This window comes from Zeus faber, assembly GCF_960531495.2.
Source record: "Zeus faber genome assembly, chromosome: 6".
Taxonomy (NCBI): domain Eukaryota; kingdom Metazoa; phylum Chordata; class Actinopteri; order Zeiformes; family Zeidae; genus Zeus; species Zeus faber.
In genome coordinates this window covers 20,180,159-20,297,419 of record NC_137201.1, presented here as the reverse complement: position 1 = coordinate 20,297,419, position 117,261 = coordinate 20,180,159, and the positions used below count along the sequence as shown (strand labels likewise).

At 44.1% G+C, this 117,261-nt stretch overlaps 10 protein-coding genes across 18 annotated transcripts; 4 read left to right on the top strand and 6 right to left on the bottom strand.

Annotated features, from left to right (window-relative positions):
* Window positions 1-4,311: 4,311 nt before the first annotated feature.
* Window positions 4,312-5,565, bottom strand: LOC307231985 (UDP-glucuronosyltransferase 2A3-like; the record flags this gene model as incomplete). The annotated part of the gene is made up of 1 exon (XM_080002866.1): window positions 4,312-5,565. The coding sequence occupies one exon, from the start codon at window positions 5,563-5,565 to the stop codon at window positions 4,312-4,314; it is 1,254 nt and encodes a 417-aa protein (XP_079858992.1).
* Window positions 5,566-20,364: 14,799 nt separating this feature from the next.
* Window positions 20,365-27,911, top strand: LOC307231738 (ubiquitin-conjugating enzyme E2 Q2-like). Of its 7 annotated transcripts, none has more exons than XM_080002542.1 (13): window positions 20,365-20,535; window positions 22,271-22,375; window positions 22,507-22,629; window positions 22,730-22,786; window positions 22,892-23,032; window positions 23,162-23,246; window positions 23,491-23,551; window positions 23,640-23,730; window positions 23,828-23,886; window positions 24,164-24,212; window positions 24,299-24,394; window positions 24,807-24,873; window positions 24,979-27,911. In XM_080002542.1, the coding sequence occupies exons 1-13, from the start codon at window positions 20,377-20,379 to the stop codon at window positions 25,008-25,010; spliced, it is 1,125 nt and encodes a 374-aa protein (XP_079858668.1). In that variant the 5' UTR covers window positions 20,365-20,376; the 3' UTR covers window positions 25,011-27,911. The 7 variants fall into 7 exon arrangements, with proteins under 7 accessions (XP_079858668.1, XP_079858666.1, XP_079858667.1 ...); XM_080002540.1 differs by having other exon boundaries at window positions 22,892-23,047; XM_080002541.1 differs by having other exon boundaries at window positions 22,889-23,032.
* Window positions 27,912-32,248: 4,337 nt separating this feature from the next.
* Window positions 32,249-43,123, bottom strand: scamp5a (secretory carrier membrane protein 5a). The gene is made up of 8 exons (XM_080002547.1): window positions 43,034-43,123; window positions 41,617-41,740; window positions 41,421-41,449; window positions 41,031-41,150; window positions 40,021-40,177; window positions 39,789-39,890; window positions 35,753-35,870; window positions 32,249-32,741 (listed from the first exon to the last, which is right to left on the bottom strand). The coding sequence occupies exons 3-8, from the start codon at window positions 41,425-41,427 to the stop codon at window positions 32,553-32,555; spliced, it is 693 nt and encodes a 230-aa protein (XP_079858673.1). The 5' UTR covers window positions 41,428-41,449; window positions 41,617-41,740; window positions 43,034-43,123; the 3' UTR covers window positions 32,249-32,552.
* A 1,977-nt stretch (window positions 43,124-45,100) lies between these two features.
* parp16 (poly (ADP-ribose) polymerase family, member 16) lies at window positions 45,101-49,853 on the top strand. The gene is made up of 7 exons (XM_080002544.1): window positions 45,101-45,199; window positions 45,522-45,717; window positions 47,081-47,218; window positions 47,322-47,528; window positions 48,073-48,244; window positions 48,341-48,485; window positions 49,519-49,853. The coding sequence occupies exons 2-7, from the start codon at window positions 45,529-45,531 to the stop codon at window positions 49,652-49,654; spliced, it is 987 nt and encodes a 328-aa protein (XP_079858670.1). The 5' UTR covers window positions 45,101-45,199; window positions 45,522-45,528; the 3' UTR covers window positions 49,655-49,853.
* A 5,082-nt stretch (window positions 49,854-54,935) lies between these two features.
* eif3ja (eukaryotic translation initiation factor 3, subunit Ja) lies at window positions 54,936-60,979 on the bottom strand. Of its 2 annotated transcripts, XM_080002545.1 has the most exons (8): window positions 60,942-60,979; window positions 60,750-60,838; window positions 60,325-60,379; window positions 57,949-58,028; window positions 57,764-57,863; window positions 57,083-57,256; window positions 56,900-56,973; window positions 54,936-56,459 (listed from the first exon to the last, which is right to left on the bottom strand). In XM_080002545.1, exons 1-8 carry the CDS (start codon window positions 60,961-60,963, stop codon window positions 56,325-56,327), a joined length of 729 nt encoding a protein of 242 aa, XP_079858671.1. In that variant the 5' UTR covers window positions 60,964-60,979; the 3' UTR covers window positions 54,936-56,324. The 2 variants fall into 2 exon arrangements, with proteins under 2 accessions (XP_079858671.1, XP_079858672.1); XM_080002546.1 differs by lacking the exons at window positions 57,949-58,028; window positions 60,325-60,379 and having other exon boundaries at window positions 60,942-60,968.
* A 2,222-nt stretch (window positions 60,980-63,201) lies between these two features.
* Window positions 63,202-75,454, bottom strand: ctdspl2a (CTD (carboxy-terminal domain, RNA polymerase II, polypeptide A) small phosphatase like 2a). Of its 2 annotated transcripts, none has more exons than XM_080002532.1 (13): window positions 75,309-75,454; window positions 69,420-69,647; window positions 68,158-68,293; window positions 67,827-67,970; window positions 66,881-67,108; window positions 66,013-66,106; window positions 65,467-65,578; window positions 65,292-65,378; window positions 65,094-65,156; window positions 64,925-65,004; window positions 64,555-64,681; window positions 64,360-64,455; window positions 63,202-64,261 (listed from the first exon to the last, which is right to left on the bottom strand). In XM_080002532.1, exons 2-13 carry the CDS (start codon window positions 69,618-69,620, stop codon window positions 64,196-64,198), a joined length of 1,434 nt encoding a protein of 477 aa, XP_079858658.1. In that variant the 5' UTR covers window positions 69,621-69,647; window positions 75,309-75,454; the 3' UTR covers window positions 63,202-64,195. The 2 variants fall into 2 exon arrangements, with proteins under 2 accessions (XP_079858658.1, XP_079858659.1); XM_080002533.1 differs by having other exon boundaries at window positions 69,435-69,647.
* A 151-nt stretch (window positions 75,455-75,605) lies between these two features.
* sqor (sulfide quinone oxidoreductase) lies at window positions 75,606-81,225 on the bottom strand. Its single transcript, XM_080002535.1, has 10 exons — window positions 81,099-81,225; window positions 79,620-79,829; window positions 79,314-79,484; window positions 78,754-78,807; window positions 78,455-78,649; window positions 78,156-78,365; window positions 77,759-77,942; window positions 77,062-77,129; window positions 76,770-76,948; window positions 75,606-76,158 (listed from the first exon to the last, which is right to left on the bottom strand). Exons 2-10 carry the CDS (start codon window positions 79,815-79,817, stop codon window positions 76,101-76,103), a joined length of 1,317 nt encoding a protein of 438 aa, XP_079858661.1. The 5' UTR covers window positions 79,818-79,829; window positions 81,099-81,225; the 3' UTR covers window positions 75,606-76,100.
* A 2,738-nt stretch (window positions 81,226-83,963) lies between these two features.
* atp8b4 (ATPase phospholipid transporting 8B4) lies at window positions 83,964-94,417 on the top strand (the record flags this gene model as incomplete). The annotated part of the gene is made up of 27 exons (XM_080002865.1): window positions 83,964-83,967; window positions 85,147-85,205; window positions 85,298-85,411; window positions 85,548-85,646; window positions 85,766-85,827; window positions 86,269-86,341; window positions 86,467-86,537; window positions 86,626-86,705; window positions 86,788-86,946; window positions 87,212-87,300; window positions 87,535-87,731; window positions 87,968-88,176; window positions 88,251-88,294; window positions 88,398-88,563; window positions 89,227-89,415; window positions 90,246-90,361; window positions 90,580-90,744; window positions 90,826-90,937; window positions 91,050-91,155; window positions 91,681-91,822; window positions 92,169-92,352; window positions 92,691-92,914; window positions 93,006-93,089; window positions 93,473-93,703; window positions 93,808-93,916; window positions 94,153-94,157; window positions 94,238-94,417. The coding sequence occupies 27 exons, from the start codon at window positions 83,964-83,966 to the stop codon at window positions 94,415-94,417; spliced, it is 3,273 nt and encodes a 1,090-aa protein (XP_079858991.1).
* A 939-nt stretch (window positions 94,418-95,356) lies between these two features.
* On the bottom strand, window positions 95,357-98,705 carry galk2 (galactokinase 2). The gene is made up of 10 exons (XM_080002534.1): window positions 98,573-98,705; window positions 98,387-98,475; window positions 98,190-98,313; window positions 97,751-97,844; window positions 97,262-97,408; window positions 97,042-97,140; window positions 96,616-96,768; window positions 96,220-96,430; window positions 95,859-96,060; window positions 95,357-95,682 (listed from the first exon to the last, which is right to left on the bottom strand). Exons 1-10 carry the CDS (start codon window positions 98,620-98,622, stop codon window positions 95,475-95,477), a joined length of 1,377 nt encoding a protein of 458 aa, XP_079858660.1. The 5' UTR covers window positions 98,623-98,705; the 3' UTR covers window positions 95,357-95,474.
* A 1,711-nt stretch (window positions 98,706-100,416) lies between these two features.
* On the top strand, window positions 100,417-116,379 carry cep152 (centrosomal protein 152; the record flags this gene model as incomplete). The annotated part of the gene is made up of 26 exons (XM_080002864.1): window positions 100,417-100,503; window positions 102,259-102,365; window positions 102,465-102,528; window positions 102,755-103,084; window positions 103,311-103,473; window positions 104,937-105,077; window positions 105,398-105,537; window positions 105,825-106,025; window positions 106,688-106,835; window positions 107,051-107,142; window positions 107,668-107,831; window positions 108,290-108,482; window positions 109,058-109,150; window positions 109,241-109,371; window positions 109,651-109,779; window positions 109,870-110,005; window positions 111,012-111,185; window positions 111,540-111,800; window positions 112,217-112,348; window positions 112,435-112,938; window positions 113,518-113,593; window positions 113,709-113,876; window positions 113,985-114,069; window positions 114,259-114,341; window positions 114,715-114,871; window positions 115,522-116,379. The coding sequence occupies 26 exons, from the start codon at window positions 100,417-100,419 to the stop codon at window positions 116,345-116,347; spliced, it is 4,785 nt and encodes a 1,594-aa protein (XP_079858990.1). The 3' UTR covers window positions 116,348-116,379.
* Between the last annotated feature and the right edge of the window lie 882 nt (window positions 116,380-117,261).

The window sequence follows — 117,261 nt, the reverse complement described above, 5'->3', positions numbered from 1 at the left end:
TTATGGTTCTTAATGGACATGCTACAGTCCCCGAATTAAGTTGTAGGGCAAGCTAATGTGATTAAACCCTCACCCCAACAGCTCCTACATTAAATCCCATTTTGACTTGTACTATGGTGTAGGCCTAGTGCTACAGCTGCAGCACTTGGTAGCCATGTTTGACTTAAAGAACCAATGAACAATACATTATTAGTATTGACAATGGCTTTGGCTTTCAGAATGCCTTCTTTTTCCTGTTGTTAAACTTATACAGGTACCTTGTGTTCCTGTGATAACACATGACTCTTATTCCACTGCCACATTCCACCAGTCAAATGTATTGTCACAAACATTTTAATATTCTTACTTTGAATATCACAGTGCCTTCTGGTATTACATGCAAACATTTTTTGGGGGGGCATTTAATTTATTAAGAAAGAGCCCGTAACGAAACAGAACAGTATTATAGGCACTTGGACCAGTGCCCCATTGTCTCCAGTCAACCACAACACGATAGGAACCTTAGCAGATAGAAAAACCCACAAAAGTATGTTTCAGCAGAGTAAAGTAAAATAAGCAATTGGGCTATACAATGCATTTTCCTACATTTTTACAGTGTGGACATGATGGAATTACAGCTTCAGTTGAGTTTAGCCACTCAGCTGACAGAACATTCTGCTGCCACCTACTGTACGAAGCTGTGAATATTGACTGGGGATTGGTATCCTCGATTATAATGCCACAATTCTTTGCAGAGAAAATAAAGAATGCTGTTATTTTGCTCTAGCTTAGTAGAAGAAGAAGAAGTAGAAGTCCAAACAAATTGATTTTCAATATTTAAAGTGGTATGGTTTCAGAGCTCTTGAGGTGTCTTGGAATGAGTGGCGTCCCAAGACAGTACCCATTGTATAAAATAACAATTATTAACAGACGGTGCCAGGGGTCTCAAGAGAGAAAGACGGGAGCCCATTGTCAGCGATCCCGGTGATAAGGGAGGTGAAAATGTGAACGGTGACCTATGTAGGGGAATCAGATAGTCAACGTTGTCTCTGGTTAAGCATATAAGCACCTGCCTGAGTTTCATTCGACAGAGAATCCCCGGTTCTCTCCCGGACGTCCTAGGCAAGTCTGGTCTGATGCTGTTCTTTTGTAATAAACCTATTATTTTACTCAAGTCAGCGTCAGCGGTCTCTCCTTCTTCATCAACACATCAAATTCATCAAGAAACTGCACTCTCTTTCCCTCTACATCATCTCCCCCCCAACACATCCTTAACAAACCAATCGCCAATGTACGTTGAGGCACAGCGGGTATGCCTTCCTTTTATGTAAACCAGTGGGAACAAAACTATGGTCCCCCATCTGCAGGGGAAACCAGCCCTCGAAAAGCATTACTAATGCCTCACTAAAGTCTGCATGTTCGACCGCACTTTGCTTGTTTTATGTGCAGTTTAGCATGGAAAGGAGGCAACAGTCGCTCTTAAGACTCAAGAGTGCATTTGGAAACAGCCCCCCTGTGTCCAACGTGGCTTTTGGATTCATCCCGATGGGCCCCGGAGACGCTGGTTGAGGTGGAGCTTGAGTGCCCTTGCAATCCGAGGTGAAATGCTTTGTTTTCATCTGCATTCTTCGTCATTTCCATTGTCGTGGTGTGGTGTGGGGGTGGTGTGATTTAAGCGGCTGGGATGTCTCGGCTCTAGTTAATCGGGCCCGGGATCAGCGGTGGCTGTGCTCCCGTCGCTCACCAGAGCAATCGATGAACACGGGTTAAATCACCTATCCCCACACGCACATGGGAAGGGGGAGCTCCTGTCTTGACACCATTCCAGCTGCTCCTGCCGGATTATATCCTGCCAACAAACAGGTTTGTCCCTCACATCATTGCCCATGTCTCTGTGTCGGGGAGCCCTGGAAAAGCCACTCGGGCGACCTCTGGTGTGTTATATTTATTTTTTTATTTTTATTTTTTTTTACGGTCGCAAATTTAGATGAATGGAAGAGAACAGACTACTCCTGTTCATGTGCGTTGGACCCATAATGAATGTGATTGGAGAAAACTGGCGGGAAGTATAAGAGGAGGAGGATGTGTTGGAAGGAAATAACATTCGTGAGATGACCTGAGTCGCTCAGACATCTTCTCTTCATTCTCCTGAATCTGAGATGCATATTTTTACCTCATCGCTGACACCACACGACTGAGATCTGTGGAGAAGGGTCTCTCTCTCTCTCCCTCAAGAAGTGTTTTTTTCTCAAATCTATATTTCATTTTTAACGATGCACTGTATGTGCATTCAATATCTGACATCCTAGATTTTCAAATCCTGCGAACAAGTCTAGATTTTTAATGTTTCCACAACGGAGAACTGTTGGTCCTTGTGGTGATCAACTTCATCTTTTTGTCAACTTGAGCATTTAGATCAATTGTGGTGGAAATACGAAAAACTCGGATGAATATTGATTCTTAGGTTGTTCAAGAAAACGTCACTAATCAGCACATTTATTTTGTTTTTAACATAGTAACATGTTCACAATATTAACAATATAAATACATCTCCTGATACAGTCTCAAACTGAAAAGTGCTGCATCGATCATTCTTACCGTATGAAACACTAATCCTGCTTGTCAGGCTTCAGAAGTTCTCAGAATTAAAAGTCTAATCCACTTGTTTAGTCTGACACTTGTTTTTCCCCCAGTGCAGTATCAATTGCATTGAACAATATTAAAAAAAATCTTTAAACCAATATTAGTGATAACAAGTCATTATGAGTGAATGAAAGTGTATGTACTGGAGCATAGCTCATAAATCTGATGTTCAGAGTGTGCGCCCCACGGCTCCGCGGTTTAAGATCTGGATAAAGCAAAACGGCCTGCTCTTCCTGACTGTCGGTGTCGGTCCAACACGCCCTGCTATAGAGGTCGCGGGGTCAAAAAACCGAGCAAGGGTTGACAGTTTATCAGGGTCGGAAGTTTAAAGCTGCAGGGCAGGCTACACGTGCATTGAGGATGACTGTCACATCTGGAGCTGACCACCGCTGCTCATACAGAGTTGGACGAGGTGGAGCAACGCTGGGAATCACTGCCGTTCAAAACTATTCATCCTGGCTGTTGTCCAAGTGAAACCCTTCCTTAGTAACCCGACCTGCAACAAGTAGGATGGAGTGACTCAGTAGCTTAGCAACTGACTGGTAATCGGATCGCAATCAGATAATAATTCCCATTTTGAAATTCTCCGAAATTGTATATATTTACAGTATATATTACACAAGTTTGCAATCTCGCAAGCTTGACCGATCCGATAATCACAAGCGTCTGTTTTATTGTCCGTTTAGTTGTTATGAAATACAGATTTGTGGTGTGTGGAGGACTCATGGTTGCCGTTTCAGCCCACGTGAGGGAACGCATTCTGCAACACGTCCTCCTGCGCCGCCGGCCTGCGTTCGCGGGCTGTTTGTGACATCGGTCACGGATTCCTTTTAGGCGACGGCCTTTGGATTATTTCTTCATTGAAGAGAGAGCCGCGGTGGTACCGCGAGTAACTGTGCCTCGGCTGATCGCCCAACTCCGACGTAAGCGCGCCGACGAACTCTTTTGAACTCTCCGCACCCACACACCCGTACACACTGATTCGGTTCCAGGTTTCGGAACTCATTACTCACTCTTACTCATTTCATAGGGGGTTCATTACACCTTCCGATTGTAGGTTCTGTGGCCTGCTACTGTTGTTCTAAACCTACAAGGAGCGTGTGGTGAAAGGGTTGCACATGCATTACAGTTTGACCCACATTTGATGAATATATATATTTTTTTAATTTGGTTTTTTATTCACTTCAGATCACATTAGGTTTTACATCAAGCTGTTATTTAACAATTTCATGAGATTTTGAAACCAAAAACAACCAATAAAATGAAATATTTTGACGAGTCAATCTACGACTGGATAATTCATCATTTCAATAATTACAGGAGGTCATGCACTTGAGTTTGACGTTGATCCAGTGGTCGATGTCTGATTGTTTCTACCCTCTCATGTAAGTCACTTTGGACAAAAGCGTCTGCTAAATGTAATAAATGTAAATGCAATTAAGCAAATGACTATGAAATAAACATTCTATTCATTCAGAGATATTATTTAGTGAATATTATTTTTTGACCTGTCATTCCAAGGTTTTCAGAATTAGAGTCAACTTGCAATATTAAGGTTTTGATCATTAGTCATCATGACCAAAACATGTAACCAGCACATAATCTGTATGAATACTACGGCAACTTCACAGTGCTACAAGAATTACATTGTAAAAGCTTTCTATCCACACAGAGAGGGTTTTGTGCTTGTTATTCCCTTTTCGCTTTTTTCACTCTACACATCATTTTACACAAAGACTTGACAATGAAAACACAGAAAAATGTGAAAATCAAAGCGATTGTCAGCAGAGTTGCAATCACATCCACGGAGTGGTACACAAACCAGGACATTTTGAGTGACTCCGCCTTCAGGTGAGGGGCTCCTCTGTTTCTTATGCAGTACTCGATCCAGAACACTGCCCGGTCCAGGGGCTTCATGGGCTGATCTCTGTGCAGCCGAGAGAGCGTCTGCATGGTCTCCCTGTAAGAAGAATTGTACAGGACTGCCCTCAATGCATCCGCAAATGTGGATCTAGTTATGGTGGCGAAATCGACTATCTTTGCCGCGCCCCTTGCACTTATTTTAGAAAGGTTATCAGGTTGATCAAATACCAGGGGAAGCCCAACTATTGGGACTCCATGGTAAATTGCCTCCTGAACTCCGTTGGTGCCTCCGTGGGCTACAAAGGCTCTGGCTTTGGGGTGTCCTAAGAGGTCGTTCTGCGGCAGCCAGTCCATCAACAAGGTGTTGTTACCGAGGTTCGCGGGCCGTTTCCCGGTGTACCTCCACAGCACCTTCTGAGGCAGGAGGGCAAAAGCCGCAGCAATGTCTTCGGTGATGTCCTCAGGAAGTGTTGCTATTAACGTTCCTAAGGACATTATTATTATCCCGTGATCCCCTGAGCTCTGTACAAACTCCTCCAAGTCCACGGGGAGGGGCTTAGGCGGCTTGCACTGAAAGCCAGCAATGTAGACCATATTTGGCATCGTTGGACGGGGAAAATCAAAGATGAAATCCGTTCTCATGAGCCAAATATCAGCATCCTGCACAAACTGTTTGTAATCCACACTCGGACCAAAGTAACGGCTCACTAAGGGTCTGTAATGAGGCTCAGTAATCTGTGCTAGAGTGTACAACCCAGTGAAATACGAGAGAAAATTCCTGACCCTCTGGGGAAAAGTCATCTTGTCTGTCAACTCTGTTGCAGTGAATGGAATATATGACAGAGGTGAGGGAGCAATGACGAAATGACCTTCTCCTTGAATTGTCCATCTCACATTGTAAACAAGAGGAACCTTGAGCAGACGTGCCAGCATTTCCCCTCCGCCAATGCCGGGATCAGCGAGAACCAAGTCATAATTGGCATCGCGAAAAGATTTCATTAAATCTTTGTCCTCAAACATTTGGACGACCATTTCACTCAGTTTCTTGTGGAACTCAGAGAACTGCTCCATGTTTTCCATCTCTAACTGTATGCGAGACCAGAAATAGGACCACAATGATGTAAACTGTCTCTTAAGTTGAAGTTGACGTGCTACGAGTGACCCAAAGAAGTCCTTGTTAAATGCGCCGGTGTTGTGAATCGTGACAGAGGTGTACAAAGGAGATTTTTCTTTGATGTACCAACTCTCAGACGCTCGAATCACAGTGACATTATGGCCTTTCAAGTGTAATTCTTCAATGATTACTTTCATGTTTACCCAGTGGCTCCCATCGAGAGGGTACACCAGGATTTTGGCCCCGGACACGCTGGACAGTGTGAGCAACAGAAAAGCGAGCGAGATATTCCATGAAGCGGACATTGTTTCCTTCTTTTCCCGACTGACCTTGAAAAGAACATAGAGAACAAGTCAGTAACAAACAGTTGCCTCTGATTTTCATGTGGTTGGTTAGCTCATTTTGTTAGAAGAATGCTTGGAATTGGAAATTAATAAGCATAAGATGTCCATAACGGATATGAAATATATCATTAAATACAGCTGTACATTTTATATATGCAGATATTATATTTCATGTATAATATTCAAAGTGTAACATATGACACAAAACCAAATAACTCATGACAGCATTTGCAATTTGCAATGCAACAACTACGAAAATCATGAAAAGGCATGTTTTCTATTACTCTGGAAAGATTAACACTTACCTAAAATCATATATTAAGGAATCCACTCGATACCGTAAGTGACAAAAAAAATAAAGGAATTCCTGTGACGGAAACCTGTGCGTCAACAAAGCCAACGTGCCTTCCAAAGGCACATGACATGCACTTGAACAGTATGGATACAAGGCAAAGTTGAGATAGGAATAATACGGTTGTCCTATTGGACTCTATTGCTTGTCAAGTCACCATGTCGTCAACAAGCCGCAATATCTGACTTACATATAGGCAGGTATTATGAATCCAATGACCCTACAGCACTAAAGTTTTAAGATTTTTTTTTTTTTTCTTTTTCGTCACGTACATATACATATTCTCTAAAAATCGTTTACAGGATTGTTGCTGTGTAAAAAATGAAATCTGCTGGTTCCCTGTGTGGCGTTCTTGTTAATATGCTTAACTGTACTGTACTTTGGAAATAAGCGTGGATAAAAGAAGAAGGATCCATCTGCATTCAACACAATGTCTGATTTCTCTGTTCAAGTTCAAGTTCAAGTTCAAGAGATTATTTGTCACATACATATACATGTATATTGTCTATGGGAAATAGTGCCGTCATCCGGATAGAATGAGGAAAGCTCACAAGAAGCTAGGGCATGCTGCTTAGGATGTTAATACTGGTAATCAGGTTATAGTAACACAGTTAAAGTAGCACAATTGTCATAAAGCACAGGAAGAGATCTGGTGCACTATTTAAATGTACTGGGGAGATAAGTAAACATGCAACATGCAGGGTGTGAACAAGGGCATCGTCAAGGGGGGGGTGAACCATGAATGATTCATGGGGCCCAGCCTGGTAGGGGCCCCTAAATGTTTAGAAAAGTATTTGTTTATGAGACAAAAATGTTGAATGACAATTATGTGATGAAAACTAAAACCTATAACCAATATCAGATCAGGCATCTCTACCCAAACATCCCGTTTGTACCTCCCACCCCATAATGCACATGGTTTGGTCCATTCTCCACGAGGAGGGGGAAAAAAAACAAAAAACATCAACAGTGATTTGACAGTTGCTCCGGCATGTAGCAGGGTTCACGGATACAAGGCAAAGTTGAGATAGGAATAATAATACGGTTGTCCTATTGGACTCTGCTTGGCAAGTCACCATGTCTTCAACAAGCCGCAATATCCGACTCGTATAACATCTAGGCAGGTATTATGAATGCAATGACCCCACAGCACTCTCTAAAAATCTTTTAGAGGATTGTTGCTGTGTAAAGAATGAAATCTGCTGGTTCCCCTGTGTGGTGTTCTTCTTAATATGTTTATCTGTACTGTACTTTGGAAATAAGCGTGGATAAAAGAAGAAGGATCCATCTGCATTCAACACAATGTCTGAATATATGTATATTGTTTATGGGAAATGGTGGCGTCACCTGGATAGAACGAGGAAAGTTGACAAGAAACTAGGGCATGCTGCTTAGGATGTAAATACTGGTAATCAGGTTATAGTAACACAGTTAAAGTAGCACAATTGTCATAAAGCACAGGAAGAGATCTGGTGCACTATTTAGATGTACTGGGGAGATTAGTAAACATGCGCAACATGCAGGGTGCGAACAAGGGCGTAAAGGGGGGGGTGAACCATGAATGATTCATGGGGCCCTAGCCTGGTAGGGGCCCCCAAATGTTAAGAAAAGTATTTTTTTGTGAGACAAAAACGTTGAATGACAATTATGTGATGAAAACTAAAACCTATAACCAATATCAGATCAGGCAGCTCTACCCAAACATCCCGTTTGTACCTCCCACCCCATAATGCGCATGGTTTGGTCCATTACCCACGAGGAGGGGGAAAAAAAACAAAAAACATCAACAGTGATCTGACAGTTGCTCCGGCATGTAGCAGGGTTCACGGATACAAGGCAAAGTTGAGATAGGAATAATAATACGGTTGTCCTATTGGACTCTGCTTGGCATCCGACTTGTATAACATCTAGGCAGGTATTATGAATGCAATGACCCCACAGCACTCTCTAAAAATCTTTTAGAGGATTGTTGCTGTGTAAGAAATGAAATCTGCTGGTTCCCTGTGTGGCGTGCTTGTTAATATGTTTATCTGTACTGTACTTGGAAATAAGCTTTGATAAAAGAAGAAGGATCCATCTGCATTCAACACAATGTCTGAATATATGCATATTGTCTATGGGAAATAGTGGCGTCATCTGGATAGAACGAGGAAAGTTGACAAGAAACTAGGGCATGCTGCTTAGGATGTAAATACTGGTAATCAGGTTATAGTAACACAGTTAAAGTAGCACAATAGTCAGGGTGTGAACAAGGGCATTGTCAAGGGGGGGGTGAACCATGAATGATTCATGGGGCCCAGCCTGGTAGGGGCCCCTAAATGTTTAGAAAAGTATTTGTTTGTGAGACAAAAATGTTGAATGACAATTATGTGATGAAAACTAAAACCTATAACCATTTACATTTACATTTAGCAGACACTTTTATCCAAAGCGACTTACAAGGGAGAATAACATTCAAGTTACATTGCAACAGAAACATTAGTGTAACAATAAATAAATACTGCTAAGTAGTGCTAAGTAATTGTAAGTTAGGAGAGGAGGTGCTCGCTGAAGAGCTGGGCCTTCAAGTGCTTCTTAAAGACAGAGAGATTTCCCCTGCTCTGGTGGTTTTTGGCAGCTCGTTCCACCAACGTGGAACTTCAAATGAGAATAGCCTGGATTGCCGCGGTTGTGCAGCCGGCAGTGCCAGGCGATGCTCATTGGACGAACGCAGCATCCGGGGGGTAACGTGCTCTTACAAGAGCATTTAAGTAATTGGGAGCATTCCCAACAATCACTCACCAATATCAGATCAGGCATCTCTACCCAAACGTCCCATTCATGGTCCATTCTTCATGAGGAGGGAAAAAAAAAAAAAAAAAAACAACAACAGTGATCTGACAGTTGCAGGGTTCACGAGAGATAACCACTACGCCCCCCCCCCTCAAAAATGGAAAAATCTGGTTTCCAGAAAATGAAAGTAAGCAAACTGAGAGAGATACAGCAAAATTCAGGAAAACAATTACTCACTACGTTTTAATTTACCCAGTAAACAAAACGAGGAGAACTGAGTAGCCTACCGTGGACTCACGCGGCTCGGTCGGAGCAGTTATTATTAACATGATGATGATGAGCAATGACTACCGGCTATGGCTAGCTAATTAGTTATTATTTATATATTATTATAACTATTCCCCAATATTTGCGTGATATTTGTTAGCTAGCTAGACTAAAATTAAAACTTACCTGTCCATACTGTCGATGCTACTACTTCTACTCCTGTAGTCGACAAAGATCCCAACGTGTGTTTTGTAGCAGTAGAAGCATAACTAGACCATTTTTAAATTGTAAAGTTGGGCACTTGATGACTTAGACACACTTACATATGTACTCTATTGGATATGTATACTATTAAAAAGTTTTTTCATCAGTGAAATGGCGGACAATGTATGACAAACTACCAGAGCATGAGGATGGTGTGTCTCACAAGAACTGTTACTAGAAATGGAAAAATCTGCAGCATACCTTAACGACAGCAACAGGTAAAGCCAGTCAGCTGCAGAAAAAAATCCAGTCAAATGTACAATGTAACAGTTGCCGGAGGTGAACGTGCCTTCAGTAAGCTGAAACTTATAAAGAACTATCTAAGATCTACAAAGTGCAAAGACAGGTGGAACAGCCTTGCCATCCTTTCAATTGAAAACCAGTTAGCTAGAAAATTAAACTTTAAAGACCTTATGAACCCCCCCACCCCAAGTGTGTCCAGGGGTATAACATGGGGTTTCCTCCATCTAACATCAGTAAGGACCCCCACCAAAAACATGCACATATTACCATTGTCTGACCAGCGATGGACACTTGTTACCAGGTCCCTGGGCGCCTCGACAAATGCTGCCCACTGCTCCTGGCTGCCCCCCTGGAGGAAGGACAAGCCAGGATGGGAGAAATGCAGAGGCCACATTTCACTGGCCACCACCTAAAAAGCGCGCGTGCGTGTGTGTGTGTGTGTGTGTGTGTGTGTGTGTGTATACTGCATATGCATGTGTTGTAATGCGGTGTGTCATGTGACGAATAAAGATTCTTCTTCTTCTTCTAAATGAGTTTGCTCACAAGAAGGCTCGATGCTGGGCTCTTGGGGCATCGTAACCTCTGAGTTTTGTTGAAAGGGAACAAACACAAGGACAAATGCCTTCACCTGTTCTACCCAAGCCTGCCGGGGATGGAAATGCTGTTTCAGAGAATTTTCCGCTATGGTTTATCTCCTGTTTAACTTACTCAGGAAGGCTCACATAATGTCTTGACACGACATTTGCAGTTTCACAGATGCTTGTTCTCTGTAGGTCCCACATTTATGACTGCATTCCACATAGTTCAGGATTTTATTTTTATTTTGGGTTTGTTATTTAGGAATGTATCTAGGAATTATGCATAGGGCAGAAGAGGGTTAGCCTTGTTTATAAGAATTGGTAATAAATTCTTTAATCTGAAACATGGATCATTGGTAATTTCTTCATTAAAACTGACTACAATACCATATATTAAAAATAAAGTCATCAATTGTGTAGTTATTTATAATAAAGCATCATAAAAATCTCATGACACAGACAGCTTATGTTAACATTTGAACTAAAATGTTTGCAATACTGTTTATATAGGCAAAGGTTTAAGGCAGAAACTAGAATCTGCACAATTGTACAATAGATAGCAGAAGCTCATAGTAGTACATTTAATAAGACATTGTTTGGCATGTTCTTTTAATCTGAAACATTCCGACTTCTATGTTATTTTTTTCTACGGTATTTTTTCATGGGGCAACGCCCCAGGGTCTGAATGTCACAAAATCAATTATTTGTTTTTATTAATTATCTAAATTATAATAAATTATTTTAGGCAGAATGAAATCCGATGTTTTTGTAGAAAATACAATAAAAGTGGGTGCGTTCAAATGGCCTCCTTGTTTCATATAGTCACTAAAATCATGTTTTTCCCCAGTGACTCAGACGGCAAATACTGAACTGGCATTTCTTCTGTAATGACTGGGACTGTGTTATGCTGTGTAAGTCTCGTGGGAAATTACGGTCTTGGACGAATTCACGCGTTTACAATAGTCAAACTGGCAGAGCAGGTTTCGAGGTGGAGGTTTACTTCAAACTTTGCTTCAACTTTTAAGGGATTAATAAATGATGATGATGATACATGTTGACCATATGAACAATATATACACAATATATAGCAAATCGGTTACTGTTTACTTACGTTTTGTAGATTATTACTGGGTTATTTAAAATAAATTAATTTATTTTTCTTATCTGGTATGAGGATTTGTATGTCGCTGCTGCTCTATTATGCCTCAATACAGTTTCGTCATGTTATCGCTGACTTTGTTTAAACAAAGGTTCAAATTCAAGAGATTATTTGTCACATACATATACATGTAAATAAACAAAGAAATGCATGGAAATAACCAACAAACGAATTCCACAAAATGTGTGATTTTCTTTTTTGTTTTTTTTTGGGGGGGGGGGGGGGTTTAACTGAAAAGGGAGCAGTCGTGCACCGTTTGAAAGTGTTGGCGCTTACCTGGGAGTTGGGACGAAGACTAAGCAAGATGGAAGCTCGTAGCTCCCACCGCCCCCGTGGTCCTGGAGCGCAGGACTGCCCCGTACGAGCGCTGGAAATAGAAGGCGTGAGCACCGCGCAGTGTCGAAACGTGGTGTGGTGAAACCGTTTCGTTCCATTTGCGTCGCAGTGAAACGTTCTTATCAGGAAAAGACACGGAAGAAAATCGGTGTGGAGTTAAGTGCTTTAGAATTTGATCGGGTGGAAAATGTACCAAAGGAAAACAACACTATTTTAACGATGTTTCATTCATTTCACTTATGAATGATTGAACCAGACACTTTTCGGACACGGTGCGTGAAATGTAAAATGTCATGCAAAGATAGTCCGAAAATATAATACATTGCACAATGTGCAAAATGTTGCTTAACTCGTTTCGATTACGCACATTTTGGTATTTTTTTTTAGCATTTTTAGAGCTCATTGTGCGTAATCACCGGTTGTCGTGACATTTCACTGCATATATGTATGACCGTATGTGACAAATAACCTCTTGAACTTCAAATTGAACTTCATATTCATTAATCAAAAACTATTATCCAATCCCTAACAACCTCCTATTTTGGTTATATCCAAGTCATATGACCTCCAGTTTATGGTATAAATTTGAAACGTGTTTTTTATGTCGTGTTTTATGTTTTTGTTGCTTTTTATATGTTATTGGTAATTAGGTACATTTAACTCACTATTTTTTAATCAGAGTTATATTATCTCATCTTTTCGTCAATGGGTAGTAAACACCCCTACGAAGGGGTGGCATTACACAGGCACAACACACGTGTGTTTTTGTTTTTTTTACCACATCCACCCACATTAACATACAATAACAGACATTTATATATATATTAACAGACATTAACAGACATTAACCAATATTAGCAGGCATTAAGACATTAACAAACATTAAGACATTAATAGACATTAACAGACATTAACAGACATTAACAGAGTTGAACAGACATTAACAGACATTAACAGAGTTTAACAGATATTAACAGACATTAACAGACATTAACAGACTTTAACAGACATTAAGACATTAACAGAGTTTAACAGATATTAACAGACATTAACAGAGTTTAACAGATATTAACAGACATTAACAGAGTTTAACGGATATTAATGGACATTAACGGACATTAACGGATATTAACCTATATTAAGAGACATTAAGAGACTTTAACAGATATTAACAGTTGTTAACAGAAAATAACAGACATTAAGACATTAACAGACATTAACAGAGTTTAACAGATATTAACAGACATTAACGGATATTAACCGATATTAACAGATATTAAGACATTAACAGACATTAGCAGAGTTTAACAGATATGAACAGACATTAACAGACTTTAACAGACATTACGACAATAACAGACATTAACAGACTTTAACAGACATTAACAGACTTTAACAGACATTAAAAGAGTTTAACAGATATTAACAGACATTAACAGACTTTAACAGACATTAAGACATTAACAGATATTAACAGAGTTTAACAGATATTAAGACATTAACAGACTTTAACAGACATTAAGACATTAACAGACTTTAACAGACATTTAGACATTAACAGACATTAACAGACTTTAACAGACATTAAGACATTAACAGACATTAACAGTCTTCAACAGACATTAACAGAGTTTAACGGATATTAAGACATTAACAGACTTTAACAGACATTAACAGAGTTTAACGGATATTAACGGACATTAATGGACATTAACAGATATTAACTGATATTAACAGATATTAACAGACATTAACAGACTTTAACAGATATTAACAGAAATTAACAGACAATAACAGACATTAACAGACATTAACACAGTCCCAGCCGTGCCTTTCTGTCCCCTGGTCTCTTTACGTGTCCTTCCTCCCTTTCCCTCTTGTATACGGTGCCACAGACACACGTAAGTTATTCGCCACCTTCAAGTCTCTGCTTTACCCTCCACCACCTCCCCCAGCTACTAACCTCACTGCTGACTGCCTTGCCTCCTTTTTTACAAACAAAGTGGCAGCCATCAGCAGCCAATTCACTAAACAACTTCTCACAACCTGTCTTCTCCAGCCCTAGGCTCATCGTTCCCTGGTTTCACCCCCCTCGCTGAAAGTGAGGTATCTAAACTACTAACATGTAGCCGTCCTACTACCTGTCCGCTAGATCCGATCCCATCTAACCTCCTTCAAGCCATATCACCGACTATCACCCCGGCAATCACACATGTGATTAATTCTTCCCTAACTTCCGGCACTTTCCCTTCCGCTCTCAAAGCGGCATGGGTCGCACCACTGCTCAAAAAACCCTCACTCGATCCCAATCAAGTAGAAAACTATCGGCCGGTCTCTCTCCTCCCATTCCTTTCCAAAACCTTAGAGAGGGCGGTCTCTAGACAGGTTACAGAGTACCTGTCAAGAAACAACCTTCTTGATACACTTCAATCTGGCTTCAAAAGTGGTCACTCCACCGAAACAGCCCTGTTGTCTGTGACAGAGGCCTTAAAAACTGCTAGAGCTGCTGCCAAATCCTCGGTTCTCATTCTGCTAGACTTATCAGCTGCTTTTGACACTGTCAATCATTGCATACTCCTGTCCATACTCTCAAGTGTGGGCATAACGGGCAGTACACTTTCCTGGTTCGAATCTTACCTTACTGGGCGCTCGTTCAGTGTGACATGGCGAGGCCAGCTGTCTGTGCCTCACAACCTCACCACAGGGGTGCCCCAAGGCTCGGTGCTAGGACCCCTCCTCTTTGCCATATACACCACCTCACTGGGCCCGATCATCCGCTCACATGGCTTTTCATATCACTGCTATGCGGATGATACTCAACTCTATCTGTCCTTCCCGCCCGACGACCCTACTGTCTCGACGCGGATCTCGGATTGTCTCGCTGACATATCCACATGGATGAAGGATTATCATCTTCAACTAAATCTGGCAAAAACGGAACTGCTGGTCTTCCCGGCCAAACAAGGTATTTATCACAACATTGATATTAAAATCGACTCTCTATCTCTTGTTCCTACCAAGGCTGCAAGGAATCTTGGTGTCATTATTGATGACCAACTGACATTCTCGGACCATGTTGCCGCCGTCTCCCGGTCCTGCCGCTTCGCACTACTCAACATCCGAAAAGTCAGGCCGTACCTGACCCAATATGCCACTCAACTGCTGGTACAAACCTTGGTGATGTCCCGTCTCGACTACTGCAACGCCCTCTTAACAGGCTTGCCGGCCTGTGCGGTGTAGCCACTACAGATGATACAGAATGCGGGGGCGCGATTGGTGTTCAACCAGCCAAAGAGGGCACATGTCACTCCGCTGCTCATCGAGCTCCACTGGTTACCTGTAGCCGCCCGCATCAAGTTCAAGTCTCTTATGCTGGCCTACAGAGTGATTGCTGGGAATGCTCCCGCCTACTTAAATGCTCTTGTAAGAGCACATGATCCCCCCCGGATGCTGCGCTCGTCAAATGAGCGTCGCCTGGCTCTGCCGGCCATACAGCCACGCCAATCCAGGCTATTCTCATTTGTAGTTCCACGTTGGTGGAACGAGCTGCCAAAAATGACCAGAGCGGGGACCTCCCTCTCTGTCTTTAAGAAGCACTTGAAGACCCAGCTCTTCAGTGAGTACCTCCTGTCCTAACCTACAATTACTTAGCACCACCTTGCAGTATTTATTGTTACACGAATGTTGTTGTTACACTATTCTCTGTCGCAATGTAGCGTGAATGTTATTCTCCCTTGTAAGTCGCTTTGGATAAAAGCGTCTGCTAAATGACTAAATGTAATGTAATGTATATGTCCCAGCATCCACTATCCCCATTCATCAGACCATCTCCACCCACAACGAGGTCATCCATCGGCACCACCAGCTCATCGGAGGAGTCATGGACACAAAACATGCCGTGAGTGCTCAGGGAGTACAACTTAGGGAAATGCTGAGGACTCTGTCAACTAAGATAACCCCTTCTCCTATGCTCCCCAAATCTCACTCTCGTCAGCCGCCTCCTTCCATCCAAGAGCCCCATGTACCAACACCTGAACCCTACGCCGGGGATCTGGGGAGGTGCCTGGGTTCTCTCCTCCAGTGTATGCTGGTCTTTGACCAACAACCAACCACACACGATTGGGCAAAAGCAACCCAAAGCAGGAATAACCAACATTCCATACCTTTTTCTGAGTTCATTGATGCATTCCGAAAGGTGTTTGATCATCCAGTCTGTACAAGCTCCATGTTCACTGGGTGCTCCAAAGGCTCCTGGAAAATAGATTTTTGTCATGCATTTTTGTGGAAGCGGAGAAGTGCAAGTTCCATGTGAAATTTGTGGCCTTCTTGGGCTACATCATTGAGTGTTAACAGGTCAGGAAAGACCCAGATAAGATTTGCGCTGTCGCGGAATGGCCAGCTCCCTCCACCCGCAAGAAGCTGCAGCAGTTCCTGGGTTTTGCCAACTTCTACCAACGTTACCCCTCTCACTAGACTCACCTTCCCTGCGGCTCCCTTCACCAGGACCCCTGCTGCTGAAAAAGCCTTGTGCTGGCTCAAAGAACGCTTCGTTTCAGCTCCCGGTCCAGCCCGATACCTCTCGGCAATTCATTGCCTCTGACGTAGGAGTGGGGCACATCCTCTCTCAGATCTCTGGTTCTGACTCCAAGCTTCATCCCTGTGCCTGCTCACATCAGCTCTCCCTTGCAGAGCACAACTATGATGTAGGCAACAGGGAGCTACTTGCCATTAAGCTCGCCCTCTTTTATTAATTCTTTAATCATCATAAACTGCTGCAACAACTCTTTCTTGTGGACGACCTGTAGGATGACAAGAGCACATTTTTTTGTTACACAAACCGGCACCAATCCCCCTCTTTGGAGAACTATCTTACCATGTTTTGGTCTATAAACAACTAATCACCATTACTACACCAAGAGGGGGAGAATCACCGTGGGTGAGACAAATAAACAGAACAGAACAACAACACGTACATGGAAAAACAAACATAGAGCTGAACAACAACATGGACATGGTCCAGCCCGATACCTCTCGGCAATTCATCATCAAGGTTGACGCCTCTGACGTAGGAGTGGGGCACATCCTCTCCCAGATCTCTGGTTCTGACTCCAAGCTTCATCCCTGTGCCTGCTCACATCAGCTCTCCCTGGCAGAGCACAACTACGATGTAGGCAACAGGGAGCTACTTGCCATTAGGCTCGCCCTGGAGGAGTGGAGGCACTGGCTTGAGGGAGCTGAACAGCCGTTCATAGTTTGGACGGACCACAAGAACCTCGCCTATATTCAGTCCGCCAAACGACTGAACTCCCAACCCCCTGTTTTTCCCAGACTCCGTTGTTCCCAGGTCCTCCAATGGGGGCACAACTCAAGGTTTTCAGGTCACCCCGGTGTGGGATGGACCCTCTCCCTTCTACACCCGGGAGTTTGTCCTGGCCTGCACCATCTGCGCTCAGAGTAAAGCTTTGCACCGCCCCCCGGCAGGCTTATTCCGTCCCTTACCCACTCCCAGCCGCCCCTGGTCACACATTGCCCTGGACTCTGTCACCGACTTGCCGCCCTCTGAGGGCAACACAGTCGTCTTGACAGTGGTCGACGGTTTCTCTAAGGTGGCCCACTTCGTTGCCTTGCGAAGATTTCCTTCCGCCCAGGAGACCGCTGACCTCATGGTCTGCCATGTCTTTCGCCTGCACGGCCTTCCAGTAGATATTGTCTCCGACCGTGGCCCCCAGTTAATTTCCCCAGTCTGGAAGGCGTCCTGCCGGGCCTTGGGACCCACGGTCAGCCCCTCATCCGGCTTTCCCCGCAATCCAACCGGCAGTCGGAACGCGCTGACCAGGACCTCAAGGTGGCTGTCCGCTGTGTTGTCTCCTCCAACACCTCCTCTTGGAGTTCCCAGTTAGCTTGGGTTGAGTACCCGCACAACTCCCACTCATCCTCTGCTACTGGTCTCACTCCCTTCGAGTCCTCACTCGGCTACCAGCCCCTGTTGTTCCCCGGCCAGGAGAAGGAAGTGGCAGTGCCGTCTCTGAAGCTTCATATCTGGCGCTGTCGCATGGTTTGGAGGGACACCAAGGCCGTCCTGCTTCGGCCTGCCCAGCGGAACCAGCGCCTTACAGACCGCCATCAGGTCCCGGCCCCCAACTACACCCCCGGTCAACAGGTCTGGCTCTCGTAGTGAGACATTCCTTTGAAATCCACATGCAAGAAATAGTCTCCCCAGTTCCTTGGCCCTTTTGAAATAACCTGCATAATTAACCCCATTGCAGTCCAGCTCTGTCTCCCACGCACTATGAGCATCCACCCAACCTTCCACGTCTTTCAGGTCAAACCCGTCTCCACCAGCACCCTCTGCCCTCCGACCATTCCCCCGCCACCCGCCCGGATCATCGAGGACCACCCCGCCTACACCGTCAGCTGGCTCCCAAAACATCTGTCGCCGCGGCCAGAGCCTCCGGTACCTGGTGTACAGGGAGGGCTACGGTCCGGAGGAACGGAGCTGGGTGCCGCGGTGCTCCTTCTTGAATCCTTCCCTCGTCCGGGAGTTTCACTTGGTCCACCTGGGAAGACCTTTTGGGTCGCCTGGGGGCTCCCATTGAGTGGGGGTGGGGTACTGTCACAGCCCCAGCTGTGCCTTTCTGACCCCTGGTCTCCTTATGTGTCTCTCCTCCCTTTCGCTCTTGTATTCTTGTAGACTGCTCTCCGTTGGATTCCCATTTATTTGTTGCTCCTTGCCTTGTCTGACGCTGTCCGCCCCTCGTGCTGTCAGCATACTGGGCATACAACACAGAGTATTTGTATGCTATTGCATCTAGGACACAGTTAGTCTTCAAGTGGAGTTCAAGTTCTCACCCTGCAAGGCAACTCTTTATTAATTCTTTAATCATCATAAACTGCTGCAACAACTCTGTCTTGTGGACGACCTGTAGGATGACAAGAGCACAGTTTTTTGTTACACAAACCGGCACCAATCCCCCTCTTTGGAGAACTATCTTACCAAGTTTTGGTCTATAAACAGCTAATCACCATTACTACACCAAGAGGGGGAGAATCACCATGGGTGAGACAAATAAACAGAACAGAACAACAACACATACATGGAAAAACAAACATAGAGCTGAACAACAACATGGACATGGAAAAATAAGGCGACATGTATCGAAAAAACAGAGTTAATTAAGTCCAGGAAAACTGGAACAACAGTTCGGCACGTGGCCTCTTTCTGTTATAGTTATGGCAGTAAATGAGGAAGAAAAGGGAGGGATGTAACCAGGAGGGTGTTGAGGTGTGTTCAAAGCAGGTGCTGGTGGTGTGTGTGTGTGTATGTCTGTGAAGTGTTCTCCGGTGAGTGTATGGGACTGGTCCCAATTGGATCTCGTGTATGAGGTCAGTATCAAATTGTAGCCGTACAGACACCCCTCTGCCGCAGGAAAGCCCCAAACACCCCGCCCTGCAGCACAGAAGACCCCCAGCCCCCAGAGAAGCCGGAGGCCCACGGAGCAACACTCACGCACAGCCCCAATTAGCATAACCCAGTCCCTGAGGGCGTGAGGAGACCCTGCATCCCCGAGGTGCACACATACCACCCACCCCCATGTGCAGGCACAAGACGCAGCCGCAGGTGTAGAACCCGGGCCACGAGTGCCAGGCACAGACCACAGGCCCGGAGCCAGGTCCCGCGCTGACAGACCGACACCCTGCCCGCACCACCCGCGCTGCAGGCGAGCTGGTGGGGCCCCCACGGCCACCGGCGCATGGGCGAGGCCCGCCACAAACGTCCAGACACCCCATCCAGCCACAAGCCTCGAGTGCCCAGAGTATCTGGATGTCAGCCCCCCCTTGTCGATGCGAACAGACTTTAACAGTGATGATTAATTTAGTATGTTTGGACTGGACGGCTGGACTGAGTAGACAAAGACAGTGATTAGAAAATTAGTATTTATTAAGTACTGGTACAAACTTTTAAGAAGATGCACCAGGGGTTTTTTTCCGGAAAAGGGCCCTGATCTCTGGGTCCGGTTGTCTCCGTGGCAACCATTACCAGCAGATGTCACAGAAGGTGCAGTTACTGTAGATTTTGCATAAAAGCTGAACATTGCTTTGAGAAACAAGTTTGACTTTTCAACAAAGGTCATTATGCCCTGGAAATTCCGGGGGAACATAGTCCGCACCCCGCTCGTAAGCCCAGGCACTGGCTATGAGACTAAATAACAATACCTTCTATGGCTACGTGGAAAGTAAAATAAAAATGGGGGTGAGTGTGACGACCCATCATAACAAAAAAAAAAAAAATCACCATTTTACATCAACAGACATTAACAGACAGAATCCCGTCATGACGTCACACCGCGCAGCCCTTTGTTGTGACTCTCGCGGTGACGCGTACGCACGGTCCGCTCCCGTCCCCCCTGCGCGCTCCCGCCGCCCCCCTCCCTCCCCGCGGCCTGGTGTGAGATGAGTGGAAGATGTCGGTGTCGGGGCTGAAGGCCGAACTTAAGTTCCTGGAGTCCATCTTTGACCCAAACCACGAGCGGTTCAGGATCATCGACTGGAAGCCGGACGAGCTGAGCTGCCAGTTCAACGTGACGGGGGAGAAGCTGCTGATCATCCACTGCAACATCACGGTGAGGACGAGGCCGGCGCGCCGCGCTCCCCAGCTAGCCCGGGCCCCGTCTACCCACTGGGACGGAACATTCCTCCGCGGACCGTTCCGTGTTTACAAACTATCCAGCGGGCTCGGGTGAATCTCGGGTGTTGCGCTCGCCGCCGGTCACCCTGTAGATCCACGAGACACTCGTGAAAATTACAGATGCAGCCCGTGTGCGAGCCCCGCTCTCAGAAAGCAACGATATGCGGTAACACTCGAGTTATTAACTAGTTGCGTTAGCTTCCGCTGGCTAGCTGCGTGCTAGGCTAGCGCTAGCCCCCGCTAGCTGGCTGCGTGCTAGATGGTGGCCAGAGCCGAAAAGGAACTGCGTTGTCAATGCGATGCCGCTTAGCGCAGCTCGTTTCCTTGTTAAGCAAACTTTGTTCGTCACATTCAACCCACACTCGGGTTGTGTTCGTCTTCCACGCCCTTCTAAATTATTCAGCAATATGTGTTTTATACTTTGATTGGATTTCAGGGCACAGTTAACGTTTGGGGGAGATTGAGTTCCATGTTTTGGTTTCGTGTTCATTTTCCCTCTCCGTGTTATAGACGGGCCCCGACTCAGCTCGTCAAAACGCCAGGATTAAAGAATCAAATCGGGGAGGGGAGGGGGGGGCATTGAAATGGACGAACGTGCGTTTAAAAAAAAAAAAAAAAAAAAAAAAAAAAAAAACAACAACAAAAAACCGCAATTCCACCGGCGAAAGAAAAACGCAACCAGGAAAACACAACCGAGCCGAACGCAGTCGGACGAACGAGCCAACAAATACACGGTTCCAGTTCGGTGTCATTTGTTAGCTTGGCAGTTTTGAGACTCGCTGCGCAGGTCGCCTCACACCGACCACGGCTGCGGCGTTTCAACTTGTCAACGCTCGTGTTATTGGAGACGCTTCCCAGCCACCGCAGGCCCGTCCGCGTCCGAAGAGTTTTGGGGGAAATGTCTCCGAGCCGTGTGCACGTACAAAGTGCGACAAGAAGCCATAACAGGTCCCCATTCACGGCTTGTTGTTGTTGGTCCCCACCGCGAGTCGTTCTATGCTTCCGTTGCTGTGCTCCCAAATAAAACGAACAAGTCGCCATATTACAAAAATTCCCAAGCCGCTGAACTTTTGACCTCTCCCCGAGTCCGACGACGCCCGCGGACCTCACGGATCGACTTGATTGCTCGTTCAGGCGGGGTCAGCCGCGGGAGTACACTCTGGGAGTGGATGTTTGTCATGCAAAGTGGAGCCGCATCGAGTCAACAAGCCCACGCAGTCCGTCTCTGGCATTTCTGACTATATCAAACGGCCTCCTAGTTTGTTTGTTTGTTTCATAGGCAACATTTCAAAATGCCGTCTCGATACCAAACATTTGCAGTCAGTTATCAGGTGGTCACTAGTTATTCATGGCGTAATAGGTTAAGTACCAGTTTAGCCTTCTGATTTAGTGAAAATACCAGAAAGCTGGCGTGAACTCTGATCAGGGTTGTCAAAGTTTTTTTACCAAATCGTGGCCTCCATCTAGATTAAACTGTCCTAACCCGTCTGCCCTTCTATCCCTTCTATTACTTTCCTTATCAACTTCTTCCTGACCCGGGTCTTTGCATCCAAGCGTTTGTGTTGTTCCAGTGTGAGATGCAATGGGTATATCTTTTCGAGTGCGCAGGCTTGGATGTGCAGGCTGATTTTTTTTTTTTTTTTGTTTGTTTTTTTTGCTTCCTCGCGCAGGAGTCGTATCCCTCAACGCCTCCGATATGGTTTGTTGACTCTGACGACCCGAGTCTCGCGGAAGTGTTGGAGCGCTTAGAGGATGTGAGGAAAGGCAGCACATTGGTAAGACATGGCCGGAGCTTCTCTTTTGGTTAGATTACTAATGATCGCGCACCAAGAAAATGTAAATCTTATGAAATCTCTTCCATAATGTAAATTCCCGTCTTTTATTTATTTTTTTCTCCCCTCCCCAGCTTCTTCAACAGTTGAAGCGTCTTATTTGTGATCTATGTCGTCTTTACAACTTACCCCAACATCCTGATGTAGAAATGCTTGACCAGCCTCTTCCTGCGGGGCCAATCAGCCAGGAGAGAAAGGTGTGTTGGGCGAGTCACAGTTTAAATCTTTTTTCGCGACCTGGAGGGCGGGTAAATTAATGTACAGATTTTTGAAATGTCCCCCCCCCTTCCCCCGTAGCACGGGCCTGCGGACGAGGTGACGTCAGAAGAGGAGGAGGAAGAGGAGATGGGAGAGGTGCTTCACACATATTCCTTTCGGCGTCGAGAACGCTGGAGTGTTCTGTGCCCCTTGTCTTCACCGCATCCGTAACGGAACGCTCTGTGTGTTTGCTGACAGCAGGACATCGAGGACCTGGATCATTATGAGATGAAAGAGGAGGAGCCGGCGGATGGCAAGAAGTCCGAGGACGACGGAATAGAGAAGGAGAACCTGGCCATCTTGGAGAAGATCCGTAAAAACCAGAGGCAGGATCACTTGAATGTAAGTGCTCATTCGGTAGGTGCTTCTTTTTTTCTCCTTTTCATCCACTTGTATTTGCAGCATTTTCACACATCTCCACGTGTGTGTACGGTGCCTGTTTTGTTAAGCATATGTCCCTTGGTGCCGCAGGGTGCCGTCTCCGGCTCGGTGCAAGCCTCAGACCGCCTCATGAAGGAACTCAGGGAAATCTACAGATCACAGAGTTACAAGACAGGTGACGGCTCACATTTTCTTTGTATTAAAATTTTTTTTTAGCTCCTATAAAGTGTAAATGGACTACATTTTCTGTCACAATTATAACATAATAACCTGATCACAATCATTTTCTAGATACATGTGCAGAGACATTAATTGTTTACCTGAATTTATATGTCCCAACATTCAATGGCAATGAATGGCTCCTCTGTAAATGCTGCTTTAAATACAGAAGAATAACATTCCATATGTGTTATTTACAGGTATTTATTCTGTGGAGCTAGTCAACGACAGCCTTTATGAATGGCATGTCAAAATAAGGACGTAAGTCGTTCAGACTCGGACGCCACTATTTTCACCTTTTCAAAGTGTGCTTGTGCCGTGAGGTTGAGCTGCTCCTGTTGTGTCTCAGGGTCGACCCGGACAGCCCGCTCCACAGCGACCTGCAGGTCCTGAAGGAGAAGGAAGGAGTGGACTACATTTTACTCAATTTCTCTTATAAAGTGAGTTCTGCTCCATTAAGTCCCAATGTATTCATTTAGGGGGGAGTGATTTAGTAACGCCATATTTCTGCTTTGTTTGGTATTTTTTATTTCACAGGATAATTTTCCCTTTGACCCACCTTTCGTACGGGTAGTATCTCCTGTGCTTTCTGGAGGGTGAGTTTGTTGCTCATAAGAAGCCTCTAAAAAAATCGATAGGCTCTGAAGGAGTCTGCTTTTTGGCCACAGTGTATTTGTGACATACAAGCCAAATAACATTGTAATTTACACGCGTTTGTCCACATGAATTTGATATAAACTTTCAATACCTCTCACTGGATCTCCGAGTAAATATATCAACAAATTTTCTATCAACAAATTTGCATAAGCCATGTGAAATGAAAGGTCACGCCAAGTTTAAAATGTTAAAGATTTCTGGTCTGTCCTTTTTTAGGTATGTTTTAGGAGGAGGGGCCTTGTGCATGGAACTTCTTACAAAACAGGTGGGGTCACTGTATTCTTTGTTTTTTGTAGATTCAAATTTGGGAGGTGGTTTAATGTGTGGCTTATCTTCCCCGTGCCGGAGCAGGGCTGGAGCAGTGCCTATTCCATAGAGTCTGTCATTATGCAGATTAATGCCACCCTCGTCAAAGGAAAAGCCAGGGTGCAGTTTGGAGCCAATAAGGTAAGAGCCTCTTCGCGCGTTGTGGCCTAGACCCCCGTCTGTCTTTACTCCCAATTTGTTGTCATAACTTGGCTGTACGACTAAATGGTTCCCTGTGGTGATCATTATTTATCATTTTTTAACATGCAAAACTATTGGTCTCGCCTTGCGGCATGTCACCTTCCAGCTGTGTGGAATGTAAAGCAGTTGTCGGGGGAAACGTTACAGAGAGACTTTACATACAATAATAAATGTGTTATAAGCGATCCACCAAATTACCAGACATAGGGGGGGTGGACAGAGGCTTCTTGCATTTTTCTGCTTTGATCTTCTCCATCAATTCTATATTATGCAGTGATACAACAATTGAGATATGCACGCGGCCTAATCTTTGCAGTCTGTTGAATTTAACCGCTCACAAATTGTCTCTCAGAACCAGTACAATCTTGCCAGAGCACAACAGTCGTACAAATCCCTCGTGCAGATTCACGAAAAGAACGGTAAGTGGCTGCTTCTTCTTCATGGCATCATCGGATGCTCTGTATTCTGATGCTGTGAGTTCAGTGGTGCAGGACCGTGTGTTTTTTTTTTTTTCCTTTTCGCAGGCTGGTACACACCTCCCAAAGAGGACGGATAAGGAGCTACTTACCACTATGCACTGGGAACATATGTCATCGGGTCAAAATATCTTGTGTTTTTTGGAATATTTCCTCCCTCTGACTTATTGGGAATATATCATCTTTCTTGTGGAACCAACTGGCAAATTATTCTCCCATCTTGTTGGCTCAGTAGACGGCTATTCCTTCACTCCACCACTCCACCGCAGGGAAGACTTCACTCTGCTTCTCCCCTCTGATTGGCCGAGGAGAAGGCTGTAAGGGTCCATCCTTACTGTTTCTGTTTTAAAATACTTGTCAGCCCCCCCCCCCCCTTTTTTTTTTTAAACAACACCCCCCCCCCCCCCCCCCCCCCCCCCCCCTCAAATATGGGGAAATACTTTATTTGTTTTTCCTCCTTTAAATGCTTGGACAAAGTGGGCTTTACAAACAATCAGTTCCGCCTCACGACGGAACCATTTGGACACCGCAGACCGCCGCCCTGAAGAGAAGCTCTATGTTTAGCGCAAACCTCGACATGTTCACAGCCACATCATACTCTGGTCACATTTATTTTCTTTGAGAAGGTTGATCCTCAAGGCCTTGTGGTGGCGTGTTGCTGCACACATGTCATTTTGATTGACGTGGGTGTATTTATTTAGTTTAGGTTTTTTTTTTTTGTTTGTTTTTTTTCTTCTTTTTTCTCTCTCTCTCTCTTTGTTCACAACCCTCCAGTAGACAATACCAATATTCTCACGGAAAAAGTTTATATTTTTCCAAAATGTTTTTTTCTGGAATGATTGACATCCCCGACGACCGTAGACCTGTTTCAAAGTGACTTAGAATGAGAGCAATCACCACCGGACGTATCATGGTTCAACGTTTTAATACGAAGATATTGACAGCAACGCATTATTGGGCCAGGTGAAATGTACTGGAAAGTGTTCAAACATTACTTCATTGCTAGATGGTGAAAAAAGTGTTTACTTCAAGCAGGACTAATGGGCGTCAACTGTGTCACAATGTACAGTTAACACAGCGTTGCGACAGGAAAATGTGTATTATGGTCTTTGCTGAGGTGTCCAGCCGACCATTGTTGAAGTCTTTTGCCTTTTTCCATTCACACATCAGCCCTGTAATAGCCAGCCTTCTATGGCTCTTCCTATCAAGTTATAGTTATCAAAACTGGTCGCTAGCTTAATGCTAAGAGAATGAAGCCCTAAATTTGCACAAACCGGTACCAGCTCATGGTGCAGGGGCACTACCAAGACCATTGTTGGAACCCATTTTGGAAGATACTAAAGATAGAGGTCAAACACAGAATCCTGCTTTGAGATCTCCAAAGACAATATAAATGACAAAAAAAAAAACAAAAAAAAAAAACGAAGGAAAAAAAGAAACATTTTAGATGCGTGACTTCAAACATACCAATTCCTATGATGAATTTTTATGGTATTTTCTGTAAAAACAGTATTGCCTGTAGTGTTGTCCCCCCTGCTGTAGTAATTTGCCCAGTTTACATTTTGATCTCCATCACGTGTCCATGACATTACATGCAACTGTATTAATCCAATACCATGTAGCTTCTCATGCCATCTCCTAATTTCTAGAGACTTTTTAGTCAGGAAGTAAAACATGAATTGCCAGGGCTTTATCTGCTACCTTTCTATTTAGAGGAAGTGTTTTGGTGTTGCTATTTGTGTGTATTAAGAATGATCATTGTAGTGTAATAAGACCCTGACACCTACATGCCCCGATTTTTAATATAAATTCAAACTTCCACCGGGGAATACAATATAAAATCGGCACGATAAATCTCCCGATCAGAAGACAAACACTGTACCTATCAATTGACGGGATCTTTTGCAGTTATTTCTTAACACTGTCTGCAGAATTAGTTTTAAATGACAACTCAGGTAAACATTACTACGGAGGGTAATATGTACAGGATAGTGTTTGATCACAATTTATTTTATGGATGATATGCTATTTACCTCTTCAGATTAGACCTTTTATCCACTCAATAAACGGATTGTTGTCAGCGACATCTATAATGAGCTTAACATTGTTATTGGTTACATTATGCCTGAGGTTTCCTGTTGTATTTTTCATGCAATCTAAAAGGTTGGGCATTTGCAGAACATTTATTTTCTATTGAAAGACCAAACTTACTTAAGCAGGATTGTATTAGCATGATATGTACCCTGTGGCTCTTTGAAATCCACTGTAGTATTTATCTTCAACGTCTAAAACGCTGAAATATGGTTGCTTTTCATAGTCCGGGAGGTATTCAATACAATTCACCTTTTTCTTTTCTTTTCTTTTCTTTTTTGTGAACAGATTTGCACAAATGGCAAGAATGTGCCTACAGAAGTCAATACAATAACTAGTTGTGGACTAAATATGCTCTATTAACAAAAAAAAAATATTCTCAGCACACTGCTCTACATCCAATTGTTACAAGTCAGAATAAAAATAATATTCAGATTATCTGGCTGCACGAGGAAATAGTTTATTGGATGTCGTTGCCAGGAAGTGACCTCGGCCTTAAAAGGGCTCCACTTTGCAGCATGGCGCAGAAAGAATAGCGATCAGACTTGTGACCACGCGTTTCCTGCAGCCTTTATACACCTGTGTAACTGCTTCTCCGCCAAATGCCAACACTGGTCTAAGGGGGACATTAAAACATCGTTCACTTTTTATCCTCATGCCATGGTGAATAGGTTTGCACGCTTCTCTTTTAACTGGACAGTGTATTGAAAGGATCTTCAGTCCCAATGTGGAGTTTCCGGCACCAACGTGGGGTTGGCAGACTCAAAGTTTGGCACTGTTGGCATGCTTTGATTTTGTTTTATTTTTCATTTTCCATTAAAAGAAATTTTGACCATGTACAGTAATTTGTAAACTTGCATCAAGTTTATAAATAAAGAATTTTAAGATTATCGCTGTGCTTCATTTATTTTCCATGGTGGTTGGAAGGGAAACATTTATTTACTTGACATTTAATGGCCTATAGGTGTCAGTCATATTACACACAGCACTGCTGGTTACTGGCCTGGGTGTATACAGAGGATGCAAAATTATTATAAAAGAGCTTCCTCAGCAGGCATTAGCAGTAAAAGGATGTCTCTGAACCCAAGTCTTGATGCAGAAGATTATTGGTAGTACAGATGTGGACAAATTTGTTGGTACCCTTACAGCTCATTGAAACAATGCTTCATTCCTCCTGAAAAGTGATAAAAGCAATTTTCTCATGTATACCTGTATACCTTTGGTATGTCAGAGTAAAGCAAAGAAACTGAAAAGAGAAATTATGGCTAAAGAGATAAATTATATTCTAAAATGGCCTGGACAGATTTGTTGGTACCCCTTAAGAAAGATTATAAATAATGGATTGGATTATAGTGATATTTGAAATGAACTGTTTTCTTTAATTGGTATTACACGTCTTCAATTGTATAATCAGTCGTTCAGCCTATTTAAATGAACAGTGGTCACTGCTGTTTGGTATCATTGTGTGCACCACGCTGAACATGGACCAAAGAAAGCAAAGGAGGGTGTTGTCTGAGGAGATCAGAAAGAAAATTATAGACAAGCATGATAAAGGTAAAGGCTATCTCCAAGCAGCTTGATGTTCCAGCGATTATAGTTGCAAATATTAAGAAGTTAAAGGTCCATGAGACTGTAGCCAACCTCCCTGGATGCAGCTGCAAGAGGAAAATTGACCCCAGATTGAACAGAAGGATAGTGCGAATGGTAGAAAAAGAGCCAAGGACAACTTCCAAAGAGGCACATCAGCGTCTGATGGCACCATCCGTCGCTTTTTGAGTGACAGTGGGCTCCATGGAAGAAGACCCAGAAGAGCTCTACTTTTGAAAGAAAAACATAAAAAAGCCAGACTGGAATTTGCTAAAATGTATATTGACAAGCCACAATGCTTCTGGCAGAATGTCCTTTGGACGTATGAGTAAAAACTAGAGCTTTTTGGGAAGTCACATTAGCTCTATGTTCCCACGAAAAAATCAAGCTTTCAAAGAAAAGAACACCATACCTACTGTGAACATGGAGGAGGCTCAGTTATGTTTTGGGGCTGTTTTGCTGCGTCTGGCAGGGTGTGCCTTGAATCTGTGCAGGGCACAATGATATCTCAAGACTATCAAGGCATTCTGGAGCGAAACGTACTACCCAGTGTCAGAAAGCTCTGTCAGTTGCAGGTCACGAGTCCTCCAACAGGATAATGACCCAAAACACACAGCTAAAAGCACCCAAGAATGGATAAGAACAAAACATTGGACTAGTCTGTCTGGAGAAGGCACCCTTCAAACCTGAGACAGTTGGAGCAGTTTGCTCAGGAAGAGTGGGCCAAACCACCTGTTGACATTTGCAGAAGCCACATTGAGAGCTACAGAAATCATGTGATTGCAGTGATTGCCTCGAAAGGTTTTGCAACAAAATATTGGATTAAGGGTCCCATCATTTTTGTCCATGCCATTTTCCTTTGTTTTATCAATGTAAAATATTCTGTTGAATCAGAAGCAAAGTCTGATTTCTATTAAATATTGAATAAACAATGATGGATGCCAATTACTTTTGTGAGATCAAGTTATTTCAGAGAAAATTGTGGGTTCTTTTTTCGTCGAAGGGTGCAGACAAATTTGTCCGCGTCTGTGTTCACAGATGAAAGAATGTTGTTTATAAAAAAAATAAAGTGATGGTATTACTTCTATCTCAAAAAAATATAAATAGCTGCAGTTATTTGTAATTAATTGGTGTTCAGCAGTAATTTCAACCAATACATATGTTTAAAATTCCCTATGTTTTTTCTCCCTTAAAGAAAGACGAGAGTCCAGAATAGTGTTCCTTATTAATGGAGTCTTGACAACGGGATGCAACAAGAACAGTTTAATATCTATAAGGGTGAGACCAAATAATACAAAAGTAATACACAGAAAATGTATTCCTCTTTCACTTCATTCTGCCTGGAGACACAGCCTCCTCAAACTCAATTGTTGTCCAAACAACTGGAGCATGTTCCCTTTGAAAGTTGATCCATGGCAATAAATCCCCTGTCCTCAAGTCATTACGTATTTATATCTTATATGTTACATGATTATACATATCGAACAGTATTACAGTGCATAAGGAGACGGGGAGGGCGCGATGAGGAGACGGGGAGGGCGCGATGAGGAGACGGGGAGGGTGTGCATGAGGAGACGGGGAGGGTGTGTCGATGAGGAGACGGGGAGGGCGCGATGAGGAGACGGGAAGGGCGTGCATGAGGAGACGGGGAGGGCGTGCATGAGGAGACGGGGAGGGTGTGAGGGAGTGGTGACGTCTGCCCAGAACACCATGAAAACCCAACTGTTTCCCCTGCAATTGCACACACATTGTGCCTCACAAACACGTGGCACAGCGGTCGGATTGGTCCAAAATTCACCGAGAACAACACTTGGCTGAAGACGCGCAAATAAATAACTCTTTTCATTCATCTTCAGTATGTCCAACTCTCAAACCTGTCAACGTTTTGCCTCCAGCTGAGAGGCTGCAGTGTTACTACACAATTATGCTTTTTTGCTGGTGTAAATGGTATATGATGCTCGTATATACTAACATTATCACGCTTAAAAGCACATCTTTTTCCAAATCCATACATTTAAGTCATTACTCATGTATACATCTAGTTATATTCTCATCTTTGACACCCTACTTACAAGAAAGGCTCCATTTCTTCTACACGTTTATATATGTATTGCTCCAGTGCAGGTGTGTCAAGGTGAATTTGGTAAGCACCGAGTTTCCCCGTCTTAAAATTTCACTCAGTGTAAACGTAAATACTAAAAATACTTTGAAAAAGAAAACAGTTTTTTCCACTCTTATTACCAAGAGATTCAAGAGGTTTATCAATAGCCATGGAAAGACACAAAGAACGTGCGTCGAACTCACCCGCACGTCGTCCAAAATACACACACGACACAAAGCCAGTACAAAACCACAACCGAAAAGGAAAATAAAAATGATACCGAACATCACATTGATCACGATCGGACGAGACAACTCACAGGTTTTGAAATAACAAGCATTCAGATACGTATCGTCACATCGGTATCAAGTCTAATACAGCGGAACTGGAACAACCATCGATCCGACTCCAGACCGAAAAATCATTTTCACTGCAATGATAACAAGATTCTTTTGGAAATGAACCTCATTTTCAGATAAGAAAAAACCCCCAAAAAGATTCTTGCTTGAATGTATAACCAATTTTTTTTTTTCCACATATACCATATTACATCTACTCATGGAATAACAACGTACACCCATGTCACACGTGTCACATCGACTTACCGAGCCCCAAAAAACCCGGGAGCTCTGGGAATACGGAGCCATGTAAGCATCTACAGCCAGGGAAGAGCGGGAGAAGGAGCCAACGGGAAGAACATCCATTTACCGAGGACTTTGCTATGACCACGCACGACACCAAAGACAAGTAACCCCCCTCCCACCGCCCCAGGGACAGCGGCGTTTTCGGTATTCCCGAAGTCCAAACTGTACCGGGTTCGTTTGGAATGTGGGTTCCAGCGAACCAGCAAACCTGGATACCGCGTGTGCTTCACATCAGGACAGAACCATCCTCGCCAGATACGCCCCAAGATGAGATCTGTGCATATTATTTACGAAACAAACAACCCCCCCCGCTCCCCCCCACCCCGGTTATGGAGTCTAAAATAGGAGACAAAAGCACGGGGCTGGAGTATTTGAGCTCTTATAGACTCAGGTTTAAGGTGATTTCAAAAAGTAAGATTTAAAACCGGCTCACACATCTTTCCTGAGAAAGTAAAAAAATTGAAAATAAAAATAAAAAATAAAAAAAAAAGGTTACTGGCAGAGAGGCAAACTCACATCTGTATAGAAAACACCCAAACAAAATATAAACTGTAAATACGTTTAAGCTCTTAATATGTCAACTAGAAGCTCTGAACACCTTAATATCATAAAACTAGATACCGGGATGTTTTTCTACACTTAAATGACATTCGTTTCACATTTTGTTGCCTGTACCATGTTCAATATCGTTTGTTGAATATTCTCATTAATCACAGATTGTTTCTCCCACATCCTTATGATTCGTTTTGTACTAGGAATCCATTATTTTTAATACCTTTCGTGGTAAGAACCCTATTACCACGATTTAGAAAAGGGACCTCTGAATATATTATGGTCTGGAGGCACAACGCGTTTTAGATCGTATTTTAAGGGTCGTTATTGTTTCAAGCCCAAATGAAAGTAATTCTGTGCAGCCTAATTCGTTAGAGAATACCAATAAATATGGTGGCAGAAGGTTCAATACAATGCGCTGGGTTGACAATTAATCAACCAAGTTGTTCTCGAACACTACAGCAGGCCGTCTCCTTTCGGTTCCGAAAGGTTTTAAACAACATTAAATCTCAACATTAAACATGGCCCCATTTCTGTCTTTCGGGATTCAGGCTGTACAGTGTCATGTTGAAGGGTGTCTAATTCTGAATTGCGTTCTCAATTGATCCCTTTCGTCACTCCCGCTTCCCGTCTCCCCCTCCGCTGTCCTACATTGGGTCGTCGTAGTTGTAAGTCGGAGCCGCAGAGTACTGGTTCTGCTGCACGGCACCCTGGGCGGCCCCCATGGCCGCCTGCTGGGCCGCCTGCTGCACGTGGGGGTTCTTCCAGGCCCCCGTGGTCCACTCCTCCTGGGCCTTTCCCAGGCTCCCGCCACTGCCGCGGTAAAAGTTATGGACCTGCACAAGTAAAGAACTATTTACAACGTCATATCACACACAGTGTTTGAAACATACGCTTCTGCTTGTAAAGTAAAAGTTGGGGTTGTGCTACAACAACGGCTTTACTTTATTTTGAACTTGAGTTCTTACTTTGCCTTAAACTGTCTCCAGTCAGCTCCACTGAATGAAGCTGAAAGCCCCTGAAAGCCCCAAAACTTGGCCCTGACAGGCTGTGACTGGGCCACTCGGGCACCCATCATAAGGCCCGCCCCCCAGTATATTTACTGGATCACCGCCTGTCATACATCCTCTGACATATTATTCAGCTGTTGAGCGAGCTGGTCAGTGAGGCCACCGGTCAGAACCCTTGTTCTTCATTCATAAAACCAGGGTTGTAGCACAACCCAAACGTTGTGCTACTACAAACTTGAGTTCTTACTTTGTCATATTGTGTACCCACCTGAATTGTGAGGTCACTGACCGCGAGGTCAGAACCGTTAAAACTGTTTAAACTGGCAGCTGTGACCTCAAGCCCTAATTCCATCATATAAGAATCCACTCATAGGGTGCGGAGGTAAAATTACATTACCACCCCCCCCAGACCCAACGCCATGCAACACCTGGCAGCTGTCAAAGCAGCCTGCGCCAGTGCTAACACCGTCGTGTCGAGACTGTAGAATCTGGTGAACATGTGTGGGGTAGACCAAGAAGTAGCACCACACACCTCTTAGACCGAAACCCCTCGTAACAATTCCCACGAGGTAGCAGCACCCCAGGTGGAAGGCGCTTTAAGACCCTCTGGGGGTTCCTGTCCCAAAAAGGAGTAGGCCAATGAGATCGCTTCCACTGTGCAGAGTATGCAGCCTCTTGTTCTTCTCTGACCCAAAGGGAGGAGAAGAAAATAAAGAGAGATCAGTCGCGGTTGATTTGAACCCCGCTTTTATGTCCTTGGGCTGAAAAGCTGGATTGGGTTTCAACGGAACCCTCCAATTATCCGTGGAGAACACCAAGCAAGACTGGCAGACAGAAAGTGCGGCCAGGTTTCACACGCGTTTAGCCGAGACAAGTGCCAGAAGTAGTGCTGACTTAAACTTCAACAGTTTGAATCCCACCTCCTGGAGGGGTACGAATGGGGGTTTTGTCATTTAACACCAAAACCAAATCCCATTTCGGGGTCAGCGACCACACCCGTGGTTTGTTTTCCATCCATCCAAGTGTGACTGCCTGGCTTGTCGAGGCCAATATCGCGGCCAGGTACACCTTGAGGGTGGACGGTGCCAAGCCGTCTATGTACAGGCCTCGGGGGAAACTGAGTATGACCCATATATTACAGTGTAATGGGTCATCTCCACGTGCCACACACCAGCGCTCAAAGTCTAGACATTTGGATGTGTAAAGCACTCTCATTGACAGGGCTCTGAACTACTGAACCTCCATGGGTAAACCTTGGTTTAATATATACCGCGTTCCAAATTATTATGCAAATGATATTTTTCGCGGATTTTCCTAAATAGTTGATGCAAATGACAGGCAGTATAATTTTCAAGTCATCAACCGTTAGGGTATAATTTGAACGTTATTGAACAAACCTCCCAATGATAACAGTATTTTTTTCAAAAATAAAAAACTCAAAATGCACTGTTCCAAATTATTATGCGCAACCAAGTTTCAAAACATTTTATAGGTTATGAAGAACTGAAAATTGTCATTTGTGGAATTTGCAGCACTAGGAGGTCATATTTACTGAAATCAAAAGCTATTTCAATCAAAAACATCTTAACAGGCCAAGTTACATGTTAACATAGGACCCTTCTTTGAGATCACCTTCACAGTTCTTGCATCCATTGAACTTGTGAGTTTTTGGAGAGTTTCTGCTTGAATTTCTTTGCAGGATGTCAGACTAGCCTCCCAGAGCTGCTGTTTTTATGCCAACTGCCTCCCACCCTCATAGATCTTTTGCTTGAGGATGCTCCAAAGGTTCTCAATAGGGTTGAGGTCAGGGGAGTTACTCTCCTTTTATGCCCATAGCAGCCAATGACAGAGGTATTCTTTGCAGCATGAGATGGTGCATTGTCATGCAAGAAGATGATTTTGCTACGGAAGGCACAGCTCGCACCAGGAGGTGCAGCAGCTCCTGGTAAAAAGGCCCATGGGACGGTTCTCCTTCCCCCTCCTCCTCGGAGCCCCACTGGGCTGCGTGGAAGTCCCACAACTCCTGGTGTGCGGCTAACTCCCCCTGATCCACCTGACATGGATGCTGAGGGAGATCGGTGAGGTGGGGGAGCGTGGCCTCAAAACAAGGCCCGAGGATGGGAGAGCCAATTCCTCCACTACGCCCTCCCCCAAGACGCTCGTAGGCCTTGTGTGCGCTGCAGCCCGCACATGTGCTCAAGTCCGCAACCGACATAATTAATTCCTTAATATTCTCTTTCTTAATTTCCGTAAAAGAGGGCTTGCTTCCACTAGTGGAGAGCTGAATAAGCAAAGAGGAAGAAAGACAGGCAATGACCCAGTATATAAACTGGGGGGCGGGCCATGTGATGGGTGTCCGAGTGACCCAATCACAGCCTATCAGAGCCAAGGGAGAAGTTGAGATTTGGTTGGTTTAAAGGGGCTTTCGGCTTTATTCAGTGGAGCTGTCTGGAGAGAGCTTAAGGCGTAGTAAAAACTCTCTTTCGAAATGAAGTAAAACCATCTTCACAGCATAGGGTTATAATGTGTTTCAGCACACATAAACAAAATCAGTGCCAGTAAAAACAAGTGGAAGGTTTGTTTTCCATCCATCCATCCATCCATCCATCCATCTATCCATCCATTCATCCAGCAATCCATTTTTTGTCTTCAATCTGGCGGAGTTGGAGCCAATTCCATTCGACTGTGGGGCAGGGAGACACCCGCCCATCCATGGTCACACATTCACAACCTTTGTTACAGTTTAGAATTAACCGAAAGGAATCCAAGAAGGCCAAACGCCTTTTAGAGGGTTCAACACCTACTCAACACATTCATTAAATTCATTAATGCAGCACCTTTGTCAGAGCGATGAAGGACAGCACAGCCACGGCGGTGAACATTATCGTGGGGATCAGCATGACCACGGCTGAGCCGATGTTGGTGCTGAAGAAGGTGATGGTGGCCAGCCAGCCGCTGTGGGAAAGGGACCAAAATAGTTTCAAATTATTTCCGAAATTAAGAAAGACAATACTCAGTCTGGCATATCTGTAATTCTTCTCTCTTCTCATCAGACAGTAAATTCACAAAGTGATTGCGCGGCTTTTGCGCTAAACCGGCACAAATAACAGAAAAAGCAAGCGTCTAATTCAAAAAGCATCCGCACAAGGTGAAATGCAACGCTAACTGCACTGCCGGTGCTATTCGCTCATATTTGAATTAGGTATTATGCGTGCATTAGGTGCAAAATTGGCCCCTTTCTATGCAAATGACGTCCAATTCACAAACACTGGCGCTAATAGCCATAGACAGTAAGAGTGACCCGATTACTGTCTGCAGAGACCTGGTGGTAACTGCATGAGACCAAAAAAATAAGGCAAAAAAAAGAAAAGGCTCCAATGTGTGATCGTCTTCAGAGAGCAATGAAGCATATTTATAAGGGGTGTCACACCCAGACTTTCCAGTGATCTGTAAATTATAATTTGACATCATTATTTATAATTATTATTACGTCACGGCATCTGTAGATAGCGGAACGCGCAGCAGTCTGTGCTTTTCAAAATGCACTTCAAAAGCAACTTGTTGAAACTATAAATTACTACTATAAATCAAACTATACATTTTTTGCACATATAGTATAAGGCGTTACAAATGCTGACAAAAACAATTCTATAATTCCTATTCAACTCAAAAGATATAGAAAAAACAACAAAAAGTTATAGGGAATAGTAATAAAGTGGTCAAAACTGGCATTGAACTACAGATGACCTCGAACCTGCTGGACCATGGACAGCTCCTGCGGCCTTTCCTGTACAGCTACGTGGAACTTGGTAGAGTAAAATATATTAAATCAACTGTTATAATTTCTACATTGTTATATTAAGATTCAGTGAGAACTAGAATTTCTTTAGTAGAACTATAGATTATATATATAAAATCTATATCTATATCTATATCTATATAGTATATATACATATACTGTATATGTTTATACTATATATACTATATATATACTATACATATATAAATCTCCAGCAATCTTTAGCAGTTCTGAGGGAATAGGCTTGTGAAGTACCCTAAATCCATGAATAATGGTTATATACAGTATATGGCAATATAGGTAAAATAAGCTCTTCTTATATGCAGTATTATTTAGCCATGGAAGTAATGTCTGCATTTATTTATTTATTTATTGATTGATTGATGGGCCTATACAATCTTTGTATTGTGACAATGTTTTGTCTCTGTAGGAGGAGCTTCCAGTTAAAAAGCCTAGGGTAGAAGCTCCTCTGGAGGCAGAGCAGCATGAGTCCTGCTGGAAGCAGCAAGTGCTAGGGCCAATAGCCAAGGGCCTAGCTTTTCCTTGATATTTTCTTTGTTTTGGAAAGTTAAGTTTCACTGTGTTATTTTGAGAAGCCGAGTGGTTTTTATTTTTATAATTATTATTATCTTTTAGGTTGTTGTTTTTTTTCTGGTGAAAGAAAAATAAAACCAACAGCAGGTGATCGACAACTGCCTCTGTGACTCCTTCTCCCACCACTTGACCTAATCATTATATATATATATATATATATATATATATATATATATATATATATATATATAAAAACACACAGATCAGTTTCAACATTACAACCACTGACAGTTGTAGTAAATAAAATTGCTTGTCTCGTTCCAGTGGCACCAGTCAAGGGGTGGGATATATTAGGCAGCAAGTGAACAGTCAGGTCTTGAAGTTGATGTATTGGAAACAGGAAAAATGGACAAGCGTAAGGATCAGAGCCACTTTGACAAGGGCCAAATTGTGATGGCTGGACGACTGGGTCAGAGCCTCTCCAAAACAACAGGTCATGTGGGGTGTTCCTGGATGCAGAGGTTAGTACCTACCAAAAGTGGTCCAAGGAAGGACAACCGGTGAACCAGCGACAGGGTTATGTACGCCTATGGGGTCTTTGATGCACGTGGGGAGTGAGGTCTAGCCCGTCTGGTTCAACCCCATAAAAGAGCTACTGTAGCACAAACTGGTGAAAAAGTTAATGCTGCTATGATAGAAAGGTGTCAGAACACACAGTGCATCATAGTTAACTGCGTATGGGACCGGTCAGAGAACCCATGCTGACCTACAGCACCTACAAATGGGCATGTGAGTGTCAGAACTGGACCATGGAGCAATGGAAGAAGGTGGCCCGGTCTGATGAATCACGTTTTCTTCTACATCATGTGGATGGTCGGGTGCATGGGTGTCGTTTACCTGGGGAAGAGATGGCAGCAGGATGCACTAAGGGAAGAAGGCAAGCCGGCGGAGGCAGTGTGATGCCCTGGACAATGTTCTGCTGGGAAACCTTGAGTCCTGGCTTTCATGTGGATGTTAACTTTGACACGTACCACGTTCCTAAATATTGTTGCAGATCAAGTACACTCCTTCATGGCAATGGTATTCCCTGATGGCAGTGGCCTCTTTCTGCAGGACATTTTTTTTCAGGAACTTGACTGTTGTTGACTTGGCCTCCAAATTCCCCCCGCTGACACACAGATTATTTACTTTGCAAAATGGATAATGGCGATCAGATGTGAAACAAACACAAATTGCGCTCAGCAGCAAAACTTTACGGCCGTGTTTTCACTAGCATATCATTAATGCAATATCTTTAGTGAATCGGACGCTCAAACGGCGCAGATAGCGAGCACATTTAACGCACATTTGACGGTGCTATAAGCGCCCGCAATCCATTTCCTTGTGAATTCACCCATTAATATTTATTTCTCTACTTTTTCTGCTCAAACACATACACTCACTGAACACTCCATTAGGAACACTATAATAATGCAGGGTAGGGTCTGTTAGAAATAATATGGCGCCTCTGGTTGGAGATGTCCTTTTGTGACCAGTCGCGCACATGTTGTTCCTGTACTTTTCCGCTTGCGTACATGTTATTCATGTTGTTCTGCATTACATTGTTCTTTGTGATCCATATGTCCTTTTGTGACCACTTGCGTACGTTAGACTATATAAGGATCCAGGGAAGAAGGATCGGGGCTTCCACTGGTTGGGCTCAGACTTGGCTCTCGGACTTGGCTCGGACCTGGCTGAGCTCGGCTCCTGGAGCCCAGGCTCAGACTTCGCGAACTGAGCCTGCACTTTTTTATTCTGCCTGACAATAAATATGACTAACTCCTAAATTTGTGATACGTCCTCTGATTGACGCTCCAATGACATTTCACTGCATATATGTACGACGCTATGTGTATGTATGTGACAAATAATCTCTTGAACTTGAACTTGAACTTGAACTTGAACCCGCTATTTTCTCCAACAGGTCTCTCTTTACTCTCAAAACAGCCCCAGTTCTTCTTGCCATGGATACCACAAGATGTTGGAAACGTTCCTTTGAGATTCTCGTCCAATGTTCACACATTAGCATCACGCAATTCCTGCAGATTTGTCAGCTGCACATCCAGTTCCAGATCCAATTCTTCAATTTATTATTCCTCCATATTAAATTACATTGAACATAATGTTAAACAGCTTTGTTTTATTTTGATTTATTTGGCTATATGGTACATGTAACCAAGGCAACAGTCTTGAGTCTCTTATTCTAGTGTGAAACTGCGTTAATAACTTTAATGGACTGAAAGTTTATTTTAGTTTCGTTAACCAGTTAGGTTAAGTTTAATTAACGATAGTATGTTTTTAAGTGCTTAAACAAATCTCTATACATACGAGACCACCTGATTATACAACCCTCCATTTAGACTACAGTGCTGAGCTGGTGTGTGTCCCCATTTCACGATACAAAACAAAGATGACACAAAACAACGTGGCGCCGTAGTATGACCGACGCAAAACATTCAACAGCGACGGGAAAGATTTGTAATTTCTCTTCTGTAACTCACCACACCCCCCAACCCGGAATGCCGACGGTCTGGATGATGCTGATCACAACCTGGGCCATGAAGACGAAGAAGAACGCCATGAAGTTGAAGGAGCTGTCGGTCCTGCGGGAGGGGGAGGGGGAGGGAGAGGGGAAGGGGGAGGGGGAGTGCGTGGTGAGGAAACGGACCGGCTCTGAGGTGGCGGGGGGAAAAAAAACACCCCGGAGGCGGAAACACGAGATCCGGGACTCACTTGAAGGCCTTGTAGATGGGCCGGAACCAGCAGACGTAGGAGCAGGGCGTGAACAGGATGAGCCACAGGATGGCCATGCCGAAGTTGGTGGCCCCGCCGCCGCCGCACATCCACGCCAGGCAGCCGATCAGGTTCACAGCCAGCGTGGCGCTGTTGACTGCGGCGTCGGAGAGAGACATTCACCAGGAAAATCACACAACCTCAAAAAGAAAAGAGTCGAACACAGATGAAAACTAAAAGCTATGTCTACACGTGGACCAAAGGCAGCGTTGTATCTAGTTCAGTGGAATATCAAAAGATTTGGAGGTTCTAGAATATGTATTACTAAAGCTTCGAAATGCACAAAATTATGTCTTCTATAGTGGGGTGAGGATCGATTCAGCACGGCAATATCTACTCTACAAAGCTCAATATTAGTGTATTTTTCATTTAGACTTACATTTAGTTTCAAATGGTAGAACCTATGTGGTAACAAGACAGATATTACATTTATTGTGTAAGTACTACAATTACACAAGTATAGATCTAATGTGCTGTCATTATTCTGCAGATGGGCGTCATAAATACCAACTTAAAAAAGATTACATTTTGGATGTAATCTTTGGATTTTTAAGCAGAATATTCATTCTCAAAATATAACTAATGACCAGTGACCATGTAAAGAGTTGATCATATTCAAGCCTAAAACAAACAAACAATTTAAATCAATGCAACATACAACATAAAACACGCCTTATATCCTAACACCGCTATATATAGGAGGGATATTTCACTGGTTTTCCTCCATTATTTGAATCATGGAAATCTTGCCCAACCAGAATGCCTGATGTTGTCTGCCATAATATTTTGGGTGAAACAAGGCAGCACTGCAAGGCAGAAATGGAGGCGGGTCGGTTAACAGTTCCTAACATGCTGCAGCAGGTGAAAATGCAAGGTACAGAGGACCCATATTGAGGCCTAATATCAAGATCCCGACATGTTCCTGTCATTTCCCAAAGTGCGAAACCCACAGATCCACAGGTAGTAGAGCCTCTTGCACATGGTGCGCCGCTGATCCGGGATCTCGTTGAAGTCCTGGTAAAAACACGGCTTCAGAGGGATGAATCGAGGCAGCGGTGGAAAGTTGTTCTCTGCGATACGGATTCACAAACACAGGAAAACGAGGCGGGTTTAATGACATCCAGACGGCCGTCAACAAACCAAATTGAATAAGGAGGTCATTAGCAGACCCGTTTTTGATATCTTTACTTTGAATTGACTGTTATACTTTGAGGCTATACAATTCATGTTATCAGCTATGCTTTACATGAGCGGCAAAATATTTTTTTTCACATGATGGAGGACTAAAATACCGCTATTTTAAAGGAAAATAGTATGTTATTGTCTCACTGTACACGTACCTGCCATGATGTCCACTCAAAGTGTTCTTCTGCACGGGGGAAAAGAACACACAAACAGTGTATGAAGCTACAGCCTAAAGACAAAGAATAAACTGCAACTTTGATTGTATTAAAGTGCCAATCCTAAAGATTACATCACAATAGTCCCAGGATTCCATTCAAAATGTAACGTTTATTTCCAACATCCAGGGTTTACCCCTGTATTCGCTCCGAGACGGTCACTTCCTTTTTCTCCCAAGTATTCCTTCTTCTAATCCAGCGTTTCTCAAACAGGGGCACTCGTACCCCTCGGGGTACTTTGGGTTACTGCTGGGGGTACTCTGAAAATTAAAAAAACATATTGATTATAATGTTTATGAGAGGAAAAACACATACCACGCACATACAGTACGCGATTTGTTAATTCTCTTTTTTTTCTCTCCCAATGCCAGGGACTCATCTGTAAGATGATCTTAGAGGGGGTGCACTACTCAAAGAAAGTCGCAGAACCACTGTTCTAATCCATTGACTTGAATTCTTTTCCTTGGTCACTTCAGATGGAGATACTGTGGATACTGTTCTTTTTTGGTAATGTTCCTCCGTACCGACCGTTTGACTGACTACAACCGGAAAGGCCGACCCTGCCACCAGCAATGGAAACAGCAAACATGCACAACGCAAGTATATTATATAGATGCGTCTTATAAGGTGCCGGGTAAATCATGTATAAAATATGGGGATTTTTTTTTTTTTAAAGCAAAATAGTCTCACGGATTACCACTTTAATATTGGGCTGTGAGATGCTTTGAGTCATAGCTCTGCATGCTCTAGTCACCGCGCCGCGATCTCCGATAGGCCTCCCATCCACAACACACAGATAGAGCGAATGTCGCTCTCCGAACACCTTCCATGGGTTTGAAACTAGATATCAACACCCCCGTCGACTGGATTCCAATACATTTCAATACTAAATAAAACACACACAGAGCGGTGGAAATGCGGTTTCACATCGCGTCGGACCTCGGACCACGTACCGACGGCCTCGCCGCTGCCAACAACACATCCGCAGAATAATCCATAATAAACAACCCCGGTGCATTTGGATGAAACCAAACATTATGGGTCTTTTTCCGCGTTCGGCAAAAAGCAAAATACAACAAAATTGTGTTTATCTCCGTTTCCGACCGTTAACCCCTCGCCCTCCGCCCGGTGGGATGGTGCTTATCAAGGACACCCTCGGTTCTCCGGGTCCGTCAGCGGGTGAACGTACGGCCGGTGCCGAGGCCGGTTCCTCCGTGTTATTTCATTAATAACGTTTGGGCTTTTTTTTTGACACGAGTCGTTCCCTCGGCGCTGGTCGTGATGCTGCAGGATCCGGGACACGGGGAGTCCGCGGAGCATCGTCCTTCAGCTGCAGCGACACGGCGCCTCTCACAACCAACGTCCGGCAACGGATCATGATAATGATAATAATAATAATTCAAATAATCAATATTATTATAATTGTTATGATTATTATTATAATTATTGTTATTACTACTACTACTACTACTACTACTATACTAAAACCATTCACCTCACACAGTTAGACTGAAATGTAATAGTAGTTTATTTCTTGGTTGCGGTGATCTTACCTGTTCCGATCCTTATAAAGGTCCAAACGGTCGCTTGATGCCTGTGTTCGTTTGGATGTTCCGCCACCACAGAACCAGCACCGATCGGTGACTGTTCCTGCACCGGAGGAGTGGGAGTAGGGCGCTCACGTGACGTGACGTCAGGTTTTCTCCTGACGTAGAGACCCAGCACCAGCAGGCTGCTGGACCCGGGTAGGACCGGGTAGGACCTGGTAGTACCGGTTTGGACCGGGCTGGACACGGGTAGGACCGAGTAGGACCGGGTGCGACCGGGCGGGCCCCGCTTATCAGCCAACGGAAAAAATAAACGGTCACATTAAGACTGGACTCCACCCTCCCTGCCTCACTGACACTATCCACGGTGCTGAAAGGCCACCCGCTGTCTCTGGGGGATACTTATTATTATTATTATTCGGGGTTATTATTGTTATCATCATTATTATTATTTTGTGGTAGCAGCACATTGCTACGTCCATGGCAGTGGCAACCATGCAAGGTGCACACCAGCTCATCGAGAGCACTTTAGGGTTCAGTGTCTTGCTCAAGGACACAAGGACACCTCGACATGCTGCCAGGAGGAACGGGGAATCGAATCAGGATTGGATCCAACCCTTTGATTACTGGATGACCCGAACTACCTCCTGCGCCACCATCGCCCACAGAATAGTAGATGGGCGTATAGATGTAGATGAGAGTAGTAGTAGTGGTAGTAGTAAAAGTATTATTAGGGGTCCAGCCTATTGTAATTGTTCGGCAGCCCCTTATTATTATTGTAAGAGGAAAAATTCTCATTTCAGAGCCCGCTCTTCTTCTCCTGTCCACCCCTTGTCCTCATTGTGTTCCTACCTTTTCCAATGACCTGACCTGGCAGCTGCTGCAGACATGATGCTCATCATCCAAACCCTTTCTACCTGCACAGTACCTACCTGCTCATTCCCCACACTGTGCACGGCGTCTCCTAGTCATAGCGTTGCAGCCATTTTCTTTTGCCTCAATCCGCCAAGTTTCTTTTTTTGCTTTTCATTTCCTGCCTGAAGCCTTTCCTTCTGGTGCCTGTGTGATGCTGCTGACAAAGTGTTTTTAATGCTCCTGCTTTTTGAGCCTGAGTCTGACGAAATCCAGAGCTGTCACAATGCACACAAACATACACATACTGTATAACCGCACGCGCACACAGACACAAGCTCTTTGTATATATACTGTATATAGTTATATACAATACACATACATACAATGGATATATAAATATATATATATATTAAATGGATTGATTGATTGATTGATTACATCTGGTTTTATTGTTGAAAATATTTTCTTTTTATTACCTTTCATTATTTTAAATAACTACTGTCTCACGCTCACTTATATTATCATATTGTGTCTTATATTTTATTATATTATTGTATCATATATTATCATATTGTATCTTATATTTTATTATATTATCGTATCTTATATTATATTGTATCTTTTATTATATTATTGTATCGTATTGTGTCTTATATTGTATTACTGTATCTTATATTATCGTATTGTATCTTATATTATATTATCGTATCTTATATTATACTATGGTATTGTATTGTATCTTATATAATACTATTGTATCGTACTATATCTTATATTATATTATCGTATCGTATCGTATCTTATATTGTTTTATATTATATTATCGTATTGTATTGTAAATTATATTATCATATCTTATATTATCGTATGTTATCTTCATGTAAATATTGTCTATAAACATGAAATGTTATGATAATGATATAAAATATAAAAAGAAACTAAATAATCACAAGAAAGCAGATATGTTATACACGTACAGACAGCAGACGAACTTGCGTTGAGCAATTCAAAGTGCGTTAAAAACATGTTTTGAACATTGTTTTAAATGTTTAGTTAAATTGGGTATTGCAACTGAACTTTGAGGTGAACGTTTTCCATTTACTAATTGGGGGAAAAAAGGACGTTTACGTAAGCACGCTACGTCAGAGTTACCCAGTGTTAGCCCAGCGCTAGCACAGTGTTAGCCCTGCGCTAGCACAGTGTTAGCCCTGCGCTAGCCCAGCGCTCGGACAGCGTTAGCCCAGCGCTAGCACAGCGTTAGCCCAGCGCTAGCCGGCTCCCTCCTCCTCCTCCGGTCCCAGGGTGCAATCGGGGAAGGTAAACGGCTTTTTAAAGTGTGACGCCACACAAACAAGCCTCCGATGTCCGCGCATTCCCGACGCTGCCCTTCGCCGTCGATTGTTGTCCATAACTTGATGTTTCCAGCCCAGCCGACGGTCGGTAGCGTCGGCTAGCCTCGGTAAATACACCCGCCTCCACATGGCCGTGGTGGTGGTCGGTACTTCCACACGGTCGGTCGCAGTGGAGTGACACCTCCGTTGGACGGGTCACCATACGGTTGTTACCGAAGCGCTGCAGCCTGTCCCCGAGTTCTGTTGTCGAACACCCCCGCTCCCCCCTCTCTCCCCTGGCTTGGCAGCGTCGGGATGCAGCCCCCTCAACCAGCGGACGCGGTCCGGGAGCTGGTGTGCTCGTGCCTCCGCAAGGACCCGGTGGCCGCGGACCTGCGGTGCAGCCTGTTCGCGGCGGCGGCCCAGAGCTACAAGCGGGACTCGCTGCTGAGGCCCTTCCCCCCCAGGTACACCAGCGGGGACAACAAGGACTTCGAGGAACTGGTGAGAGCACGTTCAGGGGGCCACGTTCCAGATATAAACAAGCAAGACAAACACACACACCCGTACGTGTCAAACTTGTCAAATTCAAAACGGCTCTTGACATGAAGTGAACATCTCCCAACGCACTCCCTTCCTGTGGCGTCCAGTGAAACATAGAATGGAAACGATGTTGTTCCTAAAAAAAACAACAAAACCCACCGTTGTCTTATGTTCAGAGCTTCACTTCAAGAAGCATTCTGAAGATTTAACACGCTGATCCCCTGGCAACTTTACATCGATACCATTTTTCACACCAAAATTAGCGGGTTGACCACCCGGGGCGACCCGCCAATAAATAGGCGATTGACACCTTTCCCATTGCCGGGAGAAAAGCCCTTTTATTCTGGTGCGTCACGTTCGAGGTCAGGAACACGTGGGGAAAAGGGGCGTGTCATGGTTCCAGTGTGACTGGGAGCAAAACAGCAGAGGAGACAGCAACTTAAACAAACGACGACATGAAAATGGAAAACTCGGGGGGGAAAAAAGTATTTTGAGCCGCTCAAAAGAATCGGATCGTTTCATGAACGACCCGAACACTACAGTAGACGTTGCGGCAGCACAGACACTCCATGGGGCGGGGCCCGGTGGAGAGCGTGGGTGGGTGGGTGGGGGGGTCTCCCCGCTGTGGTCCCCACGGTGCGATTCAAGATTCAAGAGGTTTATTCGTCACATACATATATGCAGTGAAATGTAGTGAAACAGTGTAGTGAAATGCAAACGTAGTGAAATGCAGTGAAACGAGCCCCACACTCACAACATTTCGCCGTCCCCCGCATGCGGGAAAAAAAGTCGATAACTTCTCATTTTGCATTCTAAATGGGATGGAAAATGATGGAATAACACACGGATTTTCCTGTCTATTTATGCGCCAGCGGCCAGAATTTCAAGGCGCGTCGCGTCGCGCAGGTAAAGGCGCCAAAATTAGCGGGTGTTCACATCGGTGCCGATCGGAGGTGGAGCCGATTAAAACCGGGTCTATTGCCGGCTCGTTTGAGCCAGGACTGAGACCCGGGTTTTTCCTTTCCCACTGGTGACAAATGGTGATTGTAAGCGGGTGTTACTGGGTTTTTGGTGCAGTGGGGAAGGGTGTCATTCCGTCCTTGGTGGTGACATTTGCCAATGTTGTAGCTATGACTGGCTATCATAAATCATTGTGCTTAATGAAGCGGCTCACCTGAACTTGTGATTTATACACAGAGGACGGAGGTCCGTCCCAGAATGTTTTTCTCCAACGGTCACCCCCGACATGATCCAAAATGTCTTGAATCGACAGGCGCGTGGTGGTTCCTGGGTGTGTGATGGTGACTGTCTGTGTTTCCTCCAGTTGGCGGACGTGAGCTCCTTGCCCGGCGTGAGGGAGTTGGTGAGGCTGAAGCCCGGGGAGGGGGAGCGTCATTTGGCCCTCGTGCACTGGGCGCTCTCGTCAAAAAGCTTCGCCGTGAAGACACTCCAGAAAGATGAGGTACATCAATATAGATATAGGTTAAACAAAAACAACAGACATTTAACTCTCTTTTATTTTAAAGCAACAGTGCGACGACGGCCTTTTCTCTGCTCTCCGCCAGTACACCAAGCTTTTTAACCTGACGGAAAACGACGGCATTCCGGGACCGGTCCCAGACTTCCTGTTTGAGTTGGAATACTGCGACCAGATGAATGCGAGATTTGAGAAAATGCGAGAAGACAGGGGCCTCTTCTACGCGTTCCACGGGAGCCGCTTGGAGAACTTCCACTCCATCATTCACAACGGGCTCCACTGTCACCTTAACAAGGTCGGTCTGATCGCATTTTGTGTCCTTTTTTTTTTTTGTTTTTTTTGTTTGCGCACGCAGGGCAATGTAACGTCGCTCTTGCTGCTGCAGGCCAATGTTGTGGGCTACCAATGAAAATGATTTTCGAAATGCAAATATTTATTTAATCCCTGGGGGAAATTGAGAAAATTAGGTGCAGTTCCGTATATTCAGTAATGTAAGTCAGTGTTTTTATTGTACTGACACTAACATTTTCGTTCAGTTCATCTTTATTTAATTATGGCATGAGGCTACTGTATTTTTATGAGGAATTTGCTGATACAGACCAGCCCACTATCAACCAATCACTGTCATAATAAGTAAGTGCGGTTGTGAAACAGGACGTTGTCCACAGGAGCGATGCTTTGCCTTGATTTTTCTCGCCAAGCCTTAGTAAGAGTCTCCCTCAGCAGCTTTTGTGAATAGATTTGAAGAGGGTTGTGTGCAGTTTAGGAGCGGCTCTCGTATCAAGACTGAACCACACTGAACCCTCCTCCTCGCTTCCCCTCCCGCGGCTCCCTCGCAGACCTCTGTGTTCGGGGAGGGCACCTACCTCACCAGTGACCTCAGCATGGCCGTGCTGTACAGCCCGCACAGCAGCGGCTGGAGGGAAAGCCTCCTGGGCTCGCTGCTGAGCTGCGTGGCCCTGTGCGAGGTCATCGACCACCCGGACGTCAAGTGCCAGGTGAAAAGGAAAGGTACGACCTCGCTAGAATTAACGGGCGGCGAACCCTGAGCGTGAACGCCTGCGGAACGTCTCGAAGCTCAAAGTTTGTCCCCGAACTTGTCCTCAGACTCCGAGGCGATTGACCGCCAGCGCTCGCGGGCCAAGAACAGCGAAGGAGGGGAAGTGCCGCAGAAATACTTTATCGTCACCAATAATCAGCTGGTCCGAGTCAAGTACCTCCTGGTTTACTCTCAGAGAAGGCATCTGTCAAGGTAAGGGAGACGCGCAAGGGTCGGGGTGCACGGAGTGTTCGGCCACCAAGACTGTTTGGCCTAAAATTGCGATGAATTGCATATTGTGTGTCCAGCCAAATGAGTTAAATGCTGCGTTTTTAACCTAACAACCCACGCTGTTCGTACTGTGTGTGCGATGTGTACGGTTCTCATCCAAAAGCGAATGAATTACAGCAAAGAACCTTGAAACACACGTTTGTATGTTTTAGAGTCAAACCAGCCTCGGTCTTTATGGTTCTAATTAGATGAATTATTTCATTTAGTCTTGAATTGATCATGGCATCCGCTCCCAACACAAACAGAATCCGTATCCGCTGTGAGGCTTCATGCATTTCTATTTCGCCGGCGGTTCAGGACGCTGTTAAACGGCAGCTGCCGCCGGTGTCACGCTGCCTGAGGGTTTTGTCCAATGGAAAGTTTTTTTTCTTTGCACTGGGCCAGGAATTTCCATTTCAACGCTTTATCATTAATAGTCGGAGCAATTTCGACAAATACCGTTTCTGTGAAATATTGAGCGTAATCACTCATCAGCTGCTGATTTGTGGAGCTGTTGTCCTGTGCTTCTCAAGCCGAGGCACAGGCGTGTAGAGATAAAATGAGAACCACACCCCTGAACACTCTCCAAATTCTTTGGGGGTTTTTTTGAAACTCAGATGAACTTGCAGAAGGTTCATTTTTACTCTCTCGTCTCAGGATTGGAGGTGTGATTTTGGAATAAATCTATTGATATTTAGTACTTTTGACGTGAATAGTGAATTGAATAAAGACTCAAACCACACACTGAAATGTGGTAAAACGTGGTCGGTCGTCACGTTTTACTGCACTTCCAAGAATATATCGCTTGGATTGGGTTTCCTTTCTCAAGTGGCTTGCAAAGTTGTCTTTTAGTATCGGGGCAAATCCCGAATGGCGCTCAGACGTTTTAACCTCCTGGTTTTTCGGTGAACTCGTGTTTCTGAGGGGAAACCCTGGCTGCGCCCCGCTGAGCCGACTTTGTCTCGTGTTTCCGCAGACATTCCCGCGGCACGTCCTGGCTGGTCAGGCACCACTTTGCCATCATGATGACGCTCTACCTTCTGCTGCTCGTGCTCCTCGGTGCCTTCAACTCCACCACCTTCTTGTCCTTCTGGAACCGACTGTTTCGATGACGCCGCGCCCGGACGTTCATTCACGGTGCCTTTCCGATTCCAGAACGGAGACTCTCGCACGGGGCAGCTTTTCGGGTCTTCTTCCCTTCCCTTCCCTTCTCTCTCTCTCAATCCCTCCGTCTCTCTCTCTCTCTCTCTCTCTCTCTCTCTCTCTCTCTCTCTCTCTCTCTCTCTCTCTCTCTCTCTCTCTCTCTCTCTCTCTCTCTCTCTCTCTCTCTCTCTCTGTGTGTGTGTGAACGGTCGTCTCGGCAACTATTGCGATTCTTCGGGAAAGCTTTGGTGGTCGTCCGTGTGCACGGTGTACTTTAAAAAAAACGTGTTCATAGGTCCACTCTGCGCTTCAATCACTTCAAGAATGTTATGCAAACCGACATCCGGGTTCATCGCCCCACGTGTCTCTCTGAGGTCACCCTCCCAGAGCCAAAGAGAGAGAATCTGCGGAAATGTAAAGGTCACCTCCAGCCAATCTCACCCCCTTGGTTTCCCTTTAAACGGTTCGTTGGGGTGTGGTTAGTAGCGGTGATAAACGAAGCAGGTTCTAACTTTGAGCTGGTGTTTTGAGTGGGAGGATCTTTCTCTGCAGCCCAAAATGATTCTTGCATTTGCAGCTCCGTCACAAGGACTATCAAGCAATGTTTTTGTTTGTTTGTTTTTTTTGTTGTTTTTTTTGAGGGGGGGGGGTTCACACTGAGCTGACATGCATTCTTCACTTTTTTTGTCAAGGACCGTTATAACAACAGCTTGACGTTTTTTTTTTTTAATCGGTTGCCAGAGACGTAAAGCGGTTGATTTATTGCAACAGAAAACAACTTTATGGACCTAAAACAAAAATGTAATAAATACGTAAAACACTGGAGGTGGCCTTTAAAACAAAGCTGTCGTTTGACGTGTTTTACGGCTGGCGTAGCGGAGATGAGCTCGTATCTGTTGTACACCACAAGGGCTGTGATTCCATCATTTGGGAATTGTACTCCACCGACTGTTGGGATGAAATGCAAGATACTTGCACTGGACAGTGACAAGCTTGCTCCTCTTTCTGTGGTTATATTTTTAATGGTTTTAATTTGCATCTCTCGATCACTTAATGTTATTTAGTATGTATGGAAGGGTATATGATTAAAAACGTCTACAAATAAATTGTTTTTATGAATAAATACCATTCAGAAATGGGCTTAACTGTTATAGCTAGGTGTCGATGTATGAAAGCTAGTGGATGGAGATTAGTTTTGGAGCTATGCAAGGAATTAGATTTCGAATAGATTTAAAAGCCGTGTTCACGTGAATGTTAAATGTGTATGAAACTACAGCTTCAATTCTTTTACGTTCATAGATTGTCAACAGTAATAAAAAAAACAAAAAAAACAACGGATTTGGTTCCAAGTGGTTGACTTGACTTCTCCTTAACGAGCATCGGATTGTTTATGTTCGCTGCAAAGCCAAGAGCCCCTCTCCACACCCACCGAACTCACAGCGGGCCAAACCGTTAAATATGAACATTCAGAAGTCACCAGGCGCCTCCCGTATCTTTCTGCCGCTTTTCTACCAGATCGCCGGACGTGAAGGTCACTCTCTTAACACATCTTTCCATCGTTTTGTGTTGCTTTGCTTTACATGTTTCCAAACCTCAACATGGGTTTATTACACCTGGCACCCGCTCCCGTCTCTGTTTGCCGGTGTTTTATCAGGAGGAGAAACGAGGGAAGTTATATGTCGGGCTGATAACGGCGGCGGCGGCGGCGGCTTTGGTCAAACAATCTGTTGTCCAAATAGGTGCTTGATGTAGTGATGCGTATCGGCAGATGGAAAGACGGGATTATGATTTTTATTTTTTTATTTTATTTTTTTCTCCCGCCCCCCCGAGTCTTTGTTCTTTATTTACTCAGCAAATTGTGATTTTCAAAGAAGAAAATGATGAAATTTGATCATGCATGTCACAAATGGGGACAAAATCAGGTAACATTAAGCTTGCCGCAGAGTCAATAAGAATAGGGCGCCGTGAATTAATCTGGACCTTGGGAATTGTTGAGTGCGTTTCCAACTTTGGAAGGAGTTTTAATGAGGCTTAAAAGTTGATGTCGCTAGAGGGATTCGATTTTAAGTACGGGCTATTTTATTTAATCCTCTATTGTACTTCGAATGACGTCTGCGTGTGAGTCCTCAAACGGGTCAAGTGAGGAGCGGGACCTTATCTTCCCTCGTAATGAAAACCCAAATATGAACTTGTCTCGTGAGACATTACACAAAAGATGAGTCGGGCCGTTCGCTTTCAACGCGGATTTCAGCTTTTCTGAGAAATTACTGTGATTCACTCTAATAAACTGTTTATTCGCCATAAACGACATAGATTTGTCGAAGGCGGCGAACAAGCTGCCCATTGTTGGTCTCCACTTTGTTCCAGATTTCTCATAAAAGTCACAGTTACACAGTAACCATCGGGCGTCTGGTGGAGAAACTCTCACAGACATAATAAATAAAACACAGAAACTAATCAGGGTGCATTTATTACACCGGCTTTACCTCCACCGACAACGTGTTTTGACTTGGCCCGCTGCAGAACCACGTTCGGAAACACCTCACATGCAGGTTTTTCTCAGCCTTAGCCTGTGTGACGGAGTCCGCTGAGAATGAACACATTCACAATTCAGTGTAGAAAGTTGTGTTTTATTGCTTCTTGGTCAAAATACACTGCGCATGACAATATTTTGAAACAACGTTTTGAGACATCGGGGATCAATTAGTTTCATGTTTTTTTGTTTTTTCTTTATATAAAAGTTAGCTGCCATCTTTAATCTGCTACATCCGCTGTCGGCTGCGTCTTCGGGCCTCAGTTGAGCGTGACCGGACAGGTCGGCGTCAAGCACACAAAATACCCCTCGGCGTGGCTCTGGAGAGAGAGTAATATGAGGCGTTTGGATCAAGGATTCATGCTTTACTTATTCATGCCACATATTAAGGTTTGTCAATCAATCACACATTTTTTTTTATGAATTTAATTGTGCATTTTGTTCGTGAAAAGGCAGAGCAATACTCTTTGCAGATGACAAGCAGATGAATGTTGAAGATTTGGACAAAACCTTTTTTCATTTATTTTGAATTTCATTACCTGCGTATTGTCACTTATCTGTTTGTCCAAACCATAACCCCCTTTTCAAGAAGACCAACTTTGCGTTTCGCCAGTGACTCACGTGTACGTCCTGGTGGCACGCGGCGTGGCGCGGCGCCGCAAGGTGGCCGCGCACGCAGCGTCCGAAGCGCTGCAGACACGAGGCCTCGGCCGGGGCGCACGCCTGGGCGCAGGGCGGCGACTTCAGCAGCAGGCAGCCGGCGCAGGAGGTGTGCTGGCAGGAGCCGTGGCACTCCTTCTTGTCCAGCGACACGAGCCTGCGGAGAAAACGTTCAGCGGGGGCGGGCCTGAAACGAGGGGAAGGGGAAAGGTGGCGTTTTTGGGGTGGGGTGGGGAGGAACCGTTTGACGCCGCGCACCTCGCGGAGCAGATTGCAGTGGGGTTATCCCGGCAGTATTCCCTGGTGCACTCTGGCAGACAGCTATCCGAACCGAGGGGTTCCAGCACTGCGGGAAAAGGTGTGGGGGGGGGGGGGGGGGAAACAACGTCGGCGACAGGAAAAAAGCAACGGAAAACGACACTTTAGATTCAGGACTTTTTATTTTATTTTTTCAACTTTTCTGAAATCCGGAGGAGTTTTCCGGGAGGATGTGAGTCTGTTTTAATCCCAAACTACTGCTGATACTATACCTGCAAGAATGACAACTCTTTCCACCGCAGACAGATAAGAGGTGTAATTACAGCTTAACTGTTAAGAGAAGCCTTTGATACAAAGGAAGCCTTGACCATGTTATCGCTCTTCACAGCTCATAAACAAGATGAACAAAATTGGCACCATCCCAGCGACAGTTTGGCAACATTTTGAGTATGTTTACTGATGCAGAATGTAAGATTTTCAGTGTTATTAGATAAGTAATGTGTATCTTTTGGGGGGGGGGGGTTAAGTTTGCATTTCAGATATGTAAGGGCAGGAAGAGATGAAGTAATGTTTGTAATTATACTGTTTAATGATAAATCAGTCCATGTTGCACGGACCAAAATGTCCAAAAACCGGCGTCTACCTGCTTGACAAAGCCCTGCGCGCTCCGCCGCTCCTTTGCCGTCCTCAGGGTCCTGATAAACGCACGCCAGCCCCTTGTCGCACTTCCCCAGATAATCCCACGCGCCCCCGCAGGCCTCCCCAGCCGTGCGGGCGCAGGTGGGGCAGCAGCCGCAGATCCCCGTGGTGATGCCCCCGCGGCACTGCAGCCGGAGGGCCCGGCGCGGGGTGCAGTGGATCTGCTCGCAGGGCGGGCAGTGCAGCGCCCGCAGGGTCTCGGTGGCCCTGGGCGGCGGGGGCGGGGGCGGGCCATCGGAGCAGGCGGACCCCAGCAGGGTGCTCGCTAGCAGGAAGGTCCACATCTTCGTATGCGATGGGATCTGATGGCGTCCCAGGGGCGACGGCACCGTTTTATGTGTGTCGGCCGGGTTACACAGCGGTTTTATGGGCCCCAACCTCCACCCCCCAGAGACAGCCAATGGGTGAGGGCAGAGGGGTTTGCAGCCTCCGTGCCCTGTTAACCATCCCGGGCTCTTATCTTATCTTATCTTACAATATCGCAGCTGCTTTTTGTTTTTGAATAAATCTCCCTTTTGAACACTGTCAGATAAGTTTGATGAAGGCTCCTTTGTGATTTGAGTCACATGACCGCGCTGAAAGGGGCAATTCAGTGCACGACTACAATCAGGTAATGACCTATTTTCTGCACAGAACAAAAGGCCAGGATTAGGGCACTGACAGGTTATCTGGGTAACTATTAGGACATCTTATAGTTTTGCAAGCTCCAAATAAAAGCTCTCGCAAGCCGTGTGCCTCGATACATTGAAAATGCCCGGACCCTGGTTTCAGGAAGTTCATATCTTCTAGGTTGCAGAGTTGTGCTTACGTTCATTTATTTTATCCGTTTCGATGTGACCTTGTACACAAAGCTGCTGCACAGTATTTTTTTTAAACAATCAATTTGAAATGGTCTGTGAGTGTAGAATAGTGTATTATTGCGGCTTTGATACGATATATAATTTACTGCTGACATTATTTGCATTCCGCCTTGAACAAAATCAATTCAGCTCATACAACTTTTTGTTTAATATATATTACCCTTCTGAAATGTATCAGCCATCAGTGCCGTTTAAATAAAATAAGGTGTTTAAGTGTAATAATTTAGCAATAATGCAAGATTTCACTTATTTTAATTTTTATTTTCTTGCACACAAATTAAGACAAATCAACCCTAATTCCAACCTTTCTTCAGGCTCCTCCGCAGTTGTTTGTGGTTTTATACTCAAATAATTCTGTATCCACATATTAAGCGTTCATAAAAATGGAATTGCATCTTTAAATTTTACTTGAATGAAGCCGGTGTTTCAGTGTTTTAAACATTTGTCAAACATTGCCGTCCAGTTTTTATACCAAAATTCAGAATGTTTAAGCTAAAAAAAATTAATTTCTTACTTTTTCCAGGTCGTCGAAATTGGTTTAGAAATCTTGTTTCCTGCCCTAAAATGCTCCTGATAATGGCTCAATCCACTGTATATGTAGCTTATTGCAACTTATCAGTGATTGGGGGTATAATAACACTTAAAATGCAGCTTATGAACCTTACAATAAATTTATATAAAATTTATACTTCAAGCTGAAAACTGTGTTTTTAATGGTTAACAGATTTTAAAAGCGCTTAAATTTTTCAAAAGCTCAAAATGTGAACCTGTGTTTATCCAAGCTGACACGCCCACTCACCATCAAATGAAACTGTTTCGTGTCATATCAAGATCGAAAAACCCTTCACTTAAAAAAAGAAAAGAAAAAAAGAGACAAACGTGTATGTGATCGCTGCAGCTATGCACTGATCCACATGGTTGACTCGAAATCCTGGAGTGGGGTCTTTTACGTTCTGAGACTGGATTTTCCACCGTTTGGGGAAACAAATCAAATATACACCAGTTGTGCTGCAGAGAAGACAACATTAAAACAATATGAATTTTGGTCTCAAATGAGTCTTTTTAGATTTTGCTTCTACAGTGGAGTCCACTGATTTAAGATGTTGAAGTGATAATGTAAACAAAAAAAACCTCAAGTACTATATATTTTCATTGGGCATAGAAGGTAGTTCCCCTAAATAAGCTCTAAGTAACACACTTTTAGGTAAACTTATGACGGTTGTTCTTTTATTCCGATTCCCTTTGTGTTTTTTTGTGTAGTCAATTCAGAATAACCTCCGCCTACTTAAAAAAAAAAAAAAAAAAAACACACCAAATTCTCGCCCCGCCGCTCTTCGGTCTATCACACCTATTCTGATTTTCTTCTTCAACTCAATAAAACCACAGAAAAGCCCCAAAAGGCGTCCCAAGCATTTTTGTTTTGGGTTCGTTTACTGCATCAACTCAGTCCGACACATTAAAACGAGACAAAAATCTTGCACGGCTTGCCTCACACTTTGAGTGAAAGAGAAGCCGTCGTTCCCCATCGTATCGCTGCGGTAAATCCAAGGCTGAGAAATGCAGAGTATTTTTTTTTTTTTTTTCCCCCCCGCAGTTCTGGGGAGACGTTTGGGACGCGAGCGGGTTCCTCTACATGAAGTCCTCATAGTCTTGTGTGTAACCTCCCTCGAACCCCCCGTAGTCCGCCAGGTCGTCCTTCATCTTGGCCTTCATCCCCCCGGCGGGCACCACGCCCTTCTTCTTCTTCTTACCCTTGGTTTGTTGCTAGAGGGGAAAAAAAATGAATACAGAGCGGGTTTCATTCATGTTTCATTCAAAAGAGACGATAAACACGGGATTGAGCCCGGGCGGACGGTGGCTGCGTACGCAAAAAAAAACTTTAAAAAAAAAAACAATGAAACTGAAAAGGCTGTTTTATTCAGGAAGGCCTCTAATGAAAGCCGCCGACAGCGAAATGTGAACGCTCGTCTCGAAAATCCACAACGTGGCGCAACAAGGACGGAGTCACAGGTTGGTTCGCTTTCATCTTTTTAATTACCTCTGTGAGGCGCTAATGGTTTGGATGTCGGGGACTTATTGATAATTAATATTCAATTGACATTCAGTTGACATTGCAGGTACAGCAGCTGTCCTATCGCTTGAAAACAAGGATTTCGGGGACGCGACGGTCGGTAAGATGTCGTGCAGGTGACCCGGCTACAAACCTTTTCTTGTTTCTGCTTCTCACTCAGTAAAAGTGTAATTGAAGTGTTGATTTTCCTCAAGTCCTCCACCTCCACTGTGAACACAGATCACACGGAGCTTATCACAATAAAGAGACCGGACGCTCGGGGAGATGCGCATTCACGAACACGGGTTTGGGTTTTTCGTTTGGGCTCTAAACTCACCCGAGAGGCAGAGGTCCCGGAAGAGCGACTCCAGGAAGCCGGAGTAGTGGGTGGAGCCCTCGAGCGGCAGCAGCTTGTCTTTCAGCAGCTTCTCAAACTCGCTGAAGTCGTCTTTGGAGCTCGGGCTGATGGCGTCGATTCTGCCGAGGCTGTTGGAGACGGGGACGGGGACGCCTGGAACGAGGGGAACCCGGCGTGAGGGGCGGGGCCGCGTCTGCCACGGCGGCAGGTTTGTTCGGATGCGCTCGGCACTCTCAACACAACTTAGTTTGCCTCTGGGACTTTCCTGAGGCCCAATAAGGTCCGTTATCTTTGATGTCTATTCATGTCTATCTTTATCTGTCATTATTGTCCATCTTTTTTAAAGGGAAATATGTTGTGATAGAGCTTCAACACCCTGACTTCACCTTGTTTATTCTGAAATAAAAACAAATACAAGTTTGAGACGTATCATGAATGCTACACGTCACTGGCTCCGTATTTAATAAGGGTCGGACGGATACTGATAATAGCGTCGGGCAACTGGACCGATGCTTATGTACTCGTAAAAATACTGCGAATCCTGAGGCCGAGGCAAATATATATTATAAATTTAACCAGAGAGATCCGCGTTTGGTTCTGGTTTCATTTGTACATAACTGGAACCCGGCGACGTTTTCATTAGGTTTCCTCTGTACGAACCTAAAGCTTCATTTTCCGGCTTCGGTCCGGAATCCTTCGGCGGATTCTCTTCCGACTCCTCCTCTGGGGTGAGCTCGGAGCTGTCCTGGGATTCCGACAACTGGGAAGAGGGACAAATATTGTGTTTTTACCGTAAACTTTAAACATTTAAATGAAGACTACGAATAAAAACAAAAACAACTCACTTTTTCCAACAGTTCCTCTTGTTTTTGCAACATTTCTTTTTCTTTTATTTTTTCACTTAGCTTCTTCTTAACTGATTTAACTGTATGTGGAAAAAAATAATTAGAATATTTGGGAGTAAGTTGGGTCTGTGAAACTCAATGGTCAAAGCAGGTTATTAAAGAGGAGTTTACAGAAGCTTCTTCTATCACCAGAGCAGAGACACTATTTTAAAGGTGCAGTGTGTAGAATTTATGGAACGGACTTGGCAGAAATGGAATATAATATTCATAAGTATGTTTTAATTAGTGTATAATCCCATGAAAATAAGAATTGTGTTGGCGTTACCTTACAATGAGCCGTTTTTATCTACATAGGGAGCGGGTACGCTTCATGGAGGCTGCCATGTTTTTTTTACAGTAGCCCAAACGGACAAACCCAACACTGACTCTAGAGAGGGCCTGTCGCAGCACCTGAGGGCCACCATAGCTTCTCCTACATCAGCAGTAGGGGCGTCACGATTCCAATTTGGAAATCGATGTTTGAACTTCGAAATCACAAGCAGGTTCGCGATTCTCCCCGTATTTTTCTGGGTAATATTGGCCGACATTGTCACCATAGTGGGGCAGCCACGATCCGCCGACAAAGAGGGTCAACGGCGGCTCCGAACCGACTTTCATGAAGTTTGGTTTCGGAGTTGGGGGAGCTGCGGCCCCTCAACACACACTGCCCCCAACTACCAGGCACTCGGGCTGCAGGAACGAAATCCAAATATTAGAACAAAGAAAATGACAACAAAGTTCAATATAAGTTCAACTCCGGCGGCGTTTCACTGTGTGCACAAGGGAGAGTGCTGTGCCTTTGACCAGAATGTCCAGTAACACCACAGATGTGGCGCAAGTGGGAAATAAACCCGACCATCGCCGAGGGAATAACCTCTAGTACATAGGTCCCCAACTACCGGCCGGTGCGCGGGGTATTTGCCACCGGACCTCAAGAACGTGGGCCGGATATTTTCAGGAACGATATGCAATCTGCTCGGCAGTGGAGCAGCAGCAGGAAACCGAGTAAATGAAATCCCACTAGAGTTTTTGTTTGCTTTGTTTGGAGAAAGCATGGCTCTGATCGGGGCTGCAGGTAGTGATTTGCTTTTTACTGCCAGGGTTCCCCTCCGGCGAAAACAGCATGCGTTTTTCTGAGCTTATTTTAGTGAGTAACTTCAAAGTAATGTAATAGGTTTCTTATTGTTCATTATTCGAAAGTCTAGTTTTGATAAAGCTTTCCACGTTTTAGGTGTGTTGTTTGAATATTCCCATATTTTTGTTACTATTTGTAACAACCTCTTGAATCTTGAATGTTATCATTACTATTAATAAAATTAATTGTTTTTCTTCGCATATCAAGATGCGATAGACAACGGCATGGCCGTCAGTGCTGCAAAAACAAGTTTAAAACGTAAAATGAATGGTGGATTCAGATACTGACACGCCCTGTCGCTGCTGTATCTCACACACTGCACCTTTAAAAGAGACGCTTCTGGAAAACATAACATTAATGTGGAGATGGATCTTTAGATCTAATAAAAACAAAAGTTTATGAAAAGCTTGTAATGCAATAACACTCCTACAGGAGGTCCAGTTCCACTAGGTTCTACAATGTTCTACCATGTACTACCAGGTTCCACTATGTACAACTCGGTACTTCCAGGTTCTACTAGGAACTACTATGTTCTACTAGGTACTACCAGGTTCTACCAGGAAATACTATGTTCCACTAGTTACAACTAGGTACTACCAGGTTGTACCAGGAACTACTATGTTTTACTAGGTACTACCAGGTTCTACCAAAAACTACTATGTTTTACGAGGTACTACCAGGTTCTACCAGGAACTACTATGTTTACTAGGTACTACCAGGAACTACTATGTTTTACTAGGTACTACCAGGTTCTACTATGTTTACTAGGTACTACCAGGTTCTACCAGGAACTACTATGTTTTACTAGGTACTACCAGGTTCTACTATGTTTACTAGGTACTACCAGGTTCTACCAGGAACTACTATGTTTTACTAGGTACTACCAGGTTCTACTATGTTTACTAGGTACTACCAGGTTCTACCAGGAACTACTATGTTTTACTAGGTACTACCAGGTTCTACCAGGAACTACTATGTTTTACTAGGTGCTACCAGGAACTACTATGTTTTACTAGATACTACCAGGTTCTACTATGTTTTACTAGGTACTACCAGGTTCTACCAGGAACTACTATATTTTGCTAGGTACTACCAGGTTCTACCATATTTTACTAGGTACTACCAGGTTGTACCAGGAACTACTAGGTTCTAGTTTTTAGAGACGTAGAGCATCGGTCATGTCGATGCTATCGGGTAGAGACCTGTTTTCTTTTCTTCACATCCTCCTTTCCGCTCTTCTTCGTCGTCCCAATTGTCCTGCAGGGGCAACGGGGAATGCGGCGAAAGTTGAAGAATTTAAGGGGAATTTCATTTTCAATTTGAAACTAAAACCCATATCACTTCACGCTAGGACTCGCGTGGAAAGGGAATTCTCACTGGAAGGGTTTTCGCATTGTTCTTAATCGCTGAGTCTGCTGTTCTTTGTAAAGGAAAAAAAAACCCAAAACGTGTCACGGATTATAAATATGAACACAGTTAATAACGTGAATCGGATGTTTGCTGTGAAAGGGTTGTGGGTTTTTTTTTTGGTCAAACGCTGTTCCGAACGGTTGCTACGCAAAAAGAAAGCCGTGCGAAGCGTATTTCCCACGCGACCCAGAACGCAGCACAAGCCACCGCTCCGTACCTTGACGTCCTCCTGCTCGTCCTCCCCGTCCCATTTATCCAGCACAGCCGCCTCCTTCTTTGGCTCCTCGGGCTCGAACGATTCAGCTTCTACGAACGACCCGCAGGAAATTACATGTGACATTTTTCTATGGGCTTTCATTTGACCATACGCACGTGGAGAGACGCTAAAGGCCACGACGGACGCTCTTACCCCAGTCGCCTTCCTCCGCCATTTTTGTCGAAATGATGCGTTCAAGTTTGATGGGGGAAAAAAAAAAAAAAAAAGAAGAAGTTTCGCGGCGCGATGACGCGGCAGTGACAGTAGCGACGGGGAAATGTCATGGAAACGCTGCATTTGGGGGTCGGAAGGGCTCCCCTGGACACGTGTTGTTTTTTTTTGTGTGTGTTTTAAAAAGGTCAACACGTGGTCACAGACCGATCGGATAAACAAAGCGAAATGTCGTAAAACGGCTACCTTCCCTTTGAAGGATTAGAATGAGAAATAAAAGTCAAATGATCAATTCTGTCCTTCCTGTAATAAATCAGTGTGATCAAGGCACAGCTACTTCTATAGCTTATAAATACACATTAAAAAAAAAAAAAAAAAAAAACGTCACACACACACAACCAGCTTTCGGGGGAAATTGATGGAAAATGTAAAAAGTTCACGCTACAGTGATATTGTGTCATGAAAGTAGGGCATTTAAGTAGAAGCATGCAATGGTGATTTCCTCATCTCAAACAATTTATTGAAACAAATGCCAACAACAGCGGTGGGTTTACCACCGCAAAAAATGTCAACGTCTCAATAACTTGTCATGTGCCCTTGAGCATCAGCTTGACAACGATGTCTCATGCTGTTCACAAGTCGACTTATTGTCTGCTGAGGCCTGGCCCCCCACTCTTCTTGAAGGGCGGCCCTCAGGTCATTGAGGTTCTGGGGTACAGAGTTACGATCCTCTACACGGCGACTCAGCTGATCCCATAGGTTTTCTATGGGATTCAGGTCCGTTGAAAGTGCAGGCCACTCCATTTGAGGTGCCCCAGTCTCCAGCAGCCGTTCCCTAATGATGCGACCTCGATGAGCTGGAGCATTGTCGTCCATGAAGATGAAATGAGGCCTGTGTTGTTAATGGGCAGGGGCACAATGACTGGATTAATGATGTTATTCAGGTAGTATGGGCTTGTCACTGTACCATTCACAAAGTGTAGGGCAGTTCTGTATTGACTAGACACACCTGCCCACACTGTAACACCACCACCACCAAAGGCTCGTCTGGTGACAACAGTAGCTGATGCGTAGCGCTTTCCTTAATGTCTCCGACATCGTTGGCGGCATCATTTCTGCTCAGCGTGAATCGACTTTCATCAGAGAACAGCACTGAGGCCACTGGTCCCTCCTCCAGCGTTAATGCTCCCTGGCCCATGCAAGACGATGATGGCTGTGTCTGGTGGTGTGGTCAGGTACCCTTGCAGGTCGTCTAGCACGCAGACCACGCTGATGGAAACGGTTTTGAATGGTCTGACGTGACACTTGGGTGCCTCTCACCTCCCTTAAATGTGCCTGGAGTTGAGTGGCATTCATTATCCGGCTCCGCAGGGCACTTTTCACAATGAAGCGGTCATCAGTGTGGGATGTGGCCAAAGGACGTGCACTTCTATGCCTTTCTGTGACTCTTCCAGTCTCTCTGTATCTGTTGCAACCTGCTGATGACGCTCTGTGACACTCTAAGCTCAGTGGCCACTTCCCTCTGAGAACATCCTGTTTGAAGCCTCACTATGGCGAGGTACTGTTGATCAATTGTTAGGTGTCGTCTTGGTCTCATGATGTCAAAACGTGAACAGCATGATGAAGAGGACTGTTTAAATACCAATTCTAATTGAACCAGGAAATGTATTGGTCGATTCATCGATCAAACACCTGTTGTGAATTTTGCCGTTCAGCTCCTTGTTAGAGAACAGCAAGTTGTGCAAAAATTACTGAAACATTGAACAATTGGACATGTGCATTCAAAAGTATAGAGAAGGTCAAATTACGTTCACCTGTAAAGGTTATAGTGCATTTTAGGTTCACCCTGAAATTTCACCCGAAAGCCGAATATCCCTAACTTTTTGTGAGCAGCGTATATATAAAAAGTAACCTTGGTCGTATAAAATGTATTTATTTTCAAGGAAACCATTGAGTAACACTGAGTACAACAGTAGTGATCATTCATTGTCAATAAAACATATGACTTCTACATAATAAAGATCCCACAAACATGACATCTTGGAAAACAAGATTTGAGAGCAAACTTATCGACAATTTGCTGGTGCTACAATCCCCCCGCCTCCCACCCACCCCACATAACAAATTGAGGTGATACACCTGCGTAGAAAAGTGACAAGATTTTACATTTACTTACAAAGGGCTGGATGTAAAAGTGCAGGATCCCTGTACCCCCCCACCCCCCCCAAAAAACCAACTCCCCATCAAAGAGGACGTCAAAGTATCAACAATTTAAGTAGACTCTCAAATACAAATCTCCAAATTATCCAGCCATTATGGCTTTGCATTCGTTTGAAACCCTATGCTAACGTACATTAGATAGCTTTTAAAATATCGTAATTTCAGAAACATTTCCTCCCAAAAGATACATTTTAAAACTGCACCTTAAAAACACACACACACACACACACACACACACACACACACACACACACACACACACACACACACACACACACACACACACACACACACACACACACACACGACTGCATTTAATGGAGTAAAGCATCACAGGAAATAATGCAGGCATACAACAGGAAAGCAGATGTGTCGCATCAACTTCAAACAAAACACACTAACGGTTTGTTTTGTTTTATAAAAGCAGCCGAATAAAAAGGAATACATACTAAAATTTGAAGTTCAAAGAAAACGACTTAAAAACCTCGAGGGGAAAAAACTATGTACATATAATATACACGAGTAATAGTGTATGATAATTATACAGGTTTGAATGGCCGTTCAAAATATGTCTAGAGCCAACAAAGTCTTTTTTTTTAAATTATTATTATTTTTTTTTATTTCCAACACTGTGTGACATTCAACTTGTCAATCCGAAATGGAGTAAAAGAGAAAGTCCCCCAGGACGTCACCTCGTAGGTCACACTGGAAGGAAGCCAGCAGAGTGTGAAGGACCGCTGGTCCTCAGCTCTTTTCTTTAGGGTGTTGTTCGCGTATGTATACAAAACACACAGCCTTTTTCCACACTCGAGAAACACCTTGTGGGGTTGTTGTTTTGTTTTTTTTTGTACAATTTTAAGGAATGGCAATTTTGTGTTTTCAAAGAGAGAGCCATTGAACAGTATGATTAGAGTCAATATTCTTATTATTATTTTTTTTTTTCTCCTTTTTTTTTCCCATCTTCCTCCTATGGTGATACCATCTCACTGTAAAACAAATGTCCTTTGTCGTAATCTTCAGTCCGGGGGGAGTAGATCGTGCAAACGAAACCTCTCCCGAATGTGCGGCCTGACGTCTTCGTTCTGTTTGAGGAAGAATAACAGGATTTAAAACCCCACAGGAGGCAGCGCACGGAACTCTCCAAACACGGCTCGTCACCGGGCGCTTCCTCACAACGTACCAGCTCCACCATCTTCTCCAGGAAGGGAACGAGCTTCAGAAGCTCGTTGTCGTTTCGATCCACAAACCAGCTCTCGATCGGGACCCCGTTGGAAAGCTGGAAAGAGGGACATTTTGCATAAAACAATAAGCAAACATATTTGTATGAATAAGTAAACACACAAAAAAACAAAACAAACAAAGCACCACAGTTCACCTGATAGGCGAAGGCTTGGGGTGAGTTGTCGATTATAATCGTCTTGGAGAGATCCCGGCCAAGAATGTTTAGGTCTTTGATGTAATTTCCTTGTACACACACACAGTGCTCGCGAAAAAGCCTATGTCTGAAAAAACAAACAAACAAAGAGAGCGTTTTTTGGGGATTTCTTCATTAACATGTGCACTTTGAGTGCCCATCCATAAGATCGTCTGTGTTTAGTGGATGGCGCGTCATTGCCATTCTGACTTTTCAAATCTTAACAAGTTAGCGCAGAAAGATGTAATAATGATGAACAGACCCATTATATAAACAGGATTTCATATACATTATTGACGTTTACATAGATACGGTGTAAAAAAAGACTGACCGAACCAACTGTTTCTTGGGATCCAGGATGTTGAGCAACTTATCGGCGTACACCTTTTTTGAAGCCGTGAAGAGAATAATCTGTGAGGTGACGTGAAACGGATATTAAAAATGTGACCAAGTCGAGACGTTGAGTAAGCGCAGCACACTTTTAAAACAAGGGCCCTTACCTCGTACATTTGAGACATGCGCTCAAGAAACTCCCGAAAAAAGGGCCTCAACCGCACGTACACCTTCGGTCAAAAATAAGAAAAGAGACAATTGGTTCAAGATTCCCCCCCAACGGTTGCACAATCATCCAGGTAAATATATATATATTTAAAAAAATGGCTTTTGGGTGGGCTAAAATTAAAGCACCTCCACCGTACCTGGTATATTACGTCCTGAAACAGCACAGGGAATGTCAGGGCGGCATCCTCCAGCTCATTCAAACTGCAGTGCACCAGTGTCTCGTCCTGACACGACAGGGGGAGAGTACGCAACCGTCAAAACCACATCAGTCTCCCACATTTGGGCATCTGCACTTTGCGATCGACTACGTACGAGGTCCAGGACCAGGGAGAACTCTGGCGTGCTGCGCGTCTTCAGCGGTAGAGCCGGTTTGCGGGTCTTTTGCTCTTCACTCAGCGGAGGCACATGCTTGATGAAGAAGTATCTGAAAAGAGACAAACCAGAAGGAGTTAAGTGTCGTTTGGAAAGTCCTCACGGGCTGCAACACAGAAGCTATTGTACACACTACCAACTACGCTGAGAGGCATAAGTAAATACTGTAAACATGTTTCCTTAGGTTTGTTTCACTGGTTAAAGTTGCTGAGCTACCAATCCTGCTAACCAGCTATACAGCGTTAGCACCTGTACCTGCACGGTACAGGTGCTAACGCATGTGTGATGTGCTTCACACATGCAAAGGAATTTGGTCAGTTTTGGAGGCCCCAGGGCTTTAGGCAGAAAGTCTTTTTTTTTTTTTTTACTTCTTATTTGAAGAAAATAATGGAATATTGTAATGTAAATACACTTTAAAATAAGACATAATATAGATGTGAACAATTTTATTTTAGCTAAAAATGGAAAGAATAAGGCTTTACTTACGGATCAAAAACTTCCCAGTCCTCATCATATGAGCCCTCTGCTGGGGCTGTGGGAGGGGCATGAGGGTAACTGCTGTCTACTGTGCAGCCTGGCGCTAATCACAGAAAGAGATGAAGAGATGACGCATGTTCACACACAGCAGGGACTTAAGCCAAGAATTCACAAATAGCTTAAAGGCAAATTAAATATTGGTACAATAACTTTCAATAAAAGATCAGCAAAACTCACAAATACCTGCTAGAGAAATATTTTAAAAAGTTGCAAACAGAAGGACACATAATATATTCATAGAGAACTATAGAATAAATTTAATGTCCTGAAAGCCTCCTCTCCTCAATATAGAAATATTTTAAGAATACTGTTATCTATAATAAAATACTGTTTGTAACCGGTCAACTCCAGAGGTATTTGAAAACACAGCCATCTTACACCAGCAGACATTAAACAATGGCCTCATGTATGACATACATCACACAACATCTATATTGTGATATGAGATTAGATATTGTCTCAGATTTTAGTTGTTATAATAGTGTCATATATTTCAATGTTGTTTCTAAGGCTGCATTACGGTAATGCAACTTTTTGAACTTCATAGAATGTTCTAGCTGTTCCACTCAATGCCTCCACCTGCTTTGGCACAATACTTAAATTACTAATTACTCAAATATTTATTGTGTGTGAATATCTTATGAAAGCACTAATAGTCATACTAAGCCCAAAACATTGTTATATTATTGATATTGAGGTATTGGTCCAGGCGGGGATTATTAGGTAATGGTTCATATTTTTACGACTGTTACTCCGGGAGAGCGTTTCAAACCTTCCTGGATCTGAGAGAACAGTTAGAGTCAGAGCCTTTGATTACCCGTCAGTGGGGGGATATCAGACTCGGTGACTATCTCCCCTTCCTCGATGGTGGAATCTGGCGCTATCTCCGGCTTCTGGGGCTGCGTGGAGGCAGCATGGCACAGGGTGACACCCTCTGTGGATGTCAGAGTGCTACTTTGGATCTCTTCGGCCTGCTCAATGTCCAGCTGCTTCATAATCTCTTCCGTCTCCATCGCTTGACCAGGGGAGTCTGGACCCGGGGTGGCTACAGGGACGACAGAGGACTTCAGGACATAAAAACTGGAGTTTACATAGAAGATGGATGACAACGTTTCGCTCTAAAAGTAATCACAACTCTATTATTATTGAGTGTTACAACTAGTAACATAACTTCCTGTTAACGCACCAAAACATTGACAGTTAGTAGTTTAAAATGTAATAAATATGTCAACAAAATACATTTCCCACATAATGGAACCGTATGTATATGTATCTGACAAATAATCACTTGAACTTGAACAGTATGCTACCATTAACATACCTACTTCCTGTTAATGTAATAGTTATTATCGCTCAAAAAGTTGATGCATTATCAATGTGCTGAGGTGAATATTCTTAGAAAATGAGTGGGTATTGATGCTAAAAATTCTTTAAATAACCAAACAGAAATGAATTGGTGTAATTATGTTATACGGCCTATATAAATTTTGTGTACTGTGCATTTTTTTGGCATTTCCTTGCTGGAACAGTAGCCTGAACATTGCACTTGCAAGTGTTATGAGACCAGTTGTATAATATTACTGGGAAATATTACATGGTACACATTGTACAATGGTATTACATTGACAAGATTGATTATGATGTTAATGGTTAATTTCATTAACAGGGAGTTGGTGCGTTAGCAGTTATAACAATGAAGTGCCTCTACGATGGACTATCAAAGGCCAGTGCTGCATAAACAGCAGAAATCTCATTTATTTCACCTGTCTTGGTTGCTGGTGAAAAGAAGTTGAAGACTGGGGAGAAGATGGTCCCGAGCAGAGTGGTGCGGGGAGGGCTGCTAGCTGCCTCGACATGAGCGTCCAGTTTCCCATTTGGTTTGATGAGCTTACTGTTGCTAGTCACCTCTGAGAGCAGACAAAATTATAGTATCTGGTGACTAAATTCACTTAGAAGGTGTACATGGAAGAGCCAGGGCAAACAAACCCACATAATACCAAAGTCAATGGTTGGATCATAAGGTTGTATGATTATTAATATTAGGCTCATTACATTACTTCTAAAGATGAAAGATTTTGTTTACAATGCTATTACCTTTATTTGGAGTTTTCCGGCAAACTCTTGATATAGATTTGCCTGCGAGACCTCCGGTCTGTGGCGTGGATGTTATCAGGTCACTGTCTGGATTACAATCAATCCGACTCCTCTTGGCCGGGATGTCCTGCTCCACCTGAGATAGGACAGTGTCACAAGGCCTGTCAGTCAGACACCCCATAGTGGGGCTCGTTCCTCAATTGAGTGTCATCTAAACAATCCAGCGCAAAGGAAATTGTCTAGCGAGAAACAGAATACATGAATAACCATTTAGGTCAAAGAATACAGCATGGAAAAGAAAAACCTATATCCAACTTTTTGGTTGGTAAACCACTAAAAAAAGGAAAATAATGAAATAAAAGGCAAAAGTCTGGCGACCCCGTCATTCCGACTCCTCGATCTTCAATCTAACAACAGCACGGTTAAGTACACGTACAAACCTCTGTGGAGTTGGAACCCCAAGTGATTTGAATTATATTATTGCCATTTGTGCTGCGTTTGTGCTGGTTTGTTCAGTAAAAATAATCATTTGTGCCGCTAAGGTTTTTGATATATTTAACCTTATATTTCACAAGCTGTTATATAACTTTCCATTCCATCATCGTCCATATCGCTCGATGGGTGACCAAACGTCCTGATTTGTGCTGGACAGTCCCACATTTTGACCAATAGAAGCTTGTAAATTTAAATATATACATTTCTATCATATTGGCATTCATTCCCATGCATAGAGTCAGTGCAGCAGCAGCTTTTCTGACAGCAAAGTGTCTCTTCTCCCGCGCTGTCGCAGACAGGAGTGGGAGAGTGAGTTGCTATGGTGACAGTGTCACACACACACACACACACACACACACACACACACACACACACACACACACACACACACACACACACACACACACACACACACACACACACACACACACACACTCACTCTCTTATGGAAAATGTAGCCCAAAAAGGTCTTCATTGTGCATCTACATAATAGTTTAACTGAGAATTCATTATTTCCGAAAATGTATTTTTAATTTGTGAAAGATTATCAAAAAAACTAACAAAACCACATTTCCCGGCAACCCCCAGAAAACATGTAGCATTAACAAATTATAAACTATTGAACTCTCTATTTCAACACCATAAAGCTATTGTGCTAATCACATTTTATCAGTAGGACTATATAACTCAGGGGAAACAGGTCTGTAAATGTGCATTTGGAATGAAAGGCTGAAATATAAAGAGGGAATAGAGTCCAGTAAGGAAACCTGATGTCCGTGCACCTTGACAGCATTTCCACGGATGAACTTCTTGATGGTGGAGAACAAGCCTGTCTCCTTCTTCTGCATCTTGCTTTTGCCTCTGGCGGGGGAAGGCGACACTTCACAGTGTTTGCGTTTCGCCTGGGAGAGGTGGCTTCCACGGCCTGCGCTTGGCTGCTGAGGAGCTTTACGCACTCTCAGCCTCATTCTGCTCCACCGTCACATAGAAAAAGGCTGTAAGACGAGAACGGAGAAAAGCGATGTTTGAGGTTGCGGGAAAAACAAGCACAAGATTCTAGAAATCATCAGATCAGTACATGGAGGATTTTAAAATCGAGTCAAATGACTAGAATAGGGTAGTAGTAATACTGCTGTGCTAAATTTTATTCAGTTGTTATACAATAGTCATGTTGTCATACAATAATGAAACAACTCCCCTGAAGTCCCCAGAGTCAAGGCTTTGATTTTCTGTCTCCATTGATACTTTTTCAGAGCTTTTAATTATCTCGTTATATAGTGATAAAAAAATTATAAAAAAAAGATAAATATAGCTGCAGGCAGCAATACACATGGTCCAGGTCAGTCCTGTTAGATACAAATTCCTTTCTCGAGTTCCCGTAAAACACACCATCACTTTATATTGACACCAATGAAAAATTTTCAAGTTCCCATGGAGCCTAGCATCAGTTTGTGCTGTCGCTCATCTTAACATCAGCATTACTTCTAAAACAAGTTACATTCTTTCAAGTTTCCATTGATCGCAGCGTCGGCTGACGTAATGACGCGGTGACGACTCTCTGTGACCAATTCTAGTTTTCCAAGTCCTGCTGACACGCAGAATTACTACTAACATGAGTTACAACTTTCCCAGTCCCATGGAATGCATCATCGACTCCTACAGTCTGTATGTCACTAGGGTTCAAGATTCAAGAGCTTATTTGTCACATACACGGTCATACATATATGCAGTGAATTTTTTTCCAAACATTTTACTGCAGAAATCACATCTTGATTCACTTTTGTGAGGTAAATACTGGAGGTAAGTTAAGGTTAGTTGAATTTAGGAGGATTTATTTATTTAATGTATATGAAATACTACACAGACAATTAATCCCATTATATATTTATAGAACCTAGAATCGTGATTGTGGCGCCGCCCCCTGTGTGGGCATCGTTGTCCCCCCCCCCATACCGGTGCTAAACAGATACTTTTAAAACAGTACTGGTGCATAAATGTTGCCTGAATAGAAACTTAAAATTAAAAAAATATTATTTTTTTTTTAAAAGAACAAAACAAGTGTCAATGACATTAAAGATGGTGATGACGATAAATAAACAAATATTTAAGTGTGCATATTAGCTGTACAGTTCCTATGTCTTTCTGCTTTAATAGGTACACTATTAACATACACCCCAAACACTGAATAGCCAACCAATTCAACAGAGCATTAATTTAAAGTAAGACATTACAACTATATGAAATTAAAGTAAAATTTTCCCTTCTCCCTATAAAATATTTTCCCAAAACTAAACAAAACATTGAAATAAATAAAATATCTGGTAGGAAACAAATAAAATAACGTAATAAATATAACATGGTAATTTAAAATAAATGTAATATCTGTTGTATTTTTGTCTGTCTTTTTAAAAACAATTCCAGGACAGATCGGGTAGTGTTGGGGCCTGTTGCTTTAGGACACTGCATTGTAGGTAATGTAGGAGCCCTGTCTGGTCAATGCCCATGGCAGAGAGATCACTATGAGAGCCGATACACTTGTGTGTTATGACTATCCTAAAAATGAGAAGGTTGCTGTCTACTACTTGCAGTCCACAGAGTCCTGCCTCACGGTGTCTCTGTAGAAGGAAAGCACTCCATGTGGACGTTCCCAAAGACAAGGTTCCGTTCAAACGGATTAAACACTGCATGTCCTTCAGAGGCATTTCATCAACTTTTTAAACCTTTGGCACTAAAATAAAACACGATTCGACCTGTTGCTCTGGAACTGAAAGCGAACTCCATTGTGTGAGGTCACAAACACAGAATGTTTTTGACTGACTTGGGGATTCCGCCAGCTTACTATTCATGTTGCGTGTAAATAAAATGATTTTTCTTATTCATTGCGTTTCAGTATTTTGCGATATGTTTATTGCGCATGTTCATATCGCAATTACAATGAAAATTCGATTTCTGGTGCTCCAGAGGGCAAATGTTTCAATCGACAGCGCAGGCATTTAAGTGGGACCAAAATTTGGAACCAAATGCGATTCGGTAGATACTGATCGTTTGGAAAGCTTGTGCCATGTTGGCACCGGGTTTTCGGGGCCCAATCCTAGTCATGACGGGCAAAATAAGGAGGGACACGGCACCGGGTTCGATGCAAACAGAATGTATTTATTTCCAAAAACAGGTAAAAGAGAGTTGCTAATGAAAAGCTGGGTGTTACACTGGGTGGCAGATACTGCCCGAAGCAACCACTACAGACCAATCGACTCCACACCTCGCACGATGCCTGCCTGCCCCCCTCCCAAGTCACAATTTGCACATATAACAAATTGGATGATAGGGTTGTCACGATTCGCCAAATCCACGATTGAATTTAAACATATGGAATTTTTTCAGCACTAACTCTAACCCTATCGAGTCTTGATTTGTAAAGAAAAACACCTGTTTCTCAATGAGTAACTGAGTCCAGTCACATGAAATCATTATAAATAATGTTTTTTTTTGTCATGGAATAAATATAAACAAAATATTTCATACAATTTCATAGTCAGAGGAAATGCTTGGGAGTCGTAAGAGCTGGTAAGAGCCTGCTGGAACCCTAATTAATAAGCATTTTTAACCAAAATTACTAAATGCTAAATGACAGAAATAATTAGGAAAAAAAACAGCAAAATTAGCACAAATTAAGGTTAGATAAAATGTATTTAGTTAACTTTTACATTTATAATGTCTATCATATCACAGACAGCTCCCACATGCTCAGGTTACCACTGACGCATTCATCTGTCAGGTCTAAATATAAGTTACACACAAAAGAGTGGAACCCGAGTTTTAAATGGAGGCCCAATTCAAGATATAACACAACAGATCATTTTAATACTAATACTGGAGTTTTGCATTGATAGAAGTAGAACCATATAATACTTATTGGTTCAATATCGAATTGGAATTATACTAGGCAATAGAACACTTTTTTTTTTCCATTTTACCTTTATTTCACCAGGAAGTCTTAAGATATTTGAGATTAAATGCCTTGAGATTAAAATCTCTTTTTCGAGGGAGACCTGGCCAAGATAGCACACCATTACAAGGTCAGAAAAGTTATAAAATAGAGCATGTCAAAAACAGACCAATGGAGCATGTTAAAAACAGACAAGGGGCAACAGATAATACAAAACCCAGTTTAGGATCAGCAATAGCACTGGAGACAAAATCATTAAGCTGTAGTGTGTTCTGAAGGTTATTCCATGACCAGGGCGAGAAATGGGAGACAGCTGGTCTACCAAGTTCTAAGCAACTGGGTAACTGGTAGAGCAGCGAGAATGATACGTAGCACATGGTTTTATATATATATATATATATATATATATATATATATATATATATATACATACACACACACACACACACACACACACACACACACACACACACACACACACACACACATACATACATACATACATAGAGCATAACACACCACACCACAATTATTTAGGTCTTTAACTTCCAGGTGAGAAAGCTGTTGTGCTAAAGGCATAACAGTTAACTTGTGATGAAAGGGGACAGAAAATAATGAGAATTCCTTTGGAACAAGATGTTAAAGTCAATTTGTGACGACAAATAATGACGAGGGGGAGGATTCTGTCTAAAGTATAGGACGGAACTCCCTCTACTGTACCTTTCTCTTTATTTCACACTTACTACTACTAATACTGTAAATCAAGTCTTCACAATATTGAAGGCTAAAATCTATATTTTTTTTTTTAATCCCTTTCTCTCGCCCATTAAAATTAAACATAACAGTAATCGTGATTGACAGCTTGAGCTGAGACATGACAACCTGTCCCCCGTTTTCATGGTTTTAATTTGCGGTCCCTTTTATGACTCACCTGAGCACTGACACTACACTCCCCAGTTCAAATCACAGACCAAATTCACCAGTTCTTATTCACAGCTTAATTATCATTTTAAGATACTTTGGTTGGTCTGTGAATTGCTTTTCCAAATGATTACAAATAAATGTGTCTCAATTTCTACACGTTGTCCTTGTTTGTTTTGAGAAATGGACACATAACACCAATCACACAACGCTTAGAATTAATAGCATAATCACCGTACAAAGTTTTTAATCTCATTAACAAACCGCTCTGAACTCACTCTTAAGGGTGGAAGCAGATTGAAATCTAAGTTCTGAACGTACTCTTAAGGGTGGAAGCAGATTGAAATCTGAGTTTCGAAGCCCTCAGAGACATCAAACAGATAATTCTCAGCAATGACCAGTTCACAGCTGCCCTCTAGAGGCACATCTGCACCAGTTTGCTGCTTAAAAACCCAGGACCACGTTCCTGCTGCACTGTGTACATTATCTACTGGAAGTTTCAACTCACATATGAGAAGATGCCACGATGGTCGCGGGAAAGAAAAAAGCCCCACAACGGTCGAGGCAAAACCTTCCGCTCAAATCTTCGCCAATGTGACGTTTTTGGTGACAGTTTTTCAAAATCTGTTATGAGTTTAAGCCACCCCCCCCACCTCTTTGAATTCACCTGTCCTGGTTAGAGCACGGTTATAACTTTTAATTAATGGCACACCTTGTCATGTGAATAAGAAGAGCTGATCCACTCAGGTTGAAAACATCAACAAGTCAAACTGTGTGTGTGTGTGTGTGTGTGTGTGTGTATATATAAATAAACCAGCAATAACTAGTATGTGCATGACAAAGGTGTAGAATTGTTCTGTTTGGCAGAATTTTACCTAAACTTCATGGGGGGGGGGTTGACAAGATAACCTTTTGGGCCAAAATTACGCATTAAATCGTCATCAGGAAAGTTTTGAAATAATTATTTAAACGGAATTAAGAGTCGAATGATTCTTATCTTCAACATCTTACATTTGACATTACTTGTCAGTCAGGCAACAAGTTCGGAACTCGCAGTCGAATTGCTTTTCTGCTCAATTAAAGCGTCGCCGTTCAACAAGGTCGAACTCCACGAGAAGAGAATAATTCACGGATTGAAATCGACTGGGATCGTTTTGTGTGAAACGGGGCCTGGAGCCCATTCCGCTCTGGAGAACCGGGTCCGCGGCATTCCTTCTGCCGACGATCCGCCGTTATTCACCGTCATTTAACGGACCGCGTTTAGAACTTTCAGCGTCATCGGGGTTTCAGTTTCACACCAGCAACCATACTAACGCTCGCCAGCCGCTGCGCCGCTGCACCCCGAGACACGACCGCCGCGGCTCAACACTCACTCCCCCGCGGTCAATTAAGAACCGCTGTAACAAATATGTGGAGCTGACCCAGATGTTAGCTTGCAGCTGCTAGCGCAGGCCGACGCTGCGTTAGCCTCCGGGGCAGCAGTGTCAGCAGCGGCAGAGAACCCAAGGCCGAGACGCGGTTCACTTCTCTTTCCGACAAACCACCCCCCTCACCTCCGACGCGGAGCGGCTAACCGAGCAGACTCGAAACACCCCAGGCGCCACCGGGTTTATTCGGACCGTGACAGCGCCCGCTAGCGAGGCCGACGAGCGGTTCCGCTCGGTTCAGAACTCTTGTTTGGGCCACTAGCTGGACTACGCCCCCTCCGACACCCAGCGCTAGCGTGTTAGCAGCTAGCATGCTAGCTAGCCCCGACCCGTTTCTGTTTACATCCCGTTCGCTTTCTCACCGGGGACCGAGGGAACTCTCCCGACTTGTTGCGGCGCCGACAGCTCGTACGCCGCGGCCGGTTGGCCGGTGAGGGGGGGGGTCGGGGCCGTGTTCCGTCAGCTCCGTGGGGCCGCTCACTGAGGATCCGCGTCAGGCGCCATTTCCCGCCGAGCCGCGAACACAGCGCGCGCACGGGAATGCGACGGACACGCGCGGGCGCGCGCACGGGACCGCGGCGCGGGTTCGACTCCGCAGCGAAACGTCTTTGTCTGGATCCGTGAGCAATTAAAAGACACATTTATTTACGTGTTTATTTCTTTGTGCACAAGCATCACCAAATCAAAAAGCGTCGTGGGATTCTTGAAAGCATGCGGGCACAATATTGCATTAATGTATGCAGGTATATTACAACTGCAACTGAATCAGAACACAGAGAAATAATAATAATAATAATAATAATCATAATAATCCTAATTATTATGATTATTATGATTATTATTATGATGATTATTATTATTATTATTATTGTTATTGACCATGCTCACCCCTACTGCTATGGTTAAAAAAAAAAAAAAAAAAAAAAAAATATATATATTATATATATATATATATATATATATATATAATCTGTTTATAGCTGCAAAGTATTTGCTATCATTGTGTTTTGAACTCTTATGACATTCATCAGGAATAAACAGAATCATTCCAAAATGTCTGCGCCCATTCATTTTCCCACGCCGGCTGAAGCTATCTGTGAAATGTACATTGAGATTGGTCCGAAATCCCTCTTGTGATATTCGTCGCTTGTGCGTCATTTCATCCCGAGGTGAAGGAGTTTCCTGTAGGGTCCCGGTCCGCCCCACAGGCCCCTGGGGCGGAGAGGAGAGCGAAAGGTTAAGGGTCAACCGCGCCAGCCGTCGCAGAAAACACTTTGAATGTGAACAAATAAATGTAAATCTGTAAATAAATTAATTATTGCGGCCGTTATTTATTTCTTGTCGCGCGGGCTTATGGCAACCTGTGGTGGGCGCGGAGCCGGCTTCACACTGACTCCGACAAACAGCGTAATCAAAGCTAAAATCCATTCATTCCTACTGGGAGTCGGTCTCTGCGCTGGGAAAAAATAAATTAAAAAAAAGGCCGCGAGACGCTGCCGTGCAGGATTGCCACGTGCGATGGGAGGCTACAGGAAGCTCGAAATATCTCAACTCACGCGGCAACTTCCTGAGCCAACACTACGACCAGAAATCAGTCTTTTATTGGAACCGCGCTTAAAACAAAGTAAATAAGTAACATATATAAAATAACGACAACAACGTATTAGGGTTAACGTTGGAATGTCGCGTCTCCATATCCATATCGATAAATCTCTGTTCATATAATTTAATTGTATTTTTTTAATTTGCACTTTGCAAACACTATATAAAGGGGATTTTAAACTAGGAGTGCATTTCCATAATAAACGAAGCTCTGAACAGACCTGAGGAGCCCCTGCCAGTAGATGTGAGGCATCAGGTCTGCTTTCATGTGGTACATGATTCTTCTCTCCTTCCCTTGGTCGATGGGGAAGGTCTCCAGCGGTTGTCCGTTGTAATCAAACTCAGCCAGAATAACAGTGTTGAAGCTCGTAACCAAAGGGCACGACGTGTATCCATCATACTACGAACAGGACAAATTATGCAGCATGTATGTAAGAAGCCCTTTGACCTTTTCTCAGAATTGTCATCAGTAATACTTGAAATTTGGGGAATAATTGTGTTCTTGTCGCTCACCTTTTTATCTGGCTTTTCATTTTTCATCACTTTGCTGATGGTTCTGTCTAAGATCGCAGTCTGTGCAGCTGGAAGTGAGGAGAAAAAAGATCACGTGAGGTTTCCGAACATTTCGACCTTTCATTTTAATTTGCCTCTTCGGGAAAATCTAAGGACAAAACATTGAACATTCTTCTTGGTGAGCAAACCGAAAACAAAGTCTCTCCAGTTGCGCTTTCAGGGCTCGAACCCCGGCCCGCATCCAAGAGGGCGTGACGCCAATGGGAAACGATAAGCCGACATGTTTTTACCATGCCCGAGATATACGACAGGAAGTGAATACAGTGCCATGTTGCTTGGCAACTATGTCCAGTCTCTGCACGGTCATTACACTGGAAGTTTAGACGGAAACCACCTCACGTTACCCAGCAGGGAACCAAGAACCGAAATTTGCGCGTAGTGTAACCCAACGTTTCAAAAGAATCATTTGAGAAAGGGCCGAATTGGAAACTCCCGCTGAGGGATAATCTTCATTGCACAGTGAGGCTTCCTGGGCGCGGTGTGTCATAATACAATGCCCGCCCTTGTGTTGTGCAGACGTTTCATCATCACAGTCGTGAGGAAGTCAAATAAGGAACAAGGGTTAAACATTAGTTTTGATATTACGCAACAGGATCACACACCTTTTATTAGAGATATGAACACGATAAGCACTGACCTACAGCGGCTGCGGTTTTAGACGTGGGCAGGTTGGTGCAGTCTCCGATACCGAACACATTTGGGAACTTCTTGTGCTGGAGAGTGTCCTTGTCCACGTTGAGCCAACCGGTCTCGTCAGCCAACGAGCTCCCTTTCACCACCGGACTGGGTCCCATCGGTGGCGTCACATGAAGCATTTCGTACTAAGGAACGAGAAAATAAAAATCTTAAATCTGTATTTATTGAATTCCGCATATAATTATGCACAAATATTGGGGGGGGGGGCGCTCTGTAAAACTCTAACGCAAACTATAACGTGTTGAAATATTCAGCAACTATTCACATTGTATTTACAGGTTACTGTCGCAGTGTGAAAAAAAGCCCCAAAAAAAACACAGCGTGATGAAAACGAATACCTGAAAAACTTTGGTTTCACTGGGATTGTCGAGGTTTTCGAACACAGCCTCCTGCTTGTCGGCGCGGACCTCGATGAGGTTGTGCCTGAGGTTCACCCGCAGGTCGCGACTCCTCACAATCTCCCACAGGGAATCCGCGTATTTCTTGACCCCGAACAGCACGGGCAGCGATGTGTTGTATATTATGTTGGCCTTGGCCCGTTTTCCTGTCTTATATAAGATTGATTTTTCAAGTCATTTTCAACAGTCGTCCATGTTTCTTTAAACAGTATAGGAATCACCTCATGGACGCCCGGTACCTTTCTGAGGAAGGAGTCCGTGAGGTACATGATCTTTTGCGGCGCTCCGGCACATTTCACAGGCGTGTTTGGGAAGGTGAAGACGGCGTTCCCCTCCCTGAAGTCCTGCAGCGCTCGCCAGGTTTTCTCCACGGTTTGGATCGAGTAGTTTGATCCAATCTTTGGGTGTTCAAACCCTTCCGGCAAACCTTTTATCTATATAATAAAAATGTAAGGGCTTAGTTCTGACTCGCTTTGCTGTGTTGCTATAATTGACAAACTTAAAAAGGTAGAGTAGAAAAAATGTAATGTCCTATTACCTTTTCATAATGGAGTTCAAGACCAAGAGCTACAATCAAATACTCATAGGATATCTGTGAGGAGATATAAGGTTTGGTGGAATTAGATCCAAACCACATTCACTCACAGAACACAGAATTTGTGCTCAAACCCCATTGGCTGAGAATTAGGGGCTTGGCTGCTCATTTACAATTAAAGGTACACACACACAAAACAGCCCGTTTTGGAACAGTCCGGGTTTAGAGGCATGTTGGAATGACTAGAATGCATAATCTGAGGTGTATTTTCAGCGAATAAACTTCAAAAACATGTTTCAGGGACCTCAGAGATCGATATTAATGTGTAAAAAGGAGCATAAAAGGGTCCCCTTTAAGGAACACCTGATCCGTCTGTAGATGAAGAACGATTTAAGTAGTATTCACCAATTTTCACACAATACATTGACAGTGACATAAACTGAAATTCAAGGAAATAATCATTAAAAACTATTGTGCGAGTGACTTGCAGCTCTAATACTGAATCCAAATACAACCTCATTATACATATATAGTATATAGAATAATAGTGAAAGCACATTTACCTCCATCCCATTGTCTGTACGGACGGTGTTTGAGTCTGGGTTTATTTCCTGGACTTTAGACTTCACCCACTTCACTCCAGACGGCACGACGCTTGCCGTGGGGCGACCGGACGTGCCCAGGCTCTTGGCGCCAGCACCAACCAGCGTCCAAATCGGCTGATAGTAGTGAGTCTGCAAAAAGCAAACGGTTTAGACCATCAAGTCGCCACGGCAACAAACGACCCCCCCCGGAACGCAGGGACAGCGCCGAGACCGCTCGCCTCGCATGGGAGGCCGTGCGCGGACCGAACCGATAAGCATCCTTGCCTCGCAGGGCTCCACCACGGCCACGTTCCCCGCTCCCAGCCTCCTCTTCATGCGGGCGCTCATCGCGATTCCTCCACTTCCTCCACCCAGCACCAGCATTTTGTAATGCTCTTTGGCACAAGCGCCGCTGCTCGAATGGAACCGAGGGACGCCAGCGCCTGCGGAGTGGCATCGCTGCAAACGAGCCAGAGTCGCCATTCTGTGTCAGAACTAACAGAAAAGAATAGAATAGAATTGAATAGAATAGAATAATCTGCTTCCAGGGTCAAATCTAAAGCCTCTGAGACATACATTTAGGATCAGGACGATTATCATAATTTAACATAGTGATCATTTACAATAATGATATTAACATATATTAAAAAAAAAAAAGTAATACAAAACATATACTTAATAGTTTGAGTAAAAGTTTAGCTTCAGTGTTTACTTTCATTAGTCATTCTATGTGTGTACATAACTTTGTGAACAAGCTCCATTTCCGGGCTGAGTCGCTCCTGAATGGAAATCAAGTTGTTTTGGTGGAAAAGTGTTGTTGTTGTTTATCTCCTTGTGTTCCTTCGAAAGCCTTTTCTAAAACCTTTCGTCCACCTTTATGAGTCACTCTGGGATTAGTCTAATTTGTTTTCAATCCGTGGATGTACGGGTGCGCCTCACTTAACGACCGAGTTCCTCGCACCGGGTCGTTAAGCGAGTTGCTCGATAAGCGAGGACCGGTAAGGGGGCGGGGCCATTGAGAACGCTAGTGTAGGGAATACTGACAGACTGCGGGTACAATACTGAGAACGGTGATGAGATGAGATTTACACAGTGTATATAGTATATATCGCGTATATGGTAGCGGTACCGAGGAGGTACTACTGCTAATGCAGGTTATAATACAGGTTATAATGCAGGTTATAATGCAGGTAGTAATGCAGGTTATAATGCAGGTTATAATGCAGGTTGTAATGCAGGTAGTAATGCAGGTTATAATGCAGGTTATAATGCAGGTAGTAATGCAGGTTATAATGCAGGTTATAATGCAGGTAGTAATGCAGGTTATAATGCAGGTTATAATGCAGGTAGTAATGCAGGTTATAATGCAGGTTATAATGCAGGTTGTAATGCAGGTAGTAATGCAGGTTATAATGCAGGTTATAATGCAGGTAGTAATGCAGGTTATAATGCAGGTTATAATGCAGGTAGTAATGCAGGTTATAATGCAGGTTAAAATGCAGGTTATAATGCAGGTTATAATGCAGGTTATAATGCCAGTTGTATAAAGTGTATATATCGGTTGTGGAGCTTCTTTCGTCGGCCAAGTTTTCAGCTTCTGCACCTATGTTTGCCTTCCCTCGTTGCGTAGTTTAACTCCGTGTCCTTCCTAACAGACGCTGCCCAGACACACCAAGCGGACGAGCACGAGCCGGGACGGGAAACAAAACTGACATAAAACGGAAGTGTTTCAAACATCAACCTGCGGCGGCCAACAACACTCACCCCGGAACAGCTACCCCGTCACAGGCCTCGCATCAAGTTGGTGAAGCCCGGCGTGGGGTGGAGGAGAAGGACCTGTCAACTGAAGTGTGTGTCACAAGTTTTTACTTTCCACCCGAGTCTGAAGGCGTTCCCACCCCCCCCACCACCACCACCCTCCGGTCACACGGTCCAGCGAACCTGCTGCGAGAACCTGAGGACTGCAGTACCCACTGTGTCCACAGTGTGGCACTGATGGACATAAACACTGCAGCACGCACCATGTCCACAGGGCGGCACTAATGGGCTCAATTACTGCAGTACCCACTGTGTCCACAGGGTGGCACTGATGAGAGAAACGCTGCAGTACCCACTGTGTCCACGGGGTGCAGGCATAGTACTGTATGCTCAGAGCTGGTGGACTAACACAATACAGTACCCACAGTGTGCACAGGGTGGCACTTACTAAAACATAGTCTATTTATATATATATATATATATATATATATATATATATATATATATATGTGTGTGTGTGATAGTGATAGGGGAAGTGAATAGCATTGACCATCTGGTTCCAATGGCACCAGTCAAGGGGTGGGATATATTAGGCAGCAAGTGAACAGTCAGTTCTTGAAGTTGACGTGTTGGAAGCAGGGAAAATGGGCAAGCGTAAGGATCTGAGCCACTTTGACAAGGTCCAAATTGGATGGCTAGACGACCGGGTCAGAGCATCTCCAAAACTCCAGGTCTTGTGGGATGTTCCCGGTATGCAGTGGTTAGTACCGACCAAATGTGGTCCAAGAAAGGACAACCGGTGAACCGGCGACAAGGTCATGGGCGCCCAAGGCTCACTGATGCATCTGGGGAGCCAAGTCTAGCCCGTCTTAGTCTGATTCCACAGAAGAGCTACGGTAGCACAAATTGGTGAAGAAGTTAATGCTAATGCTGTTAATGCTGTAAGATCAAGAGGTCCATTTGTCACATACATATACAGTACATACTTTTAATACATACTACAAATATGCAGTGAAATGGATTTACACACCCGGAGATTATGCACAATAGTTACTAAACCGAACATTTATAGCTAACCTAATCCCTACCTAGCTAACTAACTGAAACTAACTGATTCCCAAAATGTAATGCAGTTAGTGATTAGAATAATATAACTAACATAAAGTAAAAATTAAATAAAACTCAAAAAGGTAATACCAAGCAGGGGTAGTGGCGATAGTGGCGCCGCCCCTAGCGGTCGCCTGCGCCGGCACTCCGGTTTATTACATTTCACTGCATATATGTATGAAAGTATGTATATGTATGTGACAAATAAAAAATCTTGAAATCTTGAAATCTTGAATCTTGGGTACAAAATAGATGGGAATAAAGTTATGTATAAGGGATAGGCTTTTTGTATATACAGATATGTGCAGTAAAAATATTTACAGTATAGTATACAACAGCCCGACACAGCAATACAGTGACACCGAACAGAACAGCAATACAGTGCAGCATGCACTGCAGCATGCAGTAACCCATAACAGTTATATAGTAAGGCAGTGCGAGTGACTCAGTGCTTTTTGTAAGGACCCCTGGTGAGTTCAGCATTGACAGTCCTTATGGCTTGCGGGAACAAACTCTGTCTCAGTCTCTCTGTTCTCACTGTGTGACTGCGGAGGCGCTTGCCCGACCGCAGCAGCTGGAACAGTCCGTTGTTGGGGTGGTGAGGATCCTTCATGATCCTGCGGGCTCTGCTACTACACCTCCTTATGTATAAGTCCTGCAGGAAGGGGACGGTAAATCCAGTGGTACGTTGGCTGAACGCACCACCCTCTGCAGGGCCCGCCTGTCCTGAGCAGCACAGTTCCCAAACCAGGCAGTGGTGTTGCCTGTAAGGATGCCCTGCACTGTATTACTCGATATATATATATATATATATATATATATATATATATATATATATAATTAATGATAGCACAATAAACACATGGATACCAAGTGAAAAATCACGAGATGTGACTGTGACTACTTTTGTGAGCAAATTCAGTCAGTACAATGTTTTAACTTGTATTCCTTAGAATTTAGAGGAAATTGTCATTCTCTTCGGTGAATGATGATTTAATCGAAATTTAAATAAACCCTAGACTGAGAACAAATGGGAGCGAGAGGCAGAGAGGGAGAGAGAGAGATGGAGAGAGAGAAGGACAGACAGAAACAGAGAGAGAGAGTGACCTCTGTACATAGACACACGTACTGTATATACATACACAACAAATACTTTTGATAGCCCAACAATAATTTGCAGTGTTCACATTCAATTACTACACTTACAGTATATCGACCCTTTACTTTTTATTTAACTGCAACTGTACATTTTTATATTCGTCTTTAAGTTAATTCTTACTCACTGTTCTTGCATGTTTGCACATTTAGATTTGTTTTTCTGTTTTGTTGTTTAATTTGACACTTGCATTGACAATGTAAACGTCTGTTTCCCATGCTATAAAGCCCCTTTGAATTGAAATTAAAATGAATTGAATTGAGAGAGCGAGAGAGAGAGAGAGAGAGAGAGAGACAGACAGACAGAGAGACAGACAGATGCAGAGAGAGAGAGAGAGAGAGAGAGAGAGAGAGAGATACAGATAGAGAGAGAGAGGGCTGGAGTGGGAGAGAAACAGATAGAGAGCAGGAGTGACAGAGAGACACTGCAGTTTTCACAGGTGGATCCTTGTTCTCTCGGTGAGTAACAATACAAATATAAAATCATCTGTGTTATTTATAATAAAAGTGAATTTATCTTGAAATAGTGAAATTTACTTTACTCCGTCTGTCTATCTACCAATCTGTTAGGTTCACTGGGAGAAGGCAGCTTGGAGGAGGAATATCTACATGGGTAAGAAACATCTTCTTGGAAGGTGTTTGTGTCTTTAATATGAAGGTTTGTCATTGCTGTGTTTTAATAATCATGAAAAGGAAAATATCATTATCGATGTTCACTTACAAAATAAACCCTTTTCCACCTTATCACAAGGATTTTGATAATAATAATGAATGGAAAAGACCTGAAAAGAGAGCTGGTGTGTGTGTGTGTGTGTGTGTGTGTGTGTGTGTGTGTGTGTGTGTGTGTGTGTGTGTGTGAGGTTTGTGAGTCAGGTCCTGTGATCATTTGGCTGAGAAAATTTGGAAGTGACATCCGCTGGAATGAAGTCCGAACGTCCGAACATTTTGGCATGATTTAATTTTTTTAGTGAAGTGTCCAAACAAGTGGGAATGGCTCAACCCCAGAGGACGGCAGAGGAGAATGAAGGTTGAACCTGCGGGTGCGTCACTTGTTGTCATACATAAACACCCTTCTGTTTCCGAATCGGTTTGACTGTGCGAGAAAAACACATATTCTAGCAGCACTGTGTGCGTTCGTATGTATGTATTTGGGGTTATTTCTGGTTTGTTAACTGCAAAAAGACAAAGGATTCAAACTACGAAAAGCTTTCTCAATAATTAATTTCCACAGTAATTGATATGAGGAAGCTGAGGTGTTGAGTGAGGAGGTTGATCTTGTTGCAGCTCTGTGCCTGTGTGTGTGTGTGTGTGTGTGTGTGTGTGTGTGTGTGTGTGTGTGTGTGTGTGACTGTGTGTGCACACGCCGTTCCCCTCTGGGGAAGATCCATGATGAGCCCTATTGAAGGAGGCCTCCTGTGAAAACATCACCTCCCTCCATGTGTCTCTCGCACCGTGGCTGCGTTGAGCGTTGTCACAGTTTTCTTAAAAGACGCCTCCAAACAGTTTATTGTCGTTGTGAAGCGGCAGAGTCACTGTCATTTATTATTCAAACCAACCTTTCTTGTAAGATATGTTAAGGCAACACCGTTTCACCCTTTAGGAAGTGTTGAAATGAAAGGACACTGGGATGAGCTGCACAACTAATTGCATGAATGTGTAATTTGAAGGATCTTTACTCCGGGTTACAAGGAGCACTTTTTACATAGTTTCTGATGACGGTAGGAAGTATTTATACAGTATGTTTCCAGCTTTCTTTATCAAAATTTGGAGCTGTATGTTTGTATCTTTGCAGAGGAGGAACGCCACGTGAAAGCTAATGCTCGGGACTTTAACGACAAGTTCTCATATGCTGTAAGTGACTCTTCGGACGATCGCCTCCACATTAGGGATGCAGTGTATTTGTCTGTCACTGTGCTTTTTCCCCCGAATATGTCGCTCCGCAGGACAATGGCATCAGAACCTCCAAGTACAACCTCTTCACCTTCCTGCCGATCAATTTGTTCGAGCAGTTCCAGAGGACGGCCAACATCTACTTTGTCGTGTTGCTGATACTGCAGGTGTCGGCCGTGGTCGTGGCGTGTGCGATTTCACGCTTTTGCATGAGTCCTTCTCAGTGACGTTAGATACATCGGAGATGGACGCGGCCTCCTACAGAAACCGATATGTTGTTATTATTCTTATTTTTTTGCACAGTTGATTCCAGCCATTTCTTCCCTGTCGTGGTTCACAACCATCGTTCCCTTGGTGCTGGTGCTGGCAATCACTGCGGTTAAGGATGCGGCGGATGATTATGTGAGCTGTTTATGTACTTCTTTCAATATTCTAATGTGGTTGACTTCTCTTCCTTTTCTTAATGGACTAGACCCCCCCTTCACATAAAAACTATCATAAATCCCTTTTTGTAATTTCAGTTCCGTCACAAGAGTGACCAGCAAGTCAACAATCGCCGTTCTCTGGTGATCCTTAGGGGAAGGTGAGATGTTTGTGCCACCATCCGTGTCTCTCTTTACTACTTCTATTACTACTGCCACACTGTCTTGGGTCCAGGTAATTGGGGCCCAGGATCAGAGTTGCTGTACACCTGTTGCTCATTGTTTGGTCTAGCGAGCAACAGGTAAAACCCCCATCCACACACACACACACTGGAGAGGAGCCCTTGTCATGACATGCTGTCCATCTGTTCCGGACTTGTTCCAACTAGCCCACTCTCTACAATAAACTTGTGTTTTCTCAACCCCATCGTCTGTGTCTCTGTGCCGGAGGACCCTGAAAATGCCACTTGGGTGGTGTGTGGTGTATGGCAGGCGAAAGTGCCACAGTCATGCCGAGGTCATGGTAAAATTGGCTGCCCAAATTGCAATGCAAATAGGCTTTTATCAGCGGCTTGATTGAAAGATCATTTTTTTTTCCCAAGTTTGCAGAATGAGAAATGGATGAATATTCGGGTGGGAGATATAATCCGTCTGGAGAATAATCAGGTTGTTGCTGTGAGTACAAACTGTGAGAATGTTGTATTCATCGCATTCCTGTGAAAATGAAACGCTGGGGAGGAGACAAGTGTCACTTTTAAGTTCCTTTACTCACTAAGAAGCTTTCTACACTGTTCCCACAGGCAGATGTCTTGGTGCTGTCGAGCAGTGAGCCCCATGGACTGTGCTACATTGAGACCGCAGAGCTCGATGGGTAAGACTGCTTTTATACTTATAGCTCATATACTGTATATTTGACATCAATATTTGAATATTTTATTTGACCTTTTTTCCTGGTACAGGGAGACAAATCTCAAAATTCGCCAGGCCTTAAGTGTGACATCAGATTTGAATGCTGTTTCAAAACTGTCTGACTTTGACGGTAAGATTATACGAAGATTATGAACACGTCGTGAAAGTTTTTCTCAGCCGCTGTAATGACTGTTCCTCTTTGTGTTTCTCAGGAAAAGTCATTTGTGAGCCTCCAAATGACAAACTGGATAAATTCACCGGAACTCTGCACTGGAGAGACGATAGGTTCCCTCTGGACAAGGGGAACATGCTGCTGCGAGGCTGCGTGCTCAGAAACACCGAGTGGTGCTTCGGAATGGTCGTCTTTGCTGGTAGGATGTCAACTCATTTGTGTCGGGGATGCACAGGTGCTGGTGCTGGTGATGGCGTTAGGTCTCATACCGTGCACAAGTGCTTGTAATGAAAAAGGTTTAGACACCAACACACAATACCAATCTGACATAACTGCTCATTGCTGCTCAGAGCCTGTGATCACGATGATCACAATTTCAAAAGTGATATATCTGACATCGGAGAAGGCAGTTGGGCAGTTTATATTTGTGTTGACCCTTTCAACTGTTTTCCTTCTTTTAAAAGGGTTGCAAACCAAACTGATGCAGAATTGCGGAAGAACTAGATTTAAAAGGACCGCCATCGACAAACTCGTGAACAATTTGGTTTTGTTGGTATGCTTCTTCTCGTTCCTACACTTTTCTGATTGAAGCCCAATAAATAAACACAAATTTAGCTTCAGAAAGTTCATGTTAACAGTTTTTTTGAGGATATGAGAGGGTTTAGACCAGAGGACAAAATTCCATTAATGTTTCACGCTATCTCCTATGTCCCCGAATGTACATAGTTAGTAAATGAATATCCCTCATATGATGGATGTAATTCGCATTCAATTAATATTTTTTCAGATCTTCGGCTTCCTCATTTGCATGGGAGTGGTTCTGGCCGTTGGAAACACCGTCTGGGAGAGCAACGTCGGCAAAGACTTCCAGGTCTATTTACACCGGGAGGAGTTTGTGAACAGCGCCGTCTACTCTGGTTTTCTGACCTTTTGGTCCTACGTCATCATTCTTAACACCGTCGTGCCCATCTCCCTCTATGTCAGGTAAGAAAACGACAAGATCATTTTAAAGTGTTGCCCCTATTTGTAAATGTAGTAAATGTCTGTTGTGCTGAATCAATTAAAATCGCATTTTTTGTGATTGAATGATCTATTTTGCAAGAGGGGAAATGCAATGTGAATTCAAACCACAACAATGTATAAAGAGAATGAAAGGTAATTATTCAGCGGACGTGGCCCAAGTGTCTCCGTTAAAGAGCTGGAGGGGAATGTGTCCTTAGCGTGGAGGTGCTGAGGCTCGGCCACAGCTACTTCATTAACTGGGACGGAAGGATGTTCCACAGTGGGAGCGACACTCCAGCCGAGGCTCGCACCACCACGCTCACTGAGGAGCTCGGGCAGGTGGAATACATCTTCTCCGACAAGACTGGGACCCTCACCCAAAACATCATGGTCTTCAGAAAGTGCTCCGTCAACGGCAAGAGTTACGGTATGAAGAAAGGGATTTCATTAAATTAATGACATATGTAGAAGGAAAAGTTTCATAAATTTTTATTCCCTCAGGTGATGTTTATGATGAATTTGGCCAGAAAGTGCAAATAACTGAGGTAGGAAAATGTCATTCCCGGTGCAACTGGGTTATGTATACAACAACAATTATAATTCATAATTATGGCGTAATAACCATTTTTCTGGTTCTTCTGCTTTCAGAGAACCGTCTGCGTTGACTTTTCCTCCAACCCGCTGAGCGATAAAAGGTTCAAGTTCTATGACAATGGTCTGGTGGAAGCCGTTAGATCGGAGGATCTTTCGGTCCAGGAGTTTTTCAGACTGCTGGCCCTGTGTCACACTGTCATGCCGGAGGAAAAGAGTGACGGTACGCCACAAAAGTAATGTGCATGAGTTTGTAATTGGAATACCTATCACATCTTGGCACAACTAAGTAATGTCAATGAGAAGGATTAGAGGAACCCATGCAACAACAACATGGACTCTCCTGAGTTTGCATAATAATTTATTATACTGTTAAATACAGTATAATAACTGTATACACCTCAGTTGGAGATATACCTCCATAGCAATGCTGTCAGCACAAATTTATATTTAAACATAAGGTAACGAATAATGAATGTTCATATTACATTGACATATCAACAATAACAGTACCAGGTATTGGTTCCGATACTGTTCTCATGTATTTGTAGAAACGCTCCAACAGCTAAACCTGATAACAGAGGAACATTTCAAACAAAGTATTGAATAAATCAATTGCTAGAAAAGTACTCTGTATCAGAGAGCACCCAAAAGTGAGCAGTGAGTAAATGTACACAAGATGTAATAACTAGTATCAGTCTCTGTATTCAATGTATCTTCCATTTATCTTGCACTCCTTACCTTGTATTCAGCTGTATTCAGTCTGTCGTGAAGACTTAGATGGATCCGTTTGAAGCCGTTTAAGATGTGGTCCATCTCTGCAATCCCTAATATTTATTGTCTGATGAGTCGACTAAAGTGACTGTGCTTCATGCTTCCTCTGAAGGAGCCCTGGTGTACCAGGCCCAGTCGCCTGACGAGGAAGCGCTCGTCACCGCAGCGCGAAACTTCGGGTTTGTTTTCCGAGCCAGGACCCCGGACACCATCACGCTGCGGGAGCTGGGACGAGACGTGAGCTACCAGCTCCTCGCCATACTGGACTTCGACAACGTGCGCAAGAGAATGAGTGTCATGGGTCAGGCAACGCTCCCATCAGTTCAGAAGCAGTTGAGCATCCAAAGCGTTTCGTATCAACAGAAATTCAGAAACACTGATTTAATCCATGTTAAACTGCTGGTCTCAAGATCACAAGAGAAGCATACATTACATCTCAGGAACATTACAGTCACAGTTCCTGTTTCATGTCTATATGAATCATAAATGTGTACCTTTTGTTGTCAGTCAAATTATATTTGTTGTCCTGCACCTGCACCAGTTGCTGACCAAGTTTAAAGGCCACCTCCAGTTTGACGTGATGCTTCCCCGCTCAAGGCCAGTTAGTAGTTGAACATTTTGCAACCACTGATAAACAAAGCAGATTCTCACCAACACGAGGCCACCTGCTCCTCAGTACGTGAGAGTAAATAGAGCAAAATGTGGATGATCTCTCTGTAGAGATGAGTTGATTCAACACGCCAAAAGGATGTGTTCTCACGTTGGCAAAGAGGCAGAAAGAGACTGAAGAAATAGTTTGATTTCCCCATGAGTAGCCAGTTTGGAAGTTTGGATAATCATACATATGAGGCCACTTTTTGCCAAGGACCACTTTTTGTCAAGAGCTTGAAATTTGGGCATTAAAAACAGTTATTTGTTGAACAGGCGCTGACATTAGATGTATTCCAGCAGGAAGTACAATAAAATATTAAATAGCTCAACAATGCAAAACAACACTGGAGGCGGCTTTTATATGGTTTTTCTTTTGCATATTGTTGTTGAGCCAGCGATTGTCGTATGAAATGCTCAGGCTGTTTGTTTAAGTTTATTAAGAGTAAAACTCTTATTCCTTTGTTGTCTTTGGTGCCTTAGTGAGAAATCCTCAGGGTCAAATCAAACTTTACTCCAAAGGAGCTGACTCCAACATCTTTGAGTGCCTGGACCCCTCCAGTGAAGACCTTCTGCATTCTACCACAGAACATCTGAATGTAAGTCATCTCCGATTCAAAACGCACTAATATTTTGAAGTGGTTGTGGTCTACTTTTTTATTCTTGCTGACCTTTATCCTGATTCAATCTTCCTGACACCATTTGTTCTGGACAGAAGATTTTAATTTTGATTGTGTTTGCATCTTAAATTGGGAAACAAAACAATTTCACCCATTAAATGTCAACATCCTCTATCATATCATTTTTTTTTCCATAGGAATTTGCTGGGGAAGGGCTGCGGACATTAGCCCTGGCCTGCAGGGATCTTGATGAAGACTATATCGACGTATGGATGAAGAAGCTGCTGCTCGCCAGCACTGAAATAGAGAACCGCGAGGCCCGGCTGGCTGCAGTGTATGAGGAGGTTGAACAGAACCTGAAGGTAGGAGCCGCCGGAGATTCAAACCTCCAGAGAGAACTTCAACAGCCTTTTCGCCCCAATTTACGCCCCTCCTGGTTCCAGCTTTTGGGTGCGACGGCAATAGAGGACAAACTCCAGGACGGCGTCCCGGAGACTGTCGCCCGCCTGAGTCTGGCCGACATCAAGATCTGGGTTCTGACAGGGGATAAACTAGGTAACGATGATGTTCCATCATGGAAACATTGGGTGAAAACACAAATGGATGGATGGGTGAAAATCGGATCTTAAACTTTATTTCAATGAACGCGAGTGACTTTCCATTGCAGAGACAGCGGTGAACGTTGGCTACTCCTGCAACCTGCTGCGAGACGACATGGAGCAGGTGTTTTCCATCTCGGGTCAGACGCCGCTGGAGGTGCAGCGGGAGCTCAGGTAACACGCTGCACTTCCCCATTCCTGCCACACTACCCCCAAAATGACCCCAGGAGATTGACGATCACCATGGAAACCGGTCCTGAAGGGGATTCTTCGACAACCGCGTTTCACTAATTGCACTTCTCTGAGTAGATTCATGAAATAACTTTTACCGTTTGATTTTAGTTGGGTCAAATCTCTCCTTCCCCTTCCTCCATCCAGTCAGAACTTTAAGCAACATATACTGTTTTTTGAGGAAGACACTGCAAGCTATTAATATGAGGCCCACTAGAAAATGTCATTAACCTTACATTTTATTGAAGTAGAATATTTCCAACTTCATGCCACTGTGAAAACTTAAAGTTTTCATTTGCTGAACTTAACTACTATTTAAGTAACAAGTTTACACAATATGTTCTTATTCCTGTTGCTTGTCCTGTTGCATGTTGCTTGCCACTTCTTCTACTCACTGTACTATAATTACATTCATTTCGAAGGAATAGTCCTTTCCATAGAGTATTTTATGCTTACATCCCGCCCCAGGAGTGCAAAGCAGCACATCCTGGGGTTGCGTCAGGATGGAAACGCAGGAAAGGTTGAGAAGATCGACGTGTCTGGTGTTGACTCCGTGTTTGAAGAAACTGTCACTTCAGAGTATGCGTTACTCATCAACGGACACAGTCTGGTAAGGAACTCAATTTCATGAAATGTCTCCGTGTCTCCATTTTATTAATTTGATACCCTGCGACGTTTGTTTCTCTAAGAAGTTTGTTTTTTCTTGCAACGCTCATGCCTACATGTTTTACCTCGCGTGCCGCTGCCTGCAGCCCGTAGTATTTCGAGTCTGGGATCTCTGGCTGCTAACTGTGCACAGTCTGTAATGAGCACAGAGCCGAGGCGGCGCTGGCTGCGGTGTTTCCCCACCCAGAGGAGGCGCCACAGTGAGCCCTTCCTCGGCCTCTGCGGGGAGCTGGTGGTTTAAGCATCGTAATGAGACCATTTAACGGGTGCATTGTGCTGGCCTCCTGCAGGCTCACGCGCTGGAGCCGCAGTCGGAACAGACGCTCCTCGACTTGGCGTGCTCCTGCAACACCGTGATCTGTTGCCGGGTGACGCCGATACAGAAGGCGCAGGTGGTGGAGCTGGTGAAGAGGTACAAGAGCGCCGTCACCCTGGCGATCGGAGATGGAGCCAACGACGTCAGCATGATTAAGAGTGAGACTCAGCACCGGCGGGGTTATTGAAATCATTTGCAAAGACTGCTGGAGTGGCATTGAGTGTCCTTGTGGGAGAGGAGACTGTCCCTCAACAGGTTTAAGCCTGTTTGCAGCCTGGATTAGAGGCCCAAGACCGATGAAGACACTGAATCCTGACCAGTTCTAAATGGGCTTTTTTAAGTAAAGTGGTGTCCACAAACAGTTTTACCTGGTATAGGCATCAGGTCAAATCAAGTAAAGCCTTTTCTTTGCAATAAATGCAATTTTACTCACTTTTGTGCGCCTGTAACTACAGCTAGAGTTATCCGGTTGATCTGCGTTGCGCTCCTTCTTTAGCCGCCCACATCGGCGTCGGCATCAGTGGTCAGGAGGGAAGGCAGGCCGCGCTGGCGTCGGACTACTCCTTCGCTCAGTTCCGCTTCCTCCAGAGGCTGCTGCTGGTGCATGGCCGCTGGTCATACTTCCGCATGTGTAACTTCCTGAGCTACTTCTTCTACAAGAACTTTGCCTTCACCTTGGTGCACTTCTGCTTCGGCTTCTTCTGCGGCTTCTCGGCTCAGGTGAGAACGATGGAGCGGCTGAGTCATAAACACATAACGTCTGTGTGCCTCCGGAGGTTTCCTCCTGTTTTTGGGTTTGATCTCTCTCCAGACCGTCTATGATCCGTGGTTCATCACACTCTTCAACATCATCTACACATCTCTGCCTGTCCTGGCCATGGGTATTTTTGATCAGGTACGGTTTATGTTATAGCGTTATTTATGTTCAGTGCTCGTCTGTTTTGTAGTTCTCACTGTACGTATAGCTATGTGTCACGTGACCAAATGTAGAGTTGATGGACGTACCAGCCAGCGCGCCTGCACACACATTTACTTTACTGTGGAGGAAATCTTATGTTGTGTTTCTGTCTCTAAAGCAATCAAGTGATTTCAGGCCTCATGCATATACAAAACATTATCTTAAGGCTCGTCTACCTCCAGCGGGAGGTTAGAACACCATAAAAGTTGGCCCCATCGGTTCAAAAGTAAATGTGACTCTAACGTCTCCCATAGAAGAGAGCTGTCTTACAGGTCTGTCAGAATTACGTTTTCTCACCACAATGACATGGTCCTATGAAGGATGCCGATGACCAAAACAGCCTGCGGTACCCCGGCCTGTACAAATCGGGCCAGCTCAGCCTTCTCTTCAACAAGCGGCAGTTCTTCCTGTGCACGCTACAGGGCACGGCCACCGCCTTCCTCCTCTTCTTCATCCCCTATGGAGCCTTCCCCCTGCTCAGCCAGCTTTCTGACCGGCAGGCGTTCGCCGTCACCGTAGCAACATCCCTCATTATTGTGGTAAACTTTAAGGTGGTCTTGACTGTTGGCTTTACCTAATAAACACATTTCAAACAGGTGGCATCAGCTATCAACTACTGATACGTAACTGAACTATGTTTTGATTGTTTCACCAGATTGGACTTGACACCCATTACTGGACCGCTGTCAATCACTTGTTCATGTGGGGAAGCCTGGCAATGTACTTTATTGTATTATTTGCACTGCAAAGCAATGGAATTTTTGGTATATTTCCAAGTTATTTCCAATTCATTGGTAAGTTTGACTCAAGGAGCATCAACATCAACACTGCAATGAGCTAAGAAAGCTAAAAAGGTATACACATGTTTTCTTAGGCACTGCTCGCAGCTGTCTCAGGGAGGCGAGCGTGTGGCTGACCATTCTTCTCACCACAGTTGTGTGTGTCATGCCTGGACTTGCTTTCAGCTTTTTGAGAGCCAACGTCTTTCCAACTCTCGCAGACAAGGTAGGAGCATTCATACCACAGAAATGTTCATCATCGACATAAACTTCTTCGACTGACCGTGGGTGTCTCCACTGCCACAGGTCCGCTCTCTGCAACAAGCCCGAGAGCGGCAAGGAGCTGCGGGGCCGAGGCGGAGCAGAGCGACCAGCTGCTCCCGGCGCTCTGGATACGCCTTCTCCCACCAGCATGGCTACGGGGAGCTCATCACCTCAGGCACAAACATGAGAATCAGCACCACTTCCTTTAACTCTTCCTCCTAGATAGGTCCCCCATCTGCACCGCCCGGATGTGTTAAAGGTTGGGTTCGGCGTTTTCCAACCCCTGGCTCCCACCATTTACAGCTGTTTATAGAACAACCTTGCTGAACATTTTACCATCGAGAAACTTACCTCTCTGCTGCAGCTTCTCACTGTGTAAACATACAGTATGTACATAAAAGCAGTATGTACACAGTATCAAACTGTGTGCAAATATCTAAAGATAATTATTCATTTAAAGGTTTAACATTTTTGTGAATTGATAAAGAGATATTTGAACAATATGAAGGTGCTTGTGCATTTCTTTTCAGTGTTTTATAGGTGTAGCTTCGTGTTTCAACAAAGAAAAATCCACTCTCTTAATCCGCTAACTGGCCCCTTGAACAGCGTGCCATCACAAGGAAACCATCTCATTCTCTGTATTGCAGTCAGTATTGACACTACATAACCACTCAAGTCTTATTTAATGTTTAAATCCACATGTGATTTACTTTTCAATTTGCATATGTTTTTCCCTTGGTTTGGTCCAATCCTGTACAGAAAGTGCAAGTGTTGAAACATTTTTTTTTTGCCGTCATTGTAAACACCGACCCCACAAATCCTGAAATAAAATTCTATAGTACAAGTCAAATCTGTCAGGCTGTCGCAAAAAATGGATTGTCTTGCAGCACAAAATAAACAAAACTAATAAAAAATCCTCATTGTTTTTGCTAACTAGTAATGAATGCTGCAGAGGGAGTTCAGAGCAAATCATATAATTTGTATTATTGTAAAAAAAAAAAAAAAAAAAAAAAAATCGTCAACAACCATGATTTTAAACAACACACACACACACACACACACACACACACACACACACACACACACACACACACACACACACACACACACACACACACACACACACACACACACACACACACACACACACACACACACACTTTATTAAAACATTCTACATAATGTATCAGTTTGGCACAATTTAGCAAATAATTATCAATATAAGCCCTTAAAATTAACTGATCATGACATCACAGAACACACACTGTGTAAACATGTTTCACTTTTCTAGGAAGATGGCAGCGCCCCCACCGGGCTTCGACACAAACAGACTCTGTTCCTCCATCGCTGCTCTCCGGGAATCGTGGGTGTAGTACGCCTCCCTCACGGCTCGCAGGAAGGACTCCACCTTCTCGCTGGGCACCATGGAGACGGCACAGCCTCCCCAGCCTGCTCCGGTCAGCCGGGAGCCCACAGCACCCGCCTCCCTGTCACCCAGGGAGCACATTGTACGGGGACTCGTGTGTGTCTCACTTTTGCCGTTTTGCCGCGTCTTGCCTTTCTTAACAATCAGTATAGATTTCATCATTTCAGTGCACTTCTACGAAACACGTGTAAAAGTAAACTGCTACAGTACAAGCAAGTGATCGTGAACTTTACTCACAGGCATGTGTCCACTAACTGGTCCAGTTCCGGGCAGCTGCATTCGTACAAGTCTCTGCAACTGGCATGGCTCTGGTTCATCAAGTCTCCTAGAAGCTGCATGGCCTCGCTGGGTTCGGAGTCACACACAGCCTTAAACCGCAGGACCCGCCCAGCCTCCCCGTAGACGTGCCTGGCGCGCTGGTACAACTTGAAGTGAGTGACTGGAGAAGACACGAGGAGAAGAAGAGGAACATGAAGTGATCATTTGCTAGCACACAATAACCTATTCATGAACTGTGTTGTATTATTATATAAGCGCGCCGTTTTAATATACTTGGGAAATGACAGGTACAAAACTGCATTTAACCGCCGCCTCTCACCATGCTGAGTGTTTGCGCTGAGCAGGTCGGTGCAGAGCTGTTCGGCGGTGACGCCCAGAACCCTGCAGATCTCCTCCCTGTTGTACGGCTCCGGATGCAGCGCCTCGTCCACCAGGGCCAGCATCTCCTCCAGGGAGGCCTTCAGCTCTGTCTGGACCTGCGCCAGCTTGGCCAGCCTGTTCCAGTCCAGTCCCTTCGACTTGGCCAACACCTGAGTGCAACCGCATACATTTCACTTTAACGCATTCCATTTTACATATTTTTTCAAAAATCTCTAAATGGCACAACAGAGTGTGGTAAGTCGATCCATTTTTTGCATTATTTCAGTATACAAAAAGTCAATTAAATGACTTCTTATGCAGCTTTCAAGAAGGCAGCGTGTGTTACTGACTGTACCTTGGTGGCGATTCGACACTCCACCACACGGATGTTGAAGTGAGAAGAGGCGGCCTTGTTCATCTCCACGCAGCAGTTTGAGATGACGAACACCGCCCCGTCAGGAAGCTTGACGTCGGTGGCGCACAGAGGATCGAAGTCTATCAGCTTTGCCTGATAAAGGTGTGGATAAACAAGCTGCTTAACACTGATACAAATATCTCCAAAGTAAATATATTGTATATATATATGTAAAATAAAAAAAGAGAACCAATATCGTCAGGTTTGAAATGTGTCCAAGTACTCTCTAGGTACTAGAAAACTTCAGAGCTCAATGACTGAGACACTTAAAAATGCAGCGTAAACGCAGGCCATAAAATCACGTCAAAATTGTAAACATGCAATATTGGTTTGACTGTAGATGCTAAATGCTGTTTCGGTACATACCGTTCCTTCTTCTGCCAGAAACGAGATGGATTGGTCCATTCCACCTCCTTCTGTTCCGATGTATCGCTCACACTTTGCACAAATTTCAGCAAGTGCCACCTTATTAAAAAAATAAAAATAAAATACAATAAAATAAAATTACGAGGAAAAGTCTAGGGAAAGTCTACTGGTTCATCGTGCTGCAATCAAATCAGCCAGTCGTGACCGCACACCATATCACCTTTGAGAGGGACTTCTGGTTCGCCTCCATTGTGACGAGGCCTGCACAGCAGACCAGGGCACTGGAGCTGGACAGACCGGAGCTGGGTGGGATGGTTCCATCCAGGACGCAGCGCATCCCGGCCAGGGGAGAGATCCCAAAGTTCTCCTGGTGACAGCAGAGAGTCAGGGAGTCCGCTAGTGACCATAACGTGCATGTGTACAACAAAGTCATCTGCGGGACGGTTGTTTTCCCCACACCCCTTGTTGTGTATTTCAAGCTAAACATTTGTATTCTTTCACTCATTTCTGAAATAATCAAAAAAGAAAAAATATATACACTGGGCACGCAATGCAGCCCCAGGTGTCCTGTGGAAACGTTGGTAAATAAAGAACCGTATGGAGCTCTATTGAGTTTGCTGTAATTATATATTTTATCTTATTTGTATCTCATGCAGACAGACCCTGGTGTGAGCCTCTTACTTAAAACAACCAGAAAGACATGAATTACCTGAACACCTTTAACTCCACACAGGAAATAATAGTACCACTCAGGGTTGTCTCTGTCAATGGTGATCTCCTCCAAACAAGGCACAGTGAAATCCCTGCATGGATGAATGAGTGTATGAATGGATGGATGGATGGATGAATTAATGAATGCATGGATGAATAAAATAATAGATGAATGGATGAATGCATGCATGGATGAACAAATGAATGAACATATGAATGAACGGATGGATGGATGGATGGATGAATTAATAAAAGAATGAATGAACAAATGGATGAATAGAAGAATGAATAAATGAGTGGTTGAATGAATGAATGAATAAAAGAATGGATGAACGAATAGATGAATTGATGAATGGATGAATGAATAAAAAATGCTTTTATTAATTCTAAACGACAAAGGACATCACCGTTGCCCGTGGAAATATTCGAATCCTCACTTGTACTGTGGGTTGGTGTTGGTCAGCTCGATCGTCCCGGAGCTGCTGACCGAAACAGCCGCGAGGATGCTCCGTTGGACGGCCATGGGAAGCACCGAGTAGCCGCAGTAATCAACGTGCTCCCCTGGGAACGACACTGGGTTAGTGGACGCGACGCGGCTCCGGCTGCGTCGGGTTCCACTTTAAAACGCGGTTACCTATCAGGTTCACCCTTCCGGGGGCATGGGCGTAGAAGTGGGGAGACTCTCCAAACTTTTTCTCGAACTGACGTTTCAAGTCCTGCAGCCTGGTGCCAATGCGAAACGGAACATTCACACAAATGTAAACAAGTTTGTGTTGTTTATTCGACAACGACCTGATCCTCGCGGTTTGCTGCTTCTCACCTGCCGTTGCACCTCACGTCAGTCTCACATCTGGGTGGATTTTCTGACATTTTCCTCCGTTCAACTTGTCTGGTGCCGCGGGGTTCTTATTGACGCTGTGGCCGGTATCATCTGACGGTCACGGGAGCGTCCCGGATGCCACGGCGCTGACCCAGGGTCCGTTCCAAACCGCGGGTGTCGCCGCGTCCGCGTCCCCGAGAAGCGCCGAGATAACCGATCTAGGATCAGCGGGCGGTCCGAGTCGCCGATGCGGAAGCGCCTGAAACGGGAGGTTCGAGAGAGTCATCTGAGCGCAGTTTTGCGGAACTCCCCGCAGCCCGGACTGCTTGAACACAGCAGCACGTCGTGGCGGTGTTTTGAGACATGTTATTATGGAAGGAATTCCTCCCGTAGGTCACGTTACACATAATAAATATGAACTGTTTTTATTACACATAATTCATATAAACTGTATTTATTATTCATAATAAATACAAACTGTATTTATTACACATAATACATTCATACAAATAGCATTTCATTTAAAAAAAAAAAGTTTTTGCCCACTGCTGCCAACGTTTGTTCATCGACCTTTATTCGTTTTTTAGTCATTCTGTTTTCTGTTGGGAAATATAATTATTATCGCCTGCAGCGCAAACTATAAACGTGACGATCATATAATAATAATAATAATAATAATAATAATAATAATAATAATAATAAGAAGAAGAAGAAGAAGAAGAAGAAGAAGAAGATTATTATTATTATTATTATTATTATTATTCATAATAAAAATAATCATTGTCGTTATTATTAGAGATAAGACATTAGATTTAACTAATTGTCATTGCACAGAATACAATTTCTGAGGCAACGAAATGCATTTATCTGCATTTTACCTAGTAACTAGGTACGTCAGTTACTAGGATGGGTAAAATGCAGAGAAATGCATTTTATTATATTGTTGTTATTATTATTATTATTATTATTATTATTATTATTATTATTATTATTATTATTATTATCATTATTATCATTATTATTTTATTATTATTATCATCATCATCATCATTATTATTATTATTAATAATAATAATAATAATAATAATAATAGCAACGATAATAATAATAATGATAATAATAATAATTAGTAATAATAATATGATTATGGTTGTTATTATTATGATTTATTATTATTATTATTATTATTATTATTAGGGTTATTATTATTATTATTATTATTGTTATTATTGTTGTTATTATTATTTGACGCCAGGTGACGTACAACCAATTGGGGCGGAACCTTTTCGCGCTGCTGTTGCGCGCGAGTTTTCAAAGGGGGCGAGTCCGCCTCACCGGGAGGAAGCTACTTAGCTTAGCATGCTAGCTGTTAGCTTAGAGCGCTCTGGAAGTGACGGAGCGGCGTGAACAACCGGCTCACCGGTACATGTTGGCGACGTAACTTGATACGTTCACTTGTCGTCCTTTTATCAATTTAAAAACATGCCGTTCCCATTTGTTGGTGCCGTAAGACTGGTTTATTTTTTATAAACGCGATAGCGGCAAGAAAACGTGAGCCAACCTAGCTAGTTAGTGGTAGCACTATAACTCCAACACACCGTTGAGTGGCATTAGCTAACGAGCCAAATATATACAATGACATTTTAATATAAATCAAAGGTAAGCCCCGTCTCTTCTACGCCACTAATCGGTGTCTTTAAGCCGCTTTGCAAACAGATCTATAACCGTGCGTGATGGCACCGCGTCAACCACCTACACATTGACAACAAGCTCGTTTTATTTGGGTGGTGTGTCCTCAACTTTATTTGGATGGTATTTCCTCAGAACAACACACCAGCCCCGTCATGTCCATCGACTTCGACAGCGCTGCTCTCCAAACTCAGCACGACGAAGAGGAGTATGACCCGGAGGACTACGCTAGAGAACAGGAGGTGAGGGCTCGGTGGCTCCGGGCTGTGTTTACCGCTCGATCGGACCGCTGGTTCCCAACGTGGGGTCCGGGGACCCCAGAGGTGTTGCCAAGGAGCTCCCCAACGAAATTAATAATAGCTGAACTTTGACATTATTTAATTTACAAGACGCTAGCACAGTTCGACAATGTGCAAAAACAGTGGAAATAATGACTGTTTTCACTGTTATCTCACTAACTATAGCACAGGCACTGATCATATAAGAACAAAATTCTGGTCAGATTGGGCCCCGAGGAACTACATTTTATCAAATGGGGTTCTTCCTCGAATGAGCATCACATTTAGGGTCCTTGATATGAAAAAGGTTGAAAGTCACTGGTCTAGACAGACATCAACACCCAGAGATAAAACATTAACTGTGAAAGTGCTCACGTACCCGTGTCTTCTCTTTTTTTTTTATTCCACTCCTTGACCCAGCAGATGGGTGTGTGTTCTAGGAAGTCCCTATAACTGCATTTCAAAAGCACCACCCATTTCAGAGAGAAAAACAAGAGTGCTGCATTACTCACACCTCAACCATCCGTTGCTCTATCAACTTTAAGCTGTTATTGGCCCGAGAGAGTGAGAGAGTGAGAGAGTAGCCTCTTTAGGGGTGTGTCCCGCTGAAACCAGCTCTTCTCCCACTGTTCTCCACCTTTAACTTGAATAAACCTGACCGGGCTCTTCCGTCACACAGTCGGTCACCTCGGCTCTGAGTTGGATCCCACTCTGCTTGAAGGGTGTAGTCACTGCCGTTTGCTGTGTTACTCCTGGACAAAGGGCCAACTTGGCCCGGAACCCAACCCTGCGCATGAATGGGAGTTATTTTTATCAACCCCACGTTGCAAAAATCGGTCGTGTGGAAAATATTTCTCACTCGTAGTCAGAATGTTTACGCTCCAGTTAACGCTCCTATTTATTTTGCCCCGAACAATGGGGCCTAAATACGGCGATACGGCGAAGCAGACCACATGCCAGACCCGTTTGGGATGTTTCACACAGGAGGGCTTGTTTTCAACGTCGGGCGGCGGGGTTACTGTGAGGCGCGGCGGTCAACCCTGAGCTGTTTCTGCAGCTCTTACGCTAAGTTGGAAATATGGGTCTTTCGGCCATGGACCCCGTGGAGGATGTGAGGTCAATTCGACAATCTTTATGGGAAGTAAGTCCAGCTGACTCTACATGTTTACCACCGCTGCGTCATTAGGCGAGACTGTTTCCGGCACCTAGAGCTCGTCCAAGTGTTTGATACAAATAGAAAAAATCAGAGTATCTTCTTTTGCAGAGATGAGGTTTTCTGTCATCAGTTTATTTTATAATGTTGATTAACGGTGTATATTGAGACTACCCTTCAAAACGAATGTCCCTTAACAGCTTTGTGCTGATGTGTGTGAGGCTGCTGAATGGCAAAGAACAGCTAAGAAGACAAACTGGCTGCATGTCAAGTTCCCCATAAGAATAGTACAAAGTAATAGTAAAAATGTAATTGTGTTCTGTTCACAGAAACTGTTTCATTGGTAACATGAAGATCAGCTTTTGTGATGCAAAATTGGGGAGATGTATTTAAAATTGCCATGAATTCTGTTCTATTGATTTTAATCTTTTCAGTGATCGATCCACTTAAACATGAGGTCCCTTGGGAACATAGTTTAATAATTCCAAAACATTTTTTCCCCATGATATGTTGTTACTTGGTCACTAAGAATGGCTGATGATTAATTTCCATGTGCCATTTTCCAGTTACACAAACTGCTCACGGACCTTCCAGATGACATGCTGGAGGATAGCCGGGACTCGTCCTCCCCAGAGCTGGAGTACTCTCCTCACAGTGATGCCAACGGAGATGGGTAACATTAATTTAGTCACTTCCGCAGTCTCTACACACTTAAAGTGTTAACTCTTATTCGACTAATACTGACATTTTTTTTCTTGTGCTGACTGTTCAGTCGACAGTCCCCATGGCCTCCACAGTCTAAATGGACTGATCATCAAAAACCAGCGTCCTTTGAGGCAAGTTTCTTATTGTGCGTTTTATCAAGGTTAAAGGCCACCTGCAGTATTTTTCGCTTAACTTTTTCATCTTTTTCTTTGACACACTTTGCCATAATTGGGTTTGTTTAGTCCTCTGTGCCATGGTGCTGCTAATGTGTGATGTCCAATTATGAATTTTAATATATTTTAGTTGTCCATTTCAGAAGTGGCATGTCATCCAATTTCCCTTTCTTGACTTTTGTAGAAATATGGAGATGACTACAATCAGGGCTCAAGTCACAATGAGTATGCATACAAGGATGGAGCTGTTTATGTCAACGGCCATGGTGCACACCCTCAAAGTAACCCTCCGCCGGCCACCTGGCACCACCAGCCTCCAGGTTGCCAGTACCCCCAAGGTGTCTATGAATACACTGGTGCGTTACCAGAAAGAGCAACAGAGAGCAGTGATTTCTCCACAAATGACTTCCCTGCAGAAGGCTTTGAGCATGAACAGTTTCCACATGGAGTCAATAAACCGTCAGAATACGACCAGGGGGCTGAAGACCAAGGCGGTGCAGAACAGCATTTCCAAGTGAGCAGAGTTTTATTCCAATTATTGTGTGTGTGTGTGTGTGTGTGTGTGTGTGTGTGTGTGTGTGTGTGTGCGTGTGCGTGTGTGCACTGTGACCCGTGGTTTCTATAAAAAGCATATTTGTTAAAAGGTGTTCCGGCATTGTAATACTTATGATCGACGAGATTTCACACATTTTTCAGCCTTTGAGTCATAGAACAAATTCTGTCCCATATTTCTATTTTAGAACTTTGACTACCCCAGATCAGGGACTGGAAAACTTGACCCATATAAGGCCACTTATATCCCCCACAAACCTGCCAGCCAACCACAGATGCTCAACCCGCAGGCCCCTCGCCAGGAAGGACACTTTGACCATCTGCAAAGAGAATACCTGGACTCTGCGCAAGGTGAGTTTCAGAAAGATTATTTAGAACTCCAACTAAAATGACATAAAGGTCACTGTGTTTGCAACTGTGATGTTACAAGCTTGAATCCCTCGACCAGATGGGTAAGATTGTATAAGCAGGAAAAGTAACCAATACTGTTTTCACACCAAAAAAAGACGATAGACACCTTTCCCATTGCCAGGAGAAATGCATTTTTTTTTCTGGTGCGTCACGTTCAACGTCACGAACACATCAGAAAAGGGGCATGTCATGGTGCCAGTGTGATTGGGAACAAAACAGTAGAGGAGACAGCAACTTCAACAAACAATGACATAAAACTGTAAAACTTAAAAAAAAGAAAAGGATTTTGAGCCGTCCAAAAGAATTGGATCGTTCATGAATGACCCAATGCTCCAGTAGAAGCAGCATGGAGCACCGGCCGTTTTTTCAGCGGTGGGGAGTGGCTTGGGGCGGTGCTGGAGTGACATTTTTTTTGCTGTGCTCCCCACGGTGTGATCCCAACACTCACAACATTTCACTGTCCCCCATGCGGGGAAAAAAGTGAATAACTTATGATTTTGGATTCTAAATGGGATATGTAATGATCGAATGCTACCTCTTTCCCACTGCACCAGAAACCTGGTAACACCCGCCAACATCTGGCATTTGTCACCAGTGGGAAAGGGAAAACCCAGGTCAAATAACCCGGCAATAGACCCAGGTTTTAATAGGCTCCACTTCCGATCGGCGCTGATGTAAACAAGACTCCCGGGTCAACCCACTAATTTTGGCCCCTTTACCTGCGCGATGCGACGAGCGTTGAAATTTGGGATGCTGGCGCATAAATAGACAGGAATATCTGTCTATCATTCCATCATTTCGTATCACGTTCAGGATCCAAAATCAGAAGTTATTAACTGTGAAATGTTGTGAGTGTGGGGACTGCAGGGTGGGGACCACAGAGGGGATCCCCCAAGCCCCGCCCGCCGGGCTCAGAGTCACTCCACAAGCCCCCCCCCCCAATTAAACCTGCTTATTTTGATGTGAAAACGGTATAACTGCCAATGTCCCTTTGAGCAACACATTGAATGCTCATTTGTTCCCATTCATCTGCTCTATACTGTATTTGGTTACTGAATGTACTGGGAAATTCTAAAGGTGTGAGTGGGGTTTGGAGAAACACCCCGTCTTTTAAATTACCATGTTTGTTTTTTTTTCCCCACATAGTTTAAAGTAGTCATACAAAAGGTGGTCTGTGTTGGGTGGATAACTCTGCACACTAGTCCCAGATTTACCTTAAAAACTGCAATTTTACCCCCACCTTCACTCGCAGATGGTCACTTCCTTTTATCAAGTATATGCTAAAATTGGGTTATATACTATGTGGCTCCATAGAGTACATACATACTACAGTACATAGTGTACGGTGCATACTACATGCAGTATGTTTTTGAGGCTTTTAAGTGTATTTTTCTGTGTTTCAGATACAGTTGAAGGCCAGCAGCTTGCTCAGCTGCAGATTTTGAACAAGGCTCAACAGAGGCAAATTGAAGACTTGGAGCGAAAACTGGAGGATTCAAGACGCAACATGCGATATGTTGAGCATCAGTTTGCCATCGTCAAAGGTTCACACAAATTGTATTATACCTTCTTATGTTCCATTAAACATCAGACCTTGTCCTTATTTTAAGGACATTAGGAACCATTTTAAAAAGTAATTGTGGAAAAATTATGACTTGTGGATAGGCTCCCAAGCCCCCCCCCACCCCAAAGAAGCTTTAAAATGAAGCTTAAAAACACCTATAACTTAATAGATTATTTCCTCAGAAGTTTGAAACCTAGCTTGGTTTCCTCAAAACATTTTAGAAGAATCTTATCTCACACTTCTAAAATGTTTTGATTATGTTTTATTATCCATACATTTTTTGTTTTGTATGTCAAACAGATGAAAAAGACGGCATAGGAGTGAGTCTTAAGGAGTCGGGTCGGCTGCTTGAAGAGGCCAAGGAGAAAGAAGCTCAAATGCAAAAAAAAATCAAGATTTTGGAGCAGCAAGTGCAGTCGCTCACTGAGCGAGACCACGAGGTGAGTTCTGTTCAGGGAACAGGAGGGTTGCAGATGACATCACTTCCTGTCTCTCATGTTCAGCGTCTTATATTGACCCCTGTGAGACAAATGGATAGATGTCAATGGATATCATTTTATGTTGTATTAATGAAAACTCTGTTTTGGCCATTTGGATGCATTCTGTTGCAACGCAATGGCCGCTGGCTGCAACCCCCTTCTTGCTTTTTCTGTTTGTTGTTAAAACAACAAAAAAAGCCAAAAAGTTTGAGAACGAAAAGACTTGTATTTTATGCATTTCTCTTCAGAATCTGAAGAAGCAGAGGATCGCGGAGGCTGCGGTTGACAGTGTAAAGCAGCAGATGGCAGAGCTGTGTCGCTCTGAAACCCTCTCCAGAACGCGGGAGCAGCACGACCGAGACCTCTCTGTCCAGAGGCAGCAGCACGAGGCAGCGCTGCTGATACTACAGCAGCAGCTGGACGCCAGTGCTCACGCTCTGAAGGAGCAGGTCGGTACAACACCAAGGAGTTTTAAAAGCTTTTTCAACTCGCTGTTCATTAGACTTCATTGCAACTTTAGTGCTTGAATATGAATTAAAGTGGTAATCCGTAAGAAAACAAAAAAGAAAAACCATTTGATATTCATCCAGTGTTTACTTAGCCGGAACTTTATAACAAACAACCAGTTCAATGTATTTCAGTTATGTACACGTTCCTCCATTATACTCTTTCTATCGCTGTTGGCTGGGTCTACTTTTCCCGATCCGTATCAAGCACGAGCAAGAAGTGAAAGGCAGCCGTGGTGAATCCGATCAAGCAGTGTAGCTAGTTTGGTTCCATAAACTGTTGATATGGATGAACGCTCACAAAAAGAACAGCACCCTCGGATGGAAAAAATATCCAAAATATCCTCAAGTGACCCCAAAAAAACCTCAACGACAAATCAATCGATCTGAAGAATGCGTATTTTGGAGAGAGAAAGTGGCTATTTTAGAGCGAAGAGGATGGTAAACCCGGACGATAACAAAAAACATTTCCCTTTCAAATTGAATTCTGGCACTTGTACTGTAATCCACTCAGCACAGACGATTTTATGATTTCCCGTTTTTAAGTTGACATCTATATTTGGCATACTTGTGTGTGTTTTTTTAAATTATTTGGATGTTTCCAGATGGAGGTCAGCCAGAGGTTGCGGGAGCAGGTGAAGCAGCTTGAGCGCCAGCGAGAGGACGAGCAGGTGGAGAGAGCCGGCGTCGTAAACACCCTCAGCCAGCATCTGGAGGAGAGTCAACAGCAGTGTGCCAAGCTCCTCCAAACAGGTGAGTGAATGACCAGGATAGATTATTTATTTATTTATGTTTTAAGTGGTAATCCATATCATTTTCTTTGTTGGATGGATTACACTACAAGTCCCAGAATTCCATTCGAAACGGCAACCACTTTTTTTCAACATCCGTTAAATCCACTAATTAAAGAAGAAAAATGTTGCCACTTCAATGACTGTCTCCAATTTTTTCCTGTGTTCTTCTCTTAGGTTCAGTGCAGGAGATGAGCCAAATGCAAATCAAACTACAGCAGGCACAGTCAGCCAAGACTTTGAGTGAAAACATGAACCAAGAATTGCAGGTTTGTTTTGTGTCTTTTAGCATTCTGGAATTAACCCATTTAGAGCTGTTTTTCGGACTGCAAAAAATCCGAAAGGCGCGACACAGACGACGAGTCTGTTGTACCTCCTGTTACTTTGCTGATAAGCGCTGATTATGTTCCCGGCGTGACTAGTGTGAACATTGAACACGGTGGAGGTTCTGTTCCATATTGTCTCACTTTGTTTTGCAATTTCCCTTTGGGGATGAATGAAGTATCTATGTTGTTACAGAAATGGCAAAATCTGGAAGAGTAAATTCACAGCAGGAGAGAGAAAAATACATGAATAATTAGTGTAGTGGCTGCAGAGCATATCCAGCCACCATAAAAGATTAGTAACGATATTTGAAAGCTGGCATTAACAAAGCTCATATTCCGATGGGTTTCACTGTAAATGTGGTAGAAATAATGCTGAATGATGAGCAGTACTTGTTACCTCCCCCCCAAGTAAGCCAAGTGGTTCTGTAGACTTCTTATTATTATTAAATTCTGCATTCAACTTTTCAGGAGAATCTGGCAGATTTAAAGGAGCAGATTACCCTGTACGAATCAGCTGTGAAACATGGTGTCATCACCTTGGACCTGAGTGAGAACTGGGAGAAGCAACTGTCCGAATCCTACGCTGATCTTGGAATCAAGCAGAGCGGATGTGGAAATGGCAGAATACACAGGTGACTTATCAGTCAATATCAGCAATGTGTTTGTAATTGCTGTGTGAAAGACAACACCAATCAACCTTGATCCTTATTAATTAGGAATGTACTCAAAGCTCACTCTTGCAGGACTTGCAGATACAGGGTACTGATATCAAGATCTATAGTTAAACCTCAGCATTATTTAATTTACAAGAGGGTTTGCACCATTAGAGAGTGAACATTAATGACTGTTTTGATCGCAGTTTTGCCATCATCTCCCCAACTAGAGTATAGACACAGGTATGGAAGTTTTGACTAAATCATATCAAGCAACGGAAGTCTTCTCAGATTGCAGTTTAGGTACTGCAGCATTTTTTTGAGTATCAATACTTGTGTATAAGCACTTTTGTGCACTGTATCTGCCGCAATATCAGTCATAAATTCTCATATACGTTTCGGTAGCAATATCAGTGAGCCAATGTGTGTGGTTCCAGTACTCTGCTGACTGAGCCTAAGGCGCCGCAGGACGAGGTGCTTCGGGAGCTGCGGGCTGAACTGCAGCGCTGCCTGACCAGCCTGAAGGGCAAGAGGCAGCGGATTGTCCAGCTGCAGGAGGAGCTTCAGCGCTCCCAGAGCAGCATGGACGAGTTGCAGAGACGGCTAGTTGATGCCGAACGTCCCTCGGAGGTGAGGACTCTTACCCTGCTCTGGGGTTGTGAAGGATCCTGGAAGTCCCATAGGAAAGTTCTTTACGCAGGAAATGGCTGGATGTACAGTATATATACGTACTCCTCACCTAACAACCTACCTCTTTAACGGCCGCTCTGACTTACCACAGCTCTCTGACCAGTCTGTATTGTGTGCTGCGTACAATATCGTGGCATGCGCGGCATCTCAGCGTCAAGAATCCTCAGTCTGTCTCGTTCCCGCAGTCTGTCTACTACACTAGCATTAGCAATCGCCACGCCCCCTTACCATGAAATAACATTATATATACTATATACACTATATATACTACCTATACTATATACACTATATATACTATATATACTACATACACTATACCAGCCACGCCCCCTTATTGTCAAATAACGCGGGTCCTTGCTTATCGACCAATTCGCTTAAAGACCTGGTCCTAGGAACGGAACTCGGCCGTTTAGTGAGGAGTACGTGTATAACAATCCCTGTCATTCTATTCTAGATACATTTCTAAATTATGAAGCCAGTTCAAATCACAGACAGAAAGTTTTTGCCTCCAACAGGTGATGTTGAACCATTTAGACGTGACTGGAGCATCTCAGAAAGAATTACTCAGACTACAGCAAGAAAAGCACCACTTTCAGGAACAAGTGGAGGTGGGTCCCCAGCTGAATCGTTCAGGGTCCTCTCTGTTTCTCATTAAGTTACAAGGAGGAATCGTGTTTCCCTTTCTGTTGTGTCTCCAGTCCCTGGAAAGGAAGAACCAGGAGCTGAGGCAGAGTGAGGAGAAGGTGCGTTCTGCGAACACAGAGCTGTGCACCAAGATGAGGGAGATGATTCAGGAGCTGGACCAAGAGAAACAGGAGGCCGCTGAGAGGTGTGCATGATGTACACCACAGCTGTACAACTGGATGTTATTTAATTCAACCTTTTCATTAGTTAAGATCAAACCTAAGTGAATAATGACACAAAGCAAAATTAATAATATGAATATACAGTAGGGTTGAGCGATATTGTGAAAATTTCAATATTTTCTGACTTGGGGAATTTTTTTTTTTCCCCCAGGCATGCAAATGAAATTGAAACATTGAACTTTGGTAGTACTTCAGTCTTTCTTACATCTTTTGTTGAGACTGCTTCCTGTTGTCATGTCCAGGTATGAACGCGTCCAGCAGCAGTATCGGGACGACGTGGTGAATCGGGTCAGAACAGAACTCGAACTGGAGCACCAAGCTGAGACTGACCAGCTGATGGCTCGGTACCAGCAGCAGATCCAACAACTGCAGTAGGTTTCACCCTTTGAGATTCTTCATCTTTTTTAAGATCTCAGAATACCATTTGTTGGTCACTCACAAAACTTGTGCTGTGTACACAGAGACCAGCTGTCTGAGGCCACCGATAAGATGGCCGCCGTGCAGGAGTGCTATATATCGATCTGCAAGGAAAAGGAGGTGCTGGAGGAAAAACTCTGCAGCAGAGAAAACGAGGAAGCTGCAATGAGAGAGAACCAGGTATAAATGTTAATAGAGAGAGAGATTAACATTTAGGATCCAAATTGGTCCACAGGGCAAGCATGTCACGATTATTACATGATCTCCAGATTATTTGAGTTGGTCATGACCATTTTGGTAATTTAAGGGCATTTTTACAGCAATGTGAATTAGGTCAGTTTCCAGTAGTTGGGTTGAGGAAAATAAACTGTCAACCCAAATTCTTATGCCCCCCAATGTTGAATGTCAGTAGTGATCCTGAAATAGGTAGGCATGTGTTATTGAACCATTTTCAGTTTTTTACTGTGATGGTGTGGCATGAAATGACCAAAAATGATAATTCAATTGTTAATCACAATTGTCTTAATGTAACGTAAACTACAATTTCATGATGGGAACAGCCCCAGTAGCGTTAGTGAGCTAGTCCTCGTGGGCTCAATCCCATAAACATACACACAGTGCATCAACAGTACATAAAATATGTTCCGCAATGGACTGCCTTTAGGTGTAGTGAGAAGCTGCAGCAGAGTGGATGGTTTCGCGTGTAAAATGTTCAGTGAGGTAAATTATGGAAAAACAATTTAATGAGGGGTAAAAGCAGCAAACCTATCTCTTTAAGGATGTGTTTAATACAAATGTGCATAGCAAATTAAGGTCATTATTGATTGTGGTGTTACAGCTGCAGACATCAAAACAATAGGCAATAATAAAAGTAATAATAATATAATAAGTTGGCAATGTACAATTCAATTATAAAATTAACAATACATTACTGTATCAACAATTCCCACCCTGATAAAAGGGTACAATTGTGCAAGTATGGATAATGATATATGAAATTGGATCAATGCTGCAAATTTCGGTTTAAACATTATCAACTCAAAAGATTGCAATAATTGACTATAAACAGGAAAAGTACAAAGCTGCTGAATTAGGCTGCCAGCTTGGTGTTGCTGACCTTGACTAAAAAAAGAGATGAGGATGAGCTTCTGATTGGCTGTTTTTTTTTTTGTTTTTTTTTTCTTAGTTAAAGATGAAAAAGGAAAGTGGTGCAGCTCTGGTGGAGCTGAGGGCCGAGCTGGAGGCAGAACATCAGGCCTCGCTAAAGCAGCTCAAAGCTCTTTGGATGGAAGAGAACGCATCTGAGATCCAGGAGCAGGTCGCCTCTGCCAAGGCCTTGTGGAAGGAGGAACAAGAACAGGTAGAATTGAAAATTTCTTCCTTCACCGTAGAATGCATATGATCAGTCAGAAATGACCTGGATGACAGTTTTTCTTGCTTTATTTTTCTGAATTTCTTTTAAGAATAAAATTCCAGTAATTCCTTATTTTAAAGTGTTGTGGTGATGTCATTTCATTGTTTCTCAGTTTCTTTAATTTAACTAAATTATGTAATTAAATAATGTATACAAACCTATAAATAAACACAAAAGACATTTTTTAGCCTGGTCATTTTTGACCCGACATGCATTCTAGGGCTAAACTCTACCTCCTCTAGTCAGAAATTCCTCTCCACCGCCCCCATTGGACTAAACAGTGTAACTGTTTGCGTGTAGATGGAGCAGACCTGGGCTCAGAGACTGGATGACATCATGCATGAGAAACAACTAGAGAGGGCAGATGGATCGTGTCAGACTGACGGGGGCCCGGACAGAAGTGTGACCGTTTCTTTGGAAGAGCTGGAGTCCAGGCTGGCTTCGCAGAAGCACACCCTGCAGCTGGAAGCTGATGAGGCCAAACGGAGGGCGGTGGAGGAGGTAATGAGGCGAGCCCAGGCAGAGCTTCAGGAGAAACACCTGGAGGAGCTGGCCACTCAGGTAAGCACACCAGCCGTACAAAATACTTCTTACCTTTCGTTATTTTATTAAATGTTATTTGCCATTGTAAGTGCGAGAGCTGACGATATATATCGATATAATGCCTATTGTGATTATGAGACTGGATATCATGTGAGATTTGGGTTATTGTATTATTGTGATAAGGTTTAATGTTGTCTTTAAGACTGCGTCACATGATGCCGTTTTCTAAACTTCATATACTGGGCATAATATCCATGTTACTAATGATTCTTTCTTAAAAAAAAAAAACAACCTCTATGTAAATATCTTATGAAAGCACTAATAGTCATCATATAATCCATATAAAGGTATCTGTTAAAAAGAATCTTGTAATATTTGATTTTTGTCATTATCACTCAACCCTAGTTTGTGTTGATTCATCTGGGTTCGTCCAGGTGGAAGGGGCAGTAACCAGAGCCTACAGCCGCTGGGTGGAGGACTTGACCTCCCTGCCAGAGTACACAGCCAGCCTCCAGAGAGAGAAGGACAAGTGGGAGGAGGAAAAAGAGAAAGTACTAAAGCAGAAGGTCGGGGAAACATTTACCCCTGCATGTTAATTGGACAACGGATGAATCATTTATTCTATTTTGAGTGCCTGTGCTGTCTTCGCCAGGTGTCCCAGGCCTTTATAGCGGCAGAGGAGCAGTGGCAGGAGAATCACAGGAGCCAGCTGGAGGAGCAGAGGTCCGGAGCCCAGAGGGTGGAGCGGCTCCAGGAGGAGGTGGTGTCCCTCCAGGGCCGGCTGGAGCGACTGATGGCGGAGCAGGCCGCCCTGCTGATGGCAGAGCTGGCCGCAGCCAGAGCAGTCTGGAACCGGGACAAGCAGCAGGAGATGTCCTCCATCCTGCAGGAGCTCAAAGACCAGCGGCGGAAGCAAGAGGAGTGCACGGGCCAGCTGGCGGAAAGGGAGCGGCTCCAGAGACGACGGGCCAGGGAGGAGTTTCTAACCGAACTTCAGGGCGGCCTCGCTGAGCTCCGGTCTGGCCGGCAGATGAATACAGAGAGTGCGAGAGCCAGCGCGACGTCCTCAAACGACTCAGTCGCTCAGATCGTCCAATCAGCATACAGAGAACTCCTTGCTGAAGCCGTAGGCCAAGCTAAGAAGGAGTGGAGAAAAGTGAGTGGGTTTAGCTGTTGTCTGATTCCAAAACAAACAGCTGATCTTGTCTGCCGTTAAGCTGCCTTCACACTGAATTATCAACCAATTTGAATATGTCAGAACTCTATGGCGTGTGTCTGTGTGTGTGTCTGTGTGTGTGTCTGTGTGTGTGTGTGTGTGTGTCTGTGTGTGTGTGTCTGTGTGTGTGCGTGCGTGCGTGCGTGCGTGCGTGCGTGCGTGCGTGCGTGCGTGCGTGCGTGCGTGTGTGTGTTTACAAAATATGTCAAAATCCATAGTGTTCTCCAGTACAACGGTTCGATAGCATGTGGTCTGCTCAGCTGGACATTTACCATTTTAATTGAATGATAGAGTTAAACTTCCTTGGGTCTGAGCTTGAGCTGCTGAGAATTGTGGACGTCCGATGAGCTGTGCTTTCATCCGTCAGATTCATTGTGAAGGTGGTTGAGTCATGGTTCTGTGAGCAGGACTCTCTGCTCTGCTTCTCGGGACACCCAAGGTCAGGGCGTTGGCGCAATGTTTCATCTGACGTCGTCTGATTCCCGCTCGTTCTCTCTGGTGGTTTTTAACTCCTGGCAGATCAGCGACGAGAAGCTGAGCTGCGTATTGAAAGAAACGCTGGAGCGTCACAAGAGGGAAATAAGCGGAATACAAAGTGAGTAGCGGCTCGCCCTCCGCGGCTTCGTCTCACGCTTCCGTCCTCACCGATCGCCACCGTGAACGCATCACACCTCAGTCGGTCGGCGTGGTGATTCATGTGCTGTTTCCAGGCGCCGGGGCCCAGCAGGGGCACGAGCCGGGCTGCGGGCAGCAGTGCACCGAGGCAGCGGGGAGGCTGCAGAAGAAGAACCGGGACCTCCAGAAGCACCTAGAGAAGGCCTGCCGCCAGCTCCAGCAGACCGTGCGTGAGAACAAGAGCACCCTGCAGCGCCTCAACGGTACGTAAAGCGCTCCCCGCAGGGTTTTGGGAGGACGGGCGAGAAAGGCCGTTGCGAAGGAGACTGAGAGTATCTGAGCTGATGGGCTGCACCTCTGGCTTGTTGCAGAAGAGCACGAGCTCCGCTTGAGAAAGTTGAAGGAGGAACATCTGCTACAGCTGGAGGAGGTGAAACATTCCAAGGATTCCTCAGGGTGCGTGAAAAGTGCATACGCATTTTTCATTTTCTTTCGGCTTACAACCACAATATCTGTCTATCTATCTGTCTGTTTGTTTGTTTATCTATTTATTTATTTATTTATTTATTTATTTCATGAAATTACCAAATTGTGTTTGTGTTGTGGATGTGTGGCTGTGAACAAATTCACTGGTCTACCTTCCAGGAGTTCCAGTGAGTCGCAGGCTCTCCAGTTGGGCCTGGGAGAGATGAAGCAACAGTACCTGGATGCTGTGGAGAAGATCAGAGGTTTGTCACCACATGGTGACCAGGACACCAGTTAAACTCCCACAACCTTCTCCGTGATTTTAATAACATGCTCATAGCATGTTGACATAGGGGCTAAACGGCCTTCTTCAGAACACAAAATTGAGGAACTATTCACAATTAAAATGTCACTTTATTGATCCTGCAAGGATCCATCAAATTGCTGTCGTAAGCAGAGAAGTCTTTAAAAAAAATGGTCAATGTACATTACAGTGGCAGTCCATTAGATCCATTGAGTAGATTACACTGCAAGTTTGTCAGTTCATCATCCAAAAATGAAACATCAAGTTGGCTATTTTGAGGATTGTCGGCATCTCCAAATGGATTTTCTCAAGCTCATTTTTTCCCGGTGCAGGAGACATGCTGCGCTACCTCCAGGACAGCAAGCAGCGCGCGGCCGAGATGATCCGCGTGGAGGTGCAGCGGGAGCGGCAGGACACCACCAGGAAGATGAGGCGCTACTACATGGCATGTCTGAAGGAGCTGCTGGAGCACGGCGAGCAGACCCCTGGGCAAGTTGCCACAGGACGCCGCGTCACTAAACGCAAAAGGGTCAAAGGACGTCGTAGTTGGATGGCGAGAAAGTTTTGTGCTGGTCACGCAAAGCTCAGCTCATGAATATTGATTAGGGCGAGAAACACTCCCTCTCAGAACTCAAAGGATCTGGTGGAAGGTTGTATAGTGCTGCGTTCATGGTTTGTAGACATAAAAATGAGACTCACCCATGATTTCGGTTTTTAACACTTTAATTGATATTGTCATTGTAATTGTATCATCCTGTGCGGTCTGCTTCCCCTGTTGTCGACCAATTTTCATGCGGAAAAATAAATAAGCGGAGTGTATAGCTCTGTATATTTGGAAACTTACGCCAAGGAAAAAACTTTTCCAGGCACATCTACTCTTTACCATCAAAAATTGTGAAACAAGTGAGAATATTGAAATATAGATATATCGTATCGTTATAACTACATTATAAAATGATGAAAATTCTGCAAAACCATTTTTTTGTCAGACTTAGAAACCGCCGATGACTGGTTGCAAACTTGGTAACCAGTTCTAAAAGTTAGTGCCTGACCCCGTCTCAAAAGACGTGTCGTTTAGGAACCCACCGAGCCGTTGGTCTGCGGCTTTCACCAGGCTAACAGTCACTTTCTGTCCTCAGGGCTGAGAAGAAAATAATGAGTGCTGCTGGTAAGCTGTTAGCCATGGCTAAAGTTCTGGAAACGCCGGTGAAAAATAAACCCGGCAGGAACCACAGCGCACAAAGTGAGTCCTGCTGCGTAACAAAAACATCAAGGTTTTCTAGTTTTATAATCTCCCTAATTGTTTTGGCGTCTTATTTGTCGTCAGGTTCGGAGGCACCGGGGAGGGGAGCATGTTTCGGTGAGAACTCCTTCTCTGGGATTAGAGTCCCCGAGATCAGACCGGACGAGAGGAACCGCGAACATAGCGAAAACTCACACCCCCGGATCCCCCCCGCGGCGAGAACCGGAGCCGGGAGCCAAGCGGCGCCGCGGCTGGGGAAACCTGGACCCGCGACCCCCGACCCCCAGCGGGGCGGCGCCCATGTGTCTCTCAGGAGCGGCAGCAGGGAGCTGTACCTCCGGGGAGCGGACTGCGGCAAAGCGGACGACCCCCCGCACCCCGGGTCCCACGGCAAAGCCGCGAGGATCCGGGAGACCCCCGTCCGAGACGGGGGGCGGGGCGCCGCGGGCGGGGCCCCCTCGCTCGCCCAAACCGGACGGGAGCCCCTCTCTCTGCGCGCCGCGTCTCCCGATGAGTCGGGCGAGTTCGGACCCTTCGGCCCTGACCTGTCGGACGTGACGGTTTACCCCGACCTTGCGAGGAGGACGACGACGCCTCACAGCAGGAGGGAGCCGATCCCGGGATCCGAGGTGACCAAGGGGGGTGGAGAGGCGGGGTACTCCGAGCTGAGGCAGCGCCAGCAGGACAGTGGCTTCGACAGCCCCTTCGCTCACCTGAAGTGAAGTGAAATTCCACCGCTGCCCCTTAACCTCCCTTGAACACAACATGCAATGGAAAATAAAACCAGTTAGATGGGAGTCATTGGATCAACTCACTTCCTAAAGGTGGTTAAACCTTGACATTTTTCTTTGATTTTCTCAGCTCAAAATGAACACCTTATTTATTTTAAGTTGGGAAAACAGTGGAAAAAACCCTGAAGTGTGTACGTCCATAACAAGTGCCTCTCTTTATGCTTGCAGTGTGTGTGTGTGTGTGTCTGTGTTTGTGCATTGTTAATGTTTAATGTTTATCTTCCACTTTAATTGAGTAGGGTTCATGTGATGACTGAATTTGGGTTTAAAGTAGGTCGTTTTTTGCTCAAACGCACATGTTTTCATTTCAGGCCTTTCTATTTATTTTCATAACTTTTTGTGCAGAAACCTTTACAAAAAGCAGTGATTTCATTATTATTTCATTCTATTATAAATATTATCACCTGGAAAGCTCCAACACTTGTTTAGGATCAGAGGAGAACAGAACCACTTTACAGAGCCAGTTTGTGGTGTTTTGTAATTGGACAAACAATTGTGAATTTCCACGTACATTATTAAACCCGTTAAAATCCCATCAGGGGTTAATTCCCTTAATGGCGTTGCATGAAAAACACACTTTTGCCTTGGAGACGCTGCTCTGGGATCTGTGAAACGGCGTCGTGGCCTCACTTTTTGGAAACGGCGTGCGAGACGCGGTTTTGGCACGGCCGTGTGAACCCCGGCAGGTATTCCAAGGTTTGCAGCGGAGCCCGACCTGCGGCGCTGCGGAGCTGGAGTTTCAACATCAGCCTGGGGTCGGCGTCGATGCGGACGATTAATGTGTTCTGTCAGTGTTTTATTTGTTTTGCTTTTCAGTAAAACTCTCCGTCACTGTCCCCCCAAGG

Coding starts and splice junctions, on each gene's coding strand:
- LOC307231738 (XM_080002536.1), top strand. CDS start 20,377: ATGTCGGTGTCGGGGCTGAAGGCCGAACTTAAGTTCCTGGAGTCCATC. Junction 23,048..23,161: donor TGAATGTAAGTGCTCATTCG/GTAGGTGCTTCT, acceptor TTGGTGCCGCAG/GGTGCCGTCTCCGGCTCGGT. Junction 23,247..23,490: donor ATCACAGAGTTACAAGACAG/GTGACGGCTCAC, acceptor TGTTATTTACAG/GTATTTATTCTGTGGAGCTA.
- scamp5a (XM_080002547.1), bottom strand. Junction 35,871..39,788: donor ATTCCGGGTTGGGGGGTGTG/GTGAGTTACAGA, acceptor CCTTTCCCACAG/CGGCTGGCTGGCCACCATCA. Junction 32,742..35,752: donor CCTTCATCGCTCTGACAAAG/GTGCTGCATTAA, acceptor TTACTTGTGCAG/GTCCATAACTTTTACCGCGG.
- parp16 (XM_080002544.1), top strand. CDS start 45,529: ATGCAGCCCCCTCAACCAGCGGACGCGGTCCGGGAGCTGGTGTGCTCG. Junction 47,219..47,321: donor AGACACTCCAGAAAGATGAG/GTACATCAATAT, acceptor GCTCTCCGCCAG/TACACCAAGCTTTTTAACCT. Junction 48,486..49,518: donor CAGAGAAGGCATCTGTCAAG/GTAAGGGAGACG, acceptor GTGTTTCCGCAG/ACATTCCCGCGGCACGTCCT.
- eif3ja (XM_080002545.1), bottom strand. CDS start 60,963: ATGGCGGAGGAAGGCGACTGGG. Junction 58,029..60,324: donor ATGTGAAGAAAAGAAAACAG/GTCTCTACCCGA, acceptor TTCCACATACAG/TTAAATCAGTTAAGAAGAAG. Junction 57,257..57,763: donor GCCGGAAAATGAAGCTTTAG/GTTCGTACAGAG, acceptor CCCTCGTTCCAG/GCGTCCCCGTCCCCGTCTCC.
- ctdspl2a (XM_080002532.1), bottom strand. CDS start 69,620: ATGAGGCTGAGAGTGCGTAAAGCTCCTCAGCAGCCAAGCGCAGGCCGT. Junction 65,379..65,466: donor TCTCCCTGGTCCTGGACCTC/GTACGTAGTCGA, acceptor CTGTCGTGTCAG/GACGAGACACTGGTGCACTG. Junction 65,005..65,093: donor GCATGTCTCAAATGTACGAG/GTAAGGGCCCTT, acceptor GTCACCTCACAG/ATTATTCTCTTCACGGCTTC.
- sqor (XM_080002535.1), bottom strand. CDS start 79,817: ATGGCGACTCTGGCTCGTTTGCAGCGATGCCACTCCGCAGGCGCTGGC. Junction 78,808..79,313: donor GTACAGACAATGGGATGGAG/GTAAATGTGCTT, acceptor ATCTCCTCACAG/ATATCCTATGAGTATTTGAT. Junction 78,366..78,454: donor CGGACTCCTTCCTCAGAAAG/GTACCGGGCGTC, acceptor ATCTTATATAAG/ACAGGAAAACGGGCCAAGGC.
- galk2 (XM_080002534.1), bottom strand. CDS start 98,622: ATGTCAGAAAATCCACCCAGATGTGAGACTGACGTGAGGTGCAACGGC. Junction 98,314..98,386: donor CGGAAGGGTGAACCTGATAG/GTAACCGCGTTT, acceptor TGTCGTTCCCAG/GGGAGCACGTTGATTACTGC. Junction 97,845..98,189: donor AACACCAACCCACAGTACAA/GTGAGGATTCGA, acceptor TCATCCATGCAG/GGATTTCACTGTGCCTTGTT.